The 125,706-nt window shown below is 44.6% G+C and overlaps 4 protein-coding genes and 2 pseudogenes across 8 annotated transcripts; 5 read left to right on the forward strand and 1 right to left on the reverse strand.

Annotated features, from left to right (window-relative positions):
- LOC150066795 (peripherin-like) overlaps positions 1-2,511 on the forward strand; it is a 4,776-nt pseudogene extending 2,265 nt beyond the window's left edge.
- Positions 2,512-11,984: 9,473 nt separating this feature from the next.
- Positions 11,985-23,026, forward strand: Troap (trophinin associated protein). Of its 2 annotated transcripts, XM_090325223.1 has the most exons (15): positions 11,985-12,150; positions 12,395-12,534; positions 12,629-12,821; positions 13,910-14,067; positions 14,153-14,290; positions 14,471-14,550; positions 15,715-15,767; positions 16,579-16,697; positions 18,646-18,786; positions 18,896-18,979; positions 19,940-19,999; positions 20,707-20,841; positions 20,999-21,623; positions 22,535-22,728; positions 22,854-23,026. In XM_090325223.1, the coding sequence occupies exons 2-15, from the start codon at positions 12,400-12,402 to the stop codon at positions 22,899-22,901; spliced, it is 2,163 nt and encodes a 720-aa protein (XP_090181349.1). In that variant the 5' UTR covers positions 11,985-12,150; positions 12,395-12,399; the 3' UTR covers positions 22,902-23,026. The 2 variants fall into 2 exon arrangements, with proteins under 2 accessions (XP_090181349.1, XP_090181355.1); XM_090325229.1 differs by lacking the exon at positions 18,896-18,979.
- A 1,236-nt stretch (positions 23,027-24,262) lies between these two features.
- Positions 24,263-28,451, reverse strand: C1ql4 (complement C1q like 4). Its single transcript, XM_090355725.1, has 2 exons — positions 27,089-28,451; positions 24,263-24,926 (listed from the first exon to the last, which is right to left on the reverse strand). The coding sequence occupies exons 1-2, from the start codon at positions 27,623-27,625 to the stop codon at positions 24,747-24,749; spliced, it is 717 nt and encodes a 238-aa protein (XP_090211851.1). The 5' UTR covers positions 27,626-28,451; the 3' UTR covers positions 24,263-24,746.
- Positions 28,452-39,755: 11,304 nt separating this feature from the next.
- On the forward strand, positions 39,756-43,764 carry Dnajc22 (DnaJ heat shock protein family (Hsp40) member C22). Of its 2 annotated transcripts, XM_090355736.1 has the most exons (3): positions 39,756-39,835; positions 40,802-41,761; positions 43,383-43,764. In XM_090355736.1, exons 2-3 carry the CDS (start codon positions 40,922-40,924, stop codon positions 43,566-43,568), a joined length of 1,026 nt encoding a protein of 341 aa, XP_090211862.1. In that variant the 5' UTR covers positions 39,756-39,835; positions 40,802-40,921; the 3' UTR covers positions 43,569-43,764. The 2 variants fall into 2 exon arrangements, with proteins under 2 accessions (XP_090211862.1, XP_090211869.1); XM_090355743.1 differs by lacking the exon at positions 39,756-39,835 and having other exon boundaries at positions 40,731-41,761.
- Positions 43,765-55,692: 11,928 nt separating this feature from the next.
- On the forward strand, positions 55,693-120,578 carry Spats2 (spermatogenesis associated serine rich 2). 3 transcript variants are annotated; one of them, XM_090325248.1, is made up of 14 exons: positions 55,938-56,019; positions 65,817-65,930; positions 76,757-76,962; positions 88,035-88,114; positions 91,533-91,641; positions 94,706-94,755; positions 98,251-98,512; positions 100,350-100,529; positions 103,389-103,524; positions 110,169-110,227; positions 113,064-113,173; positions 116,544-116,646; positions 118,223-118,434; positions 119,241-120,578. In XM_090325248.1, exons 3-14 carry the CDS (start codon positions 76,938-76,940, stop codon positions 119,547-119,549), a joined length of 1,635 nt encoding a protein of 544 aa, XP_090181374.1. In that variant the 5' UTR covers positions 55,938-56,019; positions 65,817-65,930; positions 76,757-76,937; the 3' UTR covers positions 119,550-120,578. The 3 variants fall into 3 exon arrangements, with proteins under 3 accessions (XP_090181384.1, XP_090181365.1, XP_090181374.1); XM_090325239.1 differs by lacking the exon at positions 65,817-65,930 and having other exon boundaries at positions 55,935-56,019; XM_090325258.1 differs by lacking the exons at positions 65,817-65,930; positions 76,757-76,962 and having other exon boundaries at positions 55,693-56,019.
- LOC150066800 (charged multivesicular body protein 4a pseudogene) lies at positions 108,101-108,949 on the forward strand (annotated as a pseudogene).
- Positions 120,579-125,706: the final 5,128 nt, after the last annotated feature.

The following is a 125,706-nucleotide window of genomic DNA, read 5'->3' on the forward strand; positions in this document are numbered from 1 at the left end:
TGTTCTAATCTCCCACTCTTCTCCCACGAAGGACGTGGACGACGCCACCCCTGTCCCGCCTGGAACTAGAGCGCAAGATTGAATCCCTAATGGATGAAATTGAGTTCCTCAAAAAGCTGCACGAGGAGGTGAGTCCGTGCGTGAGAGGAGGGGACCCAGATCTGGGGAGGGCGTGTGTGTGTTGGGGGGGGTGACCCGCGGTGGAGTCGAGGGAGCTCGCTGGGGGTGAGAGGTGACCTGGGATGAGTGGAGACGCCTTCGCTCGGCCTGGTCCTGACAGGTGGGTGGACTGACTCCCACCCCTGCGCCACCTGTCGGCCAGTGAGGGGAGCTGCAGACCCAGCGCCCGCGGCCGCTCCCCGCGCCCCCTTCTGTCCATGTCAAACGTCATCATCATTATTATTATTAATATTGTTTTCTCTGACGCTAAGCTAGCTGCGCACAGCCGGGGTGGTGGGTTTGCGCTGGCTGTTGTTCATCTTCTGCTTGTCCTGGCCCTAGGAGCTTCGAGACCTTCAAGTGAGTGTGGAGAGTCAGCAGGTGCAGCAGGTGGAGGTAGAGGCGACGGTGAAGCCGGAGCTGACCGCGGCGCTGCGGGACATCCGCGCTCAGTACGAGAGCATCGCCGCCAAGAATTTGCAGGAGGCCGAGGAGTGGTACAAGTCCAAGGTGTGACACACAGCCCGGGAGGGCTCCCGAGGGCCATTCCCCCACCCCACCCCAACGCTCTAGGAGGGGGGGAGACCGGGTGCCTGCTGTGGCCCGGGTGACCCCCTCTCCCCCTTGCTCCTCTACGCTACAGTACGCAGACCTATCCGACCGCCGGCCAACCGGAACCACGAGGCCCTGCGCCAGGCCAAGCAGGAGATGAATGAATCTCGACGCCCAGATCCAGAGCCTGACGTGCGAGGTGGATGGGCTGCGAGGCACGGTGAGCATTTCAGCGGCCTGCCCTGGGGTAGGCGCAGGGGGTAGGGGCGAGGAGGAATGATGACGATGACAATGGTGGTGGTGGTGATGGTGATGATGATGATGATGATGATAACGGTGATGGTTTCCCAACGGATATTCTAACCCCGTACCCAGAACGAGGCGCTGCTCAGACAGCTGCGGGAGCTGGAGGAGCAGTTCGCCCTGGAGGGCGGGTGGGGTACCAGGCGGGCGCTGCGCGCACTGGAGGAGGAGCTGCGGCAGCTGAAGGAGGAGATGGCCAGGCACCTGCGCGAGTACCAGGAGCTCCTGAACGTCAAGATGGCCCTGGACATCGAGATCGCCACCTACCGGAAGCTGCTGGAGGGTGAAAGAGAGCCGGTAAGTGTGGGGAGGGGGGAGGGTGTCGGGGGGCTGGAAAGAGCTGCTTCAGTGAGGCCGAGAGAGATCGGCATTGGGGGTACAGCCAAGTGGCATTGTCACCGGGCTGACCTCCGCCTTGCTCCGCAGGATCTCGGTTCCCATCCACATTCCTTTGCCTCGTTGAGTTTAAAGACCACTGGTGAGCTGTTCCACGTCTGGCTTCCAGCCTGGATCTCCTTTTGTCATAAAGATGGACTTTTAATGCTTTGGATTGGGCTCAAGGATAGATTCCCTCCCGGGAATGGAGGTCAAGACTGGCTCCTACACCTCAGGCTAAGCCAGTACCTAGCCCTCCGGGATGGGAGTGAGAGGTCTGAAAGGAGAAATCCCAACCCTTTTTTCCATTCTGCCCCTCCACATGGGATCCGCAGTGCCTGAGGTGGAGACTCTCCAAGACAGCCACAGCCGGAAGATGGCTTCTGATCAGGACCATTGAGACGCGGGATGGGGAGGTGAGATGAGTTCTCTGACCCCAGGATGACTGCCTACCGTTTCCTATGCTGTTTTTGAGCCCTAGCCTGGTTGCAATGTCTTTTTTTTTTTCTTTTCTTTTTTTTATTGTAATTAGTAAAAGGGTTACATATTTGCCAGATAGAAGGTGCATTAATTCACATACATTGATACCCTTTCACAATGTCTTGGTACCCACGTTTCCCTCCCCCCCACATCCCCCCACCCGTCTTGGTTTTCCCCCCTTCCCTATCAAATTTCAAATATCCAAATACAAATAAATTCAATATATCAGATAACAAAGTGAGATACTATATCAGGTATGAGATAACCAAGGGGACAGCAAAGGAGACTGGTTGCAATTCTTAGGGTACACAGTTTGGGGGAGAAATAGGAGATTGATGGGGACATAAACTGGAACCTCAGCTGGTGATGGTAGGTGGTGTTGAACTTGTGTGCTTCTCCCCAGCAGGTGGTGACAGAGTCCAGAAGGAACAGCATAATGAGCTGGACAAGTCTTCTAGCTCACAGCTACTGAGCCTGTTGGTCGAGAGCAGTCTGACCCTGCCTGAGGCCTATTCAAGAGCACCAAATCCTAACACTAGTCCTAAACGAGTGCCCTTCCTTCTGCATGTGTTTATGAGGTTGGTATCAGACACTCCCCTCCCCTGGCTTATAGCCAAGCCTTACCTGGCCAGCAGTAGCTGAGCCTCTTCCCTGCTCTGATACATAGGTGTGACATGTATGCTTCCCTTTTTGTGTGTCCCTGGTAAGAGTTCTGTGACCCCCAGGACAACCGTGCTCCAGATGGATCCCATGATCAGTGAGGCTGGGCCAGGGTCTGAGTTTCACTTTGGAGTCAGAATAAAGCTGCTATGAAGAGAATCCTCCTCCAGTGCATCTGTGTCATGGGAAGGGGTGGGGAGACTGGGGAAAAAGAGCCTCAGCACAACTTCCCTGACTTTCTTCTCTGACTCTCTGTCTTGGCATCTATGATTCCTCTGTGCCCTGCTGAGAGTTTTCTACCACCTCTCTATTCCTTTTCAAACTATGGTTTTCCTCACTGCAAGCCTTAAATGCCTAGATGAGCTGGGCTGTAATTCTTGCTATTCAGGAGGCTGAGATCTGAGGGTCACAATGTGAAGCCACAGATAAGTGTGTGTGTGTGTGTGTGTGTGGCTTTTTTTTTTTTTTTTTTTTTCTTTTGTGCTGGGCCTGGAACTCTGGTTCAGATGCTGTCTCCAAGTTCCTTTTTTGCTCAAGGTTAACAGTCTTACCACTTGAGCTCCAGCACCACTTCCGGCTTTTTCTTGAATTACTTGGAGATAAGAATCTCAAAAACTTTCCTGCACAGGCAGGCTTCAAACTGCAATTCTCAGATTTCAGCCTCCAGAGTAACTAGGATTACAGGTATGAGCTACTAGTTGCCCAGCTCTGTGAGACTCTTTTCTTCAGTTAAACCACCAAAAAGCCCTAGTGGGGATGTGCGCTCAAATGGTAGAGTGAAAACATTGTGCCACATAAGAAAGGCCTTGAATTCAAGCCCCAGAACTAACATATAACTTTCAATGAGTTCCAAAGTATTCTTACCTCCCCCTTCATCTGCAATCATGTTTCTACTTCTGGATTTCTCACTTGCAGAGAAAGCGCCACTGGGACCTATCTTATATAAATTAGAATTCGCTAAGTTTGCCTTTCCCTCTTTACATCAATTCTGTTAAGACTCTTTTCTTTCTTCTCTCCCTCTCTCTCTTCCTCTCTCTCTCTCTCTCTCTCTCTCTCTCTCTTCTCTCTCTCTCTCTCTTCTCTTCTCGTATTGGGGTTTGAAATCAAGGCCTCTCACTCTTGGTTCTGCTTGTTGGCTCATAGCCAGTGCTCTACAACTTGAGCCATGCCTCTACCTCCGGGCTCTTGCTGGTGAATTTGGAGATTAATCTCAGATCTGTCTCTGCCCAGGCTGCCTCTTAATTGTGGCAACCCTCTGATCTTAGTTTTCTAAGTAGCTAGGATTACAGTAGTAAGCCACCCGTTCCCAGCTGTCTTTCCTATTTTCCTTTTTTCTTCCTTCCTTTTTTTTTTTTTGTTGTTTTTGGTCCATCATGGGCTTGAACTCAGGGCCTCGGTGCTAGCCCCTGAAGACTTTTTTTTTTTTTTTTTTTTGCTCAGTGTTAGTGCTCTACCACTCTAAACAACAGTGATAGAATTCTGGTTTTTCTGGTGGTTAATTGGACATAAAAGTTGTTTTTTTTTTTTTTTTTTTTGCCAGTCTTGGGCTTGAGCCCAGGGCCTGAGCACTGTCCTTGGACTTTCTCAAGGCTAGAGCTCTACCTCATTTGAGCCTCAGCACCTACTTCCGGCTTTTTTCTATGTATGTGGTGCCCAGGAAATTGAACCCGGGCCTTCATGCATGCTAGGCAAGCACTTTAACCACTAGGCCAAACTCCCAGCCCCTGGACATAAAAGTTTAAGGGACTTTCCTGCCCAGGTTGTCTTTGAATCATGATCAGCCTCCTGAGTACCTAGATTTATTTATTTATTTGCCAATCATGGGGCTTGAACTCAGGGCCTGGGCACTGTCTTTGGATACATTTTGCTCAAGGCTAGCACTCTACCACTTGAGCCACAGCTCTCTTCTGGCTTTTTCTGAGTATGTTGGTACCAAGGAATCATGCAGCGCTTCACCCATGCTAGGCAAGTACTCTACCACTAGGCTATGCTCCCCCCCCACTTTTTAAAAATTTTTTTTTCATTTGTGGTACTGCATTCTTCCCCTTGTCCTTGTTGTGGCAGCCACCCAAATCAACTCAATATGCTTGCATTGCAGATCAGATTCTGCTGCCACCACCACCCTGCACTCCTTGAAATGTCTCTATTTTTTTGCTTGTTGTTATCCCTGAGCTGCTGCTGCTGCTGCTTCTCCTTCTCCTTCTCCTCCTCCTCCTCCTCCTGCTCCCTCCTCCTCCTCTTTCTTCTTCCTCCTCCTCCTCCTCCTCCTCCTCCTCCTCCTCCTCCTCCTCCTCCTCCTCCTCCTCCTCCTCTTCTTCTTCTTCTTCTTCTTCTTCTTCTTCTTCTTCTTCTTCTTCTTCTTCTTCTTCTTCTGGCTCTGAACTCTGGATCTGGACCTCCTATCTCTGGGCTCTTCAGCTCAAGGCCACTACCCTATTCCTTGAGCCATAGCACAACTTCTGGTTTTCTGGTGGTTTATTGGAGATAAGTCTCACAGCCTTTAGTGTCTGGGCTGGCTTTAAACCCCAATCCTCAGATCTCAGCTTCCTGAGTAGCTAGGATTACAGGTGTGAGCCACTATGCCTGGCTCCTGAGTATTCTAAGAATGATAGAAAGTTTAAGTATTTGGATAATTTAGCATTTAAAGGCTAGTATAGAGCTCATAGTTTTTTCTATATGTAGATAGATAGATAGATAGAAAAATAGATACAGATATAAATGCAAGGGGTGTGTGTGTGTGTGTGTGTGTGTGTGTGTGTGTGTGTGTGTGTGTGTAGAATACACCTCCTAAGCGAGCACTATAAGCTCATACCTGTAATCCTAGCTACTCAGGAGGCTGAAATCTGAAGATAACAGTTCAAAGCCAGCCCAGTCACTAAAGACTGTGAGACTCTTATCTCCAATTAATCACTAGAAAACCAGAAATAATGCTGTGGCGGAAGGGGTAGGTCGGTAGCCTTGAGCTGAACTGCTCAGTGACAATGCCCAGGCCCAGGAGTAGGATGGTAGCCTTCAGTTGAAGAGCTCAGGGACAGTGCTCAAGCTCCATGACCCCTCACCACCAAAAAATACACCTCCTAGCTCTATCTGGGAATGATCAGATCTTAGTTTCTAAATAACATTCTCCACTCAAAGCAAGTAGAAAATCAGGTGCTGGTGGCTCACACCTGTAATTCTAGTTACTCGGGAGGCTGAGATCTGAGGATTGAGGTCCAACACAGCTCACACCAGGTAAATTTGAGAGAGACTCTTCAATTAATCAACAAAAAAGCCAGAAGTGGAGGCGTGGATAAGGTGTGGATCGCCAACCTTGAGCAGAAAAAGCTAAGGAAAAACATAAAGTCCATAGTGCAGACTCCACTACTAACACAACAAGAAAAACAAAACCAGGAACAACCTCAAACAATCAAAAATATAGGGCCAAAGCTGGGCACGGTGGCTCATACCCTAACTACTCAGGAGGCTGAGATCTGCGAATCAAGGTTCAAAGTCAGCCTTGGGCACAAAAGGACCTGAGATTCTTATCCCCAATTAACCTCTAGAAAGTGGGAAGTGGGGCTTGGCTTAAGGGTAGGGTGGTAGCTGTTGGGCTGAAGAGCTCAGGGACAACACACACAGGCCCCAGGGGTAGGGTGGTAGCTTTGAGCTGAAGCTGAGCTCAGGGACCAATGCCCAGGCTGAGTTCAAGCTCCATGAACCACCAAAAAATTATATATATATATAGTATATATATATATATAATATATATATATATTGTGGCCAGGAGCATGGCCTAGTGATAGAACACTTGCCTAGCATGCACAAAACTCTGGGTTTGATTCTTTGGTACCCATATACATCGAAAAAGCCAGAAGTGGTACTGCCACTCAAGTGGTAGAGTATTAGCCTTGAGAAAGCCCAAGGGACAGTGCCCAGGGCCCTGAGTACAAATCCCAGGACTGGTAAAAAAAAAAAAAAAAAAAAAAAAAAAACCCAAACAATAAAGCATAAAGACTATGAAAGGAAGTCTGACATGGTGGTTTATAACTATAATATTAGCATCAGAGCCAGGTGCTGGTGGCTCATGTCTGTAATCCTAGCTACTCCAGGGGATGAGATCTGAGAATCACAGTCCAAAGCCAGCTAGGTAGGAAAGTCCACTAGACTCTATCTCCAATTAACCACCAGAAAATTAGACAGAAGTCAGGCTCTTACTTCAAGCCTCATGGCTGACCAAAAAAAAAAAATCAGCATCTAAGAGTTTTAAAGCAGGAGGATAGAAAGTTGAAAAGCTGCTTGGGCTACATGTAGAGTAAAACCCTGTTATTAATTAATTTATTAACTAATTAATTAATGAAAAAATATACCAAGTTGGGCACCGATGGCTCATACCTGTAATTTTTAGGTACTCAGGAGACTGAGATCTGAGGATCACAGGCTGAAGCCAGCCCAGGTAGGAAAGTTGTTGAGACTCATCTCCAATAAACTACTGAGAAAAAAGCCAGAAGTGGCATTGTAGTTTAAGTAGTAGAGCACTAGCCTTGAACACAGTACAGAGAGGCTCAGGGACAGAGTCCAGGTCCTGAGTTCAAGCCTCAGGACTAGAAAACAAAAAAATTAATAACAAACACACCACCAAAACAACAATAAAAAAGATGATGTTGGAATCCATAAATTAAAAAAGTTTGAAAGAGAATGAATATAATCAGCTTTGTTTGCAAAAGAAAATTATCTTAGAAAACTCAATAGAATCAATAGACAAATGTTGAGAACTAAGAAGAGTTCATTAAGGTTACTGTATAGAAAATCAATTATATTCCTTATAAGTAAGGAAACAGTTGCAATGTTTCACATGGAATATGAGAATGGAGTAAGGGGTGTAGTAGATCAATGGAAAACTTGCCCAGCAATCATAAGCCCTTCGTTTGATTCTCAGCAACGGAAAAAAAAAACCAACCCACAAATTACAAAACAGAACAGAATAGATGCTCTGATAAGTGTGGCAGGTATTCTGAGCATTAACTCCTCCCCCTTTTTTTTTGGTTGGTCATGGGGCTTGAACTCTGGACCTGGGTGCTGTCCCTGAGCTCTTCAACTAAAGGCTAGTGCTCTACCATTTTGAGCCATAGCACTACATTCTGGTTTTCTGGTGGTTAATTGGAGATAAGAGTTTCATGGACTTTCTTGCCTAGCCTGACTTTGAATCACAATCTTCAGATCTCAGCCTCCTGAGAAGCTCAGGATTACACATCTGAACCAGTGGAACCCTCATTGTGTGTGTGTGTGTGTGTGTGTGTGTGTGTGTGTGTGTGTGTGTGTGTGTGTGCTGGTATAGAGGCTTGAACTCAGAGACTTGGGGTCAAGGCTCTGTTCCTTAGCTTTTTCTCTCTCAAGGATTGTCTTCTATCACTTGAGTCGCTTCACTTCTGGCTTTTTGGCGATTAATTGGAGATAATAGTGTCTTAAACTTTCCTACCCAGACTGCTAAAATTATAATCCCCCAATCTCAGCCTACTGAGCAGTTAGGGATTACAGGCATGAGCCACAGGCACCTGACCCTACATTCTCTCTCTCTCTCTCTCTCTCTCTCTCTCTCCTCTCTCTCTCTCTCTCTCTCTCTCTCTCTCTCTCTGTCTCTCTGTCTCTCTCTCTCTGTCTCTCTCTCTCTGTCTCTCTCTCTCTCTGTCTCTTCTCTCTCTCTCTCTCTCTCTCTCTCTCTCTCTTCTCTCTCTCTCTCTCTCTCTCTTCTCTCTCTCTCTCTCTTTTTGCCAGTCCTGGGCTTTTTTGCTCAGGGTCTGAGCACTGTCCTTGGACTTTCTCAATGCTAGAGCTCAGCACTTGAAGCTCAGCACCACTTCTGGCTTTTTTCTATGTATGTGGTACCAAGGAAGTCGAACCTAGGTCTTCATGCATGCTAGGCAAGCAACTCTACCACTAGGCCGAACTCCTGGCCCCATACATTTTCTCTTTTAAAGAAGTTCAGGGACCAGGAGTTTGGCCTACTTGTAGAGTGTTTGCCTAGCATGCACAAAGACCTGGGTTTTGATTTCTAGGTACCAACATACATAGGAAAAAGCCAGAAGTGATTCTGTGGCTCAAGTGGTAGAGATCTAGCCTTGAGAAAGCCCAAGGACAGTGCTCAGGCCTGAGTTCTAGACCTGGGACTGACACACACAAAAAAGTAGTTCAAATATATTATTTCTTGTAAATCCTTCCTTGTCTTTCCATGCATTTATTCATCCATCCACTGACTCACTCAATACAGATTGAGCACTTCACTAGGGCTCACTGCAAGGCATGAGCATATGATGGTTACTAAAATTAGAGATTTTTTTTGAGGGAGGGACTGGGAGAGAATGAGGGAACAGAAGATACTATAGGAAAGGAAATGTACTCATTACCTGACTCATTGCAATTGTAATCCCTCTGTACAATCACCTCTATAATAACAATACACGTAACTTAATCATTTAAAACAAGAGCTTTTCCCCATTACTATCCTGGAACTCTATCAGACAGTTTAATAAGCATGATACATTATGTTCTCATTGAGAATACATGCTGTGAGGCGATGCAAGCTACTCCTAGAAATCTTTCCTAGATGGGGGCAAGTCCAAGGAAAAGCCTCTTTGAGGGTGACACAGTGGATATTAATTTCAACACATAAATAGAAACAAATAGAAGGAAAGTAGTTGTTCCTGATGGAATGACTAGATGTGGTTTAAAAGACACTGGAAGAAGCCATGAAGTTGGAAGTCACAGAACTATGGGGGAGGATGATATGAGATGTCAAATAGTAGGATTATCAGATTTGCATTTTGGAAATATTATTCTAGGTACTATAAAGAAGAATGGGTTAATGCTGCTCAGAGAGAGTGGACAGGATAGAGACCACCTAGGAGGCGCTTGCAGTCCTTTAGGTGAGATTAAAGTGTGTGTAATAAAGAAAAACTGTGAGTCACTGGCTCACCCCTGTAATTCTAGCTACTCAGGAAGCTGAGATCTGAGGATCATAACTCCAAGGCAGCCTGGGTAAGAAAGTCCATGAAATGAGAAAGATAGTAAGGAAATCAGATGGAAAGAATCATCTGTCAGACACTATGAGTGTGCCTCATCCTAACCAGTACATTTTGGATGGTTACTATCAAGGATCACACATTTGGGATACAGAAAAGAAAAGGCTGTATTTGAAGGAGTCACGAAAATGGGAAATTGGCTAAACAATGGCTTTATGTGTTTTTAAGGTGGCTTACAAAAATTCATATCTTCTATTTCTATTTCATGGACTTGGAAACTTTGTCAGACTACAAGAATATCCAGGCATTGATGACTCACACCTGTAATCTTAGTGACTTAGGAGACTGAGATCTGAGGATATGATTCATAGTTGACCCCAGCAGAAAAGTCTGTGAGACTCTTACTCCAAGTAACCTCTAAAAAGCCAGAAATGGAGTTGGGGCTTAAGTAGGAGAGTGCCAGCCTTGAATTTAAAAAAAAAAAAATGAGAGTGCTGTTATGGGGTCAGGAGGAGGGGATTCCACGTCCCACCAGAGTCCACCACACAGAGACAGTCTCATATAAAAAGGGGAATTTATTTGGGAAGTAGACGGTGAACTGACTGGCCAGGGACACAGTGCAGACTCGGGAGCTGACACTGTGACCCCGAGCTGCTCTCATGCTGGTTTTTTTTTTTTTTTTTTTGCCAGTCCTGGGCTTGAGCTCAGGGCCTGAGCACTGTCCTTGGACTTTCTCAAGGCTAGAGCTCTACCACTTGAGCCTCAGCACCACTTCCAGCTTTTTTCTGTGCATGTGGTGCCAAGGAATCGAACCTGGGTCTTCGTGCATGCTAGGCAAGCACTTTAACCACTAGGCCAAACTCCCGGCCCTCATGCTGGTTTTTTAAGGGTTAAACCCATGCAGTCGAACCTGGCCACACACAGGTGGCCAATGGGATTGTTACACACACAGTGAGACCATAGCCAGCTCCAGCCACACGTAGCCAATTGAGTTACAGCCTAGTGTTTGAATTTACCTATCACCGCAATTGGAGTTGGCGGAGGGGGGGTGGTGGGAAGCAGCCTCCCTCCCCCCTCCAGCCGCTATCCCATCCTGCCTCATGGGGGTGGGGATACGGTTGCCCCTCCCTAGAAGGGCAAAGGTGGCTGGGCTGCTTTACCATTGTTGACCTTCCACAATGAGGCGGGGAACTCTTAGGCATTCAAGATGGCCGTAGTCCCTGCTCCCCTTAATAAGTGCAAGGCCCTGAGTTCAAGCCCTAGCAGCTTCATAAAGACAAAAACATCCAAAATCTGGACACTGGTGGCTTCCTCATAAGGCTGAGATTTGAGGTTTGCTGTTCAAAACCATCCAGGGCAGGAAAGTCCATGAGACTCTCATCTCCAATGAACCACCAGTAAACTTGGAAGTGGTGCTGTGGGCTCAAAGTAGTAGAGTGATAGCCTTGAGTGAAAAAGCTCAGGAGCAGCATCTAGTCATGCCCCAAGACCAACAAATAAACAAAGAAAAACACCCAAAGACTACCCAGAGTAGATCTTGGGTCAACCCATATGAATCAAATCCATAAGAGAATTGGAGTGATTTACCATGAGCAATATGTCTTCTGACAACGGTTCTTTTATTGGAAGTTTAGGGAGGACTCCCAGAGTTCTGGTTTATGTAGTAGAAACCACTGTGGTCAAAGGAAAAAAATCTATCAGCCTGGTTAACTTGAAATCATGTTAGTCCTCTGTGAAGGTTTTTCCCCCTTCCATTCTAAGCCAAGTGTCACAGGAAAGGGATTTGGCAGCCTCACGCCAATACTGAATCCTCTGTTCCCCAAACCATCTTGTAGGCCTGCTAAGGGCAACCTAGCCACTTGAGCCCCAGTTCCACCTCCTGCGCTCTGGTGATTAATTAGAGCCCTGACTAGCTTCCAACTGCGATCCTCAGATCCCAGCCTCCCGAGTAAGGGATCCTGTGAAGGATTCCAGTTGAGTCACTGGTGCCTGTCTATTTGCTGCTGTATTTTCGTTCTTGTGGGGCTCCGCTCAATTCCTTTCAGTTCTTTTTTCCCTTCTGGAGGTTGTTCCTCATACCGGGCGTAATACTTAGTACAAGTGGTAACCCCAATGCTGGCCTCACATTACGGCCAGGGTCGGGCCAGGATGACCACCCCTCCCCATAACGTAGTGGCCTCCAAGCGGAAGATCGTTCCCGAGGCAGGCTCGAGACCTCGCGAGACTACGACGGTGCCCGTTGCGGCCCAGACACAGCGCCACGCCTTTCCGGCTTCAGGACGGCCTCCGCTTACCTCAACTCCGGCCTTCCACTCGCGCTCCGCTCTCGGATTGGCTGGCGGAGGCCGGTCAGTTTTTTTTTTTTTCTGGTTCTACAAGTAGTCTTTCTTCTAGCCCCGCCCCCGAAGCCTGCGGATTGGGCGACTGAGTCAGCGGTCACGCGCTTGCGTGGCAGCACCAACGAGCCAATCAGGACCGTGGCGTATTTTACAAACTGGGAAATTAGCAGCAGCCTGAAGCCCAGTAAATCCGGAGTGGGAGGGGGAAAAAAAAAAGAAGCGGAGGCAACCCTGAGAAACTTGAAATCGTTATTTATTTCCCGTCCTCCATTAGAGTTTCCGGAAAGGTGCGACACAGCGATCCTGAAGGGTCTGAGGCTCACAGGGAGGCGAGCTGTTCGAGATGCTGGGGCGAACTGGACAGGCTCGGCCTTTCTCGGGGTGGCGGCCAGAAGAGCGGCCTGGGGGCATTTTAGGCGCATGGGTTTGGGCGGAGGTGAACGTATTAGGGTTGCCAGCACGCATACCCCGGGAATTGGTTGACTTGTATCCCCGATCCTGCCTGCCTTTCTTTGCCCATTTCTATCGTAGCGGTCATGACCACCCTCCAAGCCACAAAGCATCCCCGCCTCCGAGGTGTATCTCCCACCCCGAGCAAGATTCCCATCCGCTCTCAGAGACGTCCGCCTTTCTCCACGGGGAAGCTGGACCAGGAGAACCAGGATCCGAGGGTAAGAGGGATGTGGTAGATGTGGAGATAACAGCAACACATCAGCATTGCACCCCCACGCTGAATACCAGCTTTTCCTCCCCTTCCTTCTCCAGAGCTTGGTGCAGAAGCCTCCACTCGGTATTCAACACTCCTTCGTTGACTCAGCAAGCCCCAGGTTGAAAGCTACTCACCAAACAGAGAAATCACAAAATTTGGTGGGGATTACTCAACCCCGGAACCCCTTGGAGGAGCTCAAGCCCAGCCCTGGGGGACAAAATGTGGGGCCTGGGCCCCCTCCCCAGACAGGTACCTATTGGAGGACTGGAAAGTCAGCCTCTGGAAAGTACACAGGGTGGCATGTGGGCTTTGAACATCCCCTCCTCTCCTGCATACTATATGAGTGCTGTCCCCTACTCCTGGAAAGCTCTCTGCTATAAGAAGCAACCCTCTTCTTTCTACAAAAGCCATCCCTTCTGAAGCTTTTTCCAAATCCACCAGTTAATAGCCAACTGTTTTGTGTTCACCTAATAGTTGGCACTATTTCTTTTATAATGCCTTCAGTCTGTTACTTAATGATAGTACTGGTGCTGAGGCTTGAACTCTACGCAAATACTCTATCCCCGACCTACCTCCCCAGCTCTCCTGCTGCTCCTCTGACCTAGCTTTCCTTCCTCTTCACTACTTCACACTGTCCCACTAAACTTTGCTGAGCCTCCCCGTCCTTTATTTTATTTTTTAGTACCAGCTTGAGCTTGGCCTGAGTGCTGTCCCTTAGCTATTTCTGATCAAGGCTGGGGCCCCACCACTTGACCCACACCTCCACTACCACCCTCCACCCTTTTTTGGACTTTGCTGCCCGGGCTGACTTCAAGCCATATGCCTCAGATCTCAGCCTTCTCAGTAGTTAGAATTACAGGTGTGAGTGACTAGCACTTAGCTTGAAAGCTCTTTTTTTTTTTTTTTTTTGGTCAGTCAGGAGGCTTGAACTCAGGGCCTGAGCACTGTCCTTGGGCTTTCTCAAGGCTCTGCCACTTGAGCCACAGCACCACTTTGGGCTTTTTTTCTATGTACTGAGGAATTGAACCCTGATCTTTGTGCATGCTAGGCCCATTCTACCTCAAGGCCAAACTCCCACACCATGGCTCGATAGCTTCTTGATAGGGATTTAATTTGATGAGCTAGATTCAATTGAATGAGTCTATTTTGCCCACTTCTTCCCCCCACCCATGGTATTGGAGTTTGAACTTGCTAAGCATGGAGTCTGCTACTTGAGTCATAGCTCTAGGTTTGTATGTTCATTCTTGTACCTCAGGGTGACCGAACCAGGGTCTTTGGCCCCTCAGCCTCTCCTGTTCCTGTTCCTTTTCACCTTCTTGTCTCTTCTTCACTTACAGGGGCTCCAGAGGCCATAGAGTTTGTGGCTGACCCTGCAGCCTTGGCCACCATCCTGTCAGGTGAGGGGGTAAAGAGCCATCCCCTGGGGCGCCAGTCTAGTCTGGCTCAAAGAGTTCTGATTCGAGGGAACAAGGGAGGCACCACCCGGAGAGGTCAGGTAATAAGATAGGATGTGAGATCAGGCTGGGTGGGCTAAGGATTTGAGTCATGACATCTTGCTGATAGCCTCTGTTGGGTCCCAGAATGCTCGGGCTTCTGCATACCTAGCCCCCAGAACCCCCATCCACCGACTGGACTCTGCTAGGGCTTCTTGCTTCTCAAGGTTGGAGGGACCAGGACCTCGAGGCCAGCCTTTGTGCCCACAGAGGCTGGAAGCTTTGGTGAGTACCTTGGAAGGGATGATTTTCTGTTTCTGGGAGCTGCTTCTTGGGACAAAGATGGGTCCTGAGAGAAGATACTTCATGATGAATTAAGCAATAATTTTGAGGAATATTAATTTGGTGATGATTCCTGAAAGCTTATCTCTGACTCTGCTTTCATCTCTTACTCTTGTGTATCAGATTCCACCTTCAGGATCTTCCCTTCAGTCTACCCATTCTAGCTTACAGGAACTAAGAAGAGAGACAGGTGCCAGCAGCCGGTAAGGAGAAATGTGGGGGAAAAAGTGAACCAGTGTTTGAAATGGGCCCTCTAGAGCTAGGGTCTTCTGGTAGCTTTAGGAGTCCCATTCTGCCCAGGAGGGAATGGGAAGAAAAAAGAAAACAAGAACAAAAAACACAAACCTATGACTATCCACAATTAAGATCTAAGCCTTCATAGCCTGGCTTCAGTATGACAGAAGTGGGGGGTTCAGAAATGTGAGGTGCTAAGCCAGGAACTGGTGACACATGCTTATAATCCTAGCTACTTAGGAGGCTGAGATGTGAGCATCTCGGTTCAAAGCCAGCCTGGGCAGAAAAGTCCTTGAGACTCTTATCTCTAGTTAACTGCCAGAAAATCGTGACTCTGTAGCTCAAAGTAATAGAGCATTAGTCTTGAGCAAAAGAGCTCGAGGGTTCAAACTGTACAACCAACAAGAACAAAAAAAAAAATGTGAGGTGCGGTGCTGAGAGTTTGGCCTAGTGGTAGAGTGCTTGCCTAGCATGCACGAAGGCCCAGATTCAATTCCTCGGTACCACATACATAGAAAAAAAACTGGATATGGTGCTGTGGCTCAAGTGGTAGAGCTCTGACCTTGAGAAAGCCCAAGGACAGTGCTCAGGCCCTGAGTTCAAGGCCCAGCATTGGGGAAAAAAAAGAAAGGTGTTATTTGTTTGGCTATGAATTCAATTTCTGATTGTTACCACTAGTAGTTATGCAAGTTTACCTTAATTTCTCTAAGCTTTGGTATCTTTATCTGTTAAAGAAAATGTTTGAATCATTACTAGAAATAGTTGTGCAAACTGGGTGTGGTGGCTTACACTTGTGATCCTAGCTTCCTAGCTACTCAGGAGGCTGAGATCTGAGGATCAAGGTTCAAAGCCAGCCCAGGCAGAAAGGACCTGAGACTCTTATCTCCAATTAACCTCTAGAAAATGGGAAGTGGGGCTTGGCTCAAGGGTAGGGTGGTAGCCTTGATCTGAAGAGCTCAGGGACAGTGCTCAGGCCAAGTTCAAACCCTATAACCCACCAAAAAAAAAAGAAAGAAAGAAAGAAAAAGTAAGAAAAGTAGTTATGCAAATGAAATGAGATTTGTAAAGCACTTTAGCATGTGTGCAGCCCATATTGGTGCTTAGGGACTGCTGTTCTCCTTTATTTTCATCAGGACTTCAGTGAAACAGGTCTCAAGATTGCTTCTGAAGACCCCTTTGCAACCTGGTGAGTGTTTGTCTATGAAGAGAGAACAAGAGGTTGCCTGCAGCAGGGAACAAGACAAGAGGAAACCTGGCACCACTGGCCCACACCTGTCATTCTAGCTACTCTGCAGGCTGAGATTTGAGGATCAAAGATCAAAGCCATACCAGGCAGGAAAGTCCATGAGACTCTTCAGCTCCAGTTAACTACTAAGAAGGCCAGAAGTGCAACTGTGGTTCAAGTGGTAGAGTGCCAGTCTTAAACAGAGAAAGCTAAGGGACAATGTCCAGGCCTTGAATTCAAGCCCCATGATTGACACAAAAGACAAAGAAAAAGAAAAACAAGGAGAAACTTAGCAGGCATGAGGAATGGGAACATTGTGAAGCAGTGGGGAGGTAGGGAGGGTGGGGAGGTAGGGAGGCTAGGTCAGAAGGAGCAGAAGAGCTAGGGATATGGATTGGTGGTAAGCATTTATTTAGCATTCAGAGGCCCTGGTTTTGATCCTCAGCACTACAAAGGAAAGAATGAGGGAAGGAGAGAAGTAAATGAGAAAAGGATATGTTTTGGGTAGGCTAGAGGTTGGCCCAATTATATTTGTGTCCCTATTTCTTCTGTCTTCCTGAACGATTGATCTTCTACCCACTGTTCTGTCCCCAGCTCCTAAGAACTATCACTACACCCCCCAGCCCACTCACGGTATTCTGATATCTAAGTGTTTGCTGAGTTAATGTTGGGCTGTCAGGGGATGCTGTCCCCAATGGACAATAGGGGTTGCCCTATGGCAGAATTTGATGGGTGTTCTAGGTATTACTGTGACTTTCCTTTCTCCATTCAGCTTCCTCTCTTTCTGAAGAACATGGAGTTATCCTTCACTCAGATGAAAGAGGAGGAGCCCTCTTGGGTTTGGCCCAGCGAGTACCATTAAAAGAAACACGAGAGATAACACATGCCAGGGTGAGATGGGATCCTTCTGGTATGAGGGTGAGGAGTGGAAATCCCATAGGATGTGGGTGGAGTCAGGTAGTCCTGGGTCTCAGAATATTATTAGGTCTGGGTTTTTCCTGGTTGGGCCCCCTCCAGTATAGGTCTGTGCTCTTGTTTCCCAGTGTGATAAGACTGATATGTATTTATATCACTATCAGGTCAATGATATAAGGACACCTCTGATACTTGTCAGCCAAAAATAACATTCCTTCTGTCCACAAGTATTTATCCACTAGCTTCAAAGTATAAGAATAATTCTAGGGTTGGGAGTTTGGCCTAGTGGTAGAGTGCTTGCCTAGCATGCATGAAGACCCGGGTTCGATTTCTCAGTACCACATACATAGAAAAAGCCAGAAGTGGTGCTGAGGCTCAAGTGGTAGAGCTCTAGCCTTGAGAAAGCCCAGGCCTTGAGCTCAAGACCAGGACTGGCAAAAAAAAACAAAAATAATAATAATAATTCTGGGCTCTAGACATACATATTCTAGAACAGAGAGATAAAAAATTAACACAAGCCAGGTGCTGGTGGCTCACACCTGGCTACTCAGGAAGTTGAGATCTGAGAATCATAGTTTGAAGTTAGCTAGGGCAAGAAAGTCTATGAGACTCATCTCCAATTAACAACCAAAGAAAGCTGGAAGTAGAGCTATGACTCAGTACTAGTATACTAGCTCTGGACAAGAAAGCTCAGGGACAGCAGCCAGGCCCCAAGTTCAAGCCCTGGACAGCACTAAATAAGCAATCACATGTATATAATATATGAGACAACATGTGGTAATATATTCCATGTGAAAATAAATAGCAGGGAACTAGTGGCCCATACTAGCTACTCAGGAAGCTGAGATCCAGAGGATTGAGGTTCAAAGTCAGCTTGGGCAGAAAAGTCCTCAAGACTACATCTGTCAAATAACTAGCAAGACTCCGTCTGAAAATGATGAGCAATAAGGCTACAGGTGTGTCTCAAGTGCTAGCGTGCCAGCAGAGCAAGCAAGCCAAGCAAGTAGCTCTGGCAATAGGTAAATAAGGTAATGAAGGGAAATTGGTAGTGGAGTTGCTAACAGGATGTAATTTGAGTCAGGTGTTCTCACTGAGATTATGTTTAAGTGACAAACAGGAGTTAAGGACATGAGCTGGGCAGATACCTAGTAAAGAACATTCTTGACCAAGAGAGCTGCAGTGCAAAGGGCCCAGGGAGGAGGTGTGTCTTAGTGTGCTATTTGTGGGTGAGCAAGAGACCTGTACAATTGAAGCTAAGTAAGGAGAGGGTAAAAGGTAAGGTTTCAGAAATAACAGGATCAGGTAAGGAGTCATACGCCAGTGTAAGTGCTTGGCTTTCACTTGGAATGTACAGAAAGCCAAGGGGAAAGATAAAGGATTTAACTTGTCTAAGCCAGGCTTCTGTGGCTCATACCTAGCTACTCAGGAGACTGAGATATAAGGATCTGATTCAAAGCCAGCCCAGGGAGGAAAGACAACAAAACTCTTATCTCCAATTAACTATCAAGAAGTACTGTGGCTCAAAGTGGTAGTGTACTAGCCTAGAGCACAAAAGCTCAGGGATAGTGCTCACACAGAGTTTAAGCCCCAGGTCTGGTAAAAAATAAGTAAATAAAAAGAAAGAAAGAGGGGCCGGGAGTTTGGCCTAGTGATGGCGTGCTTGCCTAGCATGCACGAAGACCCGGGTTCGATTCCTCCATTCCTTGGTACCACATATGTAGCAAAAAGCCAGAAGTGGTGCTGAGGCTCAAGTGGTAGAGCTCTAGCCTTGAGAAAGTCCAGGGACAGTGCTCAGGCCCTGAGCCCAAGACCAGGACTGGCAAAAAAAAAAAAGAAAGAAAGAATTACACTGGCTTCTTCTGAAAACAAGGCATAGGAAGGCAAGGAAGGAATAGGTCACTTCTACTTTTCTCCTCTCCTACAGGTCAGTGAAGACTCTCATGTGATGCCCTCCCCTTCCCCTTTGGCTCAGCCTCTACCTGGCCGTGTGGCGCCATCTTCTGTTACCCACCCATCACCCTTTGGACGAGCTCAGCGTGTACCATCTCCTGGCCTCCCAACTCTGGTTTGTATCAGTAACTTCTAGGGGCTGGCAAGGGCAGAACCATCTGGCTCAAGAGCCTGTTGCTAGGTCTAGATTTTATTCCTGCTCAGATGCTTACATCTCTCCCCAGACCCCATATTCATTATTGCGACGTCTTGCTGTTCGACCCAAAGTCCAATTCACTCCCATTCAATCAGTCCCCAGAGTTCAGCAGGTAAGGTGGGGTGGGGTGGGGCAGGGGTAGCTGGCATGGCCACAGCTGAGGAGAAAGGGAGATAGAGGGCAGTTAAGACACAGACAACTCCTGGTCCTCTGTAAATACAGAGTATCATCATTCATTAGGGTCCAGCTACAGGCAGAGGCTTTTTGTGAAGTTGGTCTGTACCCTGGGTGGTGGAAGGGTCCTTCAGGCCTCAGGTGATGAGAGATGACAAGACTGAAAGGGAATTGGTATTCTTCATCCATATCCACCTGTCTAGATCTTTGCCAGTGTAATTCAAAAATGCCCTGGTAATACCTTTGTTGGTGTGGGGAGTTTGACCTAGTGGTAGAGTGCTTGCTTAGCAAGCACAAAGACCTGGGTTTGATTCCTTGGCACCACATACATAGAAAAAAGCTGGAAGGTGGTGCTGTGGCTCAAGCGGTAGAGCTCTAGCCTTGAGAAAAGTCCAAGGACAGTGCTCAGCCCCTGAGTTCAAGCCTTACAACTGGCAAAAATAAATAAATAAATACCTACCTACCTTTGTTTTGTCCTCTTAAAAGCAAAAAAAGTTGGGCACTTCTAATCCTCGCTATTCAGGAGGCTGAGGTCTGCGGATCAAAACCAGCCCAGGCAGGAAAGTTCATGAGACTCTTAGCTCCAATTTAACCATCAGAAAACAGAAGTAGTGCTGTGGCTCAAAATGGTAGAGTACTAGCCTTGAGCAAAAGAGCTCAGGACAGCGCCCAGGCCCTGAGTTTAAGTCCTATGACTAACAAAAAATAAAAGGGCAGGTATGGTTCATTTGCTTGCTGGGGAGGGAAGTGAGACCTTATCCTAAAAGTAACAAGTGGAAAAACAGAGCTGAAGATGTCTATTTGTGGAATTATGGCAGCCTAGCAAGCATGAGGCAAGAAGAGACTGGATTCTATTTAAAGGTGCTTGCCCCTGCTGAGTTCTCACGTCTGTTTCCAGGCCCAATGGTCCAGCGGCCTCTCTCCTCAATCTTGTCTTGAAGAGCCTGCCACACCCTGGGTAAGTATCAGAACCATGTACTATACTTTTGTTTATGGCATGGTCCCACTGGCTTGGAGGCCTAGCAGTTTGAGGGTTTTTTTTTTTTTTCCTTTTTTGTTGGTCATGGAGCTTGAACTCTGGGTCTGGGTGCTGTACCTGAGCTCCACTGCTTAAAGCTTGTGCTCTACCACTTTGACCCACAGCACCACTTCAGTTTTGTGGTCGTTAACTGGAGATAAAAAGTCTCATGGACTTTCCTGCCTTGGCTGGCTTTGAATGGCAATCCTCAGATCTCAGCCTCCTGAGTAGCTAGGATTCTAGGCGTGAGCCACCAGCACCCAGCTTAATTTCAGTTTTTCTATGTATGTGGTACCAAGGAATTGAACCCCAGTTTTCATGCATGCTAGATAAGCATTCTACTAGGCCAAATTCCCAGCCCTCAAAGTTTGTGTTTAAGGCAAGTATGTTGTCTTGAGAAACTATGTTTCACCACCTCTTTATGCTTCCCGGCTGCTTCTCAGGCCCCTTCTCTTCTGAGACAGTAGCCAGGCTAGTCTCAAATTTTCAGCCCTACTACTTCAGGATGGAAGCACTAACAGTGCTGGAATCATAGGTCTGAACCATGCTCTTCTAGAGTGTCTCATTTCTCATGATGGTGAGATTCAGACTGGTCTTCCTGCCTCTCCCTGGCTTCCTCACCTGACCCCCTTTCTCCTATGTGGCAGGAGCAGATTGCTGTACGGTTGTTTGACCAGGACGGTTATGTCAGGATGCAGGAGAGATCTGGTTACCCAACTATAGCAAGTCCTTCTGGACCAAATCCCAATCAAAACCCCAACCTCCAAGAACTAAAGATGCAGGTGGGTCTTTGGGGGCCGCAGCTTTGAAGCTTGCTGGAGGGTGAGAGGATTGCAGTTAGGGAAGCTGGGAGGACACAAGGAATATGGGAAGAGGGCCGTGTGGCTAGACCATGTGGACTCACAGTGATGTCACACTGGGTACTCTCTCCTACCACAGCGCATCAGTATCCTGCAGCAGCTGTTGCGACAGGAGGTGGAGGGACTAGCAATGAGCAAGTGTGTTCCTCTAAATGGAGGCTCCTCTCTGGACATGGTTGAACTTCAGCCGGTACTGACTGAGATTTCTAAAACTCTGAATGCCCCAGACCATAATTCTGGGAAATCCTGTCTTCCTGGGCTGTCAAAACACTCTGAGCTGCCAGAGCCCTGCATTCCAGAGGAGTATGAGGAACCACAGCCCTTTTCTGGAGCAGAAGCTGAAGTGGCACAGCTTTGCCCTCCACCAGACCCAGGGCCCCCAGAGTGTTGCTGCAGGATTGGGCCAGAGGCATCAGAGTTTTCCTCCCAAGAACAGCCTTGTACTTCACTACTGCCTGAACTCCTTCAGTCTAGTCCCCATGAGCAACAGCCTGGACTTCCAGAGGCCTGCCCTAGGCTAGAGCAGGGGGCATCGGTAGCCTACTACTCCCTGGAACCCAGAAGCCCAGATTCCAGCCTGTGGCTCCGCTGCAATCAGGGGACACCGGCTACCACCAGCCTGACTTTCTCTTCCCAACGCCCACTCTGCGCCAGCCCCCCTATCCAGTCACTTCAGTCTCAGAAACCCCCAACAGGTCAGGCAGGTAAGGAGGTGTCTGGGAAGGAGTTTGAAGGAAGGAGATCTTGTCAATGGGAGCAATTGCCTGGACTATGCCAGGTGATGCCATCCCACCAGCCCTAGGCCTGGCCCTCAGAAAGAAGGGAGGAGCTAGTTGGGCACCAATGATTCACCCCTGCTATCCTAGCTATCCAGGATCACAGTTCAAAGCCAGCCTGGCAGGAAAGTCATGAGACTCTTATTTCCAGTTAACCATGAAAAAGCAAGAAATGGGGGCTGGGAGTTTAACCTAGTGGTAGAGTGCTTGCCTAGCATGTACCAAGACCCAGGCTTGATTCTTTGGTACTATATACAAAGAAAAAAGCTGGAAGTGTGCTGTGGTTCAAGTGGTAGAACACTAGCCTTGAGAAAAGTCCAAGGACAGTGCTCAGGTCCTGAGTTCAAGCACTACAACTGGCAAAAAAAAAAAAAAAAAAAAAAAGACATAGCCAGGGGCAGTGGCCCACACCTATAATCCTAGCTACTCAGGAGGCTGAGATCTGAGGATCAAGTTTCAAAGCCAGACTGGGCACATAAGGACCTGAGATTCTTATCTCCAGTTAATCTCTAGAAAATGGGAAGTGGGGCTTGGCTCAAGGGTAGTGCAGTAGCCTTGAGTTGAAGAGCTCAGGGACAGAGTCCAGGCCTAGTTCAGGCCCATGACCCACAAAAAAAAAAAAGCAAGAAATGGAGCTGTGGCTCAAGTGGCAGAGCACTAGCTTTAAGCAAGAAAGCTCAGAGACAGTGCTCAGGCTGAATATAAGCCTCAAAACCAACACACACACACAAAGGAGAGATCACTCTTGGTTGGGGGAGGGGAAAGAGCAGTACAGGGTGGTAGGCTGACAACAGAAAGACTCCAGAGCCCACTCTAAACTCTTCATGGCTCGCCTTCAGCTCCCAGCAGTCTGGCTCCTCGAACCCTGGCCCTGAGGCAGCGCCTCAAAGCCTGTCTCACTGCCATTCACCATTCGCATGAGGCCCGCCTGGATGATGAGTGTGCCTTCTACACCAGCCGAAACCCTCCCCCTGGCACCACTCGGGTCTGCACCAATCCTGTGGCCCAGTTGCTTGAATGGCAAGAAGCCCTGGTGAGTTGCTAATATCCAGCCAGACCCTGTCTGCACAGCTAGCCTATGGAAAGTGGGGGGTATAGTGGTGGCACTAACCACAGCTCCTTCAGTGAGTGCTAACAGTGACTGATCTCTCTCTCTAGCGTTTTATTCCAGTTGGTTCTACAGCCCCTCAAGACTCTACATCATGAAGCTCCGGCCTTCATCTGCTCCTGCCCTTCTGAGCTCACCTTTTCCTTCTAGCCCTTATTTATTGTTGGACTACCAGTAGAACTCAGTGTTAACACCCTTTTAACTTTTAATAAAGTTTCTAAAATATCACCTGTTCAGTTAGTGAGTTGACTGTCCAAATAGGTCAGCCATTACTGTTGTTGCTCCTCCATTTGTCCACATGGTGGCAGTGTGCCACAAGTTAGAGGCCTGTGGATTCTCTGGCTCAACCTGAGTAGCTGTTCTGCAGAAAGGAAATCTTCCCACAGTGTCCGGCCCACCTTCTCAGCAAGCTCTTGAGTGTTTGGGGGGGGAGGGAAAGGTAAGATGCTAATGACAATTGTGGAACCTCTCTCAGTCTTGAGATAAGTCCTTTTTTCAAAAGCCATCAATTACTCCCTCATCTCCCAGAGCTCCTCTGCTAGAACTGTTAGGAGTGGTGTGTACCAATTGGCTGGGGCAGCAAGATTGCATAAGCTGAGAAGTTAGAGGACAGCCTTAGTAACATAGCAACGCTTAACATAGCAACACTTAACTAACTAAATAAATGAGGGCCTGGCTTAATGGTAGAATACTCCCCTAGCATGCACAAAGTCCCGAGTTCGATTCCTCGGTACCATATACACAGAAAAGCCAGAATTTGTGCTGTGACTCAAGTGGTAGAGTGCTAGCCTTGAGAAAGCCCAAGGACAGTGCCCAGGCCCTGAGTTCAAGCCCCAAGGCTGGCAGAAAAAAAAAAAAGATGAAGATGAAACTTGGTATGGTGGCTTACATCTGTAATCCTAGCTAGTCAGAAAGCTGAGGTCTAAGGATCACAGTTCAAAGACAGTCCAACCAGGAAAGTCTGTGAGACTCATCTCCAATTAAACTTCAAAAGCTAGAAGTGAAGCTGTGGCTCACGTGGTAAAGTGCCAGCCTTGAGCAAAAAGAAGCTCAAGCCAGCCCTCAGGCACTGAGTTCAAGCCCCCTCCCCCCAAAAAAAATCCACTAATTTCTTCTTCTTTCTCTAGTATGTAGGAGGGCAGGGAACAGATTGAAAACCTTTGGAATCTTACTGTGTGGCTTGCCTAGAGACGAAGGCTTGGTTGGCTCTCCTAAAACTGCTATTTTCCCCTTTCTTCCCACAGCAGAGCAGGAGCCTGGGCTGCCCTGCTTCCTCAGAGGCAGCCTTGCCAGGAATAATCTGTTACCCCTTGTGCAAACAGAATGGGATTTCTTTCAGGGTGTTGGAGAGGGTCACTTTTCTTCCAATCTGTACACCATGCATCAAGCTAAACAGCCACACACAAATCCCCCAACCTCAATTTATTGGAAGAGGCAACAGTAGCTGTAGCCCAAGGACTTAGCCTGGAGAAGGGAGAGGGGAGACTGTACAGAATGAGCTTTAAATGCTAGGAAAGAATTCACCAATTCTTCCAGTTCATAGGAAAGTTGCCAGGCTGGAGCCTTAAAATGAAGATGAAGAAGGGAGATGAGACAAAGTTGTCTTGGTCCTGACTGGGGATATCCTATCCTAACATCTCTCACCTAGATGGGCTGCTCTGAATTTCTGTTCTTTCACTCAAGCTGCCAGGGACCAAGACCTCGGCACCCCCTCTGGTTTGGTTTTCACTGTAGCTCACGTGGCTGCAGATGATCCCTTCCTACGTTGGACTGATTCCCAAACATAACCTTGATCGCCCCCAAATCCAGCCATTTAAGCCACCTCCCAGAGCTGGAGGCTCCGCCCCATCACCAGGTTCTTACAAGCGGCGGGGTGGGACCTGGTGGTGGTAGGTGAAGATGGAAGTGAAGGGGCCAGGAGGGCGTGGGGGAAGGTGCCCGGCTCAGTCCGGGTAAATGATGAAGCCCGAGAAGGTGCTGTACTTGTTGGTGTTGCCTCCGTGCACCTTCCCGCCGTCCAGCTTGATGAAGACCTCGTCACCCACATCCAGATGCAGAATCACGCTGTTGCTGGCATAGTCGTAGTTCTGGTCCGCGTCCTGAGCAATGGCGCTGGCCCGAACCTAGGCGAGAAAAAAAAGCGATGTGCTCAGAACTCTGCTCAGAGCTGGGGTGGAAGGGTCGGTTCTGGGGGTCCCCGCATGGTGACGGGGGCAGCGGGCTGTAGGTGCTGGGGAGCAAGTCTGAGAAGGAAGGGGATCTCGGAGCTTCGCTGACCGCCATTCACTAGCTGAGCGCCTCGGGCACAAGGCAGGCTTTCTCCGGGCTCAAGCCTCAATTTGAATGATAAAGTATATGTTGGAGAGGATGGAAGGGAAATAACCCGGCCTATCCCAAGAGGCTGGTAGGATTGAAAGGTATGTGGAATGTATTTAAAACAGTGGTTTGCCTTACAGAAACCGTTATACAGGGGTTATTATTACTGCTCCCACTTTAAAAATATTAGCCTCTAGGATGCTTTTTAAGATGCTGTGCCCACTTAGCCTTCCATGTAAATTCCAAATGTGCATTTGCTTTCCTAGGAGCTGGAGCATCAATGTGTCTGTGGGTGTGCCACTGGGTGCAGGCCTGCTGTGTCCTGGCCTCTGAGGTGTCCATTTCTCTGCAGAGTGATAGCTAATGCCTTCTGTGGGAACCCAAAGATCTGCCTTTCTTTTTGGCCTCTCCTTTGGCACTTGCCTCAGGCTGCCAGCTCCCCTCCCCAATCCCCCCTCTTTCTGTCCCACCGGGCTGGTTATTAACTCATTAATTATTCATCATTATTTTAATCATTATTTACCATCCCCAAGGCCGCAGTGACTGCACTGTGGAATACAGAGTGGGAGCTATCTGCCACCCCCCCCCTCAGAAATCAACACACTCTAAATACACACTTGTCTGCTCCCCTTCCCCCACACCCTGTGTATATCAACTACACCTACTCAACCTACTGGGTGCCATATACAGAAAAATACTGCTGCTCTATTCACATCTTCCCGCTCTGTACACACACACACACACACACACACACACACACACACACACCTCTTTACACAGGATCTCAAACCCACACAGATCCACCCTCACTCCCTATCGTTGGGCTGCTAGGAAGGTCCTGTGGGAAAAGACCCCAAAACATGTGCAGGAGACAGTTATGCAGCAGTGTCCTGAGAGCATGCAAGTGCTGCAATGGTAGCCAGGCCCAAGGCTTAGAGAGCCCCAAGACTAGATCTCCTTTCTGAGGTCACCACTCACCTCCAGCTTCCTTCAGTTTGCACTTCTGACAGCTCCCTCCATCCTAGCCTCAGGCCTCTGCCCAGCTATTCTCATCTCCAGACTGGATCAGATAAGATTTTTTTTTAAAGAGCTTCCTCCCCCCACCCCACCTCCAAGCCAAGGGTACAATAACTCTGATTCTGCCTTCAGGAACAGCAAGCAGCAGAACCTGGAAGCTGAGATTGCTAGTGAGGATGTGGGGCCTGCAATCAGCCCAAGCCCCACGTTGTCCTCATCTCTACCTCCTTCTTCCAAACCCACCACCTAGTTGTTCTCACACTAACCACTTAGTTCCTCTGCTTGAGCTCAGTATTTATTATTTGAGCATCAGTATTATCCAAGGGCAAGGTCCAGCCTACGCCTGGCCCAAGGATCTGGAAATAAAATGGCACTGGTGAGTGGGTACTTAAGGATGCTCTTTCTTTCTTTCTTTCCACCTTGAAAATCTAAGTTGAAAGACCCTACAACCAAACAGCAGCACCACCGCCGGATGACTAAAACACAAGTTCCATTCTAATCCCAAAGAACCAGATTCTGGGTGACTCTCCCCATTCTAGGCTGGGAAATCAAGGCCAGAAGCCTGAACCTCTCCCCCTAAAATGGGCAACCCTAGACAGAGTGAGGGGGGAAAGCCAATTGGTAGGGTGAGACACCAAAGACTTCTGGTGTGGATGTCTGTAAGTGGAAATGGAGTGGAAATCTCTACCGCAGAGATATAAGCTTTGAGTCCCTTGTTACAATACTGATTTCTAACACTCCCAGGGAGCCCCTGGGCAGAGTAACGTTCTTTCTCTGATCCCCAATTCCTCCTTGACTAAACAAAAGAGGTATGAGCTCTTAATGGCTTGGAGTTCCTGAATTTCCTGGCACTGCTTGCAGGAAAGAGGTGAGTTGTGGCATGAGGGCAAAGGAGATTTATGACACTACCAGTCGGGTGGATTAGGAGAGGAGCGGCGGAGGGGCACCTCACCTGTCCATTCTTCATCAAATCGGCCCACATACTGGTGCCATCGCCGCCACGCATAAGCACATGGTAAGCGAAGAAGTAGACGCCCGGCATGGGACAGGTGAACTTGCCGCTGGCCGCCTCGTAAGCGTTGCCCACGTTGGTCACCACGTCGTCAAAGCGCAGCACCTCATACCCCTCGTGCGGCTTCCGCAAGCCGGCGTAGAAGGCAATTCGGGGCACGTAGCCCGCGGGGGGAGCGGCCCCTCCCGGGCCTGGGCCGGGAGGACCCGGGGGGCCTGGCCTACCCGGCTCTCCGGGGGGCCCTCTGGGACCCGGAGGTCCTGGGGGTCCTCTCAGACCCGCCTTCCCGCGCCGGCCCACCTCCCCCTTGGCGCCTGGTGGGAAGGGAGGCGCGGAAGCAGGCGCACCGTCGGGGCCCGGGCCTCGGGGCCCGTGCGGGTCACAGACCATGCGGCAGCGCCCCAGCATCTCGTAGTGCGCCGGGCCGCGGGAACTGTGCACCAGCAGCGGGATGGCCACCAGCAACAGAAGCACCATGGCCACCCCGACGGCCGCGCCCGCCACCCGCTTGCGGCGGCTCAGCCGCGACGCGGCCAGGGCCAGCAAATCCTCCTCACTTTTGGGCGCAATGGCGACGGGAGGCCCGGGACTCTCCGCGGGCCCAGAAGAGGGAGGAGGGGGGCCCGGCTGGCGCCTGGGTCTGGATTCCCTCTCCCACCCACCTCCGACGGGCCTCCCGGCCTCCACCGGCTCCCTCCCTCCGCAGCTGTGCGAGGGGGGTTTCCCCAAGCCTTCCGTCAAGGCAGGGGTCCCTGTGCCCCCCACCCCCTCACCCTGCGAGTTGGACCCAGGCACAGATCCCACAGTTGAAAACCCCCGTAGTCTTCAATTACCCTCCGGTGCAGTCCTAAGGATCCGATGGGGCGGTGAGATCCGCCGCTTCGTGGACGGCTGATTTCTTACAAGTCTAGGACGCTTGCTCTCCAGACAGCTGCTTTCCCGGGATCCTGGGCGGCGGTGGGAGGAGGCTCGCTCGGGGCTGGAGCGCGGCGGGGGTGGGGAGGGGGGAGACTGTTGCTGGGCTCCGGACGTCCCAGGCTCTGAGCTGCGGGTGGCGTCCACTGGACGCGACCTCCTCCGAGGGTTTGCTCTCAAGCTAGCTCTTGGGAAGCGCTTCCCGCCTTCCTTTCTCTGCCTGGGCGGCAGCCCTTGCTGGAGCCCTGCCCTGGCGCCTATCTCCCCTGCAAGCTCGCTCTGGATCTCCGCGTCCCCTAACCTTCCTCCCCGGGGCGGCAGTGCGGGTGGTGTGGGGAGCCGCGCGCGGCGGGAGTCACTATAAGCGGCCGGAGGCAGAGCGACCCCTGGCGCCCAGAGGGGGAAGCGCGGGGGCGGGGCGGGCAGCGGCTCTCCACCCCGCCCCCCCACGCCACTCCCAGCGGAGCCCGGGGCCTCCTCGCCGGTTCCCGGGGCTCCGCAGCGATCCCCGGCCTGCACCCCATAGCTCTAGTGTCACCCTCAATCCAGAGTTTTGCATTCTTAGAAGCTGGAAAGAGTGCTGGGATAAGCATGGGTCATGCTACGAGCACACAGAGAAGACGGAGGTGAATTACAGAGCTAAAAAATAAAAATACAAGGGGTGGGGGGATGAGGGACTCGCAAACAAAATAAAACAAGAAGAGAGAAAAAGAAATCCATCACCCCAGACCCCCTCGGTGCCAACAACTGAATACCAATTACCCATAAGGGAAAGGGTTCAAGGGATACTTGTTGGCCTGAATAGGAAAGACATTTCCTGATACCTCTATACTGGGGGGGGGGAGGGAGGGAGAGGATGGCAGAGCAGCCAGAAGAGGGGGGGAGAGAGAGAGAGAGAGAGAGAGAGAGAGAGAGAGAGAGAGAGAGAGAGAGAGAGAGAGAGAGAGAGAGAGAGAGAGAGAGAAAGCGCCTGGGGGAAAGGAGCTGGAAACCGACAGGAAAGCAGAGAAGGAGCGACAGAAAAATCAAAGAGACAGAAAGCCAGATAGAGATGCAGAGACAGAGATAAAGCTTGGAAAAGAGACTAACTGACAGCCCCAGAGGGGGAGAGGGAGAGACAGAGACTGAGAGAGAGAGAGAGAGAGAGAGAGAGAGAGAGAGAGAGAGAGAGAGAGAGAGAGAGAGAGAGAGAGAGAAGCCAAGACAGGTTGACAGATCGAGGGAGAGAGAGAAATGTAAATGGCGCTCTGCAGAGAGACACCCAGGTCCGTGTTCGGACTCCAATGTGACATATCAACTGTAGGGAAGATGCGGGGGCGGGGCAGTTCTGCAAGCGGAGTGGTAGGCTCTGGGCCTGTGCATTGTGACAGTGTGCTGGAAAGTATGGAGGTAGCCATGGGATCCTGGCCTTGTGTGTCCCTGGGTGAGTGAGGTTATGGAATATGTGTTGTTTTGTGTATATTTGTGTGAGGGTTGTTTGAAAGGATATGTGTGTATATATATATTGCATGCACATATAAGGCATGTATATATATATATATGTGCCTTTTTCTTGGTCTCTAAATTTGGCACCCCAGGAATGTTGGTTCTCCTGTCTCAGGACTGCAGAATGGGGAACCTTGTGGAAAGAAAGAGTCAGTTCTAGTCCCCTCTTCCAGGCTCAGCCCAAACCCATCCTGCTCTCTAGTCCCTAACTATTCAAGTCCCTTAAGTCTTGGCCCCTTCTCTCTTTCCCAAATGTATGCTATCAGATGAAATCCAGAGAAATTAAACCCCACATAATGGGTGTTTGGTTGTTTGTGCATAGTAATATAACTGAAATGCAGATTAGGTGTTTGGCTCCTGCCTGTAAGAAGTGATTGAATCTGCTTTCTGAGGAACTCCTGCTTAGATAGAGCAAAGTCCTCAGGGTCTGTCGTGAAAGCCTTTGGATACATGGCCTCTGGGAACCCCAACCCAGAAGCTAAGAAAAGGGAGTCTAGGACTGGTAAAAGTGGAGATGTTTGGAGACCTTAGAGATGGACAGCTGCAAAGGTTTTTTTAGTGACTAGATAAGCCAGGAGGGAGATATATGGAATATTTTGTGTAAAATGGAGGGTACAGGGTCACAATTGTTGGGGAGAAGGTGATTTCCTCATTCCCGGTTTCCCAGACTCCTTCCAGGCACTTCCTATCACATGTCAAAATAAATGGTGGAGGGCAGAGGTTGCTGAGTCTGGGTCTATGTTGGGTATCAACTCGGGTAGAGGTATCTCTGTGCCTGAAAGGATTGGGACCGAATGGATTGGCAGTCAGTGGGGGAGGAGCTTCCTCCTCCTCCTCCAACCATAAATACAAATTTTATTCAAGGTCTTTGTCACCATTTGTCTTCCTCGGGGGGCTGAGGGCCATGGCAGCCCCGTGCATGTCTAATTCCAGATCTGCTCCCCCAGGCTGGATGATGGATGGGTCACAGAGAGCAGGTCCAGCCTCACACCAGCCTCCCCTCTCCAAAGCCTCAGGCCCCAACCACCACAAATCCAGCTCCCCTCTGCCCTCCCTCCCCACCCACATTCATCCTGCTTCCCAGTGCTCCCTTTTGGAGCCCCTCACCTCAGCCCCTTTGGGGTGCAGGGCCTCTTCTCTCTAGAGCTTCCCCTCGGCTCCTATTCCTAGTCCAGGCTGTGAGCTGCAGTGACCAGTGGGGGCTGCAAATGGCAGCGGTCTGTGGTGGGGGGGGCGGTAAACAGGCTTGGCTCACGGGGATCTGAGGGGCCAGCTACATGAATTTATTCATGTTCTGTTGCTCTTTTCCCATGCTCTGGAATGAAGCTGCCAGCTCACCAGGTCCTTATTGCTTCCCCTGCAGCTGTCACATTGGGTATGAGAAAGGACCTGGGTAGGGCCAAGACTGACCAGTGCTCCTAGAGCCCAAAGCCAAGAGGGAACACCTCAATACAGTTGGGAGTGTGGACCCCTGGCTAAACTAGCCCAGGTATGTGGTCTGTTTAGGAATGGCAAACAAGCAAGGCAAGATGAACTGCAGGACAAAGAAAGGGCTGTGAAGGTGGGAGCAGGGTTGGTGGGAAGAGGAGAGGAGAGGAAATAATGTTACTGAAAGCTTGATGTATTTTAGAGCTTTTAATGTGGAGGAATTGCCTCTGCTTTCCCAAAGGAAAACCCAGCCCAGTCTGGATCTTATACTGTCCTGTACCTGTACTAACCTTCACTAACCCTGACCCTAGTTCCAAATTCACACTTCACTCCTCTCCAATCCTAAATTGAATCTTAACTCCATAACCTGACCCTAAGTATATCCCCATCTGTTCTGGAACCCAGGGCTTTCCCCAGAATATCCCCCAGGGTTAAAGCCTAGTGTGTGTCAGAGTTCTCTGAGGACCAGACTTTTGATTAGCATGTTATTAGCATATAATTTGCATGTGTTATATGCTTTCCACTCTGCAGAAGTTTTCATGTTAAATTTTTATGAAGTCTCCTGGAAAGGTCCTGGCTCCTTGAACGTTCTCTCTTTTTGTTCCTTCTCTCACACTTTTTGTCACTGACCTAGACCCCCCCCAAACACACACACAAAGGAAGAAAGGGAGTGAGGGAAATGAGCAACCATGAGGATCCCTGGGAGAAAGACAAGGAATATGATATAATACCATCACTTGTAAAGTCTCAGTTTCCTCATCTGCAAGAAGAAGGAAACTAGTGGTATTGCATTCAGAACGAACACAGCACTTACCTTCTCGTTCTCTCTTCCTCATCCTCAGGACCAAACAAGAGGTGCCTTTCTCTTCCCTTCCCACACTCTGACAGTTAGCTCCACTATCACAGATGACATAAGCTGGAACCAGGTTGCCTGCTACTAAAGCCTGCATGTGAAGAGGAGAGAGGATTTGTCCACGTGAGAGGATGAGACTGTATGGAAATATCACAAATGCTTACTATATTTTAGAGGTGTGTGTGTGTGTGTGTACTGGGGCCTGGTCTCAAATGCTTCCTTAGCTTTTTTTTCACTCATGGATGACATACTACCACTTGAGCCTTACCTCCATTCTATTTTTTGGAGATAGACTTTTGGACTTTTCTCACCCAGTTGGCTTCAAATCTGAGTAGATCAGACTACAGATGGGAGACACCCAACATGACTGTAGGGATCTGATGCTTGCTTTCTCTCATTGACAATCCATCACCTAAGCCAAACCTCCAACCCTAGTTTAGCATTTTTAACATGCCAATTCTTATTGCATTCCCCTCAGCACCCCAGAGGGCAGATTATTATGCCCAGTTGATAGATGAAGAAACCGGGCTTTACAGAGGGAAAATGGTTACTCCAGGATGTAGTTACCACCCAGTATGAAGCAGTTCCCAAACTGGAATTCAAATGTCCTTGGCTATCCTCTCAGTGCTCTGCAGAATGACATCCCAAGTAATGGAAGGAAGAAACAGGATCAAAATGGGCACCCATCAAGAATGATGGGAATTCACAAGACAATATGTTGGAAGTGAGCTTTACAACTTGGGAGGAGGTAGGGGAAGGGTAAGTGGGAGAAAAACATGGGAAGGAGTAACAATGTTTGAGAATAAATGTACTCACTACTACAAATGCAACTGTAACCCCTCTATACATCACCCTGACAATTAAAAAGAAGAATAGATTGGAGAGACTTGTAAGCATGAGGCCAGCATGGCAAAGCCTTGGATGCACTTTCCCCAACTTCTGCCCTAATGCTACAATGCTGTTGGCTAAAGGAAGCTCAAAGTTAGTTACAGAGAACTGTTCAGATGGAGAAGAAGGAATGGAAAATAAGAAGGAATGGCAGGGCATACAGACTCATGCCTGTATGTTTAGCTACTCAGGAGGCTGAGATCTGAAGATTATGATCTGAAGCCAACCCAGGAAGACAAACTGGAAAGAGTCTTCTCTCCAATTAATCAGCAAAACAAAAATTAAAAATCTGGAAATGGAGATGTGGCTCAAGTGGTAGAGAGAAGGACCAACTTTTAAGATGGTATATAAAAAAAAGGAAGGAGTGGAAAATGAAGCATACTAGTCTAAGGCATGGCAGGGAACATTGAAGCCAATTCCCTTGACGTTGAAAAAAAACAGTGATCATCCAAGAGCATGAGCATACTTTGCAGCCTTTGCTTCCATGAGGGCCAGAGGGTGCAACCACCAGACCCAGGATTCTCACACTGCTTCTGCAACAACATGCAGCAGGGGGATCAGAAGGTTGCAATCGGGGGCTGAGCGGCTGGCTCCCAGGGTGTAGGCAGAAATCGCTTCCAAGGTGTCTTTCAGGACAGCTTGCAGCCCACTTCTTTCCACAGCTCTCCATCCCTAGCCAGGTGAAGCTCCTAGTCCTGGCCTCCTCCTTCCTCCTCCTTCCCTCCTTCTCCTCCTGTCTTGGAGCTCCCCTTCTACCCATCACTGGCCCACTCCACGCGCCTCTTAATGAATTGTGGCGATTGGCTGCACAGACAGCTGTCAGACCCCTCATTTCCCCGCCAGGATATTGGATCGCGCACTGGGGGTCCGACAGGTGAAAGAAGGGGAGTGTGTGGCGAGAAGTCGAGGGCGGGCCGTGGGCTGGTGAGAGCTCGGAGGCCAGGGGGGCCGAGTCCAGGCTCGAAGCCTCCAGCCAGGGCTCAGCTAAGTTGGAGGTGAGCCCTGGGGTGCCTTTCTCCCTGGGGCTCCCGGTTCTCTCTTTTCTCTGACCAGCAGTGGGTGTAACCAGCCCCCCCGCCCCGTCCCCAGCCCCTGGGCAGGCGGGGTCCCGGGCCCGCTCCTGGCTGGGCTGCGGTGAGCTCTCCCCGCCGGCGTCTCGAGGCTCGCCCCAGCTCTTCCTCCCCATCTCCTAACCATCCTTCTCCACCTCGCTCCCCCTCCCTCCCTGCTCCGCTCCCTCCCCCGCGGCCGCGGCCTTTATTAGGGATTCCGCGGCTGTCGGTCCCGCCATCCATCCTGTCCGCCGGCAATTAGGCGGCCAGACAAAGAGCAGCTTCGGATGGATGAGGGTCCCGGCGGATCGGAAATGTGAAGGGTCAGCGCTGCCGCCCGCGGCGCACCCGGCTCCCCCTTCCGCATAATCACCGCCTGCCCGTCACTCAGTCGGCCGCGAGGGAGCTCCGGAGCCCGGGCGAGGGCGGGGCCGGGCCTGCAGCCTCGGCGCCCCGGGCTGGGCGAGGGCGGGCCTGCAGCAGGTGCCCCTGCAACCCCCGAGCCCAAGCCCGAAACCCCGGGCGGTGGGAGAGGAGGAGGAGCAGGAGCTGGAGGAGCAGATGGAGGAGATTTTTGCCCCCAGGCGTCTTCAAAACCAGCCCGGGCCGGGTAGCCTGAGGTCTTCTAGCGGAGGAGTCAGGACTAGTGCGGGAGACCGCAGGGTGGAGGCTCAGGGCCCCCTGCCGGGGACTCCAGGACAGAGTCCTAAAGTCTCCAGGCCCAACAAGTGGTGGGAAGCCCAAGACCACCCAGTTGGGGGAAACGGAGGGTCTCTAGCTTAATGGCGCCTCCTATCGGAATAGAATGCCACTGCGTCTCTTAGACCCACTCACTCGCGTAATAAGTCCAACCCAGGCACATCAGATCCAGAGAAGCTCCAAAATCCGGGCGAACCTGAGCGGAATCGAAAGGAAGTTCAAGGAATCCAGGCTTTACTGTGGGTTCTTGGGCGCCGGCTCCCACCTGACAAATCAACAGCTCAATCTGACAATTAGTGGTGGAGGTGTGGCGGGGGAGCGGGGCTCTGGGCTCGGCGGCTGAGCCCTCGCAGCCGCAGGCGGAGCGGTGGGCGGTGCTGGCAGTGATGAACGACTCCGGGGGGGCCCAGGGCCCCGAGCGCGCATTCATTACCGCGCTGACAGGCGGGCGACGGGCCAGGCGAGCGAGAGCGGCCGGAGTGGACGTGCCAGGAAAGAGGCCAGGGGCAAGAGGGGGAGGAAGGAAGGTTTTAACAGTCCCTTCGCTCTATTTGCTCTCGGTTCATCACCTAGACCTTGGTACTTGACTTCTTGAACTCACTCTCCCAGTTGTCGTGGCCCTGGCTCTGATTGTGGAATTAAGGAAGGTGGTGGTGGGGGCGGCGGCAGGGAGAATGAAGACATAGAGTCTATCTTTGGGTGATTTAAGGTCTGAGATGTCAAGGAAAGGTGTAGACAAGCCTTAGGACTAAGCCCTTCGGCCTGACCTCCGAGGAATTGTGTGTGGCTGCTCAGAGATGGTGTGTATGGCAGGGATTGACAGGTGTAGAGGCGGTAAGGATCAGTGACTCTATGTGTCAATGCCAGAGATGTGTCGGCCTGATTTTGTCAGTGGAGGTGTGAGCTTCCTATGTCTGCAGAAGAGCCCTGGGTGTGCCCCCCTCCCTTGACTTGCTGTCAGTTCTGTCTGCAGTTCTGGAGGAAATGGCAGTGTGCTAGCTTGGTGACAGCTGAGGTGTGTTGCTCAGGGGTGTGTGATATGTTAACTGTGAGAGTGCTGGTCAGGACAACTCCTTTTTACCACCTCCATCACACAACACCTTTCCCAAAGCATTGAAAGGAATTGATTTTTTTTTCTTCTCTGAAGTTTGACAACCTAGTTGTGAATCCTAGACAAGTGATTGCTGCCAGCATTCTTCACAGCCCATAGCCCTGCATATATGCAGTCTCCAGTACAAAATGTGATCTCCAACTGGTCTTAGACGGATGATAATCTGAGAGGAGAAGGAGGATGTTGAGCAGGCAGCAGATAACTGTATCAATGCTCAAGAAGTGAAGGAGGGCTGAGAATGTGGCTTAGTGTAGAGTGCTTGACTAGCATACATGAAGCCCTGGGTCCAATTCCTCAGTACCACATCAATAGAAAAGGCTGGAAGTGGCACTGTGGCTCAAGAGCTAAAGTGCTAGCCATGAGCAAAAGAAGCTCATCAAGCCCCAGGAGTGAAGGAGGAGGAGGAGAAAGGAGGACATATAATCATCTCCAAAAGGTAGACACCTCTTAAAGTCTGCCTATTGGTACCTTAATTTATTATTATTATTATTATTATTTACTCTTCCTAAGCCTTTTGCTTAAAGCTAGTGCTCTCCCACTCTGAGCCACCACTCTACTTCTGGTTCTCTGGTGATTGATTGGAGATAAGGCATGTAGACTTTTCTGTCTGGGCTGGCTTTGAACAGGTTGACTCTTCAGATCTCTGTCTTTTGAGTAGCTAGGATTATATAGGCACAAGCCTCTAGCACTCAGGAACCTTTTGAATTTCATGTCTAGTTGGTTATTACTTGACAACTTGGCTGGATAATGCTAACTATACGATAATACTCCTTTCTTAATACCTATCTCTTCACCTGGCTTTGTTTCTACTCTCCTTTCCCATTCTCAAACCAGGGAGAAGTTGAGCCTGGCTGCCCGCCCCCGCCCCCAGTTGTTGAATGTGGGCCAACAGAGCAGAGCGTTTAGGTGCTTGGTGTGACCCCGTTTTATTCAGCCAGGCTTTAAGGCACCTTCTATTTTCCTTGCTCTTCCTTAGGGCTAGGCTCTCCTTGGAGCCTGTATATCTTTGTCTCTGTCCCCATCTTTGTCTGCATATTTCCACATTTACAGATCTCTTCCAATTTTGTCTCCTTAAATTTTGGGAGGGGTCTTTGGTTTGGCTCTGCCCCCTAGGAATACTCCAGTTCAATAAGGAGACCTGGTGGGAAGTGGGGGGGGGCAGAACAGGGCTTCCTTCTTCACATTCAAAGGCTACTGAGTATCCACTAAAGGCCAGATTTTATGTTAGGGCTGGGGCAAGCCAGGGTCACTTCTCATTCTGGACACAAGCACCAGGTCGATGCCCTGCTGTCCGTTCCTCCTCCAAAAGGCCCTCCTCCTGGCCCCTGCCCCCCTCCACCCGCCTGGAAAAGGCAAATTTGACATTTTTAAATCCCGAGCCTTAGAGGGATCGATGCTGCCCGAGGGCCCCGCCCGGGGTCGATATTCCTGATTGGGAAGCGGCCGCAGCTCAGAGACCGCGTGTAAATCACCCGGACTGGGGCGGGGGAAGGGGAGCGGGGGAGCCTGCTGCGCCCCGGGCGCGCGCGGGAGCCGGGGCAGGGTCGGGGCCCGGGCGGGACGGAGGGATCAGAAGAACCCGAGAAGCCCACCCAGGGCCTCTCCCCTCCCCCGTCTAGCCCGGCCAACTCCCTCAGCCTGCTCCCGTCTCGCTTCAGCGGCCGCCACCCTCCGTTGCTTCTGGAGCCGCCCGGGAGGGCCGGTGTCAGAGCCAGCCGAGCGGCGGCTCCTCTCCGGCCGCTCCCGCGGGGCTCGGGCTTTGGCGGCGGCTGTCACGGAGCCGACAGGCCGGGCGGGGAGCGGGAGGGAGGGCGGAGGCGGGGAGGGAAGAGGGAGGGAGAGGGGGCGGCGGACGCGTGCTGGCGCTCAGGAGGCGCGCAACAGATGTTTGCGGAATTGTGGGGCGGCCAGGTGGCCTGGGACACGAGGGGCGAAGGGGAATGGGCTCGGTGGAAGGCGGTCCAGACCCTAGCGGGGACTCGAGCTGCTTGGGAAGGTGAACAGACACACCGAAGGCACGGGGGCTGCGGGGAGATCTGGGGAGAGAAGAAAGGAGGGATATTTGTGTATATCCAAATGTTCGTTCCCAAGCGCTCTGCTGGGGAAACCGAGGCAGCCGACGCCAAGAGAAGCCCGGAGGGGAGGGTGAAAGCAGCCTCCGGGCAGAGGCTAGCGGTGACACCCGATTCCCACCCGGATCCCTGGCCCCGGCCCAAGGCAGTGACGGGGGAAACACCGCCGCCAGGCTCCCCCCGGGCCTCCGTTCAGAGCTGGGCTCCGGCTCGGGCTCCGCAAATCTCCCACCACCCCACTCTGCGCCAGTTTATAGAACAACAATTTGGGGGAAAACAATCCCGGCCGAGTGACGGCCCCGTAATTGTGACAAAGTGAGTGCGGGCGCCTGGAGAGAGCGCGCGGGGCGGGCGGGCGCGCCGGCGGGGCGCGGCGCGGGCTGGGGCGCCCGTCTCGCCGCCGCCCCCCGCCACAACCTTGTTTTCATTCTGATCACCTCCCCTCTCTCTCTCCCCGACTCTTCTCAATTCCTCTTCCCTCCGCCGCCCGCACCTCCCGGCGCTCGCTCCCCCATCGCTCTTCCCTTTCCGCTCCGTAAGCGCGTCCTGCCCTCCCCGCCCCTCCCCTGCTGCGCTTCGTTTTTCAAAAATTTTCCCCTCGCTCACTTCTCCCCCTCTCCTCCACCCTCCACTCGTTTCTCCATTTTTTTTTTTCCTTTCTCGCTCTCACCTCGCCCTTGGGCCCCAGTCTCTCCCGCACAATCCGCTTCTTTTTCCCTCCCCCTGTTCTGGCTTCTAGAGGTTGAGCCAGAGCCCCGTTCCCTCCCCGAACCATCTCTGCAGGCCAGCGCAGCCTCACACTCTTGGGGTTCCTTGCATTGCCCAGCTGCGGGCGAGCTGCGCCCCACACCCACCCAAACCCCAGGATCCCCCCCCCCCACTGCCTCGGAGCCTTCCTTCTCCCTTCCTTCCGCCGCCGCGGTCCCCACCCGGCTCTCCGCACCCGGAGCCAGTTTGTTTGTCCAGTGGCTGCCGCCGCGGCCCGCACTGTTTGCCAAGCTTAGTGAGCCGGCGCGCGGTGCGGGGCCCAATTAAGTCTCATTCATTATTCAGTGCCCCGGTCCGCCCCCGCCCCCAGCCCGCCAGGGAAGCAGAGACTGCGCCCCTCCCAGTCCAGGCCCCTCAGCAACCCCTAAGGGGCCTCGATGGGGAGGGGGGGCTGCATTTCCCTCTTCCATCCCCCCCCCAGCAACGGATGAGCACTAAGGGGAAGGGACTTAGAAAGAACACGAGAACTCCGTTAAGTTAAAGGTGGGGGATTTGGGGATCCCAAGCCTCTCTCCTTTACAAAGGAAGAAATCGAAGCCCAAGAAGCGGTGTGACTCGGCCAAGGTCATAGAGCTGAATCCCAGGATTGGAGCCTAGGACGTTGAAACGGAGGCATCTCGTATCCCCGCTCCTTTCCTGCACCCCGGTCCAGGGGAAGGACAGATTGCTGTCTCGCTTTCCTTAGTGGGGCGCTCCCACCCTCTACCCTTTTATTGGTCTGGTTTCTCCTTTGCTTTTAGCTAATGGGACAGAACAGCCTTGGGGTCTCCAGTGGATCCCAGGCAGGGGAGAGAGCGGGGTGTATGTGTACCCTGTCAGTGGGTTTCTGGGACTAGGAACTGAACCAACCAAGGCAGTCTTGGAAGGCAATGCAGTGTGGAAAGAAGAGTGCAGCCTGTGGGGCTGAGGTCCTCTGTGTAGCAGTGAGAAGAGACCACCAGTGGCGTTTTTTCTTTTTCTTTTTTTTTTTAAAGCGGTACATATACGACAGATGGGGGGCAAGACCCTGGGTAGGGACCACTCTGAGCTAGTGTGCCCCGGCCTTGAGACAAGGTGAGCCTGGGACCCTCCCCAACTCTCCCTTCTGCAAACGGCAGCGCCACCTGGCGGTGGTAGTGCCGCGCTGCAGGAGGCGTTTTCTGGCCGGGGTGGGACGGAGATTCCAGGCCCTAGAAACTGCTGGAGGTGTGCCGGAAAAGCTTTCCCGCCAGTGTATCCGAGAGCGCAGACTAGAGGAGTGCGTGGTGTAAAGGTGATCCCAAGGGGGCTGGCTTTGGAGAGAGGCCTGCTTCCGTGACACAGCAGAGACAGAGACAAAGTCCACTTAGAAGTGGAAGCAGAATGAGAGGGGCCATTTTGACTCTGTGGTCAAAGGAAATAACTGGATTGCAGTGTTCTGAGAGCCTGGGCAGCCAGGTAAAGTTCCACTTGGGACTGGCTGAGAAGGAAGCCCCATAGGCTTAAAGGGGACAGATTGTCAGGCAAGCAAGCTTTGGCATCTGGTTTGATATTCTGAGGATTTGTCCAGACTCTTTGGAGAGGCCTTTCTCTTCAGAAGGAGATGGTTAAATTGTGGGTTGCCAAGGACTAGATGAAATATTTTCGAGGATGTTTAAGGGGTGGGAACTCAGGACTTCTAAGCTTAACTTGCGGGGAATTTGCATGGAGAGATGGGGAAACTGGAGAGAGGTTAAAACCTGGGCGGAATGACTGAGAAGAGGCATATACAACTTTAAGGGGGAAGAAAAGGTATGGGCCTCGGTTAGAACTTTGGGAAAGCATCCCACCTAGCCCTTTTCCTCCACATTCTCCCACCCATGAGGTATTACCTTATTAGTGATTTGCAGAAAGGTCTGAAAGGTAAGTTTCTGATGTTTTTGTTTTTTTAAAAATTATTATAGAAATGATAGAATACATTTCTTTTTGTTTTGTCAGTCCTGGGGTTTGAACTCAGGGCCTGAGCACTGTCTTTGATTCAAGGCTAGAACTCTGCCACTTGAGCCACAGCACCACTTCCAGCTTTTCTATGTATGTGGTACTGAGGAATCGAACCCAGGTCATAGTTCATGCTAGACAAGCATTCTACCACTAGGCCAAACTCCCAGCCCCACAGAGTACATTTCTTTTGGAACCCATTTTTTTTTTTTTTGTTCCCTGCACTGAGTTCTGCTTTAACTGAAAGTATTTCAAGCATTCTCTCCTAAATTTAGAATCACTGTGGTTGGAAAGATTAGGATGGAGGTACTAGAAAAAGAAGAATGAAACCACTATCACGTCACAGACACAGTGGCATACCTAGATATGGCTTTTACTGGAAGGACTGGTTGCTGTGTTGGGACCTTGTGATAGTCTTATGATTCTGCTTTTTTCCCATTCTCTTAGGATCTAAGGATAAATCATGGAGCTATGGTGGTCTTGATTCACACAGAGGACCCTGAAGTTTCTGCATTCTGAGCAATGTCAGGTGCCCCTGGACTTGTTCTGAGACCCTTACTCTAGAGGATGGCCAAGGGACTTCTGATGACCTATGTCCTCTGGGCTCTTGGGGGCCCTGCTGGGCTCCACCATCTATACCTGGGAAGGGACAGCCATGCCCTACTCTGGATGCTTACCCTGGGAGGTGGTGGATTGGGCTGGCTATGGGAATTCTGGAAGCTTCCAAGCTTTGTTGCTCAAGCCAACCAACTCCAGAAGCAGAAGCCGAGCCCAGGAAAGGGAACACCTGCCCCCAGCCTTATTCGATTTATTGCCCAGATAATAGTGGGCATCTATTTTGGCCTTGTGGCTCTGATTAGCCTTTCTTCCATGGCCAATTTCTATATTGTGGGCCTCCCGCTGGCAATTGGCTTAGGAGTCTTGCTGGTGTCTGCTGTTGGAAACCAAACCTCTGACTTTAAGAACATTCTAGGGGTATCATTCCTTACTTCCCCTATCTTTTATGGCCGTCCCATAGCCATTCTGCCCATCAGCGTGGCTGCCAGTATTACAGCCCAGAAGCATCGCCGCTACAAAGCTTCAGTGGCATCAGAGATGCTTAGTGTGCGGCTCTACCGTCTAGGCTTGGCTTACCTTGCTTTTACCGGCCCCCTGGCATACAATACCCTGTATAACACAGCTGCCACTCTCAGCTATGTAGCAGAAACTATTGGCACTTTCTTGAGCTGGTTCAGCCTCTTCCCCCTTCTTGGCCGCCTCCTGGAAATTGTCTTCCTTCTGCCTTACCGGATCTGGTGGCTACTAATAGGAGACCTTGGCTTCAACAGTAGCTCCTTCCAGGAGTGGGAGAGGCTCTATGAGTTCGTTCACAGTTTTCAGGATGAGAAGCGTCAGCTGGCTTATCAGGTAAGGCTTTCTTCATTCTCTGCGGCAAGTGGCTGTCTTGTCTGAGGTCTTTGTTAGATCTGGTATCCTTCACAGGGAAGTATCTTCAAAGGCTTCTTTTGGCACACACTAGGAGAAATGTATGTCAATGTTATTTTCTTTTATTCAGATATAACATGTATAAATAAGCTATTTAATGGATATACAATGCAAATCAAGGAGTGGAACATTTCTGCCACCAAAAAGCTTTCTGTATACCATAGTGTTTTTTTTTCTTTTCTTTGTTGTGCTGCTTCTGAGGCTTGAATTCAGGACCTTCTGCTCTCATTCAGCTTTCTTGGTCACAGATGGCAATTTTCCACTTGAGCCACTCCTCTAAGCACAGCATTTTGCTGGCTAATTGGAGATAGAGTCTCAAGGAATTTTCTGTCCAAGCTAGTGTCAAAGCATGATCTCTAGACCTTAGCTTCCTGAGTAGCTTGGAGTATAGGTATGAACCACTGGCCCCAGGCTCTCTTTCCTTTCCTCCTTGGGGATGAGGGATCAAATACAAGGCTTTATGTGTATGGTAGGTGAGCACTGTACCAGTGAGCTACATCCCTAGCCCTAACAAAAATTTTTGGGTGCTGTCCTGGGCCTTGAACTCTGGGTTAGAGCATTGTAGGTTAGTATTTGTGTGTGTGTGTGTGTGTGTGTGTGTGTGTGTGTGTGTGTAGGTTAGTTGTTTTTTTTTTTTTTTTTTCCAGGCCTGGGGCTTGAACTCACGGACCTGGGCACTGTCCTTGAACTTTTGCTCAAGGCTAGTGTTCTACCACTCAGGCACATTCTCAGCCCCTTATCATTCCGTTTGTGTGTGTGTGTGTGTGTGTGTGTGTGTGTGTTCTATTTTTTTCCATTCTTGAACATCAAATAAATTGAATTCTTTACTATTCTTTTGTATTTAACACCTTTGAGATGTGATCTTACTAGATAAGCGTAGGCTAGCCTGAAACTCGAGTTCTTTCTCCCTTAGCTTCCTTAGTGTTTGGATTTTAAGCGAGTGTTGTGATGAGTATGATCTACAACTTATGGTTTGGCATTTTCTGTTTAAGAGATGCTATTAGCCTGATTTATCAAAGGATCAAAGACAGACCTGAAAAATTATGACATAGCCAGATATGGTAGCTCATATCTGTAATCCTAACTACTCAGGAGGCTACAATCTGAGGATCTTGGTTCAAAGCTGGCCCGGGCACTAAAGTCTGTGAGACTCTTTTTTTTTGCCAGTCATGGGACTTGAACTCAGGACCTGAGCACTGTTCTTGGACTTTTCTCAAGGCTACAGCTCTACCACTTGAGCCACAGCACCACTTCCAGCTTTTTTCTATGTATATGGTACCAAGGAATTGAACCCGGGTCTTCGTGCATGCTAGGCAAGCACTCTACCATTAGGCCAAACTTCCGACCCCACTGTGAGACTCTTATCTCCAATTAACCAAAGAAAACTGGAAGTGGAGCTGTGGCTCAAGGGGTAGTGCGGTAGTCTTGGGCTGAAGAGCTCAGGGATGGTGCCCAGGCCCAGAGTTCGAGTTTTTTGTCCCACTGACAAAAAATAAATAAAAACGATGACATATTCTAATTTGTCAACTTCTGTTTCCCTAAGGTTTTGGGCCTCTCAGAAGGGGCAACAAATGAAGAAATACATCGGAGTTACAGGGAACTAGTGAAAATCTGGCACCCTGACAACAACCAGCACCAGGCAGATGAGGCCCAGAAGCGCTTTCTGGAGATCCAGGCTGCATACAAAATCCTGAATCAGCCCAGGAAGCCCAGGGGACCCAGGAAGTAAGAAAAACTTCCCCCAGAGGATGGACTTGTAGCAGAGCCAGGCACTGCAGCTCTAGTCTGGCTTTGCCCAAATAGGACATTCTAACAATGTTAAAGAAACTACTTTCAGGCCGGGTACTGGTGGCTCACACCTGTAATCCTAGCTACTCAGGTGGCTGAGGTGTGAGGGTCGAGGTTCAAAGCCAACTTGGGCATGGAAGTCCATGAGATAATCATGAGAAAACCTAAAGTGGTGCAGCCTTAAGCTGAAGAGCTCAGAGTTTAAGTCCCATGATTGACCAAAAGGAAAAACAAAACAAAAACCTGCTTTCAGTAGAAATGAGGAAAACCTTAACAGTAAGATAGTAATAGAACATGTACTTGCAGGAATGTAGCTGAGTAGTAGAGGGCAAGCAGAAAAAGGAAGAAGATAATGTACTTGCAAGGTCAGGCACTGTTGGTTCATGCCTGTAATCCTAACTAATTCAGGAGGCTGAGATCTGAAGATCAGAGTTCAAAGCCAGCCAAAGCAGGAAAGTCCATGAGACTCTTACCACTAATTAATTACCCCCCCCCCCCAAAAAAAAGCCAGAAGTGGAGTTGTGGCTGAGGTGGTAGTGGACTAGTTTTGAATGAAAAAGACCAGGCCTGAGTGCTCAGGGCCTGAGCACTGTCCTTGGACTTTCTCAAGGCTAGAACTCTACCACTTGAGCCTCAGCACCATTTCTGGCTTTTTTCTATGTATGTGGTATGGAGGAATCGAACCTGGGCCTTCGTGCATGCTAGGCAAGCACTCTACAGCTACGCCAAATTCCTGGCCTCGGCACTTTTTAAAAAAAAATAGAAAAAGACATATTATAAAAGCAAATAAAATACCTTTGAAAGTGTACACCTCTGGTTCATTGATATGTGATGGAAAAAGGTTATTTATCTCTTTTTTTGTAGCTGGGGAAGCATATTTCATTCTATACAAGGTAACTTGATAAATTGAGAGGAGAACGCTAACACTTGTAATCCCAGTTACTCAGGAGGTTGAGATCTAGCATTTAAATCTAGTCAAAGAAGGAAAATCTACTTGTTTCTAACCTCCAATTAATAAGCAAAAAGACCAACATGGTGGCTCATACCTGTAATCCTAGCTACTCAGATCTCAGAGGCTGAGATCTGGGGATTGAAGTTCAAAGCCAGCCCAGGCATGAAAGTCCAACAGATTCTTTTTTTTTTAATTTTTTTAAATTTTTAAAAATTTTTTTTGCCAGTCCTGGGCTTGAGCTCAGGGCCTGGGCACTGTTCTTGGACTTTCTCAAGGCTAGAGCTCTACCACTTGAGCCTCAGCACCACTTCTGGCTTTTTTCTATGTATGTGGTACCAAGAAATCAAACCTGGGTCTTCCTGCATGCTAGGCAAGCACTCTACCACTAGGCCAAACTCCTGGTCCATCCGACAGATTTTTACTTCCAATTAACCACTAGAAAATGGAAGTGCTCAAGGGACAGGGTGGTACCTTGAGCTGAAGAGCTCAGGGACAAGCCCAGGCCTAGAGTTCAAGTCCCATGATTAACAACAACAACAAAAAAGCAAAAAGCTGGACTGGAGGTATAGTTCAAGTAATAGAGGGCTAGCCATGAGCAAGCAGGCCAAGAAAAGATCAAAGTTCTGAGCTCGCCAGGTGCAGTGTGGCTCATGCCTGTAATCCTAGCTACTCAGGAGGCTGAGATGAGGATTCAGTTCAAAGCCAGTCCAGGCACTAAAGAATGTGAGACTCTTATCCCCAATTTGTCACTAAAAAACGGGAAGTAGGGCTGTGGCTCAAGTTATAGGGCAGCAGTCTTGAGGTGAAGAGCTCAGGGACAGAACCCAGGCCCAAAGTTCAAGCTCTATGACCAACCAAAAAAAAAAAAAAAAAAAAAAAGCTATGAGCCTAAGCCCCAATACTGGAAATAAATAAATAAATGCTTTTAGCCAGGGATGGTAGGTCAGGCCTGTTAGTAACTAAGGAGGCTGAGATCAGAAGATCATGGTTCCAAGTAGCCCATGCAAGAAAGTCCATGAGACATTTCTTTCCAATTAACCATATGAAATTCAGAAGTAGAATTGTGGCTCAAGTGGTAGAACACTAGTCTTCAGCCTAAAAGGTCAAGGATGGTTGGGAATGTGGCCTAGTGGTAGAGTGCCTGCCTAGCATTCACGAAGCCCTGGGTTTGATTCCTTGGTACCACATACACAGAAAAAGTCAAAAGTGAGGCTGTGCCTCAAGTGATAGAGTGCTAGCCTTGAGAAAGCTCAGGGTCATTGCCCAGGCCTTGGACTGGCAAATAAAAAGCTCAAGGACAGAGCTTAGGCCCTGAGTTCAAGTGCCAAAGACTGGCACTTTACCAGTTGAGCCTCAGTGCCACTTCCAGCTTTTTCTGTGATGAATTGTCATGGGCTATCCTGCCCAGGCTGGCTTCAAACCATGATCCTCAGATCTCAGTTTCTTGAGTGGGTAAGATTACAGGCATGAGTCACCGGCAATAGCCTTTTTTTTTTTGAGAAACATTTATTTTATATATGCAGATGAATGGGTACATGTTGTTTTAAAGAGTGTTGCATCAATATCTTCATGCCTCTATTTCATCTATTCTCTGGAATTATTTCCTTAGGATAAATTCCCAAGAGTGAGATTACTAGGTCAAAGGGTATGACCATTTTTACAGCTCTTGTCAATACTGCTCTTAAATTGTAGTGTCCAGAACAAAATGCAATTCTCAGACAGAAAGCAGGGTACTGTGGGGCTATTAAGTTTTCAAGGTCTGGACAATATATCATCCTTTAAATCAAGCAACCTAAAACGTATTAACTTTTTTTCCTCCCCCTGCTCCCCTCCCCACCTTTCCTTTTTCTTTCCTATATGTGACTCACTGACCAATAGTGGTCTTTAGACCATTTCCTAGACACAGTCCTACACATTGTGTCTTTTTTTTTTTTTTTGGCCCCTTTCTCTTTCTGGCCCCGCTCGCTCAGGCCCCGCTCGCTCCGGCCCGGCTAGGCCCCCTTTCTAGCTCAGGCCCCGCTCGCTCCGGCCTGCTCTTGGCCCCGCTCGCTCCGGCCCGGCCCTGCTCTGGCCCCGCTCGCTCCTGGCCCCGCTCGCTCCGGCCCGGCCAGCTCTCGCTTGCTCCTGGCTCTGCTCGCTCTGGCCCCTTCTCGCTCTGGCCCCACTCGCTCTGGCCTCGCTGGCTCTGGCTCGGCTCGCTCCGGCACGCTCTGGTCCTGTTCGCTCCAGCCCCGCTCGCTCCGGCCACCACTCGGTTGGGCTCTGTTCACTGCAGCTCAGCTCGCTTCTTTCGCTCTCTGTCGCCGTCGCAGTCTTGTCTCTGCCATTTTTCCGGTTTGGTTGTGTCTCGTCTCTGCCACTTCCGGCTTGGTTGTGTATGTGGGATACCGAGGAATCGAACCCGGGTCTTTGTTCATGCTAGGCAAGCACTTTAACCGCTAGGCCAAACTCCCGGGCCCCACATTGTGTCTTAAAGCTATCTTTGCTTTAACTCCGGAGGGTTTTGAGGATGCTTGACTTGAATTTACTGTCTTAGATTTTCTTTCTTTCTTTTGTTCTTTTTTTTGCCAGTCCTGGGCTTGAACTCAGGTCCTGAGCACTGTCCTTGGACTTTCTCAAGGCTAGAACTCTACCACTTGAGCCTCATCACCACTTCCAGCTTTTTTCTATGTATGTGGTATTGAGGAATTGAACCCGGGTCTTTGTGCATGCTAGGCAAGCACTTTAACCACTAGGCCAAACTCCTGGCCCCTCTTTTTTTTTTTTTTTTTTTGTAGGTCATGGGGCTTGAACTCTGGCCTGGGCACTGTCCCTGAGCTCTTCAGCTCAAGGCTGCTGCCCTACCCATGAGCCAAGCCCCACTTTCCATTTTCTAGAAGTTAATTGGAGATAATATTCTTAGGTCCTTTTGTGCCTGGGCTGGCTTTGAACCTTGATCCTCAGATCTCAGCTTCCTGAGTAGCTAGAATTACAAGTGTGAGCCGTCACAACCAGCTTTCTTTTTCTTTCTTTTAAACAATGGGTGATCTTACATTCCCAATAGGTATAGTTCATGTGGTCTTGGCTAGAAACTGCAGGTGGCGCTGTAAGGCTGTCACAAGGGTAAAATAGATGCTTTTCACTCCATCACTTTTATTTATTTATTTTTAAATAGTCTAATAGCAGGTTTATCGTAACAGTTCCTTTGTTCTCTTCTGTTAACTGTTGAATTTGGGATGTTATATCAGGCAAACTCCAATTGACTTGTTTTTCAGTCATTGTTTGATCTTCTAGGGAAATCTGTGACAGTTTGTTTAAAGTTAGTTGTAACACATCTCAAGCCACTATTTTGGCTTTTGAAGTTTACTTTGAGATGCTATGTTTCCATGCCCTTCCAATGTTTCTAAAGGTCCTGCCATTGCTTCCTCCTAGTCACTGAAAGAGAGCAAAATTTGAATTCAAGCCAGGTGCTGGTGGATCATGCTTGTAATCCTAGTCTCTCAGGAGGCTGCAACCAGAGGATCTTTGTTCGAAGCCTGCCCAGGTAGGAAAGTCTATGAGATTCTTATCTCCCATTAACCACTAGAAAACATGAATTGCATTGTGGCTCAAAGTGGTAGAGTACTAGCCTTGAGCAAAAAGAGTTCAAGAGCCTGAGTTCAAGCCCCAAGACCAACGACAAAAAGAGCAACAGGAGGGCTGGGGAAAATACACACAAACAGGGGCTGAGAGTTTGGCCTAATGGTAAGAATGCTTGCTTAGCATGCATGAAGACCCACGTTTGATTCCTCGGTGCCACATACATAGAAAAAGACCAGAAGTAATGCTGTGGCTCAAGTGGTAGAGCTCTAGCCTTGAGAAAAACCAAAGGACAGTACTCAAGCCCTGAGTCTAAGCCCAGGACTGGCAAAAAAAAAATATACCTACAAACACATAACATTAAATGAACTATTTTGCTGGTGGAATGGTATTGTTTTGTTTTTGCTGAGTCTTGAATAATAAAAGAGGAAAATTTATATGGGATTCTAATTGAATGAGATTTCATCTCAATTGTTTCTCTGTTTTCATTCTCCTTTGGTCATCTCAATGGTTTGTTTCTGCTTTCTCTTTTTCTTTCCAATCCTCTTCTTTTTCCCTGTTATCCACTATTTCTATAATTCTGCTTATTTTTAAATTGTTAAAACGCTAAGCAAGGATCTTAAGCTGAATTTAAATTTAAATGACAAGTTTCAACAGAATAAAGTATTATCCTGTATGGGAACATTGAAAGGAAATCCTTTTAACCCATAGCTGGGCTGAGAAAGGTCAGGGGAAACATTTGCTGAATAGTGACTGGCTTAGAATGTGAACTTGGCTTTTCAACCAGCGCCTAAAAAGACATTTCACACGCAAAAAGGACTGAGCAATAGGTCAGGCACCTTTCAGGTGAATTAGTGCCAAGAAAGAAATGAGAAGGGACTGAGAGTATGTCAATGTGTTCTGTTCAGCTATGTCCCTATTACAGATGTGGGGGACAACGAGACCCATTTTACTACCCTGCCCCTTAATCTTTTGAACTTCATTTTTCCAAAGAGAGAACTTTTTTCCTTCATGGGGTCCACAGCTGAACTTGTTTATTGTTTTTCAGTGGTGTGTGTGGGTGTGGATGTGTGCATGTGTGTGCATGCATGTGCTTGAACTCAGGGCTCTCCCTTCGCCTTTTCCACTCAAGTCTGGCATTCTACCAGCGTTCTATTTGGCATTCTTGAGCCATGTGTCTACTTTTGGCTTTCGGGTAGAGATGAGTTTTATGAACTTTTCTGCCCAGTCTGGGTTCAAACAGTGATCTGATTTCAGCTTCCTGAAGAGCTAAAATTAAAGGTGTGAGCTACTGGCACCCAGTTTAGTTTGGGTATGAAAGCAAACCGCTGCTTAATCTGGACACTTGGTATCAGATTATTTTCTATTTAAGAATAGGAACTCGGCACCTTTTAGCAGATGACGTCTCTTGCACAGCCAAGAGGATGGGTCCAATCATTTGACTCGACTCCCATCAAGCTTTCATTCTCCTCCATCAATGTGCTTGTTGTTTTGATATTCCTGCTTTTGCTGATGTTACTCCTTTCCTGTAGTTCTTCACTGCAAATCCAAGTCTTTACACTTCTTTTATGATCCAAATTAAGGTTTATCCCTAAATAATGCCTCTGCCAATTAATCCTACTTCCAGTAATATTTCCCTCTTGAATTCCTTTAGTACTCTTGTCTAGTTGGTACTGGTCTATTTTTGGACTTGCTGCTATGTAATTTGTTGTCTATGTCCTCTTTGCAAGTCTTTTTTCTTTATTCCAAAATCTCTTCAGGACAGGGATTGTCTTCTCCCAATGCAAATAACAACATATTTGTTATAGATGGCCCCGAGTTCAAACTCCAGTACCTCAAAACAAGTAAACAAAATAAAACAAAACTCCAGGCATGTATTAAGTGTGTGACCTTAACTAAATTAACAACTTGGACTTTCATTTTCATTTGTTACATTGGGATTGTCTCTCAGGGATGCTGAAATAATGAAATGAGACAACACATTGATAGCACTTTTTATATAGAACTTTTTGAGACACAGAGGTAGAAAAAAGGAAGATTGAGTTCAAGGTAGGTTGTACTGAAGAATGGAACCCAGGGCTTCATGCATGCTAGGCAAGCACTCAACCACTAAGCCACTTTCCCAGCCCTGGTTTGCTTATTTATTTATTTATTTATTTATTTACCTTGCCAGTTCTGGGGCTTGAGCTCAAGCCTGGGAACTGTTTCTGAGCTTCTTTTGCTCAATGCTAGCACTCACTTGAACCACAATGCCACTTCTGACTTTTTCTGTTTTATGTGATACTGAGGAATCAAACCCTAGGTTCATGCATGCTAGGCACCCATTCTACCACTAAGCCTCATTCCCAGTCCTGTTTGTGTTTGTTTTTTCCCCACAGAATTTTGCAGTGTGAAATTCTGAGACGAGAGCAGGCCTCAAATTCATCATATTCCTGCCTCAGCCTCCCAAATACTGGAGCTACAGGCAGCATGTTTCCACACCTAGATTTGTGGTTCTTAACTTGCTTGGGTTAGGGAGCCAAAAATCCGGAGCCCATATCCAGATATCAACTGCTTATACCTGTAATACTACTCAAGTGGGTGAGAGATGGATGATCAAAGTTCATAGCCAGACCAGGCAGAAAAGCCCACAAGACTCCATATGTAATTAACCCACAAAAAGCAGAAATAAAAAGTTATGTCTCAAGTGATAGTTCCAGCCAAGCAAAGGTAAAACTCTGAATTCAAACTCCATCAATGCATAAAGAGTAGATTTATTTTTAAAAATTGGGTAGAGGCCAGGAACATGGCATAATGGTAGAGTGCCTAGCACACACAAAGCTCTGGGTTTGATTCCTCAGTACCACATACATAGAAAAAAAAAAAAAAAGGCTGGAAATGGCACTGTGGCTCAAGTGATAGAGCATTAGCCTTTGAGAAAGCCCAAGGACAGTGCCCTGTCTCTGAGGTTAAGCCTCAGGATTAGCCAAAAAACAAAAAAATGGGTAGGGTAGATTAGGTAGGACCTAGGTCCCCTGGAGAACAGCTTGCAACTGAAAGCATTGCTTGGTTGGCAAGCTGAAACTTGCAGAAAGTGTAAAAATGTTTCAAAATTACCAGCCAAAATAGAATGTTCAGTTTTCATCCCTAGTTCCTCATAATCTCAGCTGGTAAGGGTGGGGGAGGGATGCAGGAGACAGACCTAATAGAGAACTACAGTTTCAAATCTGCAGATGATTGCAGTAGCAATCTTCTGATTGGCACTTTGCCACTTGAGCTGAACCAGGTGTGTGGGGTTCATGCCTGTAATCCTAGCTAGTTGAGAGGCTGAGAACTGAGCTTCCTGATTTAAAGCCAGCCCATGCAGGAAATTTTATGAGACTCTTTTTGTTTTTTTTCCTTGCCAGTCCTGGGGCTTGAATGTAGGGCCCAGGCACTGTCCTTGATTTTCTTTTTTTTTTTTTTTGCCAGTTCTGGAGACTAAACTCAAGGCCTAAGCACTGTCCTTGGGCTTTCCTCAAGGCTAGTGCTCTAGCACTGAGCCACAGCACCACTTCCAACTTTTCTATGTATGTGGTACCAAGGAATTGAACCCAGGTCTTCGTGCATGCTAGGCAAGCTCTCTGCCACTAGGCCAAACTCCCAGGCCCTGTCCTTGATTTTCTTTTGCTCAAGGCTAGCACTCTTACATGAGCCACTTTGCCACTTCCAGCTTCTTCGGTTTATGTGGCACTGAGGAATTGAACCCAGGGCTTCCTGCATGCTAGGCAATCACTCTATCACTAAACAACCTTTCCAGGCCCGAGACTCATATCTCCAATTAACCACCCAAAAGCCAGAAGTAGAGCTGTGGTTCAAGTGGTAGAGCACTACCCTTGAGCAAAAAAGCTGAGGGACAGCTTTCAGGACCTGAGTTCAAGCCCCAAGACTGGCACAAAAAATGAAATAGGGGGCCAGGAGCATGACCTAGTGGTAAAGTGCTTACCTAGCTTGCATGAAGCCCTGGGTTCAGTTCCTTTGTACTACATACACAGAAAAAGCTGGAAGTGGTGCTGTGGCTCAAATGGTAGAGTGCTAGCCTTGAGGAAAGCCCAAGAATAGTGCTCAGGCTCTGAGTTCAGGCTCCAGGACTGGCAAAAAGGTAAAATAAGGCTGGAGTCATGGCTCCATGGCACAGTACTTGCCTTGCATATGTGAAGCCCTGAGTTCAAACTCTAGCTTTGCAATGAATAAATAAACTTTGGTCAGTTATGGTACAAGTCTGTAATCCCAGCTCTTAGAAGCTGAGGCAGGGGCCGGGAGTTTGGCCTAGTGGTAGAGTGTTTGCCTAGCATGCACGAAGACTCGGGTTTGATTCCTCGGTTCCACATACATAGAAAAAAGCCGGAAATGGTACTGCGGCTCCTGTGGTAAAGCTCTAGTCTTGAAAAAGCCCAAGGACAGTGCTCAGGCCCGGAGTTCAAGGCCCAGACTGGCAAAAAAAAAAAAAAAGTATGCACAGGGCCAGGAGTTTGGCCTAGTGGTAGAGAGCTTGCCTAGCATGCACAAAGGCCCAGGTTCGATTCCTCGGTACCACATAATAGAAAAAAAAAAGAAGTTGAGGCAGGAAGATTATCAGTTTGAGGCTAGCATGGAATATATACATAAGGTTCTCTGAAAGGAGACCATCACGTGATTCAGGCAGAAAAGTTTATTGGGTAAGGGAGGATCAAACTGCCGGCCTGCACAAGATGAAGGTGTGCATGGGCTATACCAGATGGAAGGTGCAAGAGGTACAGGGTGGCGAACCAGTGATAGAGATTGATTATATTGGGAGAGGGCAGGAAGGAGGTGTGGCTTCAGTGATGACCTCATAGCTTGGGGGATCACTTACTACCCCAGGTTCCCTAGTTACCTGGGTTACAAATGCTGGGTGGGGGGGCCGGGAGTTTGGCCTAGTGGTTAAAGTGCTTGCCTAGCATGCACGAAGACCCGGGTTCGATTCCTCGGTACCACATATATAGAAAAAAGCCAGAAGTGGTGCTGAGGCTCAAGTGGTAGAGCTCTAGCCTTGAGAAAGTCCAAGGACAGTGCTCAGGCCCTGAGCTCAAGCCCAGGACTGGCAAAAAAAAAAAAAAATGCTGGGTGGGGACTTCTAGGGAGGGCCATGTGTGTGCAGAGGGAAAACAAAAGGAAGGGGTCATTTTTCCAGGACAGACCTAATTATATACATATATATGCATATACATACATAATTAAAACTGCCATTCGGGGCATATCTTAAGTGATAGAGCTCAAAGCCCTGAGTTCAAACCTACATGCTGTCAAAACATAATAATAATGAACTTGCTGGGTGCGGTGGCTCACGCCTGTAATCCTAGCTACTCAGGAGGCTGAGATCTGAGGATCAAGGTTTAAAGCCAGCCGTGGCACAAAAGGACCTCAGACTCTTATCTCCAATTAACCTCTAGAAAATGGGAAGTGGGGCTTGGCTCAAGGGTAGGGAGGTAGCCTTGAGCTGAAGAGCTCAGGGACAATGCCTAGGTGAGTTCCATGACCCACCCCCCCACAAAATAATAATAAACTTGCTGCCAGTTGTTCATGCCTGTAATCCAGTCCAAGCCCTAGTTCCAGCACACACATATACACACACAAATTAATATTGTCTAACTTTTGTCAGTACTAGAGTTTGAACTCAAGTTCCTGAATAAGTACTCTACCACTTAAGCCACATTCCTGGCCCTTTTGCTGTAGTTGTTTTTCATATAAGAACTCACACTTTTTACCCAGGTTGCCATGAAATTAATTTCTCTGACCTTCATCTCTTGCCTAGATGGGACGACAAGTATGAACTACCATATCCGCCTTGTTTAATAATAAATAAATAAATAAATAAATAAATAAATAAACGAAGCTGAGACCACTGGATTACACCCGTAATCCTAACTATTCAGAAGGCTGAGATCTGAGGATGGCAGTTAGAAGCCAGTCCCAAATCAGTCAAGTCTGCGAGATTCTTTTTTTTTTTTCCCCCAGTCCTGGCCCTTGGACACTGTTCTTGGACACATTTTGCTCAAGACTACCATTCTGCCACTTGAGCCACCGCACGACTTCTGACTTTTTCTGTGTATGTGGCACCGAGGAATTGAACCCAGAGCTTCATGCATGCTAAGTGAGCACTCTACCACTAGGCTATGCTCCTGGTCCCAAGTCTGTGAGATTCTTATCTTCAATTAACTACAAAAAAAAAAAAAAAAAAGCCTTAAGTAGAGCTGTGGTTCAAGTGGTAGAGCGCTAGCCTTGAGCCAAAGTTCAGAGACAGCACTCTGGCCCCAGTGCAAGCCCCCAAACACAGGCACACACGTGAGTGCTCACATGCAGTCAAAACAATACAAAAACATGCCTCCACCAAGAAAAACACGAACAACAGACAAACACACACACAAACACAAAAATCCTCCAAAACAAAACCACAAAGAACTACAAGGATACGATGGCTCAGTAGGTTTGTGCCATTCTACTCAATTACATGCACCGTGAAACGAGAGACTTGTGGAAATCAAAACTATGGGTGAATCTGTGGTGTCCATCAGTGAGGTACCTTGTTTTTGGTCTAAAGGGAAGCATGTTCAGGGTCTCTTTTTGAGTTTCAGGGGTTTTCCTGCCCAGGCTGGCTAGGAACCACCATCCTCACATCTCAGCCTCCCAGGTAGCAAGGATTATTAGGTGTGAGCAGACTAGACGGAGAGTATTTGATAAAAAGATTCAACAAGAAGCATTACTGAGGGGATACAAGACAGCTGGGCAGATCTGAGTCGCGCGTGTCTGGCGAATACAGCCAGGGCAGATCTGTGAAGTTCACTCCCGAGGTTATGCCGGGCTGGGCTGGGCATCCTCTCCCGTGACCCTCACCACCATCTGCATTCATTTCTGGGGGGCCTGGGGGCCGCCGGGTTCGGACCTCCAGAGTATCCCGCAGTCAGTGGCCCCGGAATGGCCTCACCAAAAATCCTTGGTGGGAAAGGATGTTCAGTGGACGGGCACCTGAAGTCTTCCGGATGGAGTCTCCAGAGATCGGAGAAGAGGTCCTGGCTGGGACAGCCAAAGGCGGCGGGCGAGGTGTGCCAACGCGCGCCTTCGGCCATCTTCGGGAAGTTTCGGCTCTTTCCGGCAGTTCTCGCTCGGCCCTCCACTCCAGCTGAGGGTTACTCTCCACCCCGCCGTCAGCTCGGGCTGCTCGGCACGCTGAGCTGAGTTCGAGTCTCACCCGTCCCTTTCTAAGACTTGTACAGTCCCTCGATAATGAGTGTCGCGACAGGCGAGCCCCCGAAAGGAGCGGGTAACTTGACGGCCAGTCAGGAAGCCCACCTCCGCCTTGTCGCCCTTCCACTCCCAGGGGGTCGACGGTGCGAGTCGGTCGGCGCTCGGGCCTGGTTCGCGCGCCCGTTGGCGGCGACAGCCTGGATCTCGGCCAATCAGGTTCACGCCCGCGCGAGTGCGCGCCCGACGCGCCGGCCTGGCTGAGTGGCGCGCGCGCTCCCGAGAAGGCTCCGGGGCGGGGCGAGCAGTGCGAGCCCGAGCGAGGGTCAGGCGTGAATCCGCCCGGCACTCCCGCGTCAGGCGAGGCGCGGCGAGGCAAAGCGAGGCGGCGATTCCTCCTCAGCCCGCCACCCCGCGGTCGAGGGAAGTGGGGAAGGTGGCGGTGGGGGCGGGGCGGCGTCCGGCTCCGAGAGAACTGGGGGAGGAGCGCGACTGCGGCGGCGGCAGCGGCAGCAGCGGTGGAATCGGTGGCGGCGGCGACCGAGGCTCCTGGGGAGAAGGAGGCGGATAATCTCCTTCCCCCCCCCCTCAAACCCCGAGAGTGTTCGAGGCGCCGAGCCCGGAACTGGAGGGACGCGCCGACTACGGGGAAGCCCGGGGCTAGGTGAGGCTGCGGAGGATGCCGGGTGACTGGGGGCTGGCGGGGCTGGAGAGGGGCGCTGAGGGAGGGGGGACGGGTCGAGGGAGGGGGCAGTGGCCGGGGGTCGGCGTGTCGGGGAGAAGGGGGTCGCGAGCCCTAGGGGACGCCGAGCGCTCCGAAGGTCGAGGGTCCGTGGGGTTTCGTCGGGGCGGGCGAGGCTCGCGGGCCTGAGTTGGGGGAGTTTGCAGAGGGATAGGCCCGGGAAACAATGGAGAGAGGGGGACTCCGGCGCTAAGCGTGGGGTGGGGGCGGTGGGGGAGTGCATTGTGAGAAATAACGCGCAAGATGGAAAAGGAATGGAAGGGCTGGGGTTATTTGGGATGGGAAGTACAACGAAATGAGGTCTAAAAGGTCATTTGAGTGGGTGTCGGAGGTCCTTAGGATTTGGGGGTCCTAATGGGATTTCGAAGATAAAAGAGATAGACACTCTTAGAATTGAGAGGGACACGGAGTTGAAAATAAAGCAAGGCACAGAAGTACAGGAGTGAAGGTTTGGGCTTGAATTAAGGGGTAGATCTAGTGGTGTAGAGTAGGTAAGTCTGCACAGTATCTTTGTCCTAATTCATTCAAGATGATGAGATTTTTTTAAAAAAATGCCGTTAAGTTTTTGCCCTTGCTAAGGAGTGGATACTATTCATTTAATTATTTTATTATATTCCATTCTCTTGATAAAGCATATCTTCCCAAATCCTCAGCAGTTATTACATATAATTTACTCGTGATTAATGAAGCGGAGAGTATAGACTAACCAAAAGAGATTTTGGGTTGAATTAAGCCAGTGATAATTCAGTATGTCTTGGGAGAAGGGGAAGTATCCAGAGTTTTTTTTTTGTTTGTTTGTTTCCTGTTGGACTGAAAGGTGATGAAGAGCCTTATATAAACTTAAGTTATACTGTACTTGGTCAGAATTGCAATTCTTCACTGTGAATTTCTCTCTGTGCTATCTGATACTGGAAGAGAGTTAAGAGTTTTACTTCAATAAATTGTTTTCTTGATGCTGACTTCAAATCGTCAGGCTGCCGTAAACCTTCCAGTTTAAGTTAAGGTGATTTAGGAATAATGTGGGAAAAATAGTTCTGGGATTAGGATCTTAATATTTGTACTTTCAGACCAAATTTGAGATGCTGCTAAGTGGAAGATTGATGATTTTGAAATGGTTGTTACCTTATTGCCTACATGTTCATATTAAGCTTTTTATTTGGGGGGCATTAAATTTTGCCGACTCATCAAAGATTTCTGGGCATTTGTTAGTTTCTATTCCTCAGCTGTGTGTCCCATGGTAGCATCAGACTATTTTATTAAGATCCAAAAATCATAATCTAAATTGTAGTTTCCTTATATGTTATAAAAATCAAACAAGGGGGTGAGTGTGCTCAATAGTGATGTGGCTCTTTATTGACTGAATTTCAGTGAGCTAATAGGCAAGGCACTAAGTTTTTTTTTTTTTTTTAACATGCCTTATCTCATTTAATCCTTATAAAAGCAGAAGTTAAATAATTTACTAAGGTCACAAGAGTAGTAAGTAACAAGGCTAACCAGAACTAATTCTATTGGATGCCTTCTTTAAATCTGCACTGCCTGATTGTTTTCTATTCCACCTTAATCTTGGTTGTGGTAAAGCACCCAGAACTGGTTGAAACTAGGGGCTGATAGGAACACTGTGATTTTGTTTAGATTGAGTAGTGGGTTGATCTAGAGTTTATGGAACATTTATTCTGAGTTTTACAGAACTTCTGATAATATGGCTAGAAAATCTTTTTGTTGAAAGATGTATTGTGATTATGAGTAATTTTCTGTTTAGCATACTACTGAAATACTGTGCATATGTGGCAGTCTTGTAGAAGGCAAGACAACCAGTAACCAATTAGCTGGAAAACAATTGAAAACTGCTCAGTGCTCAAGTGATCTCCAAGCACCTGTTGAGCCTACAATTGATACTGGCATTATCTCTAAATATAGACAGGAGCCTCGTAGAAACCCACAATGAAACATATAGAACTGAGAAACAGCTGGGACCTGGGGAAGTGGCCAAAAGTAACTGGTCAAAACATCAGCATAGCCTCTGGAGGCCTATTAGGCTGATTAGATGCTAGTAAATAGCAGGGGAAGAGGAATTTTCATTTGTTGAGGTTTATATATCCTAGTTACTGAAGTGTGTGTGACATATTCGTATGTGCAGATAATAGACACATATGTATTTAAAAGACTGTTAATCACCACCACCATTTTTCAGATGAGGCTCAGAAAAGTTTGCTAACATGCAGAGTGCCTTTTTTTTTTTTTAACCAGTCCTGGGCTTGGACTCAGCGCCTGAGCACTGTCCTTGGGCATTCTTCAAGGCTAGCACTCTACCACTTGAGCCACAGCACCACTTCTAGCTTTTTCTGTATATGTAGTACCAAGGAAATGAACCCCGGTCTTCTTGCATGTTAAGCAAGCACTCTACCACTAGGCCAAATTCCTGGTCCTAATCCTGAGGCTTGAACTCAGGGCCTGGTTGCTATCCCTGAGCTCTTTTTGGTTAAGGCTAAGACTCTACCACCTTGTGCCACAGTGCCACTTCCAGTGTTCTGGTAATTAACTGGAGACCAGAGGCTCATGCACTTTCCTGCCCAGGCTGGCTTTGAACCGTGATCTTCAGATCTCAGCCTCCTGAGTAGCTAGGATTACAGGTATGAGGTACCTGTAACTGGTGCTGTTTTTAAATGTGTAAACTGGGACATTAAAATACATTCATATTGCTAAACAATCTTGAGAACTTAAAAAAAATCTTTCCAGAGGAAAATAGTGTATCTACTAAGCAATTATTAGTCATTCTTCCATTATAGCTCAGCCATCATTCTGCCTTATAATCTTAGAGTAGCTTTGCTAGTCTAGATACCTCACAGATAGTGTAATCATTATTTGTCTGCCTGAGATTGAACCCAGAATCTCATGTATGAATGTATAAGCATGCTCTGTACTTCTGTACTACTGTACAGCAGTGCCTTTTGTGTTTGGCCTAGTTGATTCATACTGAAGCATGTATATACCTACTCTGTTTAAATTTTCCCCCCCCTAGAATCAGGTTTTGAACTCAGAACCTCATGCTTGCTTAGCTTTAGTAATGCTCCATTATGGGAGCTTCTTGCACTCAGCTTAATTTCTCCTTTAAGGCTAAATAAATTATTTATTTATTTGTCAGTCCTGGGGCTTGAACCCAGGGCCTGAACACTGTCCTTGGGCTTTGTCAAAACTAGAACTCTGCCATTTGAGCCACAGCCCCATTTCCAGCTTTTTCTATGTATATGGAACTGAGGCATCAAACCCAGGTCTTCATGCATGCGAGGCAAGCACTCTGCCACTAGACCACACTCCCAGTACCTATTACTAATTTTTCTTTTTTGCCAGTCCTGGGGCTTGAACTCAGGGCCTCAGCACTGTCCTTGGGCTTTCTCAAGATTAGAGCTCTAGCACTTGAGCCACAGCACCACTTCTGGCTTTTTCTATGTATGTTATCAAGGAATCAAACCCTAGTCTTTGTGCATTTGAGGCAAGGATTCTACCCTAGACCAAATTCCCGGTTTATTATTTATTTTTTTAAAAAATATTTTATTAACACTAATTTTTTACATCATATTTCAGATGTCATGTTTAACAGGTATTCAAGAAGGGAATCTCTATGCAATCACTGGCACATAAATTTTGGAACATAATTAAAATTAAGCTGAGAGTTTGTATGTCTTAGATTATCGATCTATATAATATAACATTATGCCCTTTTAAAATTTTTTTTTTGTGTTGGTAGTAAAGCTTGAACTCGAGTTTGAACGCTGTCCCTTAAGCTTTTTTTTTTAGTGATGATACTCTTACCACTTGAGCCACAACTCTACTTCGAGGTTTTTGGTAGTTAGTTGGATATGAGTCTTATAGTTGCTGGGTGCTGGTGGCTAACACCTGGAATCTTACCTATTCAGGAGGCTGATATTTAAGAATCACTGTTCTGAGCTAGACTCAGCTGGAAAGTCTCAGAGACTCTTATCTCCAATTAAATACTAGAAAACCAGAAGTGGAGCTAAGGTTCAAAATGGTGTAGTGATAGCCTTGAGCAAAAGAGCTCAGGGACAGTGCTCAGTCCCTGAGTTCAAAGCGGGCCCCCCCACCCCAGAGACAGACAGACAGACACAGACACACACACACACATATACATGTCATGTCTCAGATGCTTGCTGGGGAGGGAAATGAGACCCTATCCTAAAAGTAATGAATGAAAAACAGAGCTGGAGATGTCAATCAGTAATATTATGCCAGCCTAGCAAACATGAGGCCCTGAATTAAAATTCCTTGTACTTAAAAAAAAAATCAGAATCATAACGCATTTCTAGTATGCATTGGTTAGAATCTAGGGCTTTTTAAATTTTATTTTATTTTTTGTGCTGGCATCAGGTCTTGAACTCAAGGCTTCCACACTTTCACTCAGCTTTTTTGCTCTTAGCCAATGCTGTTCTACTTGGCCACACCTCTAAGTATGGTGAGGATTTTTCTTTTAATTTTATTTTTTTGGGGGGTCATGGGGCTTGAACTCTAGGCCTGGGCGCTGTCCCTGAGCTCTTTAGCTCAAGGCTACCACCCTACTCCTTGAGCCACAGCCCCACTTCCTGTTTTCTAGAGATTAATTGGAGATAAGAGTCTCCTGTTCTTTAGTGCCCAGGCTGGCTTTGAACCAAGATCCTCAGATCTCAGCCTCCTGAGTAGCTAGGATTATAGGCGTGAGGCCTGGTTTGGTGAGGATTTTTCTACCTGAATCTTGAACTTTAGATCCCAGCTTCCGTTGTCGTTGTTGGCACTAGCAAGAGATTTTTTTTTTTGCCAGTCCTGGGTCTTGAACTCAGGGCCTGAGCACTGTTCTTGGGTTTTCTCAAGGCTAGAGCTCTACCACTTGAGCCACAGCATCATTTCCAGCTTTTTCTGTATGTATGATTCTGAGGAATTGAACCTATGTATTTGTGCATGCTAGGAGAGCACTCTACCACTAGGCTAAATTCCTGGCCCCCATTGCCCTCAGAGACAGAGCTTAGGCCCTGAGTTGAAGCCCTACAACCAAAAGAGAGAAAAAAAAGTTTTATGTGAGCTGGGTACCAATGGCTCACACACAAGGATTGAGATTCAAAGCCAGCCTACACAGGAAAACTGGTGGGACTCCAATTAGAACACCAAAAGTTAGAAGTGGACCTGAGGCTCAGTGGTAGAGCACTAGACTTGAGCACAAGAGATAAGGACAGTGCCCAGACCTTGCTTGAGTTCAGGCCCTAGAACCAGCATCAATAAAATTGTTTTTAAGTGTATGAACTGTATCCTTTCATCTTCATTGAAAACTTTGAGTAATTGTTTTTGTTTTTGTTTTTGCCAGTCCTGGGGCTTGAACTCAGGGCCTGGGTACTGTCCTTGGTTTTTTCAAGGTTAGAACTGTACCACTTGAGTCACAGTACCACTTCTGGCTTTTTCTGTGTATATAATACCAGGTAATTAAACCCAGGGCTTTATGCATGCTAGGCCAGCACTCTACCACTAGGCCATGCTCCTGGTCCATGAGTGCCGGTTTTATAATTTAAATATTTATAACAAGTAATTGGAATACATGGGCAGAACATGAGGTAAAATTGGTTGAAGCCAATTGACTCTTATTTTCTCTCCTTCCATATTTATAGTCACACAGTGCCAAGTACAATAAAGTACCGGTAGTGAATGGTTTCTTAGGATCATCTTATCTCCCATTCACTTTTTTCTCCCCCCCAGTCTGGGGTTTGAACTCTGGCCTGAGCACTGTCCTTGAACTTTCTCAAGGCTAATACTCTACCACTTGAGCCATAGCACCGCTTCTGGCTTTTTCTGTGTGTGTGGTGCTGAAGAATCAAACCCAGGGCTCCATGCATGCTAGGCAAGCACTCTACTACTAGGCCACACTCCTGGCTCCCTATTTCATGTTTTTTTTTTTTTTTTTTTTGCCAGTCCTGGGCTTGAGCTCAGGGCCTGAGCACTGTCCTTGGACTTTCTCAAGGCTAGAGCTCTACCACTTGAGCCTCAGCACCACTTCCAGCTTTTTTCTATGTATGTGGTACCGAGGAATCGAACCCGGGTATTCATGCATGCTAGGCAAGCACTTTAACCACTAGGCCAAACTCCCGGTCCCCTATTTCATTTTTTCTAAATGCACATGAAGGTTAATTACTAGATGATTGGACTTCACACACACACACACACACACACACACACACACACATATATATATATATATGCAGCAGTGGGACTTGTACTCAGGGCTCTGTGCTTGGTAGGCAGGCATTCTACTATTTTAACTATGCTTTCAAGTTCATTTGCTATTTTCCCTTTATAAAAGACTAGAGAGTCCACCAATCTAAAATTCAGGCCAACTATTTGACAGTTGAATTAGTTGTAAAGTATTTTTAAAGATTTGAAATTTGTAATTTTAAGTTGCACAATTAAAGTCTGAATATTGATGATTCACCAGAGGCTGGCATTCATTCTCATTGTTCACAGTCAGCATGGCAGCCAATAGAAGTGGGTTCCTGAAATATATATAATCTTCATGCTTTGTAGTAGCAGGCCCTTAAAACATTCTGCAGGGTATAAGGAAAGCTGTTAGCTTAAATGAAATTTCTACACCCCATTCCTATGATTAATTTGTCAATAGACACAAGTTGATTGGAGGCATTTAGGAATCTATGCTGGTTTTTACTGGTTCAAACCCTAAGTGAATATTTTTTGGTTGTTGTAAATTACAAAGGAGAATTTTTGTATAGGACTGTGTGTGTGTGTGTGTGTGTGTGTGTGTGTGTATATGTTTATGTGTATTCTTTGGGATAGTCTATAGTCTTTTAGGATAAGAAGAAAGGTTTGATAAGACAGTTACAAGATGTAAATGAGTCAGGATAGGTAAGTGAATATATCTTTTATATTTGACAATGCTGGCAAGATACTACTTCCTGTTGACCTGAATAGTACTGAAAAGATCAATTTGTAAAGCCTGAAGTGTCTTCTAGTTTGAATACATGGGTCTGTTCTGTTGTAATTGGCCTACTACTGTTTTAAACCTCCCCAAAGTAGTAGAGTAGTACTTTTCTCAAAATTATCCACTTGTGTCTGATTATAGCTTGTCAGTGTGGTTAGTCCACAGCTGGTTCTTCCTGGCCTACAGTTACTTCAGTTATTTTGATTTATATTTCCTTATATTTCCTTTTTCCTTTCTTCCCTCCCTCTCCCCCCACCTTTTCTGCCAGTTCTGCGGCTTGAACTCAGGGCCTAGGCACTGTTCCTGAGCTCCTTTTGCTCAAAGCTAGTGCTCTACCACTTGCACCACAGCCCCACTTCCTGCTTCTTCTCTTGTTTTAAGTACTAAAGAATGGAATCCAGGGCTTCATGCATGCTAGGCAAGCACTCTATTACTAAGCCACATCCCCAGCCCCACTTTGATTTGAAGTGTACAACATGTCAGGCACTGGTGGCTGATGCCTGTAATCCTAGGTACTTAGGAGGCTGAGATCTGAGGATTATGATTCAGTCTGAAGATTCTGATTCTTCTGGGTCTGCTAGACCCAGCAGAAAAATCTGTGAGACTCTTACCTCCAATAAACTACTCAGAAAAAGCTGGAAATGATGCTACTGCTCAAGTGGTACAGTGCTAGCCTTAAATAAAAAGAGGCTCAGGGACAGCGCCCAGGCCTTGAATTCAAGCCCCAGGACTGGCAGATAAATAGTGCAACAGAACTATTTCTTCTGCTTATTTTGTTTGGTTATCCTTAATATCTTTATAGTAAATTGCCCTTGTTGCCCATACACATATGAATGAACCCTTTGTGTGAAGATTTTACATTTGATAAGAACAGTGAAACTTGTTTATAGCTATTATGGAATGAGCGGAAGCTAAAGTATAGAACTAAGTGAGACATTTAGTTTATTTCTAACCTTATGTTTGGTCATATCTTACTGGTCTACACAATATGTTGTTGTTTTTGTTGTTGTTGTTGTTGTTTTGCCAGTCCTGGGGCTTAAACTCGGGGCCTGAGCACTGTCCTCGGACATATTTTTGCTACAGGATAGCACTCTGTCACTTGAGCCACAGTGCCACTTCTGGCTTTTTCTATGTATGTGGTACTGAGGAATTGAACCTAGGGCTTCATGCGTGCTAGGTGAGCACTCTACCACTAGCCCTGCTCCTGGTCCTTTGCTTATGTTTTGTGTGTGGTGGGGGGCATGTGTGTGTGCCAGTCCTGCACTTGAACACAAGGCCTAGGCACTGCTCAATACTAGTTCTGTATACTTTGAGCTACTCTATTTCATCTTTTTTGATGGTTAATTGGAGATAATAGTCTCATAGACTTTCCTGGCTTTTAACCATGATCCTCAGATCTCAGCTCTTGAGTAGCTAGGATAACAAGTTGTGCAATTTGGTGCTTTTGCTTTTCTTAATTTATTACCTTATTTTTTTTATCTACAAGTGGTTGTCCAAAGGGGTTAAAATATAGTACGACCATTTATGTATATAGTGCATCTTAATCACTCTTTTCATCATTCTCTTTCCAGTCTCCCTTTCCCCTACTACCCACATCAAGTTTCCCATATTTTCATGTATGTAATGTGAACATTGAGTAATGACAATTTGTCCTCTGTTGCCTTTGCCTTTGCATTAATCACCAGCTTCCTAATCTCTTATTCAAAAAATGTTTAAGTTTCCTGATAATTTATTTTGCTAAACTGTTTATTGCTCAGAGGTTTACATCATAGAATTTTATTCTTGCATGCACTATAATTTAGTATGACTGGTCATGTGTATGTGATGTGCCCCTGGGTGTGTTTATTTGGGAGGTTATATTTTGGGTCTGCTATCCACATATGAGAGAAAAACATGCTCCCTTTATCCTTTTGGGCCTGACTTCACTAAGAATTAAACTTTTCAGCTCCATTCATTTCCCTGCAAAAGACATAATTTTATTCTCGCTGATGGTTGGATAAAATGAATATATATGTCTTTATATTTATATGTCACGTTTTCCCCTTGTCTTTTACAGTGCTAGCTTAGTAGTCATGAATTTCTTTAGCTCTGATTATTTCTCTATCAATTCTGAAGAATAGCAGCAGTCTATTCTAGGTTGACAATTGTCTTTCGGGGCTTAAATTATGTCTTTTCATTCATGCCCTCTTTGCATTTAATGTGCATGTTGAAAAATCTGCTGTTACTTGAATAGGCTTGTCATTGTAAGTTACTTGCTTCTTCTCTTTTGCAGTTTTCAGTATTGTCCGTATTTAGTATTTTTCTATATTATATTTAGGAGTTTTTTTTCTTTTTTTTGCCAGTTGTGGTGCTTGAGCTCAGGGCGTGGGCACTGTCCTTGGACTTTCTCAAAGCCAGAGCTCTACCACTTGAGCCTCAGCACCACTTCCAGCTTTTTTCTATGTATGTGGTACCAAGGAATTGAACCTGGGTCTTCATGCATGCTAGGCAAGCAATCTACCACTAGGCCAAACTCCTGGCCCTATTTAGGAGTTTTTTGTCTGTAATCTTAGCTTTTGGGAGTTCTGTGAGCTGTCACAAAGGATATCTTTCTTAAGATTGTAACCCTAGTCATTGGTAATTTGTTGAATAAGTTTTTATTACTGCTTCCTCATCTATCTCCATTTTAATTAAGTAAGTTTTAGTTTGATCTTTTCACAGTCTGAGAGGTTTTATAAGTCACATTATCTTTTTTTTTTTTTTTTTTTTGCAGTCATGGGACTTGAACTCTGGGCCTGCGCATTGTCTCTGAGCTCTTCAGCTCAAAGCTACCACCCTATCCCTTGAGCCACAGCGACACTTCTGGTTTTCTGGTGGTTAATTGGAGGTGAGAGTCTCATGGACTTTAGTGCCCGGGCTGGTTTTGAATGGAGATTCTCAGATCTCAGCCTCTTGAATAGTTAGGATTATAGGCGTGAGCTACTGTGCCTAGCTCTTCTAATTGTTTTTATTTTAATGTTTTTTGCAATATCTCCTATCTTGTTTTTCACCTCTTATGTTCTATACCTCATTTTTTTTTTTTTTTGGTATTAGTCCTGGGGCCTGAACTGTATTTGGGTGCTGTCCCAGAGCTTTTTTGATCAAGTCTATAGAATTTAACATGTCCATTCATGTGTATAGTGTATCTTGAACCACAGCTCCACTTCTGGCTGACTATAAGAGTCTAGGCACTGTCCCTGAATCTCTCTGTGCTCAAAGCTAGCACTCTGCCACTTAAGCCACAGTGCCACTTGTGGCCTTTTCTGGTATATGGTACTGAAGAACCAGACCCAGGGCTTCATGTATGCTAGGCAAACATTCTACTACTAAGCCACGTTCACAGCCTACCTAAGCTTTTGACAGCCTCCTGAATAGCTAAGATTATATGCATGAGCCACCAGTACCTGGCTTGATTAAGCTTTTTCTTTGTGCAGTTGAGTATTTCATTGCTAGGATTTCAGTTTGGTGGGATTTGTTTGGTTTTTTTGTTTGTTTATTTATTCCTGTCCTCGGCTTGAGCTCAGGGCCTGAGCACTGTCCTTAGGCTTTCTCAAGGCTAGAGCTCTACCACTTATGCCTCAGCACCACTTCTGCCTTTTTTTCCATGTATGTTGTACTGAGGAATCTAATGTGGGTCTTCATACATGCTAGGCAAGCACTCTACCACTAGGCCAAACTCCTGGCTCTGTTTATTTGTTTTAACTGTTTCTACCTTTTGATTGAATTTTTTGGTCAGTTGTAGGGGCTGAATTCAGGGCCTAGGCACTGTCTGAGTTCTTTTGCTCAAGGCTAGTGCTCTACTATTTTGAGCCACAGCTCCACTTCCAGTTTTTGGTGGTTAATTGGAGATAAAGAGTCTCATAGACTTTCTTACTGGGTCTGGCCAGCACTGTACCACTTAAGCCCACTTTCAGATTTTTCTGTAATTAATTGTAGATAAGAGTCACCATGGACTTTCCTGCCCAAGCTGGCTTTAAACTGCTATCTTCAGATCTTAGCCACGTACGTAGGTAGGATTACAGGCTTGAGCCACCAACGAACATCTGGCTGAATTCCTTTCTCTTACCTACATTGCCTGCCTTTTCAACTCCTTGTATTCTCTTGATGTTTATTTGATTTCTCTTGTTTGTTTGAATTCTCCTGCAATTTGTCCACTTGTATTTTAAATATGTTTCTTTATTTTTAAAAATTAATTATTATTATTATTATTTTTGTCAGTCCTGGGGCTTGAACTCTGGGCCGGGGCACTGTCCCTGAGGTCTTCAGTTCAAGGTGACCACCACAGTGGTACTTCCAGTTTTCTGGTGGTTAATTGGAGATGAGAGTCTCACTGACTTCTGTGCCCGGGTTGGGTTTGAACCCAGAACCTCAGATCTTAATCTCTTGAGTAGTTAGGATTGCAGGATAGAGTCACCAGTGCCCAGCTTATGTTTCTTTATTTCATTATAAACACAATTTTATTGAGCTCATTGTATTTTCTCCTTCACTCTCACTTAAGACCTTCATGTAACTTTACTGGTTTTTGAGGGAGAAATGTTGCCCTGCTTATTTATGATTTTTGTGACCTTTTGTTTGCAGTTATACATCTGGGTCCAGTATTAGTGGAGATTTCATCTCATGTATACTCTTAGTTGATGTTTTCTTGAAGCTTTATTGAAATGAAGTGATGAGGAATGGTAGTATATGGATTGGGAAGATGTTGATAAATAGTTTCAGTGCTTGAGACACTGTGTGACTCTTCTGAACTCAATGCCTGAAGAAAGCTACTTGTTGCAGTGTAGATCAGTCTTGTGTTTGTGTTGTTTGAGTGTAGATAAGGCATTGCTGCTGCTACATTCTTTTTGGATATAGGAACCAAGAATTTTCTTAAGCATTGTAGTACCAGGAAGGAGATAGAAGGGTAGTCCTATTGGACTAATACTAGGAATTTGGTTATATAAGGTAGAAAGTGGTAGGTAATCTAAGCTTTGTAGAGAAGTTCATGGGATGATAGAATAAGAAGAAAAAAATGGTTATTGGGTTACAGAGCAGTGGAGATGTAATGAGGGAAAATGAGTAGGTATATACACACTTACAAATTAAAAAAAAAAAGACCTAAACAAAACACAGAGAACACCAGTTATAAAGGAGAAAAGGGGAAAAGGAGAAGAAAAACATGCAAAGAAATATGAATAAAAACAAAACAAAAACAAAGAATAAATGATGTTCAGGTAGTCATAGTTACCAGATGTAAACTTAGCTTCTGAAGATTCTGGGGTAGGAAGGCTGGGGTAAGAGGGGGTACAAGAAAAACAGTTCATGGGCTGGAAGTTTGGTCTAGTGTTGAGTGCTTGCCTAGCATATATAAAGACCTGAGTTGGATTCCTTAGTACCACATACATAGAAAAAGCCGGAAGTGATGCTGTGGCTCAAGTGGTAGAGCTCTGGCCTTGAGAAAGCCCAAGGACAGTGCTCAGGCCCTGAGTTCAAGTCCCAAGGCTGGAAAAAAGAAAAGCATTCTACTTTTATGTATAAGGAAGGTATTGATGGGGAGGGAGGAGCCATAAGAGGGAGAAGAAACTATGATACAAAAGAAAAAAGAAAAAGGCAAGTAATGCATTTCAGATATAAAAGTTTCTAATTAAAGGCAGAGAAAGAGATGACCAGATTGGATAGAAGGGCTTAATAGTTTATTCTAAAATGTGTAGAAGAGTAATGGCCTTTATCTGATTCACAGAAAAGAACCGTACAATTAAAGAAATGTAAGACTAAAAGGGGCCGGGAGTTTTTGGCCTAGTGGTAGAGTGCTTGCCTAATGCACAAAGACCTGGGTTCGATTCCTTGGTACCACATACATAGAAAAAAGCTGGAAGTGGTGCTGAGGCTCAAGTGGTAGAGCTCTAGCCTTGAGAAAGTCCAAGGACAGTGCTCAGGCCCTGAGCTCAAGCCCTGGACTGGCAAAAAAAAAAAGAAATACAACATTCAAAACACTTGCATCAATATAGGAATAAAGAAAACAGATTTCTATACAGCAAGTAGGAATTTTCCATTGTTCTTATATGTCTGTGTGTACACACTTATGCACAGATCTTCTGCCTAAGGACTTTGCTTCCTACAGAGAGCTTGCTTGGGGCAAGGGCTTCAGAGTTCAAACTTACATGGTGACTGATGTTGCCTCTTAATTAGTTCAGCAGTGAGTCCCAATGCTGTTTGGTATGTTGTGGCTGCCACTATCTAAAGCTCACTATAGGGGACTTTGTGAACTGCTATAGGTTGGCAACATATTCCACTTGCATGTTGTGTTTCTGGGCCTGCCCCGGCACTTTTTTGCAGAAGGACCTACAACCATCCCGATGCCTAATCTTGTTTCCTACCCCACCAGTCTCTTGTAGACTCACTTTCTGGCAATTCTTGGTTACACACTGGGATACCATTAGTTTCCCAAATCAGGCCTCTCAGCAGATTAGTTTCCACCTCATCAAGTTCCTGGTCTGGCGATAAGTTTTATGGGTTGTATGTTTTTCCTAACGCTAAATTTCATCCTTTGGTGTTACTGTCTAATTTTAGTGTTGCTGTTCTGTCTTCCTGATTCCCTTTCCTTAGCCAGGAGAACTATAAGTTTCAGATTTCTTTCTTTCTCTCCCCTCCCTCCCTCTCTCCCTCTTTCCCTTCCTCCCCCCTCCCCCCTTTCCCCCCCTTTTTTTTTCCTTTATTTTTTTATTGTAATTAGTAAAAGGGTTACATGATATTTGCCAGATAGAAGGTGCATTAATTCACATACATTGATACCCTTTCACATGTCTTGGTACCCATTTCCCTCCCCCGCCCCTTCCCCCTTCTTTCTCTCTCTCTCTCTCTCTCTCTCTCTCTCCCCCCTCTCCCTCTCCCTCTCTCTCTCTCCTCCTCCCTCCCTCCCTCCCCCCCTCTCTCTCTTTCTCCCTCCCTCTCCATCCCTTCTCTTTCTTCCTCCCTTCCCCCCCTCCCTCCCTTCCTTCCTTCCTTCCTTCCTTCCTCCCACTGTACCACTAGGGCATGCTCCCAGGTCCCATTTATACATTTCTTGATTGCAGATATATACCACTCTGCCATAATGGAAACATATCCTGATTCTTCTTGTTGTGTTATATATTTCTTGGATTGTAGTCTTAGAAAAGTAATGTATGTTGAGGGAATTATGAAGAATAATAAGATTAGAACTTGCAAAAGTTTGTTTGGTAAATACTTAAATGTCTCTACCCCTCCCTCCCTCCTTCTTTCCTTCCCCCCTCCCTCCCTCCCTCCTTCCCTCTTTCTTTCCTCCCTCCACCCCCCTCTCTTGCCAGTCCTGGGGCTTGAACTCAGGGCTTGAACATTGTCCCTAAGCTTCTTTTGCTCAAGGCTAATACTGAACCACTTGAGCCACAGCACCACTTCTGGCTTTTTCTATGAATGTGGTACCTATTGAATCTAGAACTTCATGCATGCTAGGCAAACACTCTACTACTAAGCCATATTCCCAGCCCTCTCCTCTCACCCAGCTTTCTTTCTGAGACAGGGTCTGTCTTACTATGTGTACCTTAGGCTGTTCTTGAAGTCATGACTGCCCTGTATCAGTCTCCCAAGTACCAGAATTATAGATACATTCACTGTTCTCAGTCATTATTCTAACCATTTTGTTAGACAGAGATGATACAGAAATGAATTAAGACCAGGTTTGTACTCTCATGAGTATCTTTATTCCTAGTATAAAATGTTAAATAATGGATACTAAAGCTTGAGAGATCAAGTAACTTGCCCAAGGTTAAACAACTAGTTCTTGATAGATTTTTAACTAGAATGTAAGTCCTGACATGAGAATTAAGAACAAAACCTCTTTTCATTTATACAGAGTTTTGAGTGTTCATTGATATGTTTATCTCCCCATGTTAGGCATTGGGCATATGTCAAGTAAAACATGATATTGATATAGAGCTTAAAAAGTATTTCTTGGAGGGAGGCGGGAAATCTAGCATTCTTCTACTATATTATATTTAATTTACAGTCTTTATTCTCATGAGAGTGTTCTGACTATCAAATATTCTTTGGGGGGGGGAGTGCTGGGTATGAATAATATGTTAATTTGTTTAGGGAAGCCACCTTTCATCTCAGCATTTGATAGGCTGAGGCAGGAAAATTTTAAATTCTGAGGCCAGTATGGACTAATAGCAAGTTCAAAGACAAATGTATTACAAGGTTCTTTTTTTTTTTTTTTTTTTTTTTGCCAGTCCTAGGGCTTGAACTAGGGCCTAAGCATTGTTCCTCGGCTTTTTCAAGGGTAGAGCTCTACCAATTGAGCACAAATTCCAGCTTTTCTATATATGCGGTACTGAGGAATTGAACCTAGGTCTTTGTGCATGCTAGGCAAGCACTCTACCACTAGACCAAACTCCCAGCCCCCTGGCTTTTTCTGTGTATGTGGTACTAAGGAATGGAACCTGGATCTTCATGCATGCTAAGCAAGCATTCTACTACTAGGCCAAACTCCTGGCATTCCCCCCCCCCCTTTTTTTTTTAAAAATACACTCCCCTCAATTTATTTTTGTATTATTATTATTATTATTATTATTATTATTATTGCCAGTCCTGAGGCTTGAACTCAGGGCCTGAGCACTATCCTTGGGCTTTCTTCAAAGGCAGCTCTCTACCACTTGAGCCACAGTACCATTCCCAGCTTTTTTCAGTATTACCGAGGAATTGAACCTCAAGTGTCGTGTATGCTAGGCAAGCACTCTATCACTAGGCCAAACTCCCAGCCCCTTATTATTATTTTTAATAAGATCTAAACTTTTTCCCTGTAAGAGGATCTTTTTCAGCCAGGCACTAGTGGCTTACACCTATAATTCTTAGCTACTTAGAGGCTGAGATCTGAGGATCACAGTTCATAGCTAGCCTGGGCAAGATAATCCATGAGATTCTCCAATTAATTACAGAAAAATCTGGAGGTGGGCTTATGTAGTAGAGTGCTAGCTTGTATGTATGTATGTATGTATATATGTGTGTATGTGTGTATGTATGTATTTTTGTGGCTCATGGGGCTTGAACTTTGGGCCTGAGTGCTGTCCCTGAGCTCTTCAGCTCAAGGCAGTAGCCTTACCCCTCGAGCCTCAGCCCCACTTCCCATTTTCTAGAAATTAATTGGAGACAAGAATCTCATGTTCTTAGTTCTTTAGTACCCTAGTGCCCGAGTTGGCTTTGAACCAAGATCCTCAGATCTCAGCCTCCTAAGTAGCTAGAATTATAGGCGTGACCCATCCCACCCGGCATAGTGCTAGCTTTGAGCAAAACAAATTCTCACAGATAGTACCAGGCCCAGAGTTCAAGCCCCAGGAACATCAGGGGTGGTGGGGGGGCATGGAGGGGGAGGGAGGCAGACCCACAAAGTCTGTGAGAAGGTTATCTCCAATTAACCATCAGAAAACCAGAAGTGGAACTGTGGCGCATGGAATAGGGAGCACTAGCTTTGAGGGAAAAAGCTCACGGACAGTGTTAAAGCTCCATGACTGACCAAAAAATCTTTTTCTCTATTGATTGGTGTCCAAACTGATAGTTAAAATCAGCCTCATTGGGCTGGGAGTTTGGCCTAGTGGTAGAGTTCAGTAACACACACATAGAGAAGGCCAGAAGTGGTACTTTGGCTCAAGGGGAGCTCTAGCCTTGAGAAAACCCAAGGACAGTGATCAGGCTCTGAGCTCAAGCCCAGGACTGGCAAAAAACAAAAATCAGCCACATTATAAGTTAACTGGACTTTTGTACACTGACCTTTTTTAGTTAATGTAATGTGAAACCTCTTTTTTTTTTGGCCAGTCCTGGGCCTTGAACTCAGGATCTGGGCACTGTCCTTGGGCATTTTTTTTTCCTCAAGGCTAGAACTCTACCACTTGAGCCACAGCTCCACTTCTGGCTTTTTTTTGTGTATATGGTACCAAGGATTCGAACCCAGGTCTTTGTGTACGTTAGGTGAGCACTCTACCACTAGGCCAAACTCCCAGCCCAATGTAAAAGCTTTTTAAATTACAGTTTTCTTATTGACACAGAGTCTTATTGTGTAGCTGACCTGGAATTTGTGATCCTTCTTCCTCTCCCTCTTCAATGCTGGGATTATAGGTGTTTGTCAATATGCCTGGCTCTAAAAGTATTTTATTTTATTTTTATCCATTGTGGAACTTGAATAAAAATATTTTTTCTTATAGCATGATCTTGGATATTTAGATTTCTTTCTTTATTAAAGAATTTATTAACATTGATTTTTACATATTTCAAATGAGGTGTTTAACAGACAACTATTCAGGAAGGGAATCTATATACAATCATTGGCACTTAGATTTTAGAACATGATTAAAATTAGGCTAAGGGTTTGTATGTCATAGATACATATTAATCTATGAATAAAACATGTCTATAGGGTCATAAATTTTTATGTCTATGTAGTTGTGTTTATATTTCCAATACCATGTCCATAGCATTGGGTACGCAAATATTTTATTTTTATTTTTATTTATTTTTGTTTTTTTTATTTTTTGCCAGTCCTAGGCTTGAGTTCAAGGCCTGAACTCTGCCCTTGGACTTTCTCAAGGCTAGAGCTCTACCACTTAAGCCTCAGTACCACTTCTGGCTTTTTTCTATGTATGTGGTACCGAGGAATTGAACTTGGGTCTTGCATGCTAGGCAAGCACGGTACCACTAGGTCAAACTCTCGGCCACAGATCTTTTTTTTTTTTTAATTAATTAAAAATGTTTTATTAAAAGATTCTATTAACATTGATTTTTATGTCATATTTCAAATGCTATGTTTAACAAACAAGTTTTCAAGAAGGGAATTTCTATATATAATCACTGATGCATAATTTTTTTTTTTTTTTTTGCCAGTTCTGGGGCTTGAACTCAGAGCTTGAGCATGGTTCTTGGCCTTTCTGAAGGCTAGAGCTCTACCACTTGAGCCACAGGACCACTTGCGTTTTTTTTTTTCTACGTATGTGGTACCAAGGAATCAAACCCAGGACTTCGTGCATGCTAGGCAAGCATTATACCACTAGGCCAAACTCCTGGCCCCAGCTGGCAAAGAAATTTTAGAACATAATTAAAAAGCTGAGACTTTGTATGTCATAGATACATATGGATCTGTATAATAAAATGTATGTCTATAGAGTATATATAGCCCGTCATAGATATTTATGTCTATGTAGTTATATTTATATCTCCAAGAGTGTGTCAATAACTTTGGGTACCCAAATATTGAGTCATCATTCTTGTACTGTTTGAACCTAATATCTACATATCAAGGAGACGATGTGCCTTTTATTCCTTTGGTCCTGACTTAACTCACTCAGAATGATTCGCTCTAGTTTCATCCACTTCCCAGCAAATGCCATTATTTTATCTTGTCTTTTGGCAGTGTAGAATTCCATTATATATATATCCCACATTTTTTTTTTTTTATATCCATTCATCTGTAGTGGGGCATTTAGGTTGTTTCCATCCCTTTGCGATTGTGAATAGCTCGGTGATGAACATGGCTGTGCAGGTGTCCTTATCATATCCTGGGTTATGATGCTCTGGGTAGATGTGTAGAAGAGGTATGGCTGGATCATAGGGAAGGTCCATTATTAGTTGTTGTTGTGTTTTTTTGTTTTTTGCCAGTCCTGGGCTTGAGGTCAGGGCCTGAGCACTATCCTTGGACTTTGTCAAGGCTAGAGCTCTACCACTTGAGCCTCAGCACCCCTTCTGGCTTTTTTCTATGTATGTGGTGCCAAGGAATTGAACCCGGCTCTTTGTGCATGCTAGGCAAGCACTCTACCACTGGGTCAAACTCCCAGCCCCAGTTTTAATTTTTTGAGAAACCTCCAAACTGCCTTCCAGAGTGACTGTACTAGTTTACATTCCCACTAGCAGTGCAGTAGGGTTCCTCTCTCTCCACATCCCTGCCAGCAAATGTCATTGTCAGATTTCAGAGTATTGGCCATTCTGATTGGGATATGGTGGTATCTTAGGGTTGTCTCCACCCTCCTCCCCCGTAGTGGGGTTTGAACTCAGGGCCTGGGCACTGTCCCTAAGCTCTTTTATTCAAGGTCACAGTATCCCCCCCCCCTTTTTTTTTTGCTAGTCCTGGTGATTGAACTCAGGGTCTGAGTGCTGTCCTTGAGCTTTCTCAAGCTAGAGCTCTACCACTTGAGAGCCACAGCACCATTTCCAACTTTTTCTATGTATGTGGTTCCGAGGAATCAAACCCAGGTCTTCCTGCATGCTAGGTAAGCACTCTACCACTAGGCCAAACTCCCAGCCCAATACTTCCAGTCCCCTCCCCCCTCTGCACTTACAGCGTAAGCTTTATTAGGAATAAGAGAACATATTTTCCTTCATTGTACTCAGTCCAGCAGAGCCCAGGTCTGATGCTCTTGCTCATAATTCACAGTGGAGAGACTTCAGGCTTTGCCACTTTTAATACATTCTCCACTGCTTTGGTTACCTGATCAACACTGAAATTATTCAGAGATACATTCTTCTCTTGGCCAAATGCATATCGCGCCCAGACGTGGGCTGCATGTCAGAGCGCTGCCGGATTAGAATGGGCAGGTTGGGGTATGTCTTCTTCCTATCCACATAGCATTTCTCAATGAAATCCCTGACACCTTAGCTGCTCGGCAAGTGCTGGCACAAATGGATGTGAATCTCTCACAGGACTTGCTTCATTCTAGCTGCCACCATCTTCAATACTTCCAGTTTTGGGGGCCGGGAGTTTGGCCTAGTGGTAGAGTACTTGCCTAGCATGCACAAAGACCCGGGTTTGATTCCTTGGTACCTCATAGAAAAAAGCCGGAAGTGGTGCTAAGGCTCAAGTAGTAGAGCTCTAGCCTTGAGAAAGTCCAAGGACAGAGTTCAGGCCCTGAACTCAATCCCAGGACTGGCCAAAAAAAAAAAAAAAAAAAAATCCAGTTTTTGAATAGTTAATTGGCAATAAGAGTCTTAGGGACTTTGCTGCCAGGCTGGCTTTAAACCATGATCCTCAGCTCTCATCTTCCTGAGTAGCTAGAATTATAGTCATTCAGCCACTGGTACCTATTCTAATAACTATGATTGAGCTGGGAAACCAAAGAAGGTAAATCATACAACAAAGACTTGATTTGGACAGAAAAATTAGGTGGAAAGAAAGACCTTTGGGAATAATAAAAGGTAGTAAATATTTGAGAGATATACAAAAGAAAACTAAAAAAGCATATTCTGTAAGATGATTTGATTCTGAGATTTTTTCCCTTAATAAAAGTAGTGCTTATCAGCCAGGCATGGTGGCTCATCCCTGTAATCCTAGCTACTCAGGAGGCAGAGATCTGAGGATTGAGGTTCAAAGCCAGCCCAGGCACTAATATCGGTGAGACTCTTTTATCTCCATTAATCACTGGAAAATTGGAAGTGTCGCTATGGCTCAAGGGGTAGGGCAGTAGTCTTGAGCTGAAGAGTGCAAGGACAGTGCCCAGGCTCAGCATTCAAGTGCCAAGACTGACCCAAAAAAGTAGTGATTATCTATACTATTCTCTTTCTCTAGAGTACTTGAGTGTGTTTGCGGGGGGAGCCAACAACTAGTTTTATATAGAGAAATTCAAAATAAAACCTATGTATGTTACTTGTGAATCCCATACAGATACTCATTACTGTATTAGTGAATGTTTTGGTTTTTCCTTTCAGAATCTCCATGAGATGAGTGTTTGTTATAATACTTCTTGTCAAGAAGTTGATATCTAGAAGCAAAAGAAATTAACAGCTAGTAAGCAGAATTTTGAACAAGAAGGATTTTTGTAGTTATTGCATTAACTGCAACTTCTGTTGCTCAATTCTAAATCAGTTGCAGAAGAGAAAAGAAACTGCAATGTCAAGGAAACAGAGCCAGAAAGGTAAGACTGCATGTATTCTTGATTGAAAGAATAACAATAGCAACTTGGGAACAGAGTTCAGTTGTAGAACACTTGACTTGTATTCAGGTCCTGGATTTAATTGCTTGCACTATGGGAAATCAAGGAACAGCTTGGGTGGGGTAATGATTCATATGATAAGGAGTTTGCCAGCCAGTTCAAAGCCCTGAGTTCTAACCACAGTTATTGTCTTTACTCCAAATAGCACAGTTTTAGAGCAGTGATCTCCATTTAGGCCTATGTATCTAAAAATATTCTTGCTGGAAGTATAGTTCAGCAGTACAGTGCCTGCCTAGCAATCATGAAATCCTGAATTCAAAATCTTTCAATTACTTTTTCCTAAAAATGTTAACTTCAGTATAGCATTGGCCTTTTAAAAACTAGAGTATTTATTTTTATCAGTTTTGCCAGAGTTACAAAAAAAATATATTTAATTTTTACAAATTAGGTACTATAAGATGAATTAAATTTTAAAACATGTAATAGGCATTAAGTGCTTCAAATAAGACTGAACTAAGCCTAGATTTACATTTTGGTGGAAATGGAGCTTAAGAATTATTAGGACTGTCTCTAAAACAAACTCTAAATAGGATTGATTTTTTTTTTTTTTTTTTGCCAGTCCTGGGCTTGAGCTCAGGGCCTGAGCACTGTCCTTGGACTTTCTCAAGGCTAGAGCTCTACCACTTGAGCCTCAGCACCACTTCCAGCTTTTTTCTATGTATGTGGTACCGAGGAATCGAACCCGGGTCTTCGTGCATGCTAGGCAAGCACTTTAACCACTAGGCCAAACTCCCGGCCCTAGGATTGATTTTTGAACAAAAAAAAGGTGTATAAAATATTAATAAGAATTTTCCTATTCATTTATATACTTAATTTTCATTGGGTTTATTAGTTCAAATATTGACTGTCAATCTTGTTACATAATTTTTTGGGGAGGAGGAGCTTATCTTGGAGCTTGAACTCAGGGCCTGAGTACTGTCCTTGGGCTGTACCCTTGAACCACAGCACCATTTCTAATTTTTTCTGTGTATCTGGTACCAAGGACTCCAACCTAGGGCTTCATGCATGCTAAGCAAAGCACTCTACCACTAAGCCATGTTCCCAGCTTCATAGTGCTTTATTAAAAATTTTATGCTAGGAGGATGAAATCTGAGAATTGTGGCTCAAGCCAGCCCAGTCAGGAAAGTCTGTGACTTATGTCCACTAAGCTCCCCAAAAAGCTGAAAGTGGAGGTAGAGCTCAAGTGGCAGAATGGTAGAGCAAAGGAAGCTCAGAGACAGTGTTCTGGCTCTGAGATTAAGCCCCAGGCACAAAAAAAAAAAAAAAAAAAGTTTGTACTACCATTTGTTCTATAGTGGTAACTCATTTCAATTTTTTTTTCTTTTTTTCTTTTTTCTTTCTTTTTTTTTTTTTTCTTTGCCAGTCCTGGGGCTTGAAGTCCGGGCCTGAGCACTATCCTCAGGCTTTCTCAACGTTAGCACTCTACCACTTGAGCCATAGTACCACTTCCAGCTTTATCTGTGCTTGTGGTACTGAGGAATCAAACTCAGGAAGGACTTCGTGCATGTTAGGCAAGCGCTGTACCACTAGGCCATGCTCCTGGCCCCTCGAATTCATTTTTTAATAACATGTTTTTATTCAACCACAGAACATGTTTTTCATTATCAGTAATATTTGTAAATTATTAAGTAAATATTTATAAATTTAACTTGAATTACTTAAGCCAATTTCACTTACAATTATATTTTACCATTTAATTTATTTTTGTTCTGTTTGTTTATTTATTTATTTATTTTGCCAGTCCTGGGCTTGAGCTCAGGGCCTGAGCACTGTCCTTGGGCTTTCTCAAGGCTAGAGCTCTACCACTTAAGCTGCAGCACCAGCATTTTTTTTGCTATGTATGTGGTACCGAGGAGTTGAACCCAGGTCTTTGTGCATGCTAGGCAAGCACTCTACCACTAGGGCAAACTCCCGGCCCCTGGTTTTTGTTTTTTGTTGACAGTCCCCGGGGGCTTGAAGTCAGGGCCTAAGCATTGTCTTTGGGCTCTCTCAAGGCTAGAGCCCAAAGGCTAAGCCACAGTACCACTTCCTGCTTTTTTTTTTCTATGTATGTGGTACCAAGGAATTGAACTGAGGTCTATGTACATGCTAGACAAACACTCTTACCAGCAGGCCAAACTCCCAGCCCCATTGGTTTTAGTTTGTGCCAGTACTGAGGCTTGAACTCATAGTCTCATGCTCTCACTTAGCTTTTTCACTCAAGGCTGACACTCTACCACTTTGAGCTACAGCTCCATTTTGCTTTTTTTTTTTTTTTTTTGTCAGTCTTGGGTGGGGCTTGAATGCTAGGCCTGAGCACTGTTCTTGGGGTTTCTTAAGGCTAGAACTGTACCACTTGAGCCACAGTAGCACTCCTGGCTTTTTTCTATGTATTTGGTACCGAGGAATTGAATCCTGGTCTTTGTGCATGCTAGGCAAGCACTCTACCACTAGGCCAAACCCCCGGCCCCGCTGTTAACATTTTTTTTTTTTGTTAACATTTTTTTAATGAATAATTTATTGCTATAAAATGTGCCTGTTACAGGCTGGGAATTTGGCCTAGTGGTTAAAGTGCTTGCCTAGCATGCATGAAGACCCGGGTTCCATTCCTCGGTACCACATACATAGAAAAAAGCCAGAAGTGGTGCTGAGGCTCAAGTGGTAGAGCTCTAGCCTTGAGAAAGTCCAAGGACAGTGCTCAGGCCCTGAGCTCAAGCCCAGGACTGGCAAAAAAAAAAAAAAAAAAAAAAAAATGTGCCTGTTACAAATATAAACTGGAGATCTTCCTGTCTCAGTCTCCTGAATGCTGGGTTTTACACATTTGTGTTAACCTAAGGCACAATCCTGTTCTCAAATACATTCTTCATTACTCCCAAATTCTCTAACTTGTTTGTGATTTGTTGGACTATATCAGAAGTTTGTATAGTAGCAATATGATTATGTCACATTTTGTTTATTTATCCATTGGTATTCATTTGGGTTATTTCTAGTTTGAGCTATAAATAATTATATGAATAATTATAAACTATATTTGCTTAGAAGTATTTGTGTAGACATATGTTTGCATTTTCCTTATGCATATAACTATGTGTAAAATTGTTTAAATATTTAGGAGTCTGCCAGTTTCCTAAAAGTAACTTTACCATTCTATAATTTTATGAGCAGTACATGAGAATTTTCATTACTTGTCTTGGAGAAACTGACAGAATTATTATTGGCACAAATAAACCTTTTAAACAATAAACCTGAAAGGTTCTTGAAACCTTGGAATAAAGCATATTCTTTTTTTTTTCTGGAAACAGGAAAATCTGGTAAAGAGGCTGTGTGTGTGTATTTGTGTGTGTGTGTGTGTGTGTGTGTGGCGGGGAGTGAGGGGGAAAAGAAGGGAGAGGGAGAAAGAGAATATACTGGACTACTGGGGCTTGGATTTAGAACCTGGGCTCTGTCCTTGAGGTTTTTTGCTCACAGTTTGCGCTCTTCCACTTGAGCCATAGCTCCACTTCTGGCTTCTTGATGGTTAATTGGAGATAAGAGTCATGGATTTCCCTGGGCTGGCTTTGAACCACAATTTACAGATCTCAACATCTTGAATAGCCAGCATGCTAGGATCACAGGCACAAGCCACTTATACCTGGCTATTTTTAATAATTTAAGGAACTACGATATGCCTTTCTGTAAAGGCTATTACATTGTACCAAGGTTCTAATTGTTGCACATACTTGAATTTGTTTTGTTTTATTTTGTTATTTTTTGTGTGTATTACAGATAGACATCTTGGATATAAATATAACTTCAGGTCAGATGAATTATGAAAAATTTAACGCAGTATAATCTTCAGATTAAATGGTAATTTGTATACAAGAGAATTAGACTGTGTTTCAAAACTTGTCAAGATGTTTGTTCTAAGTTGTTTTAATTAATAAACCAAGTCCAGATATTTTGTTTTCCTTTCCTTTTTTTTTTTTTTTGTTGGTTATAGGGCCTGGACGCTATCCTTGAGCCTCTCTGAGTTCAAAGGTAGTGCTCTATCACTTGAGCCCCACAGCGCTCCTTCTGGATTTTGAATGTGTAATTAGAAATAAAAGCCTTAGAGGACTTTTCTACCCCCACTGGCTTTTGAACTATGATCTTTAGATCTCAGCCTCCTGAGTAGCTAGGATTATAAGCATGAGCCACTGGTACCCAGCCAGATATTTCTATATCCCTAGAGCCTTTACTTGATTTTTTTTTTTTTGCCAGTCCTGGGGCTTGAACTCAGGGCTTGGGCACTTTCCTTGAACAGTTTTTACTCAAGGCTAGCATCCTGCCACTTGAGTCACAGCACCACTGCTGGCTTTTTCTGAGTATGTGGTACCAAGGAATTAAATCCAGGACTTTGTGCATGTTAGGCAAGCACTTTGCCACTAGTCTATTCTCTTAGCCTTCTTTGAAGTCAGAAAAGCAATAATAAAAACCTGTGGTATTTATAAATATATATGTATTACATATAGCCTATTTTCCCCAGAATGTTCTTACATGTGTGCTATTTTTTAAAATTCCAAGATCCTCTCCTGGGAATTTGACCTAGTGTTAAGAATACTTACCTAGCATGTACAAAGACCCGGGTTTGATTCCTTGGTACCACATACATAGAAAAAGCCAGAAGTAAGCTAGGTGTGATACTCACATCTGTAAATCCTAGCTACTCAGGAGGCTGAGATCTAAGGATCATGGTTCAAAGCCAACCCAGGCACTAAAATGTCCATGAGACTCTTATCTCCTAACAACCACCAAAAGACTGGAAGTGGGGATGTGGCTAAAGGGGTAGAATGGTAGCCTTGAGCTGAAGAGCTTGAGGACAGTGCCCAAGTCTAGAGTTCAAGTCCCATGATTGCCAAAAAAAAAAAGAAAAAGCCGAAAGTGATGCTGTGGCTCACGTCATAGAGTTCTAGCCTTGAGAAAGCCCAAGGACAGTGCTCAGGCCCTGAGTTCAAGCCCAGGACTGGCAAAAAAAAAAAAAAAAATCAAGATCCTAATATAGGGAAATACATGATGATAAGAAAGCCCAAGCTCAAGAGTTCTTCCTATTCTTTATGAATCTAGTCATGGTGAATCTTGTCTAGTGAAAAGCTGGAACTGGAGGCATTGGCTCAAGGATAGATTACCAGACAAGATTAAAAGACCCAGGCCAAGTGAGAACACAAAGCCAGAGTTTAAGCTCCAATATTCACATGCACGCACACACACACACAGCCAGAAGTGGTGCTGTGACTCAAGTGGCAGAGCACTAGCCTTGACTAAAAAATGTCCAGGGACAGTACCCAGGCCCTGAGTTCAAGCCCCGGGACTGGCAAAAAAAAAGGTGGGGGAGAAAGAAAGAAGGGAAGAGGGAAGGAAAAAGAGACAGAGGGGGGGGGAATATATATATAAATACAAAATTGACATTTGTACCCTGGTATGCTGGGCTATATAGACCCTCTCAGCAATTTTTCTCTCTGGCTTAGAGGAGTTTGGCCTTTGGGCAGCATTGGCAGCACATTCAAGAGGTTGAGATAAGAGTGAAGTGAAGTATTTATTCCTCTGGTCTTTTCCTGAGGGATAACTGGCTTTTTCTTTTGACTCAAGGTCACAATAACAGTCTTTTGGTCCTTGTCCCTTGTGATGAAACAAAAATGAAAGAGCCATTTCTTTCTGTGGGTTGCACTTCTCACCTTTTAAGACCTGGGAGTAGTTATGCACATTGAATTTATTAGCTTAGAAGTTCTGTCCTAGTATGTGTATGTATACATATATATATATATGTATATTATTTTTGCCAGTCCTGAGGCACTGTCCTTGGGCACTTTTTTCTCAAGGCTAGCGCCCTGCCACAGCACCACTTCCAGCTTTTTCTGAGTATGTAGGACCAAGAAATCGAGCCCAGGGCTTCATGTATGCTAGGCTAGCACTTACCTCTAGGACCTTCTAAAGTAATCCCTTTATTTAAGCTAGTTAGACTTTCCAGGTTCAATTTTTATTTCTTGCTCGGATCCTCCCAGAAATAACTGCCTTATTGTTGTTGTTGTATTATGCCAGTACTAGAGCTTGAACTTGAGACCTAGGGGCTAGCCCTGAGCTGTTTCTCAATGCAAGCTCTCTACTACTTGAGCCACATCTCCATTTTCAGTAATTTGTGGTTAATTGGTGATCAGAGTCTTTTCACAAACTTTCTAATTCAGGTAGCTTTGAACCATAATCCTCAGATGTCAGTCTCCTGAGTGATTAGAATTACAGGTCTGAGCCACTATCTTAATTAGTATACCAGGTAAACTAATACTAATTTAGTTTGGGATAGTAATTCAGTGCATAATCAGTTTCAGTCAATTATATGTTTTCCTTACACTCTGTATTTTCATGTGTTGTTAAAGGAAAAAGCTTATTAGGTGATAGATAAAGGCTATTAATAATCGCTTTTTATAGACTCCATATACTTTGCATGTCCCTTTTATTTCTTATAGCTTGGTGGTTTGATTCTGTATTAAATGGATTAGGTGTATAGTATGTCTCTGCTCACTAAGTTGATTATGCATTTATTATATCTGCTCACTAATACTTCTTTTAGGTGTGAGGGAGTACATTAAAACATTCAAGTTTTAGGGCCGGGAGTTTGGCCTAGTGGTTAAAGTGCTTGCCTAGCATGCACGAAGACCCGGGTTCGATTCCTTGGTACCACATACATAGAAAAAAGCCAGAAGTGGTGCTGAGGCTCAAGTGGTACAGCTCTAGCCTTGAGAAAGTCCAAGGACAGTGCTCAAGCCCTGAGCTCAAGCCCAGGACTGGCAAAAAAAATCAAAAAAACATTAAAGTTTTATCATGTTGATCTGTAGTGATTCTAAGTGATTATAGATAGTACTTTGGCTGTATAGAATTTTCATTTTTCTATATTACATTTCCTTCCAATTAAAAAAGGTAATTGGGAGTGTACATATTACTATACATTTATATGGATGACGCAAGCTTAACTACTTAAATTTTTGTAAATATAGCTGAGGAAGTCTTAATAAGTGCTAGTATTTTTTTGTGTGTATGTTGGGGGGTGGTCATGGGGCTTGAAGTTGGCCTGGGCATTGTTCCTGAGCTCTTCAACTCAAGGCTACTGCCCTTCCCCTAGAGCCATAGCTCCACTTTCCATTTTCTAGTGGTTAGAGATAAGAGTCTCATGTTCTTTAATGCTGAGGCTGGCTTTGAACCTCAATCCTCAGATCTTAGCCTTCTAAGTAGCTAGGATTACAGGCATGAGCCACCGTATCCAGCCTAAAACAGTTTTAACAGTGGCAAAACAATTCGGAAACCACACTAGCATGCTTTTGTGTTTGTTTTTCAATCATGGGACTTTACCTCTGGATCTGGTTGTTTCTGTGTTTTTTTTTTGTTTTGTTTTTTTTGTTTCTGTGTTTTTTTTATATCCTTCTCAAAATGTCACTTTACTGCTGAGTTACAGGTAAGTATGGTTTAGGGACCAATAATGATATCATCTGGAAGTAAAACTCAAAAAACCACAGGATAGACTTGAACCACAGCCTACATCTTAGCTTAAGATTCTCTAGATAGCTGGGTACTGGTGGCTCATGCCTGTAATCTTAACTACTTAGTTTGAAGTCTAGGATTGTGGTTCAGAGCCAGCTTGGGCAGAAAAGTCTGAGACTGTCATCTCCAGTGAGTCACAGAAAAGCTAGAAGTTGCCTGGGAATGGGGCTTAGAGGTAGAGTGCCTAGCATGTATGAAGCTCCTGGGTTCATTTCCTCATTACCACATAAATAGAAAAAGCCAGAAGTGGTGCTGTGGCTCAAGTGGTAGTGTTAGTCTTCAGCAAAAGACGCTCAGGAACAGTGCCCAGGCCCTGAGTTCAAGCACCAGAACTGGTGAAAGAAAAAGTAGTCAGGTGTTGGTGGCTCATACCTGTAATCCTGACTTCTTAGAAGGCTGAGATCTGAGAATCATGGTTTGAAGAAGCCAGCTAGTGCAAGAGACTCTTACCTCCAAGTAACCACCAGAAAACCAGAAGTGGCATTGTGGCTTAAGGTCATAGAGTGCTATCCTTAAGCAAAATGCCTAGGGATAGCACTCAAGCCCTGAGTTCAAGCCAGAGGAGTAGAACAAAAAAGATTTTCTATTGGCCGGGAATTTGGCCTAGTGGTAGAGTGCTTGCCTAGCATGCATGAAGACCTGGGTTCAATTCCTCGGTACCACATACATAGAAAAGCTGGAAGTGGTGCTGTGACTCTAGTGGTAGATCTGTAGCTTTCAGAAAGTGCAAGGACAGAGCTCAAGCCCTAAGCTAAAAGCCCAGGACTAGCAAAAAAAAAAAAAAGATTTTCAAGATGATAAGCATACACACTAGAATTTTAAAAGCACTCTAGCCACTTTATGGTAGTACCCATCTGTGGTCCCAGACTTGAAAGGAAGGAGAGTCAGGCAAACCTAGACAAAATTAATAACCTGGTGATCCAATCTGAAAAACGAACTGAAAGCTAAAGAACTGGGAGTATAGCTCAGTCTCCCAGTCAAGCCCAAGGCCCCAAGTTCAATAGTGACAAAACACCCAAAATGTTGGTACCCAGTACTGACAAAAAAAATATGGTTGAGGGGCTGGGAAGATGGCTTACTAATAGAGTGATTGCCTAGCATGCATGAAGGCCTGATTTGGTTTCCTCAGTACCACATAAACAGAAAAAGCCAGAAGTGGTACTGTGACTCAAGTGGTAGAATACTAGCCTTGAGCAAAAGAAGCACAGAGACAGTGCCCAGGCTCTGAGTTCAAGCCTTAGGACTGGCAAAAAAAAAAAAAAAAAAAAAAAAAGTAGCTTAATATTGAAGCTGAGGGTATAGATCACTAGTAGAGTTCTTACTCATTGAGCATACATGCAGCTATTGGTTCAGACCTCTATACCAAAAAAGGTGAGGCTGATGGGAGAGAAGGAGACAGATAATTTAGTAATCATATAGTCACTGGTTTTAAAAAAAAGATTAAAATTGTATATTACACCAGGTGCAGTGGCTCATACTTGTAATCCTAGCTACTCAGGAGACTGAGATCCGAGGATCAAGGTTCAAAGCCAGCCTGGGGACCAAAAGGACCTGAGACTCTTATCTCCAGTAAACCTCTAGAAAATGGGAAGTGGGGCTTGGCTCAAGGGTACGGTGGGGGGGCCAGGAATTTGGCCTAGTGGTAGAGTGCTTACCCAGTGTGCACAAAGTCCTAGGTTTGATTTCTTGATACGACGTACCCAAAAAAAGCCAGAAGCAGTGCTGTGGCTCAAGTGGCAGCATGCTGGCCTTGATCAAAAAGTGTTCAAGGATAGTACCCAGGCCCTGAGTTCAAGGGCCAGGACTGGCAAAAAAAAAAAAAGTATAGGGTGGTAGCCTTGAGCTGAAGAGTTCAGGGACAGCACCCAAGTAGAGTTCAAGCCATGACCCACAATAAATAAATAAATAAAATTGTACATTACAAGCTGGGTACCAAGTGGCTTATTGCTATAATCTGTAGTAGCTGGGATCTGAGGATTATAGTTCAAAGTTGGCCTGATCAGGAAAGTCTGTGAGACTCTTATCTCTAGAAAGACAGAAGTAGAGCTGTGGCTCAAGTAATAAAGCGCTTTGCGGGCTGGGAGTTTGGTCTAATGGTAGAATACTTGCCTTGCATGGCACAAAGATCAGGTTCGTAGAGCCAGAAGTGGTGCATTGGGGATCAAGTGATAGAGCTCTAGCCTTGAGAAAGTCCAAGGACAGTGCATAGGCCCAGAGTTTGAGCCCCAGGACTGGCAAAAAAAAATGCTAGCCTTGAGCAAAAAAGCTTAGGCATCCAGGCTCACCTCTTGAGTTCAAGCCCCATGACTGGCACCTCCCAAAGTAGTATATATCCTTCTCTGTATAAATACAGAGAAACTAGATTAAAACAGATTAATTCATTGGACCTAGTTTTCTCATTAATTAAATGAACTTATCTAAGATTTTGTTTTATTTACATTATTTCTTGGGTAAATGATTCTTCCCTTCCCCCCCAGTTGTGGGGCTTGAACTTGGCCTGGACACTGTCCTTGGACACTTTTTGCTCAAGGATATCTCTCTGTCACTTGAGCGACAGCTCAAAAAGCTTTCGGCTTTTTCTGTGTATGTAGTATTGAGGAATCCAACCCAGGGCTTCATGCATGCCAGGCAAACATTCTACCACTAGGCTACACTCTTGGCCCCAAAGATTATATATTTAAAGTAAACTCAGACATAATTCTGATAATATAAATTTAGGTACACTGCCTCTTCAAGAATCTTATTGGGATATTGATAACATTAGCAAATTTAATCAGGGAGTTCACAGTCTAAAAATATAACACGTGTTGCAGTCTAAAAAGAAATTTCTTTTACTTCTTATTGTTATTGTTACTATAGTTGCAGAAACTTCCATCTTTACTCACATTCCCTCCCCCCCAATCTTTAGTGATAAATTTTATCACAAGGGGAACTATTTGCTTATAACTTGAAAAAATTTAATTTTGAACTTGTGGCACTTTTACCACTTTAAGCCACATTTCCTTAATTGCAACACTTTTAGAAGGTAGGAGCCATATGTGGAGCTGTATACATTTAACTTCAGTACTTGTCAGGCTAAAGCAGGAGGATCTTGAGTTCAAGTTCAGCCTGTACTTCCTTAACAACTTTAAGGCCAGCCTAAACTAAATAGGCCTTCTCAGACAATTTTTTTTTTTTTTGCCAGTCCTATGCTTGAGGTCAGGGCCTGAGCACTGTCCTTGGACTTTCTCAAGGCTAGAGCTCTACCACTTGAGCCTCAGCACCACTTCCGGCTTTTTTCTATATGTAGTACCAAGGAATCGAACCAGGGTCTTCGTGCATGCTAGGCAAGCACTTTAACCACTAGGCCAAACTCCTGGCCCTGAGTTGTTGATTTTTATAATGAAAAAATTCTTAGTTCTTCTGTTGTAGGAATGGTATTAATTACTTATGTATCAGGTTGTAAATATGTTCCTTCTATTTTTTTTCAGATTCATCAGGATTCATTTTTGATTTGCAGTCCAATACTGTACTGGCCCAGGGAGGAATGTTTGAGAATATGAAAGAGAAGGTAAGAGTGCCTATGTATAGCAAACTTCAATGTCACAAGAAAATCTAGGTACCATTACATTCAGTGACTATCACAAATTCATTATCAAGATGAAATTTCAATAACAAAACTGAATGTCACTAGCTATTAGAGCATGAGTACTAACTATATGGTTCTAAGGAATCAGAAACATGATTTTCTTCATACATATTAATATGTATATGAATTTTGAAATTTTGAATTCTGTGAAGATACTTAACATTAATTAATGCTATGACAAATAGTATTTGTATGACTAAATGTATCTTTCTTTCTTCCTTCCTTTTTTTTTTTTTGGCCAGTCCTGGGGCTTGAACTCAGGGCCTGGGCACTGTCTTTGAGCTTCTTTTGCTCAAGGCTAGCACTCTACTACTTGAGCCACAGGGCTACTTCTGGCTTTTCCTGTTCATGTGGTACTGAGGAATCAAACCTAGGGTTTTATGCATGCTAGGCAAACACTACCACTGAGCAACATTCCCAGCCCTGAACTCAAAATTAACAAGAAATCTCCTTATATATACTGAAAGTATCTAGAAAGAAAATAAAATAGCTGCAGGCATAACTAGCTCTTACTTAAATGTAGGTTTCAGCTATTTTTCACCAGAAGTAATTAGGTTTTCCTTGAGAAATAACCATGTTATACAGTAAGAAATGATTGTAAGATCTAGAAGAGAAGAAAGGTGTTATTATCTATAGGTGGTATAATAATTTACATGGAAACAGGGCCAGGAGGAAGCCCTGGGTTTGATTCCGTGGTACTATATACACAGAAAAAGCCAGTAGTGGTGCTGTGGCTCAAGTGGAACAGTGTTAGCCTTGAGCAAAAGTACGCAAGGATGGTGTCCAGGCCGTGAGTTCAAGCCCCAGGACTGACTAAAAAAAAGAAAACAAGGGGCCGAGAGTTTGGCCTAGTGGTAGAGTGCTTGCCTAGCATGCATGAAGACCCAGGTTCAATTCCTCAGTACCACATACATAAAAAAAAAGCCGGAAATAGTGCTGAGGCTCAAGTGGTAGAGCTCTAGCCTTGAGAAAGTCCAAGGATAGTGGTCAGATCCTGAGCTCAAGCCCAGGACTGGCCAAAAAAAAAAAAAAAAAAAAAAAAAAAACCAAGAAAAAGAAGGAAAACAATAAATAGGACTAAGAAGTTAAGCTAAGCATGGTAGTACCTACCAGTCATTTTAGGTTGCAGGAGGCTGAAGAAGGAAAATCATGGGTGTGAGGTTAAGACCTTTTCTCAAAAAAAAAAAAAAAAAAAATCACCAAGGTTGCTAGATTGAAAAGGAATGGGCATTTGTAATTTAAAGAAATGTACATCAGGCATGGTAGCTCATGCCTGTAATCGTAGGTACTCAGGAGGCTGAGATCTGAGGATCAAGGTTCAAAGCCAGCCCATACTAAAGAATCTGAGACTCTAATTAATCACTAGAAAATGGCAAGTGGGGTTGTAGCTCAGAGGTAGGGCAGTAGCCTTAAGCTGAAGATCTCAGGGACAACGCCCAGGCCCAGGGTTCAAGCCCCATGACCCACAAAAGAAAAAAAAAAAGTAAAATTTGTCTTTATATAATGAAAATGTATCCTAATGTATCTTATTCAGAATTTTTTTGTCAGTCTTGGGGCTTGAACTCTGAGCCGGGCGTTGTCCTTGAGCTCTTCAGCTCAAGGCTACCACCCTACTCCTTGAGCCACAGCACCACTTCCTTGTTTTTTTTTGTTGTTTTATTTTGTTTTGTTTTGTTTTCTAGTGGTTAATTGGAGATAAGACTCTCACATACTTTAGTACCCAGGCTGGCTTTGAACCTCAGTCCTCAGATCTCAGCCTCCTGAGTAGCCAGGATTACAGGCATGAGCCACCTTGTCTGGCTTCTTATTCAGAATTTTACTAATGGTTACACAGAATATTTTGTTGTTATTACTTATAGTGTTCTAAATATTGTTTTAGGCACTAAGGACTCACCAGCAAATAAAATGCAGACTGGAAATGAAGCTCAGCAGGAGGATGAGATCTGAGAATCTCATTTCAAAGCCAGCCTGGGCACAAAAAAAGTCTGTGAGACCCTTATCTCCACTTATCCACCAGAAAACCGGAAGTGGCGCTGTGGCTTAAGCGGTAGAGCAGTAGCCTTGAGCTGAAGAGCTCAGGGACAGCGCCCAGGCCCAGAGTTCAAGCCCCATGACCAGAAAAAGAAAAAACAACCTGTGATCCTCAGATCTTAGCTAGGGTTACATGTATGAGCTACCCGCATCCAGTTTCATTATGCTTTGTATGCACAAAGTAATTCATTACAATTTATATTAGCTTTATAAATTATCTTTGTAAAATTATATAGTTAAGTGATATAAAAGTGGGGGAAAAAATTCCCTTCTGGTACCAGGGCTTGACCACTCAATACATAATGTTGTTGCTTAGCTTTTCCACTCACAGTTGGCACTGTGAGACATACCTCTACTTCTCTCTTTTTCTGGTTAATTGGAAATAAAATTCTCTTACTTGACTACTTGGGCTGTCTTCAAAGTGTGAACCTCAGATCTCAGACATCTGAGTAGCTAAAATTATAGGCATGAGCCACTGGCACCCAGTTTGCAAAGTAACTGTTTGGGCAAAAGCTTTTAAAAAAGAAATCTGGGCCAGGAGTGTAGTCTAGTTAGTGGTAGAGTGCTTGCCTATCTTACAGGAAACCCTGGGATTGATTCCTTGATACCACATATGCAGAAAAAGCCAAAAGTGGTGCTGTGGCTCAAGTGGTAGAATGGTAGCCTTGAGAAAACTCCAGCTTTCAAGGACAGGGCTGGGAATGTGGCTTAGTGATAGAGTGCTTGTGTACCATACATGAAGCCCTGCATTCCATTCCTTAGTACTACATAAACAGAAAAGGCCAGAAGTGGCGCTGTGTCTCAAGTAGTAGAGTGCTGGCCTTGAGCAAAAGAAGCTTAGGGTCAGTACTTAGACCCTGAGTTTAAGCCCTTGCACTGGCCCAAAAACAGAAAAAAAAAAAAAAAAAAAAAAAAGCTCAAGGATAGTGTCCAGGCCGAGATTGATCAAGTTCCAAGACTGAGAAAAAACCACCACCAACAAAAAAACCTAAATTGTTTGGTTAGTGGTTCATTAAACTTTTCACTTTTCCTTACAGTGTGTTAAAAATGACAAAAACACGGATGTTAAATTAATACTTGATAGCCTAATACATGGCATCTATTTCTTGAAATGTTCTGCTTGAAGAAATCAAATTTTCATGTGCTGTTTTCACTCTTCTATTATTCCCAGTAAGATTGTTGTATATACTTTTGCTGACACTAGAAAGTGATAATATTGTTAAAAATGAAATGTCTTTTCTGTTATTCTTTGTAATATGCTTCAGCTGTCCAGTGACCTAGAATTAAACGACCTTGTTATTTTTTCCAGATAAATGCAGTGCGAGCAATAGTTCCCAACAAGAGCAACAATGAAATCATCTTGGTTTTGCAGCACTTTGATAATTGTGTGGACAAAACAGTACAAGCATTCATGGAAGGTAATCCTAGAGCAAGCTCGATTGCTTCCTTGCTTACTCACAGGTGCACGCCCGAGGTCTGTTCCTCCCCCCCCCTCCCTCTCTCCTTCTCTCCCCCTCCCCCTCCTCCCTTTTGTTTAGTGGAAGTTACTTCAGACTTATGGAACACTTAGCAAGCCAGTATTTCATGATGATAGAGTAAATCCCATGATAAAATAGCAGAAACTTAGAAACTTTTTTTTGCTAAAAGCAGTGATTCTTCACCTTGCCAAAACTTCACATCTACTTTGCCTTACCTCTGAGCCATTGTCTTCTGCTGTCACCTTAAATTTTATGATAGGACTGATGGGTAAACAGCTTGTTAGAAAAATCACAATTCTGTCCAGACAACAATGATTTTCTTTTTTGGTGCCAGTCCTGAGGCTTGCACTCAGGACCTGGGGGCTGTCCCTGAGTTTTTTTCTACTCAAAGCTGGCACTTTACCCCTTGAACCATACCTCCATTTCTGGCTTTTTGGGTGTTTAATTAGAGATGAGTCTTGTGGAGTTTCCTGCCCAGGCTGGCCTTGAGTCAAGATCCTCCAGAGTAGGTAGGACTATAGGCATGAGCCACTGGTACCCAGTTTAACAATGATTTTCTAATTTATGCCAAGGCCCTGCCTAACCAATCCTGAAATAATGAGCAGTGGAACCACATCTTTGCTCACATATTATTCATTAACACTATCTCATGCCCTGGTGTACTAGTTTTCTAGTTAAACCTAAAGATGTGCTGAAATGCTTGTCTTTTTCCACAATTTGCTCAGGCTTTGTGAAGAAATCTCTTTCCCTGCCGGAGCTGGTCCTCTGGCTAAAAATTTCAGAATCAGTAACATAACATACTATGACTTTTTGTTGATGTAAGATGTCTCTTTCAGCCTTAAAAGCAATTTATATCTAAAATGTAAGATTCCTAGAATAGGGGGCAAACTAAAAAAAAAAACAAAAACAAAAACACTTAATTACCTTATACAAAATGTTCTCTACTGGCATTTAATAAGAAATCATGTGGGGCAAGGAATTTAGCTTAGTGGTAGAGTGCTTGCCTAGCAAGCGTGAAGACGCAGATTTGATTCCTCAGTACCATATACATAGAAAAAAGCCAGAAATGGTGCTGTGACTCAAATGGTAGAGCTCTAGCCTTGAGAAAGCCCAAGGACAGTGCCCAGGCCCTGAGTTCAAGGCCCAGGACTGGCAAGAAGAGGAAGAGAAGGAGGAGGAGGCGGTGGTGGAAGAGGAAGAAGAAGGAGGAGGAGGAGGAGAAGGAGAAGAAGGAAGAGGAGAAGGAGAAGGAGGAGAAGAAGGAGGAGGAGGAGGAGGAGGAGGAGGAGGAGAAGAAGAATAAGAAGAGGAAGAGGAGGAGAAGGAGGAGGAGGAGGAAATAATCATGTGGCCAGTGGTATAAGGGACTTGAATGGTGTTGGGTTTTATAAAATGTGAGACTCTTTATAACAAAGGAGTGATTCTGTGGCTCAAGAACAGGTAGCAAATTTCTTTCTTTCTTTCTCTCTTTCTCTCTTTCTCTCTCTCTTTCTTTCTTTCTTTTTCGATCTGTTCTTGGGCTTGAACTCTGGGCCTGGGCACTGTCCCTGAGCTCTTCAGCACAAGGCTACCGCCCTACCCCTTGAGCCACAGCCCCACTTCCTATTTTCTAGTGACTCACTGGAGATAAGAGTCTCACATTCTTTTTTTTTTTTTTTTTTTTTTTTTTTGTGGGTCATGGGCCTTGAACTTGGCCTGGATTCTGTCCCTGAGCTCTTCAGCTCAAGGCTGCCCCCCTACCCCTACCCCTGGGCCTGGGCATTGTCCCTGAGCACTTTGGCCCCAGGCTACCAACCTACCCTGAGCCAAACCCTACTTCCTGTTTTCTAGAGGTTAATGGAGATAAGAGTTTCAGGTCCTTTCCTGCCCAGGTTGGCTTTGAACCTTGATCCTCTGATCTCAGCCTCCTGAGTAGCTAGGATTACAGGTGTGAGCCATGACACCTGGCAGGTGGCAAATTTCCTTCCTAGCCTACTGTCAGTTAGTTTGGGTGTGGCAATTACTCAAATATATGAGTTGAGTTTCCTTACCTAATGTACAAGAATACAAGGAAGAGCCGCAGATTTATACAAGTTTTTAGATTTATTGAGTTGAAGAGTATTTTCTCCTCCTCCTCCTCTTCTTCTTCCTCCTCCTCTTTGACATTCCTGGGGCTTGAACTCAGGTCCTTGGGCACTGTCCTTGGACACTTTTTGCTTAAGGCTAGCACTTTGCCACATGGGCCACAGCGCCACTTCCCGCTTTTTCTGTATATGTAGTACCTAGGAATCAAACCCAGAGCTTTGTGCATGCTTGGCAAGTACTCTACCACTAGGCTACTATCCTGGCCTTGAAGAGTGTTTCCTAAACTTCTTTCTACATAACTTGTTTTAGAAAAACTTTATTTGAAGCTGTTTTGTTTTTTAACAGTGATGTCAGGTTAAGTCTCCCTACTTTCATTTCCCTGAATTTGTAAATATGGGATACATGGGTCGTATTACTGTAAAGTGTTCTTTTGCCTACATCTTAAAATAGTATTGGTGTTTGGGTCTAGTGTATAGCTCTTTCCAAAGCACCATAGCTTAGGTAGTGTGTAACCTGGAGGGGCAGATATAGCATACTTGGTAGAAATCAGATATCTTTAATCACATAGGACATTCAGATAAAAGAATCTTAAAATGGCCAGGCTACATTTAGTCTCTTCTTGAAATACCTCAGTGGGGAGATTACATGGAAAGGGGGATGTAATAAGTAGGTGGATATTCAAAAGGGAGCATGAAATGATTATCTGGAAGATTGATTGGTTGGTTGATTGCCCAAGACAGGGCTCAAACTTGCTACTGATACTTTTTCTTATTGGCTGAGGTACCACTACCTGAGCCACCCTGCCAATCTCCAAAGATTTAGTCTTTAACTTTTCTTATTAGGAATTCTGGGAATTCTTAGTTGCAAAATACAGAGACTCTTTAAGTCCTGTTTGTGTATGTGGTAGGTGACAAAATCTGTTATTGATTTCATTTTACAGGTAGTGCCAGTGAAGTACTTAAAGAATGGACAGTAACAGGCAAGAAAAAGGTAAAAATAAATTTAAGAGCACAATATTAGAACCTTAAGGTTTGTGAAAAGTATTTGAAGAAAATATTTACCTTTGGTTCACCTGGCTAAAAAAAGTTGTCTTTTCTGGGTACCCGTAGCTCATGCTTATAATCCTAGCTACTCAGGAGTCCTGAGATCTGAGGATCAAGGTTCAAAGCCAGCCCACACACTAAAGTCCATGAGACTCTCATCTCCAATTAACTAGTAGAAAAGAAAACCACAAGTGGCGCCATGGCTCAAGTGGTAAAGTGATAGCCTTGAGCTGAAGAGCTCAGGGACAATTCCCAGACCCAGAGTTCAAGCCCTGTGGCCAAAAAAAGAAAAGTTTTCTTTGACCTTGAAATATAACTGCGTCTCAATATAGTCTCCCTGTGATTGAAGGGATGAATCAGAGTGACTTTGTCTTGATGCCATTCTGAATGGATACTGGACAGGGGTTAAAAGCACAATAGCATTTCAAGGAGAACAGAAGCTCCTCCAGGGAAAATGAACACAGTAGTCAAATCATAGATCAGCTAAAGTTGTTCAGGGTTTTTTTTTTTTTTTTTTTGGTATGATTTTGTTTTATGAGATGGAGTCCCTCTATGTAGCCTTGAACTTGGGATCTTCCTGTCTTCAGATTACAGGTGTGCACCACTGTGCCCAATTAATGCAGATTTTTAGGTCAGAAAACGGTGGTAATAGTTCCTAATACTATGAATTGTGACTTAAAGCCTTATGACGGCTTTTATTACTACAGTTGTTATGTTCCTTCCAGTTGGAGCAAATACTGCAATTTAAGTAGGTAGAAGGTACTTGGCTGTGTATCTGTTAAAACTGAATTTCTATCTATGATATACAAACCCTTAGCCTAATTTTGATTATGTTCTAAAAACTAAGTGCCAGTGATTGTATAAAGAGATTCCCTTCTTGAACATTCGTTTGTTAAACATGTCATTTGAAATATGATGTAAAAATCAATGTTAATAAATTCTTTAATAAAAAAACGAATTTCTATCCTGTTCTATTATATCTTGTATTGTGACCTGAGAATATTGTTTAGCCTTTGTATAGTTTAGTTTGCTCATCATTAAAATAAGAAAAGAACACTAATATATTTAGTACTTAGTGCCTAATACATTAGTTCTCAATCCTTTCTTCTCCTTTTTTTTTTTTGTTGGTTGTGGGGCTTGAACTTAAGGCTTAGGTGCTATCTGTGAGCCACTTTGTGTTCAAGGCTAGCCTTCTACCAGTTGAGCCATAGTGCCACTTCCAGTTTTTATTTTATTTATTGATTTTGCCAGTCTGGGGGCTTGAACTCAGGGTCTGAGCACTGTCTTTGAGCTTTCTCAAGGATAGCGCTCTACCACTTGAGTCATAGCGCCATTTCCAGCTTTTTCTGTGCATGTAGTACCAGGGAATCGAACTCAGGGCTTCATGTATATTAGGCAAGCATTCTACCACTCGGCTGCGTTCCTGGCCACTTCTAGATTTTTGAGTAGTTTATTAGAGGTAAGAGTCTCATGGGGACTTTTCTGTCCAGGTTGCTTTGCACTGTGATCCACAGATATCAGCCTCCTGAGTATCTAGAATTATAGGTGTGAGCCACTGGCACTCGACTCAGTCCCTTTTCCATAGAAAAATACAGTGTTTCCCCAAGGAATACTAGCTGGTCTCAAAATCCTTCCCATAGCTTGGTACCTTAAGTGTAGTTCCTTTAGGAAATAGTGTCTTATTAGCCCAGGACTATAAATTGTTAATGACATAAGTTATAAACATAGCTGAAAGCCAGACACTGGTGACTCATCCCTATAATCCTAGCTACTCAGGAGGCTGAGATCTGAGGATTGAAGTTCAAAGCCATTCTGTGAGAAATGCCTCTAAGACTTATCTCTAATTAACCACCCCAAACTCGGAAATGGACCTGTGTTTCTAAGGGGTAGCACAAAAGCTCAGGGACAGTGCCCATGCTCTTGAGTTCAAGCCCATAATAGCTGAAAAAGTATGTTAGACATATATGCAAATTCCTTAAAAATCTAGAGCAAAAATAAATTACAAGAGTAGTCTCAAATCTGTATTCTCCAACATCCAAATTTAGTCTAGTTAACTATTGGGATTAGTCCAATAGGATGTTATACTAGGTAGTTTCAGGCTATAAATATATATGTATACTTACTATATACATAAGGCAATGGTACAAAGCCATAGCCAGTTCACATGGAAGTATTTTAGATGGATAAATTCCTAAAAGTAGAAATTTGCTGATCAAAAGGTATATGCATTTGTAATTTTCATAAGCATAGACTATTTTGCTTTATTCAATGTGTTTACAGCTTGTGCTAGTAATTTAATTTTTTGGATTGTGTGGATGATTGAACTCCAGCCTTCTCACTTGTTACTTGGTTTTATTGAGTTGTTTAGTTTGTATATTCAACATTTTGTTTGAATATGTTACATGTTTTTCTCACATTTTATAGTTTATCTTTTCGTTTTCATTAAAGTGGGTTTTGCCATGAAGAAATGGTTTATGTTGCTTGGTGTCCTTGGCTCATAACTGTAATCTGAGCTACTCAGAGGGCTAAAATCAAAGAATTGTGGTGTGAAGCCAATCTGTGTAGGAAAGTCTATGAGACTCTTTATCTCCATTTAATCATCAAAAAACCAGAAGTGGAGCTGTTGTTCGAACAATAGGGGGACAAAAGCTCAAGGGCAGTGTTCAGGCCCTAAGTTCAAGCCCTAGTATAGGCAGATGCATACACAAAAAGAAATGTTTTATGTTTCTGTGTTTGAATTTATCTAAAATACAGAATTGGGGCTAGAAGGGGCTTAGGTGGTAGAGCTCTGGCCTAGTAAACACAGAGCCCAATACCACCAAGAAATTAATTTTTTTTTTTTAGTCATGGGGCTTGAATTGCTGGGCCTGGGTGCTGTCCCTGAGCTTTTTAGCTCAAGGCTTGCGCTCTGCTACTTGAGCCACAACGCCACTTCTGATTTTCTGGTGGTTACTTGGAGATAAGTATCAAGGCTGGGGTGGGGAGTTTGGTCTAGTGGTAGAGTGCTTGCCTAGCATGCACAAAGACCTGGGTTGGATTTCTCAGTACCACCTACATAGAAAAAAGCCGGAAGTGGTGCTGAGGCTCAAGTGGTAGAGCTGTAGCCTTGAGAAAGTCCAAGGTCAGTGCTCAGGCCCTGGACTGATAAAAAAAAAAAAAAAAAAATTTATCAAGGCTGGCTTTGAACCGCAATCCTCAGATCTCAGCCTCCTCAGTAGCTAGGATTACAGGCATGAGCCACTGCACCTCGCTTAATTTTTAAGTATAGTGTTTCACATAGAAATTTTTAATTTTAGGAATGGTTCAACGTATATAAAAATATGTTCTATTTGGGAAAGTACACAGGAGAAATTTGTTGCCTGTAGTAGCTAGAGTTAACTCTTTGAGCAGTGTTGAAGGAATTTGTTTTTTCTTTTCATTTTTCAAATCTTCAATAATCTAGAACAAAAAGAAGAAAAGCAAACCAAAACTGGCAGCAGAAGCAAGTAACTGTACCCCAGATTCGAATAAATCGATTTCCAATCAAGAGGAGCAGTCTGCGTCTGCCTCAGAAAAAGATGGCCTTAATGGCTATCATGTCAATGGCACCATCAATGATGTTGAGTCTGTGGACTCACTCAGTGAGGGTCTGGAGACTCTTTCAATAGATGCCAGAGAATTAGAAGATTGTGAGTCTACCATGCCAAGTAGATTGGATGTAACAGGTGAGTTCAGAGTTGATTCTATTGAAATATACAATATAGAGGCCTTATAATTATCCAAAACCTAGAAAAATATAATTTGTGTTCCTTGTCTTAATATTTTTACCTTAGGTCAATCTTGCAGAAATCTTCTATTAAGCAGAGGAAAGAACCCTTTAGTATTCAGCAGAAATTGACTTTAAAGATCTTTTTTTTTTTAATTAAAGATTTAGAGGTGGGGACGGAGTTCAATGGTAGAGTGCTCTCTTTGCATGTATGAAGCTCTGGGTTTGATTCCCTAGCACCACATACACAGAAAAGGCCAGGGGTGCTGTGGCTCACATGGTAGAGCACTAGCCTTGAGCACAAAGAGGCTCAGGGTCAGTGTCCAGTCCTGGGGCTGGCAAAAAGAAAAAAAAAAAAGATTTAATAGCAGTAGATGGCTCAAGTGGTATAATACCTGATTATGGAATATAGCATCTTAAGTTCAAACCCCAGTATTGCCAAAAATTTTTTTACAAACCTATTAAGGGTTAAGGATGAGGATGAGATGAAAATGTTGATATAATTCTACCTAGTACAGAAAGGAATAAATAATATTGACTGATTGTCTATTTTTATAAGAAATAGTCTTTCATACTCCTATATTTGTTTAATAATTCAGTAAACAAGATTATTAATAATTGTAAGTTCACAGACTGTGTGTGTGTATGTGTATGTGTATGTATGTATGTATGTATATGTATGTATGTGTATGTGTGTGTTTGTTATTGTTGTAGGGCCTGATCTCCGGGTCTGGGCATTATCCTTGAGCTCTTTTACTTAAAGCATAGTGTTCCACCACTTTGATCTACAGTTCTATTGTTCTATTTCTGGTTTTCTGATGATTAATTGAAGATAGGTGTCTCACGGACTTTCCTGCCTGGACTGGCTTCAAATCACAATCCTCAGATCTCAGCCTCCTGAGTAGCTACAATCATGGACATTAGCAATTATTACCTTGCTCTTATAAATATTATTTTATTTTGCCAGTCCTGGATTTGAGCTCATCGTCTGTGCACTGTCCTTGGTTTCTCTCAAGGCTAGAACTCTACCACTTAAGCCACAGCAACACTTCCAGCTTTTTCTATGTATGTGTTACCTAGGAATCGAACCCAGGTCTTTGTGCATGCTGGGCAAAGCACTCTACCACTAGGCTAAACTCCATGCCATCTTATAATTTTTTTTTGGGGGGGGGGGCAGTCCTGGGCCTTGAGCTCAGAGCCTGAACACTGCCCTTGGGCTTTCTCAAGGCTAGAGCTCTACCACTTGAGCCACAGCATCACTTCTGGCTTTTTTTCTATGTATGTGGTACCGAGGAATTGAACCTTGGTCTTCATGCATGCTAGGCAAGCACTCTACCACTGTGCCAAACTCCCAGCCCCAAGGTTTTTACATTCTTTTTTTCACCCCAAAACAGTATAAAACTTGGGGCCGGGAGTTTGGCCTAGTGGTAGAATGCTTGCCTAGCATACATAAAGACCCGGGTTCGATTCCTCGGTACCCCACATAAATAGCAAAAAAAATCCCGAAGTGGCGCTGAGGCTCAAGTGGTAGAGTGCTAACCTTGAGAAAGTCCAAGGACAGTGTTCAAGCCCTAAGCCCAAGCCCAGGACTGGCAAAAAAAAAACAAAAAAACAAAAAAAAAAAACAATATAAAACTTTTCTTTTTTTCTGTCTCCATGTAACTATGAAAACCAGCAACCTTGTTACTACCCATGGTTTTGCCTAAAACATTTTTTGCCTATTTTCTTTTGTTAATTAAGATTGCATGTCTGATTTACCACTACACTGTGTTCTAAAACAGTCTCTTTCTTGACAGGATCTGTGCTAGAGAATGGTGTCTCTGACTTTGAGTCCAAGTCTTTGACGATGCGCTCTATTAGGAATGCTCAGCAGTCCAGGAATGCTGCCAAATTTCCCCCAACATCCACGGCAGGATCTCAGTTTTCAAATCTGGGGGTGGAGGATGTTCTACTCTCCTCTACCAATAAAAGACTAGGTAAATCAATGACCCTTCTGGGGAAGGAAAGAATAATCTGATTTTGGCTAGTGAAAGCAAATTACTTCTTTGTTCTCATAAATGAGGTTTCAGAAGGGTATTAGGTAATCCTGTTTCTATTTTCTAGGTTGTAATTTCCTACTCTTCTACTTCTGTGTATACTGTTGATAATCTTAAGAGAATAGTTCAGGTGCCAGGACCTAGTTGTAGAGTATTTGTCTATATAACATTATGTCTACATAGTATATATGCCATCATAGATTTTTATGTCTCTGTAGTTATGTTTATATCTCCAAGACCATGTCCATAACTTTGGGTTCCCAAATATTGAGGCATGGCTCTTGTACTGTTTGGATGTAATATCCACATATCAAGTAGACCATACACCTTTTGTTCCTTTGGTCTTGACTTATCTCACTCAGTATGATTCCCTCTAGTTTCATCTACTTCCCAGCAAATGCTATTATTTTATCTTGTCTGTTGGCTATGTAGAATTCCATTGTATATATGTACCACATTTTTTGTATCCATTCATTTGTAGTGGGGCATCTGGGCTATTTCCATCGCTTGGCTATTGTGAATAGTGCAGAGATGAGTGTATGGTTTTTGTTTTTGTTTTTGTTTTTGGTAGGTCATGGGGCTTGAACTTGGCCTGGGCATTGCCCCTGAGCTCTTTAGCTCAAGGCTACTGCCCTACTCCTAGGCCTGGGTGCTGTCCCTGAGCTCTTCAGTTCAAGACTACCTCCCTATCCTGGAGCCAAGCCCCACTTTTTGTTAATTGGAGATAAGAGTCTCAGATTCTTTTGTGCCTGGGCTGGCTTTGAACTGTGATTCTCAGCTCTCAGCCTCCTGAGTAGTCACTGTGCCTGGCCAAAAAAAAAAAAATGCTTTTTAAAATAAATAGTTTAGAGAAAATTTTCAAACCTGTTTCAAATACACTAATGAGTCCTCATTACCCAGTTTAACCAGCTATCACCTCAGAACCATTTATCAAAGTCAGAACTGTATAATTGTAACTAACTTCACCAGTTTTATGTCTTTATTCTATTTCTCCCTGGAAATGCTGGTCCTCAGTGACAACATAATTTCTTTTTTTCTTTTCTTTCTTTCTTTTTTTTTTTTTTTTTTTTTTGCTAGTCCTGGGGCTTGAACTCAGGGTCTAGGTACTGCCCTTGAGCTTCTTTTGCTCTGTTACTTGAGCTACAGTGTCTCTTCTGGCTTTTTCTATTTATATGATACCGAAGAATTAAATTTAGGGCTTCATGCATGCTAGATAAACACTCTACCACTAAGCCACATTCCCAGCTGTTTAGATATGTTCTAAAAGAACACAAAATCAAATTGGAATGGTAAGCTGAGCATAACAGCAAGAGTCTTAGTCTCAGCTACTCATGAGGCTGAAGCAAGGAGGATCACTTAAACCTAGAAATTTGGGAGCAGCCTGTGCAGCACAGTAAAATTCTGTCTTTAAAAAGTAAAGGTGGGCCAGGAGTTTGGCCTAGTGGTAGCATGCTTGCCTAGCATGCACAAAACCTAGAGTTCAATTCCTCAGTACCACATACATAGAAAAAGCTGGAAGTGGTGCTATGGCTCAAGTGATAGACCTCTAGTTTTGAGAAAACCCAAGGACAATGCCCAAGCCCTGAGTTCAAGTCCCAGGACTGGCAAAATAATACAAACAAAAAACTCTAAAGGGGGGCCAGGAGTGTGGCCTAGTGGTAGAGTTCTTGCCTAGCATGCATGAAGCCCTGGGTTCAGGTACTGGGTTCCACATACACAGAAAAAGCCTCAAGTGATACTGTGGCTCAAGTGGTAGAACACTAGCCTTGAGAAAGCTCAAAGACAGTGTCCAGGCCCTGAATTAAAGTCCCAGGACTGGCAAAACAACTAATTACAAAGTTGAAAATGTGAGCCAGGTACAGTGGTTCACACAAAACTTGACTATCTCAAAACCATAATAGCAAAAGGATTAAAAATTTCGAATGTGACAGAAGCCAGTGGCTCATGCGTGTAATCCTAGCTACTCAGGAGGCTGAGATCTGAGGATTGTGGTTTGAAGCCAGCCTGGGCAGACAAATTCAAGTGCCTCAGACTTCCATTTAACCAGCAAAAAAACCAGAAGTGAAGGTGTGCCTCAAACTCCAGGCTTGAGCCAAAAGATAAGCAAAAGCACAGTTCCCTGAGTTCAAGCCCCCAATACTGGTACAGGGGAAAAAAAAATGTTAAAAATATGTGTGTTAACCAAGTGCCTGTAGCTCATGCCTGTAATTGTAGCTACTTGTGCTTGAGCTCTATAGATTGCAGTTTGAACAGCTCTGGAAGGAAAGTCCATGAGACTATTATCTCTAGTTAAGCACCAAAAAGCTAAAACTGGAGCTTGTGGCCCAAGTAGTAGAGTGCTAGCCCTGAGCAAAAAAGTTCTGTGATAGTGCCCCCCACCTGAGAGCAAGCCCCAAGATAGGCACAAAAGATTTGTTTTGTCATGGAGCTTGAACTCCAGACTTGGGTTCTGTCCTTAAGCTTTTTTGCTCAGGCTGGCACTTTACCGATTTGAGCCACTACCAGTTTCCAGTTAATTGAAAGAGTCCCACAGACTTTCCTTCCTGGGCTGGCTTTGAACCAAAATTCTCAAATCTCAGCCTCCTGAGTAACTAGATTCTGACTTGAGCCACTGATGGCTGGCAAGATTTTTAAAATATTATTATTACTACTACTACTGCTACTACTACTAATAGTAATAGTAATAAATACAAACTTAAGAAATTGCTATGAAAAATAAGATTGTTGAGCAAGTATGGTCATTTAGGAAACATTTTTATTTCACATAACATAAATAATCTGGGTTTTTTTTCCTCCAAGGTTCTAATATTGAAAAATCTGTAAAAGACCTACAGCGTTGCACAGTGTCTCTTGCACGGTACCGAGTTGTAGTTAAAGAAGAGATGGATGCTTCCATTAAGAAAATGAAACAAGCTTTTGCTGACTTACAGAGCTGGTAAGTAAAGTTTGGTTTGATAAAAATCATAGGCACAAGAAGAATTATTCATAAAAATGGTTAGCTGTTTTCTAGATTCTTTAATTCCAAATTCCTATATATTCTCTACACAGTGGGGAGAGATGTAAAAATTCTGTGGTATATTTAACTTTCTAGTGTTTGTTTTTTGTTTTTTTGTCATTTTTTTTGTTTTTTGTTTTTGCCAGTCCTGGGGCATGAACTCAGGGCCTGGGCACTGTCCCTGGGATTTCTCAAGGCTAACTCTACCATTTAAGCCACAGCACCACTTCTGGCTTTTTCTGTATATGTGGTACCAAGGAATCGAACCCAGGACTTCTTGCATGCTAGACAAGCACTCATCCACTAGGCTACACTTCTGGCCTGTCAAGAAAAATAGAATAGATCACACACTCAATTTAGTAACTGTCTTTTAAACTAAAAAATATAGCAAATAATAGGTATTTGGACAGAATTATAAAAAAGATTCTTTTTAATGCACCTCATTCCAAATATGTCTTCTGTACTCTTATTAATCATTGATTTCTTTTATTACTACTTTTTATTTTCCTCAGTAGTAGGCTTGAACTCTGGGCCTGAGCTCTTCAGCTCAAGGCTATCACTCTACCACTTGTACCATAGCACCACTTCTTGTAGTCTGATGGTTAATTGGATATGAATCTCATGGACTTTAGTGCCGGGGCTGGCTTTGAACTGCAGTCCTCAGATCTCAGCCTCCTGAGTAGATTATAGGTGTGAGCCCCAGCACCTGGCTATTATTACCTCTTTTTATTTTTATTTATTTTTATTTTTGCCAGTCCTGGGCCTTGAACTCAGGGCCTGGGCACTGTCTTTGGCTTTGTCAAGGCTAGAGCTCTACCACTTGAGCAACAGCACCATTTCTGGCTTTTTCTATATATGTGGTGCCGAGGAATTGAACCCTGGTCTTCATGCATGTTAGGCTGGCTCTCTACCACTAGGCCAAACTCCTGGCCCTATTACCTCTTTTTATTAGCTGACATTATTTATACAAGTGGGCTTTGTCATTGTGTGTAGTGTCAGTGTATACACTATCCCAATTAACCTCATCTCTCTTTCACTCTACCTTTTTCTTTTCCCTTTTTTATGGTCCTGGGGCCTGAACTCTGTCCGTGAACCCCTATGAACTCAAGGCTAGCATGCTACAACTTGAACCACTTCCTGATTTTTCTGAGTGATTTACTGGAAATAAAGAGTTTAGAGGCCAGGATGGCCCCAAACCTTCATTGTCAGATCTAAGCCTCAGAAGTAGCTATCTCCCCTTTTTCTTTCTTTTTGTTTTCTCCTTTATATCTCTCTCTCTCTCTCTCTCTCTCTCTCTCTCTCTCTCTCTCTCTCTCTCTCTCTCTCTTCTTTCTTTCTTTCTTTCTTTCCTTGCCTGTCCTTGAATTTTCTCAAAGCTAGAGCTCTACCACTTGAGCCACAGCACCACTTCTGGCTTTTTCCTATGTATGTGGTACCTAGGAATCCAACCCCGGTCTTCGTGCATGCTAGGCAACCATATTTAAAACCACATACATAAACCATATGTTTAAGCTATCTTTCTTTTTTTTTTGTTGAGGTGTTTTTTTGTTATTGTTGTTTTTTGTTTTTGTTTTGTCATCTTGAACTCTAGGCCTGGTACTGTCCCTGAGCTCTTCAAGACTAGCTAGCGCTGACACTTGAACCATAACACCACTTTAGATTTTCTGTGGTTAATTAGAAATAAGCGTTTCACAGATTTTTGTGCCTGGGCTGGCTTTCAATTGCCATCCTCAGATCTTAGCCTTCTGAGTAGCTAAGATTACAGGTGTGAGTCACCAGGTGCCTGGCTCGGCTCAAATGATTTTTTTTTTTTTTTTTGCCAGTCCTGGGTTTGAGCTCAGGGCCTGAGCACTGTCCTTGGACTTTCTCAAGGCTAGAGCTCTACCACTTGAGCCTCAGCACCACTTCCGGCTTTTTTCTATGTATGTGGTACCAAGGAATTGAACCCGGGTCTTCATGCATGCTAGGCAAGCACTTTAACCACTAGGCCAAACTCCTGGCCCTCAAATGATTTATTTTTTTTAATTTAATATTCATATCTCTTCTGTTAGGAACTATTTAATGCTACTTTTAGCTTTATGATTTTGTATTTATACATTTACATAAAAACAACCAATTCTCTTAACCTTTCTTTAAATTAAGCTCTAACATCTCAAAAAGTTTACTGGGTAGTTTTTTTTTTGTTTTGTTTTGTTTTTTTCTTTTTTTGCCAGTCCTGGGCTTGAGCTCAGGGCTTGAGCACTGTCCTTGGACTTTCTCAAGGCTAGAGCTCTACCACTTGAGCCTCAGCACCACTTCCGGCTTTTTTTTCTATGTATGTGGTACCGAGGAATCGAACCCAGGTCTTCATGCATGCTAGGCAAGCACTTTAACCACTAGGCCAAACTCCCGGCCCTACTGGGTAGTTTTTATTTATTTTCTGGACCTCTAAGACAAAGCATCATGTCCTTTGTACTATATTCTTATCAGATCCCATTGACACACTTGAAGAATATGAAAACCAAATGTAGTTCATCACAACTTTGCTTTGGTAGGCTTCTGGTCTCTCTATAACTGTTAAGCTTTCTGATTCCATTGAGAACAAACCTCTGAACCAGGGCAGTTCTGGGAGAGAGATTTGTGAGTTCCTACTATCTTGGAAACCAGCCATAAATAACAAATGAAATGTTTTTTTTGTTTTTGGTTTTTTTTGGACTGGGAACTGTGCATTTAGTATTGATTAGCAAAATTAATAACCAGCTCAGTTGAACTTAAGACAGAATATCTGCCCTTCTCTACTAGTGTAAAGCTCTTTTCTCTGCCTGATGTAGGTTTTTAAGCTAGTTGCTTCAAGAAATAATTGACAGGTGAGTTTATTACATTTGACACAGAACTAAGGCTTCGTCTTAATGTTCTTAGACATTTTTCTGTTCGTAATACCATCGGGCGAAAAGGGTTCTTATGTATTTGCAGCAGTAAGATTGCATTATCCCTGACAAGACCTCTTTTACTTTGACATCCAATAAAAGCTGACCCATAAAAAATAAAATCAGAAGCTTTCTAATGCTTAAAACCTAAAACATCTTTTTACTTTCCTTGCTAATTGATAAAATTTGTCTGCTTTACATTGTTGTAGGTGTTACTTAATTTAAATTCAAGATTGATAAGAAAGCCAGATAATACCTGGGTGCTGGTGGCTTACTCCTGTAATCCTAGCTACTCAGGAAGCTGATAACTAGGGATCATAGTTCAAAACCAGTTCTGACAGAAAAGTCCATAGACTCTTATCTGCAATTAATTACCAGAAAGCTGGAAAGTGGAGCTGTGGCTCAAATAGTAGAACTCTAGCCTTGAATGGAAACAGCTAAAGGGGCAGTGCCTTGGCCCTGAATTCAAACCCTAGTACCAGCACAAAAACAAACAAACAATACATATATAAATGAGGAAATTGTGTTCTAGGGTAATATGTACCTATAACTATGCTTATAACTTTAGCACTTGGGAGGCTAAGGTAGTAGGATTTAGGAGTTGAGCAGGCCACATAGCTAGGCTTTATCTCAAAAAGCCAAAAGCTGGAGATACAGGTCAGTGGTAGAGTGCTTATGGTTACATCCCCATCACTACAGAAGGAAGGGAGGAGGGGGGAATATAATCTGAACTCTTAAAGTTTATAGAAAATTGAGATATTTATTTAAGGATTAACATTTAAGGGTGTTGAAACCCTAATTTTACTTGACATTCTAATTTTAAACACTAGTATGTTTTAAAAAAAAAAAGGTAGCTAAGCTAAAGAAAAATCTCACCAGAAATGTTAATTCCATCTTCAAGATTGTTTATGAGAATTGAGCTTTGATTATTCTCTATCCTGAAGACTAAAACGAGGGGCTGGGAATATGGCTTAGTGGTAGAGTACTTGAGACTCTGGGTTAGATTCCTTGATGCCACATAAACTCTTGTTTGTTTGTTTATGTCAAGTCCTGGCTTGAACTCAGGGCCTGAGCACTGTTGTTGGGCTTTCTCAAGGCTAGAGCTCTACCACTTGAGCCACAGAACCACTTCCACCTTTTTTCTGTGTATGTGGTACCAAGGAATCGAACTGAGGGCTTCATATATGCTAGGTGAGCACTCTATCTGTGGGCTATGGTCCAGGCCCAAGCCTGTCAAATTTTATAGACCAAAATATCTTTTTTAAAAATATGAGTGTGCCGGGCATGGTGGCTCATGCCTGTGATCCTAACTACACAGGAGGCTGAGATCTGAGGATCAAGGTTCAGAGCCAGCCAGGGCACAAAAGGACCTGAGATTCTTTTTTTCTTTTTTTCTTTTTTCCCTTTTTTTATTGTAATGTATAGAGGGGTTACAGTTAAATTCATCAGATAGTAGGTGCATTACCTCTTACACATTAATACCCCTTCTCATGTTTTTTCCCTATTTCTCTCCCCTTACCCCCTCCCAATTAACTTGCTTTCCCCTATTTCCTTTCCAATTTCAAATAATCAAACATATATACTATATATCAGGTAACACAGCAAAAGGACCTGAGACTCTTATCTCCAATTAACCTCTAGAAAATGAGAAGTGGGGCTTGGCTCAAGGGTATGGCAGTAGCCTTGGGCTGAAGAGCTGTGGAACAGCAACCTGGCTGAGTTTAAGCCTCATGACCCACCAAAAAAAAGAAAAGTGAGTGCTAGACCCATACTCCGGAGCACACTGTGGGGCAGAAGTGGGAGAGGCCAGGTCTTGATGAGTGGGCTCTTTGGGAGTGGGAAGAAGGAGAAGGAGCCAACCCCAGAAGAAGCAATACAGAAACTGAAGGAGACTGAAAGGATACTGATCAAGAAGCAGGAGTTTCTGAAGCAGAAATTTCAGCAGGAGCTACAAATGGCCAAGAAGCATGGAACCAAGAATAAGAGAGCTGCCCTGCAGGCTTTAGGGAGAAAGAAAAGATTGGAACAGCAAATGCCCCGAACGGATGGGACGACGTTATCCACCCTGAAGTTTCAGTATGAGGAAACTGAGAATGCCACCACCAATGCAGAAGAGCCATGGACCATAGAACTTGCTGCTCAAGGCATGAAAAAAGCTTACCAGGACAAGGACATTGACAAGGTAGATGAACTGATGGCTGACATCACAGAACAACAGGATGTAACTCAGCAGATCTCAGATGCCATTTTTCAATCCAAGGGCTTTGGAGATGATATGGATGAGGATGAATTGTTGGAAGTGTTAGAGGAGATGGAACAGGAGGAAGTAGCCTGGGAGTTGTTAACTGTGGACAGCAAGGAGGAAGAACCCTCAATCAAACTGCCTAGTGTACTGTCTACAAATCTACCCGGATAAACATGAAGAAGCACTGAAACAGTTGGCTGAATGGGTATCCTAAGGAGTCTGGGACTTATCTTCCTACCGCTGCCTTCATGGGTCTCTTTTCCTTAAGTGCCAAGTGCTGAGCTAAAAGAGCATAGATTTTTGGGGAGGTCCGGCTGAAGTGGTGGTATGATCCTGTCTTAGAAAGGGGCCTCTTGCCCCTCCCATCCTAGATGAACTGAAGGTTCTTGCTGCAGAAGGAACCGTGGGCTCTCTTCTCTTTGATAGCAGACACATTGTTCCCAATAAAATTGGGTGATGAAAAAAAAATGTGAGTGCATATGTGGAAATAGTAATTTTCTTAAGGATTTGCTTTAGCACAGTTTACTTTTTTAGATGTTTTGTAACTTGCTACTGCCACCTATTGGTTCTCAACTCCTGGATTTCTAGCAACTGTTCTACTGAAATTTATAGAAGTAACAGAATTAGGTCTATTTATTTTTATTGGAAATTAAAATATTCTCTGTTTTTAAATTGCTGATTGTGGGGTTTGAACTCTGGGCCTGGGCCTTGTCCCTAAGCTCTTCAGCTCAAGGTTACCATCCTACTCCTTGAACCCCAGCACCACTTCCCTTTTTCTGGTGGCTAATTGGAGATAAGAGTCTTACAGACTTAAGTGTCTGGACTGGCTTTGCACTGCAATCCTCAGATTTCAGCCTCCTGCCTGAGTAGTAGGATTACAAGAGTGAGCCACTGTACCTTGCCTTAAAATATTCCTTTGTTGACAATAAGGCATCATAATTTTCATGTGGCCTATACAAATTGCAAATTTTGCCAGTCTTCACTGTTAAGAATGTGCTGTTTCAGCCAGGTGCTCTTATCTCCAGTTAATTACTGGAAAACAGAAAGTGGGCTGTGACTCAAGGGGTAGGGTGGTAGCCTTGAGCTTAAAGATCTCAGGGACAGCGCCCAGGCCCAGAGTTCAAGCCCCATGACCCATGAAAAAAAAAGAATGTGCTGTTTCTTGGGGCTGGCAGTTTGACCTAGTCTAGGTAGAGTGCTTGCCTGCATGCACGAAGACCGGTGTTCGATTCCTTAGTACCACATATATAGAAAGAACTGGAGGTGGTGTTGTGGCTCAAGTGGTAGAGCACTTGCCTTGAGAAAGCCCAAGGACAGTGCTCAGGTCCTGAGTTCAAGCCCCGAGAGTGGCACCAAAAAAAAAAAAAAAAAAAAGTACTGCTTCTATGTTCGAGTTTCTAATGAAGCCTTTGTCTTTTTTGTTTGTTTTTTAGTTTAATGGATCGAGAAGTGGCATTGCTTGCTGAAATGGACAAAGTAAAAGCTGAAGCCAGTAAGATAACCATTCTTTATTTGAAACTATTACAGAAATAGTAGATTACCACCTCTCAGTCCTCATAAAAGGAGCTTGTATAAGTAGAGCATAGTGTATGATATTGCAATCCCAGGCATTTGGAGGAGATGCAGGAGGATCTTCAGATTGAAGCCAACTTGGGCAAAGTTAACATGGTCCTATATCAGAAATAAAATAAACACTGGGTGTGGTGGCTCATCTGTAATCCTAGCTACTCAGGAGGCTGAGATCTGAGGATCACAGTTCAAGGCCAGCCTGAAAGCCAGCCCCGGCATGAAAGTCTGTGAGATTTTTATTTCTAATCACCAGAAGACCGGAAGTGTTGTTGTGGCTCAAGGGGTAGGACCATAGCCTCAGGGACAGCACCCAGGCTGAGTTCAAGTCCCATGAAGAACTCCCCCAAAAAAGGTGCTTTTTCTTTATATGCTATAGTTTTACTAAATTATATACATATTCATAGCACTTCAAAATTCAGAGTTTTTCATACATTCATATATGCTGTCAAATCAACCTTTTGAAGTAATAGGTTTCTCTGTTTATGTTTTTGTTTTATAAGAAAATGTGCTGGGCCTTAGTGGTAATATCTAAGTACTCTGGAAGCTGATATGTGAGAATCACAGTCGTATGCTAGTTGGGGCAGAAAAGTTCATGAGATTCTTATCTCTAGGTAACCGCCACAAAGCCGGAAGTGGAACACTGTGGTTCAAGAAGTGGTAGAGGGGCCGGGAGTTTGGCCTAGTGGTTAAAGTGCATGCCTAGCATGCATGAAGACCCAGGTTCAATTCCTTGGTACCACATATAGAAAAAAGCCGGAAGTGGTGCTGAGGCTCAAGTGGTAGAGCTTTAGCCTTGAGAAAGTCCAAGGACAGTGCTCAGGCCCTGAGCTCAAGCACAGGACTGGCAAAAAAAAAAAAAGAAGTGGTAGAGCACTAGCCTTGAACAAAAAAGCTTAGGCCCTGAGTTCAAGCCCAGGTCTGGTGCACACACGCGTGCACATACTCAAATACTGAGCACGGATGGTTCAAACCAGTAACTGTAACAACTACTTAGACTGAGATCTGAGGATTCAGGCTGGAAGTCATTCTGAGCAGACAAATCCACTTAACCAACAGAAAGCCAGAAGTGAAGATGTTGCTATCTTCACTAGCACTAGAGTGCAGCCTGTGCCAAAAAGGCAAGAAAGAGCATGAGTCCTTGAGTTCATTGTTCACACCCCAGTAGTGACACCAAAAAAGTGACTTGTTCATTATCATATACATATGTATAATTAAGTCCTCTAAATGATATGATGTATGTAGAAACCTTTACTCAATATATTTTGTCCATCCAAAAATCTATAATTTTGTCATGAATCCATGTTCAGAATGCTGCTGAAGCTGAAAGGAACTAACATTGATATGAATAGGAAGTAGTTTTAAGTTCAGAACTAGAACAATAAATGTTTGTAGCTGTTGGACCTGGCTGTTAAGAAACTTCAGTAGTCATATTCCTAACATTGCTTTCATTGATAAACCTGATGTGATTATAAGCACCCACAGTGGCATAAATATGTGGTACTCTAGCTAAGAACTTGCTAAAGACATTTAGCTGTCTAATACCTATTAAAATTATTTGGTTTTTGTTTATTTTTCATGCAGGTCCTGGAGCTTGAACTTGGGGCTGGGGTGCTTTCCCTGAACTTCTTTTGTTCAGGGTTAACACTCTTATCAGTTAAGCTATACCTCCAGTTCTAGCTTTTTTGGTAGTTTAGTGGTGATAAGAGTCTCAGAATTTCCCACCTGTACTGGGTTTGAGCCACGATCCTCAGATCTCAGCTTTCTGAATAGCTAGGATTATAGATGTGAATCACTATGCCTATCTTGCCTTTTATTTTTCCTTGCTGATCCTGGGACTTGAACTCAGGGCTGAGACCATGGCCCTGAGTTTCTTTTTGTCCAAGGCTAGTATTCTACCACTGTAGCCACAGTCATACTTCTTTTTCAGAGTAGTTTATTGGAGATAAGAGTCTCACAGAATTTCCTGCCTAGAGTGGCTTTTAACTGACCCTCAGATCTCAGCCTCCTGAGTAGCTGGGATTACAGATATGAGCTTCCAATACCCAGTTACCATGCCTACCTCCCTGGGCTTTTTGAAAGGAAGAAAAGGAAAATGGATATTCAGTTGACTCACTTAGAAAAATAATGATCAGATTTTGCTGGACAGTAATAGCAGAATTGCCAGTGGTAAAGTTCCTTGGTGGTTTGTCTGACAACTGTAGTTCTGTTTCTAGGGAGTTCTTTTATCATGGGAAATTTTTATTCTCTCTCTCCCCTCTCTCTCTCTCTCCTCTCTGCTCTCTCCCCCCCGCCCCCCTCTCTCCCCTCTCTTCCCTCTCCTCCCTCTCCTCCCTCTCCTCCCTCTCCTCCCTCTCCTCCCTCTCCTCGCTCTCTCGTCAGTTGTGGGACTTGAACTCTGGGCCTGGGCGTTGTTATAATCTCTTTTATTTGCCTGGGCTATACATGAGTTTTGCAGGTCAGGGAGCTTTTGGAACAAAATGCAGTCTCCCTTAGATTTTTCACCCAAGGCTAGTGATCTAATGCTTGAGCCTGTTTTTCAGCAGTTGATGGAAATAAGACTTTCCTATTTAAGGCTGGCTTTAAATCTCGAACCTCAGATCTCAGGTTCCTAGTATCTAGGATTGCATACTTAACATTTCATGATTACTTTTCCACATGTGCAGTATATCCCTATCATTCTTACCTCCTCTATCACACTATAGTTTTTCTTTATCCTGTTTAGCAGCAAAATAAGATTTATACTTAGGTTTCCTCAACAGTGGAGATTTTGCTCAGCCGACAAAAGAAAGCAGAACTTCTAAAGAAGATGACTGATGTGGCTGTGCGAATGTCAGAGGAGCAATTGGTTGAGCTCAGAGCTGATATCAAGGTAAAGCTTCTCCTTTCTTCCTTTCTTCTTACCCTCAGGAACTAACATAGCAAATATCCATAATTCATGGCTACTTGTAATATATTGAAGTCATGATCTTCCCTTTCCAAACCTAACCCTTTTATAGATTCCCTTTCTCTATAAATTATTGCTAACTACCCAACTGTCTAAACAAGAAATCTTAAGCATAGGGGCTGGGAGTTTGGCCTAGTGGTAGAGTGCTTGCCTAGCATGCACAGAGACCCAGGTTCGATTCCTCGGTACCAAATACATAGAAAAAGCCAGAAGTGGTGTTATGGCTCAAATGGTAGAGTGCTAGCCTTGAGAAAGCCCAAGGACAGTGGTCTGGCCCTGAGTTCAAGCCCTAGAACTAGGGGTGGGGATAAAATTTCAATTCCAAGCTGGGCACCAGAAGGTGCTGCTCAGCTATACTTAGGAGTCTGAGGCCTGACAATTGTGGTTCAAAGCCAGCTTGGACAGGAAAGTTTGTGAGACTCTTCTCTCTTAAGAACTACCAGAAAATGGGAAGTGGCACTGCGGCTGAAAGTGATAGAGTGATAGTCTTGAGTGAAAAAACTCAGGGAACGTACCCAGGCCCTAACTTCAAGCCCCACAGCTAACAAAGAAGAAGAAATTACATTTGCCATACTAATCTGTTAATAGACCCTGTCTATTTGACTTCCTACTAAGTCTTAGGTCTGTCTCTTTCATTTCCATCACTTCCATGAGGATCAAGCCACCATTCTGTCTTGGTCTTTCTGTAATATACTCAGCCACTTTGTCAGTTCCTCACCTTCCCTATCCTTCAGCCATTCTTAACACCACGGTAATTTGCTTCAAACTTTCTAACACATTTAGAAAGTACTTGGGGCTTGAAGTCTGGGCCTGCGTGTTGTCCCTGAGCTCTTCAGCTCAAGGCTACTACCCTTCCCTTGAGCCAAATCCCACTTCCCATTTTCTAGAGGTTAATTGGAGATAAGAGTCTCATGTCCTTTTGTGCCAGAGCTGGCTTTGAACCCTGATCTCAGATCTCAGCCTCCTGAGTAGCTAGGATTATAAGAGTGCACCACTATGCCTGGCTTATATTGTAATTTTTATGAAGATGACCAGTGTCCAGCTTGTTTGTTGAGACTAATTCTGCTGTGTAGCAAGCTGGCTTCAAACTCTAATCAACCCATGCTGGTCCTCTGTGTACTAGAATCACTTTACAGCTCAATACCTTTTAAAGTTTTATAGAAAGAACAATGTTTATGTTTATGGTACTAAACATATGAACCCGAGGTTCAAATATTCATAAAGCCAGGCTTGGTGGCTCACACCTATAATCCTAGCCACTCAGGAGGCCAAGATCTGAGGATCATGGTTCAGAGACAACCTGGGCACTAAAGAATGTGAAACTCTTATCTCCAATTAACCACAGGAAAACGGAAAGTGGGGCTAAGGCTCAAGGGGAAGGGCGATAACCCTGAGCTGAAGAGAAAAGAAAAAAGAAAAGAAATATTCCTGAGCAGTTGTAGACAATATGTTCAAAGTAATTGTTTGTAAACAGCAAACTCCATGAATAATGGGAAATTGGCCTTTTTATTCTGAGCCCTTAGCCTTTGCTCTTTTTGAACACAAGCCTTATTGCCAAAACTGAAAGTAACACTTGGCTGAGGAGGCATCCAACATCCTTTATATGTATAATCTTCCACAGACATAGAAGATCATCTTGGATCTTTCAGGGATTCTTGTCATTGGTTCTGTGTTCACACAAGTCCATAAGGTACTTATATTCTCTCACTCCTTTTCCTTAGAATTTATTGAGGTGAAATAGCCAAACAACCAAAACTTCATTATTTCCTTCTTAAATTACTATTTCCTATTTAGATAAGCGCTGTCATAAAATGTTATAGAACATTCACAGTGATGCCAGTCAGTCTCATTCAGTTCTCTGGGAGAAACTGGAAACCTTTGGAATTAGAATTCTGGCTCTCATAGGCTTCATCTGTTTCCCTTCCCACATGACTGAAAGGCTAGGCTGTTAGAAATACTTCTACAGGCTGACTAAGGATCTGTTTCTTTCTACACTTTCAGTATATTGAAGTAGGTACTATGCAATTTAAATGTCTTATTTCCAGAAACTTATTTCCATCGTTCCTTTTATGTCTTTGGTTCAACAAACCCTAAAATTTGTTTCAGAATTAATCTGACTAATATTACATATTTGAATGATCTGTTACAAGAGATTCGTGTGCCTTTCTAAGCAATAATTTACTAAGGAGCTTTAGGACTTCGAGTTCCAGATAATTTTTTTCTGGTCTCCTTTCCCTGTCAGTATTTCTGGAGGCATCTCAAAGGATTCTGATGCATTTGGGGGAGAGGAGATCTTCCAGATTATATCCAAGTCCTTTGCTTTTCTATCTGGGGGGCGGGGGAGGAGATTCCTGGCTACCTTGGGTGTTGTTTATTGAATGTATCTGCAGAAGCACTTAATTCAGTGGCAAGTATCAAATTTCCTGACAATTTTTATGGAGTAGTTAGTATTTGACCTAAGGGGTCGGTTGCTTCTCAGCTCAGTCTGCTAAAAAGGATTAAATCACTTGCAGCATAAAACTCTTCTCATTTCCAAAGTTAACTTTTCACATGAGTGATTTTTCTATCTCAAGAAATTGTTCCTATTTCAAAGACTATGAGATTGTGTGTTATAAAGAGATGAAATGGTTTCCTAAGGAGGTTCCTATTGTAGAACCCCAAACCATCTATCTAAATGAGATCATTGTCATGGCTTATGGCCATTCTTGCTGCCTTCTGCTTCTGTGTATAATGGAACCATGTAGTGTAATGAGAGTCTCCACTATAAATTTGCTCTCTTCTCCCCGCCCCCTTAGCATTTTGTGTATTATACCTACTGGGCTTTGACTATCTTGTAACATTTCATAAGATGTCAAACTTATCTTTGGACTCTTGTGAAAATGAGAAAATTTGATCACTCAGTACTGGCCATTTAGTAAAATTTTAAGTAATAAAAAGGAGGAAATTGAGCCAGGTTCAGTGGCTCATGCCTGTAATCCTAGCTACTCAGGAGGCTGAGATCTTAGGATCCAGGTTCAAAGCCAGCTCGAGCACTAAACAACATGAGACTCTTATCTCCAATTAACCACTAAAAACCCGGAAGTGGTGTCGTAGCTCCAGAGGTATTGGGTAGCCTTGAGTTAAAGAGCTCAGGGACAGCGCCCAGGCCGAGTTCAAGCGCCACGACCCACAAATAAAAAAAATTTTTTTAAAAGGAGGAAATTTAATATATATTGTTTCACTTGTATACAGTAGGTTATCAGTTCCATGTATAATGCCTGTCTAACCCAGAGACTTTCCTGTGCTCTTTCTCCAGCATTTTGTTAGTGAACGTAAATATGATGAGGATCTGGGTCGAGTAGCACGCTTCACCTGTGATGTAGAAACTCTGAAGAAGAGCATCGATTCATTTGGGCAAGGTAAGATAGATGATGAGCGATTCTGGGTGCTGGAGATGGTAAGGAGACTGTCCTCTAGTAATGGGAAACTGGTATGTTGACTGGACTCTCACTGATTCTTCCCAGCACCTCATCTACTTTTTTTTTTGTGGGTGGGTGGTGGTGTGTGTGGAAAAAAGACTCACGGATACTTCTAAGTCCATTGATGAACTTGAGAGATGGTGAGTATTTACCAGATCCCTAACCCATTATTTTCTGCTGCGTTGAGAGGTATACTGTGTATAATGTAAAGAACATAAGGCTCAGGCTGGATTTATGGCTTGAGTAGTAGAGTGCCTGCCTTAGTAAGTGTGAAGCCCAGCATTCACACCAATATTGCCAAAACAGAAAGGAAAAAAAGGGAAAACATAGAATTCTATGTATCTCCCTCCATGTACATATTAGGTCCTTAAGTAGTAGCATTAAAGATAGAAGAGGATGCAGCCCTGAGTGAAAGTTTGTAGTGACATATCAGTCCCTGAACTCAACTCCTCTTTCAGTCTGAGTATAAAATGAAATGTTGGGCTTGAAGATGTATCTCAGTAGTAGAATGCTGTCTTACATTTTCAAGAACCTAGATTGGATCCCCAGCACTATCAAAACAAAAGGAGCTGTAATTATTAACTCATTAGTTCAAGCTTAAGGTCAAAGAAAAAAGAAAAAACCGCCAGTAGTGTCGGTGGCTCACATCTGCAATCCTAGCTACTCAGGAGGCTGAAATCATGAGGATCATGGTTCCAAGCCAGCCCAGGCACAAAAATCCGTGAAACTCTTAACTCCAATTAACCACCAGAAAAGCAGAAGTGGCACTGTGGCTCAAAGTGGTAGAACACTCACCTTGAGCTGAAGAGCTCAGGGACAGCACCGAGGCCCAGAGTTCAAAGGATAAAAAAGAAAGAAAGAGAAAAAGGAAAAAATCTGGGGAGCAGCTTTGAATCATTAAAATTTTGCTTACATTTGATTTGAAAATAATATTTTTCAGTTAGGTTGGTATTTTGAATTGGGGTTATTTTTGTGGAAAGAATTTGGCAGCATAAACATTTGTTGTAAAGACCAGCTCTATTTATATTTAATTGATCTTGAATGTTTTTATCTTGTGTTATTCACTTTTTTAAAAATGGATTTCGTAAAAATTTGATTTGTTTACCTTCTTTCTTTGCAAAGTCTGTACTTTAGAATGTTCTTGCTTGGGAAACTGAACATATGGCCCATACTATTGTTCCCAGGCTTAGTCAGCTGCTGAAGCCATAGCCAGTTTTGGTAGTAGAAAATGCCAAGAAGTCATTAGTCAGTGAGGGGAGGGGATATGGGTAACTTGATATTAAACTGTTCTGTCTCTAAGCATTCCTATAAAGCATTGGGGATTTTAGAAGGAGTGGAGGAAGAGGGCTAAATAAAATTTTTTCTTCCCAGTTACTTGCTTTATAGGCTTCCTTTATAATCATTGAAAGACAGTTCTTTTTCTTTAAATTGCTTGTTTTGAAATGGAGAGATAGGGGAAACCTTATCCATGATGTTCTTTCATCATATGACCACAAGTTCCTCATTTCTGTTTCAGTGTCGCATCCAAAGAACAGCTATTCGACCAGATCCCGATGTAGCTCAGTAATATCTGTGTCCTTGAGTGAGCCCAGTGATGCTCTTGCTGCTTCTTCCACCTGTGCCTCTGCTTCCAGCCTTACAGGTGCTAATAAGAAAAACTCTGCACCAGGAGAAACTCCTGCAACCCCAGCAAACTCCAGCAGCCAACCCTACCAGCCTTATCGGGAGGTAATCTGGCTTCCAAACACCTTGTGAGGGAGAAAAGACTCCTAATTGATTGGTATTTAAGTGCTCAATATATTAATCACCTTCTTCTCTTCCCCCATCACCTATTTTTCATCGTCTAGTCCCAGTTTGAGAAAGCATTTGCTAAGATACTCCAAATCATCAGCCAAATCCTATTGCCAAGAACTGCTAACTTTCCTATATTGACAGTGACCCTCACTTTTTTTTTTTTTTGCCAGTCCTGGGCCTTAAACTCCTTGGATTTCTCAAAGCTAGAGCTCTACCACTGGAGCCACAGCACCACTTCCCACTTTCTCTGTGTATGTGGTATTGAGGGACCGAACCCAGGGCTTCAGGCACACTAGGCAAGCACTCTACCACTAGGCCATGCTCTGGATCAAACTTCACTATTGTAGGTAGTATTGTTTTGTAATTAGTTACACTGGAAGTCATGTACCCAAGAAGGACAAGCCCTTCAAGGGACAGCCTCAAAAGTATGCATCCAAAAGCAGGAATTCCCTGGAAGTTCAAGGTGACCATACCAAGAAAAGAGAAAATAAACCTGGTTGTGTGAGGAGCAAATCTATAGTGGAAGAGTTTGCTAGCTTTCTTCTGGTGCCTATCTGACCCTTCTCTTCTGCAGAGAATGGCAGGGAACGGTACTGGTAATACAGTGGCTGGGTTAGACTGGCTGACAGAATTCCTAGTCCCAAACATGAGATACTACAATAATTATGCTTTTAGAAAAAAACCTATAAACCAGACCAATGGGGCACTGCAGAGTATCCTAAACTTTTTTTTATCCTTAGGTATTGCCGGGGAACAGACGAGGACGAGGCTATAGGCCACAAAGCCAAAAGCCCAATGACCCACCGAACCAAGGGCTACATGACAATGTGGATCATTACAGAAATAGTTCGTGGTATTCATCTGGTTCCAGGTGTCAGAGTGCTCCAAGCCAGGCACTGGGAAATACTAGTGAGTGGGGCCATATTCACTCTGCAGGGACCAATGGAACTGGAGCCAGCATGGAGCCTAGCCCATCTAAGCCTTCATTCAAAAAGGGGCTCCCTCAGCGCAAACCCAGGACCTCCCGGCCTGAAGCTGTGAGCTCTTAAAATTCCAGTTGGCCTCTTCAACCTGATAACTGGACTTTAGGAAACATACTTGTATGTAATAACAAAAGAAGTTTATGTGTTAATCACTTTTTTGTGTGTGTCACTCTGAATGTTTTGGGGTACTTCGCTTCCTCTTTATCATTTTGGAGGGGAAATAGTCTTTTCCCTTTATCTTTCTCAATGATATGGACTGATTCTGATTGGTCATTTTCACCAAGAATCAGGAACAACAACCAGGAAACCTGGTTTCTTAAGGATTTAGCAACATTTTCCCCAGTGTACCAAGTCTTCCAACTGCCTAAAGAAGCCTTACTCAGCAAGCCCCACTGCTGAGGCTGTCTCAGGAGGAAGTAGGTCAGAGCTAGTCCTAGCACCTTTTCTGTCTAAGCAGACCTGCCAGTTCCCCCTAAATGCCCATTTGAATTTGACCAGAAGGAGCAGTGAGGGAATTTTATACTGAACTAGATTAGCCAGAAAAGGAAAATAAAATTAATTGGTGATAGCAAGAGAATACTAGGAAATATATGAGAGTCTATCTCCCAGAATGTGCCTGAGATTTGACACTTGAATCGGGGTTTCAGTCCCCTGCTTGGCACCATAGCTTATCCTGCAATTTCTTCAAAATGCCCAAAGCCTTGTTTCCTGTTACCTTAGGCTATACCTTAGGCTGCATAGTAGTCCAAGGAAGTCTATGGGAAAGTAGCATTTAATTAAAGTTTTTTTTTTTTTTTTTGGAAGTTAAATAGAGTTTTATTCCACGCCTAGCATCGAGAATCATACTGACCAGTGACCAGTCAGGGCCATCTCTAAGATAACGGTTTTTTTTTAATTAAAAAAGAAGTATTTCATTGTTTCAATATTTGGAGATTTTTGTTGTTAACTGTTCTCCCCTTTTCCTGAATCCTGTTCAAATCCTGAACCAAATTTATAGCAATATAATTAGTGTTAATGTAAGGTGTCATACAATAAAAATTGCTGCAATCTTTATATGAATAAATAAAAGCAACTGCAAAAATGTTCTCACATTTGTTTCACAGCAGCAAGTGGCTTCATTATCTGTTTTTCTTTGGGCCTCATGGGGTAGAAGTCATTCAGACCACTTGTTCTATGCTTAAACAAGGGTGTCTAATTCTCAAGTCATTTGTCTGCTGCTGTTTAGCTTCAGGACCAAATTAAAATGTGAAAGCCTGAATGAGCCAGTGCAGCTGTTCCTGTGGGAAAGGATCCATAAGATAGGGAATGGTGACTTTCAAAAGAGGATTCAGCAGTGTAGAAAAACCACAGCTGCCAACTGCTTTCCCAGGGAACCAAAGGTTAGACTGACACCCCCCCCCACACCTCTTCCCCATTCCCTGTCCCTGGACAGGAGTTGTGAATGTAACCACAGGAATTGTAGCAGGTGTCACTAGTGCTAGACATCTCCACCCCACCCTCAGCATCTATAATTTAATAACAGCAGTTTTCCTTCTTTTAGAATGTGTTTTCCCAAGCCCTGACTGTAAGTGGCAGTGATGCAGAACTTAGCTGCCTCAGGGCTTCCCCTAGCTCTTTGGCTAAAGCTGAGCTGCAAGGGTTCAGGTTGGTTGAACAGATTTTTTTTTTTTTTGGTGGGTGTGTGTGTGTGAGAGAGAGAGAAGGGAGAGAAGAGGGAGGAAGACTGACAAACACTGACTCGGAAAAGAAAATAGTCAAGAAGTACTGTAGAGGCTAAGAGGCTATTTTCAAGGGACTGATTACCTTATTTTTGACAGTTTGTCCAATACCATTGTCAGCCTGATAATTCTCAGGACAAAGAACTACTTCCTTGATTAATTGCTTGCCTATTCTTTGTAGGAAATCTAGAGATTGAAGCGGCCTTGAAAAATAAAAAGATATACTCTAGGCAGAATTTTGTTTGGCAGGGGGGCCAGTTCTGCAGCTTGAACTCAGGGCTAAGCACTGTCCTTGGACTTTCCTCAAGGTTAGAGCTCCACCACTTGGGCCATAGCACCACTTCTGGCTTTTTCTATGTATGTGGTACCAAGGAATCAAACCCAGTCTTTGTGCATGCTAGGCAAGCACTCTACCACTAGGCCACACTCCTGGCCCTATCTAGGCAGAATTTTTAACCATCCAGATAGAGAGGGAACTACATGTTTGTAAAAAATGCCTTGAAGTTGAAATTGGAATTTCCCTATAGGAAATTATTTTTCTGACCATAATAACTTGGAAAATTATGAGCTTCCCTCTCCATAGTTTGGTCACAGATTGCACATGTAATATTTGAAAAACAGTTTAACACAGAAATGTAAAAGAAATTTTTCTTTTCTGTTCCTCAGAAGTAATGACAGGTTAATTTAGCATTCATCCTTCTGTCTTTCTGATCTTTTTCAAAACATATAGTACATGGGTTGGGAGTGTGGCCTAGTGATAGAGTGCTTGCCTAGCATGCACGAAGACCCAGGTTCAATTCCTCAGGCACCACATACATAGAAAAAGCTGGAAGTGGTGCTGTGGCTTAAGTGATAGAGCTCTATCTTTGAGGAAAGCCCAAGGACAGTGCTCAGGCCCTGTGTTCAAGCCCAGGACTGGCAAAAAAAAAAAATAATAACTCATACCTGTAATCTTAGCTACTCCAAAGGCTGAGATCTGAGGATCTTGTTTCAGTGACAGACTGGGCCAGAAAGTCTGAGACACTCATCTCCAGTTAACCACCAGAAGACTAGAAGTGGAACTGTGACTGAATGGTAGAGTGCCAGCCTTGAGCAAAAACGTTAAGGGACTGCACTGAGGCCCTTAGTTCAAACCCAGCACTGACACAAAGTTAATCAAACTTTTGGTTGTAGCCCCTCGGGCACATTGTTTTCATTTATTGAGCTCAATTCTGAGGCCTAGTTAAATGGCCTTTCCTTTCTTTCAAAATGCCAGTGAATCTGCTTGGTGACCAGAGAGTGTAGCATAATAGAAAGACTCCTAACTGGGGTTTAATTCTACTTGGTAGCTTGGTAGCTGTGTAACCTTGGACAGGTAACAATATCTCTGAACGTGTCCCTGATTATAAAGTGGAGATGGTGGAACGTGCCTTAGGAGTACCCAGGCAAGTGCTACACAACAGCACTGGTGTCTCAGCCAGTTTGTGACAAGCTGATATTCCCTTACCTCACCTTTGCTTCTCTCTTCCCTGACCTGTTTTAAAAAAGAAAGAAAGAAAAGAAAGTCATTAGTTAGGAGCCACTAAGACTGATATCTGAGAGTCCTGGTTTAAAGCCAGGCTGGGCAGGAAAGTCCATAATTTTTTGGGGGGGGAGGGGGCCATGGGGCTTGAACTCTAGGCCTGGCCATTGTCTCTTCAGTTCAAGGCTACCACCCTATCCCTGAGCCATAACCCCATTTCCCCTTTTCTAATGATTAATCACAGATAAGAGTCTCACACTTTTAGTGCTTGGGCTGGTTTTGAACCTCAATCCTCAGATTTCAGCCTCCTGAGTAGCTGTAATTACAGTCATGAGCTACCTCATCCAGCCTTCCATAAGACTTTTAACCAGCAAGAAATTGGAAATGGATATATGGATCAAATGATAGAACATGAGCAGACTTTAATTAAAAAGAAGAAATCAGAAACATCCCACCAGAACTTTCCCCCTAGAGTGCCCCTCCCTGCAGCATAGTGGGCCCAAGCCCCTTTCGTCTTTGCCCTAACCTGGCAGCAGCACAGCCCTCACCCAGCTTCAGAGCTGATTTTAGTAAGCACTACCACCACAGCATCCTGAGGGAATGATGCCGGGGTCAGGGTTTTCCAGGGGAAAACCAAGAAATGTTCTTCCACCAGGTGAGGAGAGTTCTGTGACCTGCCTTGTACTTATGCCAAGCAGGAAAGCCTATCTGAAGATGTTTCTTCATCCCCAGCATTCCCAGCACAACTGTTCTGCCCACCCACCCCTTCCCTGCCGTCAAAACAGCAGGAAAAATACCACCCACTCCTGATTCCTCAAGTAAGAGTCGGGGCTCCTTTTATATCTCCAACTTATCCTAGTTAGGTTTTCTCACTTTTTCTTTGTTCTTTTTTCTTTTCTCTCTCTCTCTGTTCTTTTTCCTGGGGGTTGAACTCGGGGCCTAGACACTTGAGCTTCTTTTGCTCAAGGCAAACACTCTACCACATTCCCAGCCCCCCCCCCATACACATTTTGTACCTATTCTGGGATTTGAACTGGGGACCTGGGTGCTGTCCCTGAGTGTTTTGTTTTGTTTTGATGTCATTGTGAGTTTTGCTCAAGGCTAGCACTCTATCACTTGTGCCACAGTTCCACTTCGAGCTTTTTCAGTAGGTGAGTGAGTAAAAAAAAGAGTCTCCTAGACTGGGGCCAGGAGTTCGGGCCTAGTGATAGAATGCTTGCTTAGCATGCAGGAAGACCCGGGTTTGCTTCCTCAGTACCATATACATAGAAAAAGCTGGAAGCAGTGCTGTGCCTCAAGTGGTAGAGCACTAGCCTTGAGAAAGCCCAAGAATAGTGCTCAGGCCCTGATTTCAAGCTAGGACAGGCCAAAAAAAAAAAAAAGTCACAAACTGTACTGCCCCAGCTGGCTTCATACAGCAATCCTCAGATGTCAGTAGATAAGATCGGTTAGGCTTTTTTTTTTTGCTGGTCCTGAGGCTTGAACTTAGGGCTTGAGCATTGTCCCTGAGCTTCTTCAGCTTAAGACTAGCACCTACCACTTAAGCCACAGGACTACATCTGGCTTTTTCTGTTTATGTGTTACTAAGAAATCAAACCCAGGGCTTCATGCATGCTAGGCAAGTACTCTACCACTGACCTGCATTCCCCACCCAAGCTTTCTTTTTTCTTTTTTCTTTTTTTTTTTTTTTTTTTTTTGCCAATCCTGGGCTTGAGCTCATAGCCTGAGCACTGTCCTTAGACTTTCTCAAGGCTAGAGCTCTACCACTTGAGCCTCAACACCACTTCCAGCCTTTTTTTTTTTTTTCTATGTATGTGGTACCAAGGAATCGAACCTGGGACTTCCTGCATGCTAGGCAAGCACTCTACCACTAGGCCAAACTCCCAGCCCCCTAAGCTTTCTTTATCACTTGATTTGAAGCAAATCTTTTTTGTTCTCGTTGTTGCTGTTTGTTTTATTTTCATGTGGGCACTGGGATTTGAACTCAGGGCCTTGCACTTTCCTTTAGCTTTGCATTCTCCCTTAGCTTTTGTGCTCAAGACAGGAGCTCTAGCACTTGAGCCATAGCTCTACATGCAGCTTCTTTGGTGGTTAATTGGAGCTGGGTGCCTGTGTCTCACATCTATAATCATAGCTACTTAGGAGGCTGAGATCTGAGGATTGCCAGTTCAAAGCCAGGTTGGGCAGGAAAGCCCGTAAGACTAGTCTCTAATAAACTACTCAGAAAAGGCCGGAAGTGGTGCTGTGGCTCAAATGTGCAGTGGCTAACTTTGAGAAGAAGATCAAGGATAGTACTCAGAGCCTAAATTTAAGCCCTAGGACTGGTAAAAAGTCTCATCAGCGCTGCTGGCTCACACCTGTAATCCTAGCTACTCAGAAGGCTGTGATCTGAGGATGGTGGTTCAAAGCCAGTCCTAGCACAAAAGTCTATGAGACTTTTATCTCCAATTAAACACCAGAAAACAGGAAGTGGTGCTGTGGCTCAAGTGGTGGAATGCTAACCTTGAGTTGAAGAGGTCAGGGACAGCGCCCAGGCCCAGAGTTCAAGCCCTACCACCAACAAAAATAAAGTCTCACTGGTTTGTGTGTCAGGCTTACTCTGAATTGCAGTTTTCAAACCTCATCCTCCTGAATAGGATTACAGGCATGAGTCACGGGTGCCCAGTTAAGCAAACATGTTTTCTGGTACTGCCAGATCACAAAGATTAAAAGAATTGCTTCTTGCCTTCTGCTGTGTGTGTATGTGTGCTATAGTTAAGGGAAGTGCTCCCTGGAGTATGAAAGCAAGGTTGTGGGGCTTCAGATCTCTTACGTGACCACCCACCAAAATGAGCACATTGTTTATCAAAGGATACCTCAGCATGGCACAGGAGCAAAGGGCTGGCAACCTGCTTAAGTCTTGGCTCGAATCTAGCTCTCCTACTTCTAGCCATGTAGTGCCCAAAACAGGTTTTGTTGGGGTGCAGTGGGTGGAGTCGGGGAGTGTTGGTCCTGGGACTTGAAC

This window comes from Megascapheus bottae, chromosome 2 (assembly GCF_031878675.1).
Source record: "Megascapheus bottae isolate mThoBot1 chromosome 2, mThoBot2.hap1, whole genome shotgun sequence".
Taxonomy (NCBI): domain Eukaryota; kingdom Metazoa; phylum Chordata; class Mammalia; order Rodentia; family Geomyidae; genus Megascapheus; species Megascapheus bottae.

What these genes read in the sequence shown, in the direction of transcription:
- Troap (XM_090325223.1), top strand. Translation starts at nt 12,400, where the DNA reads ATGACCACCCTCCAAGCCACAAAGCATCCCCGCCTCCGAGGTGTATCT. An exon ending in GCACCACCCGGAGAGGTCAG is followed by an intron (nt 14,068 to 14,152) that starts GTAATAAGATAG and finishes GTTGGGTCCCAG; the next exon opens with AATGCTCGGGCTTCTGCATA. An exon ending in CAGTCCCCAGAGTTCAGCAG is followed by an intron (nt 18,980 to 19,939) that starts GTAAGGTGGGGT and finishes GTCTGTTTCCAG; the next exon opens with GCCCAATGGTCCAGCGGCCT.
- C1ql4 (XM_090355725.1), bottom strand. Translation starts at nt 27,625, where the DNA reads ATGGTGCTTCTGTTGCTGGTGGCCATCCCGCTGCTGGTGCACAGTTCC. An exon ending in ATTTGATGAAGAATGGACAG is followed by an intron (nt 24,927 to 27,088) that starts GTGAGGTGCCCC and finishes TTTCTCGCCTAG; the next exon opens with GTTCGGGCCAGCGCCATTGC.
- Dnajc22 (XM_090355736.1), top strand. Translation starts at nt 40,922, where the DNA reads ATGGCCAAGGGACTTCTGATGACCTATGTCCTCTGGGCTCTTGGGGGC. An exon ending in AGCGTCAGCTGGCTTATCAG is followed by an intron (nt 41,762 to 43,382) that starts GTAAGGCTTTCT and finishes TGTTTCCCTAAG; the next exon opens with GTTTTGGGCCTCTCAGAAGG.
- Spats2 (XM_090325239.1), top strand. Translation starts at nt 76,938, where the DNA reads ATGTCAAGGAAACAGAGCCAGAAAG. An exon ending in TTGAGAATATGAAAGAGAAG is followed by an intron (nt 88,115 to 91,532) that starts GTAAGAGTGCCT and finishes TATTTTTTCCAG; the next exon opens with ATAAATGCAGTGCGAGCAAT. An exon ending in AAGTAGATTGGATGTAACAG is followed by an intron (nt 98,513 to 100,349) that starts GTGAGTTCAGAG and finishes CTTTCTTGACAG; the next exon opens with GATCTGTGCTAGAGAATGGT.